A 144179-nucleotide genomic window follows, 5' to 3' on the forward strand; every position below is an offset into this window, starting at 1 on the left:
CTACAAACACTAAAGTCTTTATTCGAAGTAAACACTGTGTATGAACCTTGAGATTTAAAACTATTTTTTCTTTGCCACCAAGTGGTATGATTTTTCGTTGAAGTACAATCTGTTGGGACACATAATCCTCACACAACTTGCCCCTGAAAGCAAGTGGTGAACTCTTATTAGCACAAGGTGCCTTAGTCAAGCCTTTAATAGGCTCTTAGGCCATCTCCAACCGATCCTACCAGAGGGCCATAGGGCCAAAAAATCCTGAAATGACAAAAAAATCGTCTCCAATCGAGGGCTAGGCCAAAGGACTTGTGGGTCCTATTAGGCCAAAACACCAAAACAGGCCAATCGGCTAGCCCAAAAGAGCCAGTCAGCTAGCCCAGGCGGCCTAATTTTTTAAACCCAACGGCTACTTGGCGTTAGCATGACGCCAACTAGCAATGGCTAGCTGACGTCATGCTGATACCAAGTGACCGTTGGATTTGAAATTTATTGCTAGTTAGCATCATGCTGATGATAGGTGCCAGTTGGATTTGAATTTTTTTTTTAGGACAAATTTTTTTTTTTAAATATTAAAAAATTCCCCTTGTTTTTTTTTTTTTTTCCTATAAATACCTAAGTCATTCCTACACCATTTCTCACATAATTTTTACATACTATCTTCATTTTATTTCAATTCTTCACATTCTATTCTCTTACCTCTTCCAATAATCTTTCCTTCAATTTTTTAAATAATTTTCAAATGACCACTTTTGCAATGAAAGGTAAGGGCTTGGATCCGAAAAGAAGATGAAGCTCTTTGCAGGGCTTATAGATGGGTCTCGAAATATAGTGTGAGGCGAAGTTCTCAAACAAGTGAAGGTGTTTGGACTCGTACATCCAAAAAGTACTATGATTTTTTTGAAGGCATCACTCCACCGAATTCCCAAAACCACGAGAGTTGTTATTCAAGATGGAAAAAGCATCTTCATCCAAGTTTGAATAAAAGGCATCAAGCAGTGTTAAAGGCCAAAAGCAGACATGAAAATGGAGCCAATTACTACGACAAATTAAGTGTTTTCACAAGCTATTTTAAATATTTAATTATATTACATTTAATTTTATAAATTAATTTCCTTTAATTTTTGTAATTATATTTTCTAGGTATGCCAGGCGGAGGAATTGTATATGGAGGACAACTCGAAACCCTTTAATCATCATGGTTGTTGGGAAATTTGTAAAGGGTGGGTGTTATTTGAAGATCCACCTCAGGAAAGAGTTGGTCCTACACTAGTGTTCGGAAATGCATCCTTAAATGCAGTTGGGGATGAACATGGACACCAACCATTCAAGAAATAAGGGTAGATAATCCGTCTTCGGGTGAAAAGGGCAAGGCAAAGTTGTAGTTTTTAAATTTAAGTTGTTGTAGTCTTTAAATTTAAATAATAATTATGCTTGGCCTGTGGCCCTTTGGCCCCCTCGGTTGCAGATGGTTTTTTGTCATAGGGCTATGTTTGGCCTATAGCCCTTTGGCCCCTTAGTTGGAGATGGTAAGAAATATGGCTAGCACTATTCATTAAAATATTAATTTCTTGGAGGGTTATAGGGTTAAAAAAGCCCTCTGGCATTCCTTCAGTTGGAGATGGCCTTAGGCTCTGTTAGTGCAAAATTGGCAATTCTTGACAAAATGCCTGAGTCTGTAATAGCTTAGATTCGTTACATATTTTCAATTGTAATTGTTTAAGTCTAAGGATGTCTCTCACACATTCGATGCAAAGATGTTACGTAAACAAGGTACTTATTCAGGTACGTTTGCATGCGTGCATTCAACTACATTCACCTGTTATCTCATGATATTGTAGTTGGAATAGGACTCTTGACCATTGTGTGTTTTATCTCTTTTAAATGACTTATCCTTTCTATATTAATTATTAAAACACACTTTCAAAATAATCTGATTGCATTGAGACTAATCTGATTGCATTGGGACTTATCTGATTGCATGTTGGTGGGAGTCATCTGATTACATGGATTACGTTCTTATCGGTTTGCATCGTGCGGTGCTTTGAGTCTTTATAAGAGATGTCAGAGTCTTGTAGAATAAAACTGTGATTTTGTTTAGGCATGCCACTATTGGCCAAGACCGACATATTGTTCTTTTTTTTTAGAGTTGTTTAGCATGCCATTTGCCTATGCCGTAAGGAATTGGACTTCTTCCTAAAAGATTGTTATTCGGGAGGGGTTAAATCCATACTTAGGTTCTTTTATATGCCTTGAAGACAAAGAGTTTATAATTTTCTTGTGTTAAATACCAAAGAAAAAGCTGATCAAAAAGAGATTTTGAACAAGTGAACAACCTTTGAGTAAGGGGGAATCCAGGAAAGTAAAGCAAAATGAATAAAGAGAGGGATATATCAGCAGATATTCAAAAAACATTAATAATGAAGCGAAACATAAAGACAATAGCATAAAAGTGAGTAACAATTACGAGCCATCGATCAAGTTTTTTACCTAGTCGGGCAAGTTCTTACTATTGTGGGCAATGTACTAACAAAGGGATTTTTTACAAAGAAAATCAATATTGCAAAAGGAAAGTAGCAGAACTATAATACAAGGGAATTTTTAAAAGTAAGCTGCAAAGCTTGAAAGAAGTCTTGATTTGAGTTGAGCGTCTCTTTATCTAATCCCTCCACGGCCTATTATAGAAGACTTCTTTCTTCAAACTTAAGTCCTTGTAACTCGGCTCATTCCCTTTCCTCCAAGTTGTGATGTGATGTCTGTCAAAGGAATCCCCTGCCTTATTTGATGCTTTATTTTGGGATGCCTTTGAAATTTTTTTTATCTTGGGGGTATTTTTGTCCAAATATTTTTGTTAAATCTTGGTAACACCGAAATCACTATTTACTTTTCCATTGGCTTTATATATAATAGATATAATATAATATAAGATATATATATATATATATATATATATGTATTAATTAGTTGTGAGATTTTCTATTTGAGCACCATTTCTCATCTAAGTTCAGCGTACCACGTAAATTTAATTTAATTTCTTTTTAACTTTTATTTGTGTCAAAATACAAAAGAAAGTCTTATTGAGAACTAACATGTTGGTTTATATTGAATAATACAGAAAAGGCAAAAGGACGTTGGTCTATAATGAAGTTCAGAAACTTGGGGTGCGGAGGCTGCTTTAGGGTGTTTGTGGACGTGGTTTTGGTCTTTGAGGGTATTTTTGGAAGAAAAGTGGTGAACTTAGACAAGGTTTAAATTTTTTAATTTTAATGGAGTGTAGAAAAACATTGAGAGTAAACTTAGATGAAAATTGGTTATGTGACTGTATTTCTAACGAGAAAAATTGACTGGTGTATGAATATGCGATTTTCCTTTCTTAGTTAATTAAACTCGTGATGTTACACGCTGGTCCATATATGGTTATCATGTGAATTTTCCTTTCTTAGTAAAATTTGAATGTTTATTTTTATATCAATAAAAAAAAATAGTAAAATTTGAACATATGATCCTCCATGAAACTCGAAACTGACTGGATCGTCCCTGTTTGCTTTAGAAAACTCAAAAAAGCCAAGTTTGGACTGTCCTCGTTTTCATTGATAGCTATATATGTTGTAGTTGTGGAATTCCAATTTATTTAGTATTGCTAGATTTTGGAATCTTATGTGGTATTATGTTTCGTAATTGAACCTCGATCTACCAGGCCTTAGGGATTTGAAGTGTGGCTTAGTTTGTCTCTCCAACTGGTGGTGTTTTGTCCTGTGTATATATACATGTGAGAATTCATGTGATACAAAACTGCAAAAATGCTTGAAAGTGAAACTCCTGAAGAAAGGGTGGTCGAAATCTTGTCAAAGTTGCCAGCAAAGTCTCTAACGCGATTCAAATGCCTACGCAAGTCTTGGTGCACTCTCATCCATAGTCCGAGTTTTGTGGCCAAACACCTCAACAATTCTTTGGATAACAAACTCTCATCCTCCATTTGTATCCTCGTCAACCATTCTCAGCCTCACATTTTCCCAGACAAGAATTGGAAACAAGAAGTTTTCTGGTCCATGATTAATATTTCCATTGATAGTGATGAGCACAGCCTTCATTATGATGTTGTGGACCTAAATATACCGTTTCCATTGGAAGATCATGATTTTGTTCAGATTCACGGTTATTGCAATGGGATTGTATGTGTAATAGTAGCGAAAAAATTTCTTTTATGCAATCCTGCAACAGGGGAATTCATGCAACTTCCCGATTCATGCCTTCTTCTACCCCCTGCTGAAGGAAAATTCGAATTGGATACAACCTTTGAAGCATTGGGATTTGGCTATGATTGCAAAGGTAAAGAATACAAGGTCGTGCAAATTATAGAAAATTGTGAGTATTCAGATGACGAGCAAACATTTAATCATTGTACTACTCTTCCTCACACGGCCGAGGTATACACCACGGCTGCTAACTCTTGGAAAGAGATCAAGGTTGATATATCAAGTACAACCTATTCTTGGTCTTGTTCAGTGTACTTGAAGGGATTCTGTTATTGGTATGCAACGGATGACGACGAGGAATACGTACTTTCGTTTGATTTATGTGATGAGACATTTCATAGAATACAATTTCCTTCTAGGGGACAATCTGGTTTTACATTTTTTTATATTTTTCTTCGTAATGAATCCCTTACATCTTTTTGCTCTCGTTACGATCGAAGTGGGGATTCTCAATCATGTGAAATATGGGTAATGGACGGCTACGATGGAGTTAAGAGTTCATGGACAAAACTCCTAACCATTGGAGCCTTACAAGGCATTGAGAAGCCATTGACATTTTGGAAAAGTGACGAACTTCTTATGCTTGCTTCAGATGGAAGAGCCACCTCTTATAATTTTAATACCGGAAATCTGAAGTATGTTCATATTCCTCCTATTCTCAATAAGGTTGTAGATTTCCAAGCTCTAATTTATGTGGAAAGCATTATTCCACTCAAGTAAGTTGAGCGCAGAATTCCCTTTTCTCCTATTTAATTTGTATGCATAATATAAAGGCTTGAGTTTGCGTCTTTTAATTTAATTGCTCTGTGGCCTTTGTTCTATGTTGGCTTATCAAAGGCTGCCTTTAATTATCTTATTAATTTATTTATTTATTTCAGAATTCCCTTCTTAAAAACCTAATATGTTTTTACTCATTTAACATAATCAAGTGTAACCTTCTAGCGTAGAAGTGCAAACATTTATAAATAAAATTCGGGATGCTAAACAAATTCAGGCAACAAAGAAATATTAATAGCCTTTTAGCACCTAACCGTAGATCGTAAAATACAAAACAGGTATAGTATGCAAAAAATGCGTACGTGTATTATTTGACAACTTTAACAAAACTTTAGTTTGAATATTTCGGCCACTTTTTTTAATTTTAATAATTATTTATTTAAACTAATAAATTATTTTAGGGTGAATTATATTTTACCTTCTTAAATTTGTGATCATTTGCAATCTTATACAATATTTTTAAAACATTTCAATTTCATACATTATTTATTATTTTATTTTAATTTTATATAACCATTAATTAATCCGTCTGATTAGCCGTTAAATAATAAAATGATAAGTAGAGAGCTCACACTAATTTGGAATACAAATTTGTGCCACGTGCTTAATAATAATTTAAGAAAAAGAAAGAAAAAAAATCTGAAACAGAGATTGGGGATTGCAGCTGCTCCATCAACCGTTCTTCTCTAGTAACCAGCAAGGTTAACCAGTCTTCTTCTCCTTCGAGAATGGGAGGGTTTAAGTGTGGAATGGGTTGTCTGAGCTCTGGTTGTTCATTCGAGGGTTTCCCATCACATTCCCTCTTGGGAAAGGATCCTTTCCAGACCCAATCCCACCGGATCCTTCCTCTTTAAGGGCCGAGTCGGCGTCGTGGCTTCTCCGGAGTCGGCGTCGTGGTCTCCCGGAGCTAGTTATCGACAACGTCGTAATAATCATCGACGACTCGTGGTTATGAAATTTCCCTAAAAACAAACAAAAATGGTGAAGAAGAAGACTCAGAATTGAAGAAGAAAGGATTATTGAAGAAGAATTGAAGGAGACAAGGAAGCAGAAGAAAAACTGCATAGAAAACAGAAGAACAAGGACGATCCGGAGGGATTGGGTGCACTTGGAATCTTTGTCGATGTGTTGCTGCACTTGGAATTTCTTGTCTATTGTGAAGTGATCAGGCACCAAAAAGTTTAAAATGTTTTCTTCAATATTTTCTCAATCCTTTGGTGTGATGGGAGAAGTCCAAGTCAAAGAGAAATTCACTGCAAGAAAATTCAAAACAAAAACAATCAGTGCAATTCATTTTCCTATAACAGTATAACTTGATAAGAATGTGAATTCAACTATCAATCTACACAACCAACAAGCTAGAAATTCAATATCTTTGCTACGAGGAATGGATTTTCAAGACGGGGAAATAAGTTTGAATGGGAGAAGAGAACAGTTGGTGCGTTTCTGGACAGACGAAGAAATTAAGGATTTGATATGGAAATGAGGACGAGGATATGAAAAGTATTTAAGAAGATATTTCGCCCTAGAATATGGATCGATTCCCCTTGAGAGTAGCGAACCCGCGGTTAAACATCAATAAAGAGTATCAGAGATAATTTCTTGTTTTTTGTGCACACACAACAAATGCAAAACTTCACCATTATGCACGCCTGAATCCGAAACGACTCTACTGAGAATTGGATAACTTCTTGAAGATAGAAGACTAAAAGTACGTATTTTAACTTTAACAACAGGTCCTAAATTTTACGATTTTATAAATTTTAAATGAGTAAAGTGACGAAAATACCCCAGAGGTAAGGTTATTGATTTCCGTTGACCGTCATATCATAACACGTATGAACCATTCTCTTATCATATTGTCCAAGCACTTAATGGTACGAACGCGTAGGCGCAAGTGAAATCAAAATCGGAGCTATGATGGAGATTTGGGAACTACGAATTCAAAAAATACTTTCGTAAAAATTACTATTCTATATTTTATTTTATATTTTTCAAAATTATTATATTATTATAATATTATTATAATATTATTTTAATAATTTTAATGAGGATAGTTTTATTATTTTATTAGTTTTTCTCGTGGGACCCACACTCACACCAAACTCTCCTCTCCCTCTTTTCTACGTGGTGCTTTCTTTCCCCATTTCTAGGACTCCCTCCCTCGTCTTTTTTGTCTCTCTCCTCCCAGTTCTCTCTCACTCAAACTCTCCCAAACTCTTTCAGCTATCTCTCTTTCTCCTTCTTTACAAACAGACACGCCACACCACCACCACCATTCGTCGTTCCGACGGTCACCCCCTTCACAGACTCTCTCCCCGACGATCGATGACTGACTCACGAACCCAGACCAGGCCGAGAAACCCCTTGCTTTCCCTCTCTCCCTCGCTGCTCAATACCATCACTATGCAAAACCGAATCCGGTGAGTTCTCGCCGTCTTCGGCAAAGGTAAGTCCTAAAACCTACCTTAAAATTTGTAGATCGTTCCTAGGAGTACGTTTGGGTTGTTTTTGAGACATTTTGGTGTTGTTTGGATGTAGAGACCTCTCGGGGAAAACGTCTCCAGTTTTCTGACCATACTCCGGCACTTTGCAGGCCATTTTCAACAATTTTCAGTCACGACCCAACCCCTGGATTGGTACATTTCGATTCCTTAACTCCTGAGCTTTACTTTGGCTTTTGAAATTTTGAATTTGGTTTAGAAATGAAATTGTTATAGCCCTCTAAAGTTTTCCAGCTATCTTCAATGCGATTATGGTGTTCTCCTTTGCAAAAGTCGGCCGACCAGACACCAAAAAAAAAAATTAAAGATTCAGAAACCTGAATCCGGCCCGGTCCATTTCCTAAATGGATTTGGAATATTCCTTGTGTTGACTTTTACGAAATTTTCTGGAAAACCTTCCTAGGCTAATTTGGGTGCTCCGAATCTGTTTTGACATCCGTTTAGTGAAATTCCGAAGTTTTAACGTAGTTGACCACCGGGACGGCTCGATTGACTTTTTGGGGGTGAACGTTGACTTTTTTGTTGACATTGACATTTTACAAAATTTGCCCGGACCCCTCTTAGCGTATTTTGATGCTCTGATTCTAAATTCGCACTCCGTTTCCCCAAATTTAGTTGTTTTAGTTGAGTTTTATTAACAGGCCCCAATGTTATGCTTACGTGCGATTATTATCGATGGCTCCAGCTTTCCTAGTTCGAACAACTACGACCTCGCAAGTATCTGTAAATAGGTCTTTTCTTTTATGTAGTGTGTGTATATATATATATATTTGTTAGTTTTCATTTAAATATTTCATAAAGGATTTTGCTACGATACGCCTAGATTAGCTTAACGTTTATAAGATTTAGCTCATTGATAGAAATTATGAAATTATGCTATGTCTTACAAGATGCACAGGTAGGCATATTATTATTGATACCTTAATTATATTATGGTGACGTGAATTAGCGATTTACTGTTGTATAATTCTATTTACGTTATCTGCTCATTATGTACTATACTAGTGTTAGTATTCGCCCAGGCCAGGACCAGTCTTTCTCGTGTATGTTCATATCGCACCATACGCTCACTTTGGATCCATTGTAGGTGCCAGTCCTATCCTAGATTGCTATAGGCAATTAGGACTTGTATGTGATGCGTATAGCGTCAGTCTTCACATGATTATAGCACTAAAGCGTAAATCATTATTACACCTAGTCCTGTTCATGTCGAAATACATCTACATGAACTCGTGTGTCAGCATATGCTGATGAGTACTCGATTTGATATGTTTATTTTTGCGAGATATTGTGATTACTAGAAATTATGTGCCTATTTATGAATTTTGTGACATATTGAATTATTGAGATATTGTAGGCTATGTTAAGTATTTTCATACTATACATAGTATGTATATTTTGAAAATTATACTTGTTTTACGACGAAGGGTTATAATGTTTTCAAAAAGATTTGGGTAAAATACAAAAAACTACCTCATCTATTGGTGTCATGACACTTTCATACCTCATCTTTTAAAATTGACAATGTCATACCTCATCTTTAGAATTTGGTCCAATGTTATACTTTCCGTTACTTGGCCGTTTACTTTTCAGTTAAATGCTGACGTTGCTTGATTCGGGACCCACTTTCTATTAAAAAATTAATAAAATATTATTAAAAACTAAAAAAATTTATTTAATATTTTTTAAATATTAAAGAAAAGTAAAAAAAATAAAAAAAATAAAAATAAAAAATAAAAAAAAACCCCTCAGTAATCCCCCCCCTAGCAGAAGAAGAGGAAGAGGAAGAAGAAGGAGGAGGAAGAGGAAAGAAGAAGAAGAAGAAGAAGGAGGTCACGAAGGTTTCCCGATTCCACCTCAATGGGATCTGAGTTTTTTTTTTTTCCTTCCTCCTTCTTTTGTAGGTTCACGTTTTTATTTTATTTTTCTTCTTCTTCCTCCTCCTCCTTCCTCCTTCTTCTTTTGCAGATTTGGGTTTTTTTTTCCTTTTATTCTTCTTCTTATTCTTCCTCCTCCTTTTTCCTCCTTCCTCCTTCTTCTTCTTCCTCCTTCTTCTTCTTCTTCTTCTTCCTCCTCTTCCTTTTTTTCTGGGTTGCAAGAAGGGGACTGGAAGGGAGAAGAAGATGAAGATGGGGGAGAAGAAAGAGAAGAAGGGGGTACGAACAGAAGGTTTTTTTTTTTTTAACTTTTCTTTATTATTTTAATATTTAAAAATTATTAAATGAATTTTTTTAGTTTTTAATAATATTTATTATTTTTTTAATAGAAAGTGGTACTTGGATCAAGCCACGTCAGCATTTAACTTAAAAGTAAATGGCCAAGTAACGGAAGGTATAACATTGGACCAAATTCTAAAGATGAGGTATGACATTATCAATTTTAAAAGATGAGGTATGAAAGTGTCGTGACATCAATAATTGAGATAGTTTTTTATACTTTACCCAAAAGATTTTTATAAAACTTTATTTTTAGGTCTACTCACCCTTGTTTTTTGCCCATTCAGGATTTAGTGGCAGTGTTTTTGTCAACGAGGATTTTTGGCAAACACTGATATCGGAGACTACTTCTGATGGTATAATTCTCAATCTACTATAATGTACTTTACTTATGCTCTAACATCACATGTGAAATGGGTTCATTCTCGCTCACTAGTGCACTCTTATACTTAGGCACTTTTAGGTTTAAATTTACTCATATTTTTCACATCACTACACTTTATGGCTTCGTGACCCTCCTGGTGTCGATCAACATAGCCCGATTCGGAGCCTAAGTGGGCATTCTGGGTTGGGGTATGTCACTAGCTTACTCTCAAAGGCATGGTCTTTGGATAACTATCCATCCTTAAGGGGAACAAGTTTCCTTTTGAATGCATAGTTAGGGGCAATTGTGGGACCATGATTTTCCAAAGCTAGAGTAAGGCTGATCTGAATACAGTTACCTTAGAAGTCCGATCATAGACTCGCCAATTTCGAGTAGAGCCGGATTAAGCGAAGTAGTAGTGTCACCATCACCCTAATCTGGGGTAATAGACGAAGTATGAGCGACTCCATTGGATGACCATGCTTGTGTCACAAGACACGTGATTTGATATGGACATGAACTCAATCTGATCCTTATAAGTTCCACATGGTATGAATACATCATTCTAGGGTTCGTCTCTGGTAACGCAATCTCAATATTGTAATTCTCTTACCCACTGTTTAAGTCTAAAACTGCGTACTATCTTGACCGTCGGATAGCCTTTGGTTGGTCTTTGAGGGTATTTTTAGAAGAAAAGTTGTGAACTTAGAAAAGGTTTCAATTTTAAACTTTTAATGGAGTGTACATAAAAATTAGGGTAAACTTAGGTGAAAAGTGGTTATGGGATTTTATTTTTAATGAAAAATTTGACTTGATTAACTAAAACTCGTGTATGAATATGTGAATTTTCTTTTCTTAGTTAATTAAAATCAAGTGATGTTACACGCGGGCCCCATATAAGGATATCATGTGTTTTCTCTCTTGTATAAAATTAGCCACAACGCTTTTGAAATTCATAAGGCTTGTTGGCCAAATGATATTGAGAATGACATAACTCATCACTTTAATTACTAATAATAAAAATCGATAAAAGTGGCCTTGAGTTTGACTGCTGTAAATCATTTTAGTCATTCCATGAAAAATTCATCAATATCCTCATCAAATGGAGTGGTTGGTTTGACAAAAATACCCTTAAAATGGTGGTCACGTAGTCATTCACGTGACAATTTAACGAAGATATCGATAGATTTTTTGCGAATGAACCAAAATGATTTATGGTGGAAAAACTAAGGGACAAGTTTTATCGATTTTCATTATTAGTGATCAAAGTGAGGAGTTATGTCAATCTCATAAATAATTTTTGGCTAAAATGACAATTATAACTATTGCTATTTGTAACAACAATTTCTTATGAAGGCTTTAGGGTTGAGTTTTAATCTAAAAATCAATTAGATATAGGAGAATTAGTCCATTGCTAAACACTTCATGTGGGTCATTTCTTCGTATTCTCACATCTTAGTGCAGTAATACTAGATGGTGGATACACTCATTATTTTCCTTAATAATTTTAAAATTATGAAATCATAAAATGCGTGTCACTTCTTGCTGCTCAAGATGATGCTTTTCATCAAATCTAACTTCTTATAACTTTTTTTGTTTTATTGATGAGAGGTTATGGGCATAATTAGTAAATTCACATATTATACACGTATTTACATATTTTGAAAAAATACTTCCATTTTCTACACACGTTTTAATAGTTTGTCAAATTGCACCTTTTTTTTTAAATTCAAACATACAATACACGTTTTATACATGTAAATATGTATTTTTCATGTTTAATACCCGTTATTGTCACACATTTTTTGATAATACATATAATTCACGTAGTCAACACTATTTTTAACTTCAAATAATTCATTAATTATTTTAAATAAATAAATATTAAAATTAAAAAAGTGGCCGAATTTTTCAAAGTAAAGTTTTAGCTAAGTTGTTGAATAATACACGTACGTATCTTTCACATACTATACCCATTCCCTATTTTACAAGCTAAAATTAGGGGCTAAATGGCTATAAATATTCTGCGTAAATTTTTTTAGAATCCCGAATTTTGCTTATAAATGTCTGCACTTCTAGCTGGAAGGTTTAACTTTATTATGTTAAATGAGTAAAAAAAAAATATGAATTGTTATTATTAATTAACTCTAAAGAAAATAGTTATCATACACTTCCAAATAGAATAACATTACAAAATGTGAAGAGCACAAAAACTAAAGGCAGCCCATGATAAGCAACCATAAGGCTACAAAGCAATTAAATTAAAAGATGCAAAGGCGAGCCTTATAACATGAATACAAATTAATTAGGAGGAAATGGAACTTTGCACTCAACTCATTTGAGTGAAACAATACTTTTCACATAAATAAGAGATTGGAAATCTACAACCCTATCGGAAATGGAACTATGAAGATATTTGAGATTTCCAGTACTAGAATTATAAGAGGTGGCTCTTCCATCGGAGGCAAGCATAAGAAGCTCGTCACTTTTCCAAAATGTTAATGGCTTCCCAATGTCTTGTAAGGGTCCAATGATTAGTAGTTTTGTCCATGAACTCTTAACTTCACCATAGTCGTGCATTACCCATATTTCACATGATTTAGACTCCTCACTTCGATCATATTGAGAGCAAAACGAAGCAAGGGATTCATTACGAAGAAAATAAAACTTAAAACCGGATTCTCTTCTAGAAGGCAATTGTTTTCTATGAAATATCTCGTCACCTAAAGAAAATGAAGGTGTGTATTCCTCGCCATCTGTTGTGATGAGTCAAAATAATATTATATATTTTACCCTATTCTTAGTATAATTTGGTAATTATTTTGGTAGAATTTTGATACTTTGCTTTATATTTTCAACATAGGACATTCAACTTCCTCTAGAGAAAAATGTAACCAAACGGATGAATTTTGGAGTGATTCAAATAGGAGGACGTTCGTGTGTTCCTTAGCTTGCTCATATCAAAGTTTCTTAATTTTCTACCAAGCGGTTATTTTCTGGTGATTAATTAAAGAAGCAGTGCGCATTGCTAAAATGTGATTTTTTGGGCTTTGATGCACTTTTTGGAGCCCAAGATAACCTCGTTTGGGTCCAAAACGTGGCTATGCAGAATTTTGGACGAATTTAACAAGTCAATTTAGGATTATTTTTCCTATTTTATTTCAAATTATTTGGTTTCCTAGTTTGATTGTAAGAGGTTTTACTTGGAGGATTTTATTTAGAGTAGTATAAATAAGCCTTTTTGGCCGGCCCTACGGTTTTCTCGAACACAACATTGGAGAGAAGAATTTGGCTAAAGCTTAGAGATCTTCAGACTTTATTCTACAAGGTGTTTTCAATCTTTTTCTAGTTTAATACAATTATGTTGATTTTAATTATGAGTATGAGTAACTAATTTTCTTTTGCTAGAGCAATGCATGAGCCTTTGCATGAATATTTAGTTTTTATTTAATTGCTTATGATATTATACATGCTTACTTTGAATTATTAATCATTGTGTTTAAACTATCTTTGTGTCTTAATGATTCGCGACCATTAGGATGTTTAGATAAGTAATTGGATGCAAATCGATCGGAATAACACCGGGGAATTGAGTATTGCTTCCTGTGATTAATAGTTGTAATTTTACCTATGATGAATACCACGTCTTAGGGGTTGCATGGTTTTTCAAAGGGTTTTCACAAAACATAATGTGTCATACATATTTATATTTGATCTAAATACCACATACGGATTACATGTTTGATATACGTTCTAACTTGAATACCACGAGTAGAATATGCATTAGGAAACCTAACCTTCAAAGTTGCATGGGTAATTCATAAGTAATTAGTAAATCTACGTAAGATTGTTAAGGGGATGACGAAACCCTACTGCTTTTCCAAATTTGTTTCTCAAAACCTTTTCTCTTTGATTTGTTTCCCTTTTAATTAGTTATTAGTTGCTTTTCCTAAATTACTTTTATTAAAATTCGTTTTTATTATTATTAAAGTCAAAGTTGACTTTTTCCAATCTTTGTTTGCAAATAATTAACTAGGATTAGGGTTTTTCATAAATTGTTTTAACTAATCCATGTGGAAAACAACATTGCTTGAGCCGTTTATACTACAACAACCTTGTTCTGTTACAAGTATTTTTAAGTGCTTTTATTCCTACTTTTGCAGGTGGTAAAAATCCTATGATGTTCCATACCAATAACAAAATCCCTTCAAGTACACTTGACAACAGGAATAGGTTTTAGTTGATATATTAATCTTGATCTCTCTCAAAGAGTTAGCAGCCATGGTGTATACCCCAGCCGCGTGAGGAAGAGGAAGACGATGATAATATGTTGCTCATCATCTGAATACTCAGAATTTTCTATAATTTGCACAACCTTGTATTCTTTAGATTTGCAATCATATCCAAATCCAAATGCTCGAAAGATCGTTTCCAATTCGAATTTTCCATTGGGACGGGAAGGTAGAAGAAGGCATGAAACGGGAAGTTGCATGAATTCCCTCGTTGCAGGATTGCTTAAAAGAATATTTTTACCTGCTGTTACACAAACAATCCCATTGCAATGGCCGAGAATCAGTACGTAATCATGATCTTCCAAAGGAAATGGTATATTTCGGTCTTCAACATCATAATGAAGGTTCTGCTCATCACTATCAATAGAAAGATTAATCATGGACCAGAAAACTTCTTGTTTCCAACTGTTGTCTGGGAAAACATGAGCCTAAGAACGGTTCAGAAGGATGCAAGTGGAGGATGAGAATTTGTTGTCCACAGAATTGCTGAGGTGCTTGGCCACAAAACTTGGACTATTCATGAGAGTGCACTAAGACTTGCGTATGCATTTGAATCGTATCAGAGATTTGGGCGACAACTTGGCCATGATTTCGACCACCCTATCTTCAGGAATTTCACTTTCATGCACCTGAGACATTTTGGTAGTTTTGTTCCGCATGAATTCTTCACACGATATACACATAGGAAAGAACACCACAAGTTTGAGAGACAAACTAAATCAAACTCCTAGTCTTTAAGGCCTTGTAGGTCAAGGTTCAATTACTAAACATATTACTACTAAGACTAAACAGCTTGCATGACGATATTTTGCGCGACGAACAATATTTCATCTCGCATGACGTACTTGAGCGACAAAAAATACATTTCGTCGCGTAAAATAATAGAAATGATAGGAGAAAAAAAAATCGTGACGAACAGTTTCGTCGTGCAAGAACACTTAGCGTGGCGAATAATTGTTGATGTCGTGTAAGGTCAGCAAGAAAACGCGGGGTAATTTTGTTTGGCGCAAAAAACTTGAGCGATGAAAAGGGCGTTTGCGCGACCAATAATTCGTCGCGCAAGTTCCTGTCAGTTTTGACCATTTATTGCAAGTGAATCCGAGGAATTAATACCGCATTTAATCCGAGGAATTAATACCGTATTTGATGGATAATGCGTTGGAGGGAGGTTACAATCGATGGCGTTATGAAGTTTTGCATAATGGACCAGGATCATCCAAATAGGAGTTTTAAATTTATGTTTTGTATGACAATATTTAAATTTAAGGTGTTTTTTTTATAAGTTATGTATTCGGACTTAATTATGTTTCAATTATGTATTTGGACTTAATTAGGTTTCAATTCCTGTTGGGTTTTTTTATTGGAACCTAATGTAAACACCCGATTCTCGGTTTATATGTGTTTACAATCTTCAATGAATATCGTACTTATGCTGAAAATAATTGTATGGATTAAGTCATTAATTATACATAGAATAAATATTTAAGGCATTAATTATTTATAGAATAATATTTCAGGTATTAATTATTTATTCTAAAAATAATTAATATTTTATTCGTCACACAATATATTGAGCGATGCTAACTTCCTTGCGTGAGACATCTTTGCGCAATGAATCTATGTATTTGTCGTGCAAAGCACGGTCAGTTTGTGTTCAAACCTTCTAATTAATTGCACATTGATGACGCATTTTGTGTGACAAACTTGAAATTTGTGCGACGAATATGTTCATTGCGCAAAGGTGTCCTAGTGCTATATAAACACAGTTTCTGACACACCCCGACCCGATATGTCCACTAGGATTCCGAATCGAGCTGTGCTGGCCAACACCTGGAAGGTGATGAATTCATAAATTGTAGTGATGATAGTAATAGATAAATGCAAACAAATAAAAACCAACCTAAGCAAAATTTGAAAAAAACTGATGCAAAATTTGACATGCTATTACAAAGAATTCCAGATTCACAGGTTGTTATACAAACAGCCCAAAGCAGTTGCTTGCAGCATTTGCAGCATGACGACTCATGATTTTATGAGTTGCCCACATAAAGATGCTTATCCAGAGTTTACAGCGGAGCAGGTGAATGCATTTAATAATTTCCAGTGTCCAAGAAATGACACGTATTCAAATTTCTACAACCTGGGTTGGAGAGATCATCCTAATTTAAAGTGGGATAGATCAGCATGCTAAACCACAATTTCAACAGCAGGTACAATAACCTGGTGCACTCGGGTTGCTTGGGAGATTGCAATTGAAAAATTAGCAAATACTAACACAAGATTTGAACAAAATAGTCAAGAAATTCAAAATATGCATGCAACAATGAAAAATTTGGAACAACAAATTGGGCAGATTACGTTGCAGTGTTCAGAAAAAGCACCGGGTAAATTTTCCAGCCAAAATGAACTGAATCCAAGGGGAGGTGCTGATTGTAAGGCAGTTAGAGATTTATGTTATGTGAAAAGTTATGACAACATAGATGAAAATTGTGCTGGATATTCGTGGGCAATGTGACAGCCACAAACAAATTTTGGAATTTTTGCAAAATTTGATATTTTTTCAGATTTGGCAATTTTTGCAGATTCTATGCAGCCACTACACATATTCGAAAATACTGCAGTGTCTGCCATAGAAATTGTAGTATGTGTTTTTATGCCTCCACTACCTTATTCCAAAAGGTTGAAGCCTAAAGCTAAAGATCAACAGTTGACAGATTTCATGAAGACATTGGCTAAAATTCAAATTAATCTACCGTTAATTGATGCAATTAAGAACATACCATCTAATGCCAAGTTTTTTAAGGACGTTTGCACTAAGAAAAAGAAGCTTGTGGATTTTCCAAAAAAATGATTTTAACGAAAAAATGCAGTGTAGTTTTATTACACAAATTGCCTCCAAAGAAACAAGATTCAGGGAGTTTTACAATTTCACGCACAATTGGAAATTCAAATTTTAAATGTGCTTTAATTGATTTAGGTGCTAGTATTAATTTAATGCTTTATTTTTGTTTTTCAGAGACTAGGACAAGGAGAAATCAAGCCTACATCAATTATTTTGCAATTAGCGGACCGTTCAGATGCATATCCTAGGGGAATTATTGAAGACCTCATTATCAAAGTGGATAATCTTTATCTTTCTGCAGATTTTGTGGTGTTGGATATGGATGAAGATATGCAAACACCAATTATTTTGGGGCATCCTTTCATGGCAACAGCTTGAACTTTAATTGACGTAGAGGCTGGAACACTTACACTTAGAGTGCAAGATTAGTCCGTTGTTTTCAGTCTATTTGAAGTAACTAAAAAGCCAGCTGATATGCAAGATTGTATGTGCGTTGATGTGTTGGACAACTTAGTGCATGCTGAAATTATGCCCCGTTTAACAGCTGATCCATTGTTAAACATGTTGCACGGGTTTGAAAATAAAGAAATTGAAGATGAAGAAGCTTTTGAGTATGTTTCAGCTTTGGCCCCTTTTCATCACCCACATTGGAAGCACGTTTTTAAGAGTTTTAGGGGACCGAAAAAACCGTTGCAGCCTTCTAAAATACATCCACCTCAATTGATGTTAAAAGTGATCCCAAAACACTTGAAATACGTTATTTCGGTGCAAATTCTTCGCTACCAGTTATTATTGCTGCTGATTTATCACCCATAGAAGAAGAAAAGTTGCTACACATTTTAAGGAGTTATCAAGATGCAATTGATTGGACTATAGCAGACATCAAAGGTCAGCCATTCAATTTGCATGCACATAATTTTGATGGAAGATGGAGTAAAGCCCTCCATTGATGCTCAATGTCGTTGAATCCAATTATGAAAGAAGTTGTTCGTAATGAAGCTACGAAGATTTTGGATGCTAGATTGATGTACCCAATTTCAGATAGTAAGCGGGTTAGTCTAACTCAAGTGGTTCTCAAGCATTCTGAAATTATGATAGGAGCATATTTATGCGACTTTGTTAGCTTGTTTCTTTGCATTTAGTGAGTTAGTTTCTATTTATTATAGTGATTTAAGCTATTTTCGTGTGTTTATAGGTCCAATTGACAAATATGACAATAAATGGCTAAATGGAGCAATTTAGAGCAGTTTTGAACTTGGATTGGATAGCATGTGTATGGAGCATAATGGATGGACGATTTTGGTGACAAATGATGCTAAAAATGTGCTACAAATCTAGAAGAATTAAATTAAAACATTAAAACACATTTGTCGTTTGAGTACTACATATACACTAAAAAATAAGAGCCTAATAAAAAAACATCCATACAGTACTAATCTATTACAAAATATTAAATGTGCAGGATGTGCAAAATGAAAGAGTTTTTGTTTTCAAGCTTGTGAAGCCTTTCTCAAAAGTTTAAACCTTGCCAATGGAACTCAAAGCTTGCATCAAAGCGCAATTTTCATCGATCATCATGAGGAAATTGTATTGGAATTTTGGCTTGATCTATTGCCTTCAAGAGTTATGTTGATAATATTTTCAGTAAGGTTTTCCACGTTAGAACTCTCTTCCGTATAAGCTAAGTATAGAAAAATCAAACATTAAAAACCATTCAAATTATGAGAAGTTTACCAGAATAATTATGAAAAGAAATAAAACAATAGTACTATACCATATAAAAATATATTACCTCATTTTCCAAATAGCCAATCTCATATGCACAACAAAGCTTGAACTGTTTCTAATAACAATAAACTATGATATTGATAACATATCCCCAATATATATAATATATAACTTCCCCAGTCCCTTGATAACATATCCCCAATATATATATATATATATATATATATATATATATATATATATATATATGTGACATTAAGTAATGAATCTCACCTTACGGCTTACAATACGACTAAATGGCATGACATAATAAAGTTAATTTACATATCTACATCTATACTCCCAAATTCCAATGCTTGATTCTATTTCTACCTTGTCTTTTTGTGATTTTCAAGCTTGGTCAACCAACGCAAAGCACGCTTGCTCGATCGCTGGGTTTTTTTAATGTTTGTAAACATGCCCCAACCTAGAAACTCCAGAATCTCCAAAATCAGAAAACCCTAGAAACCCGAAACCCAGAAAATCCCCAGCCAGTAGTTTTAATTTTCACAAAAACCCCAAATCACTAATTTTTGAAAAAAAACACCTAATACCCAAAAATACAACATCCACACCTTTAGCGTGTGCTTGCCTGTGTGTGGTTTTCTTGTGGCTGCCATAGTCGAATTGAATGAAGGGAAAGGAAGAGAATGCGAGAGAGATGCAAATTAAAGAGACGGCGCAGGAGTAAGTCTGGACTGGAGAGATCAGAGTGAATGAGAGAGAAGAGACGAATAGCCTCCAACCTAATACACAATGGACGGCTGAGATTAAATCTCAGCCGATCCAATGGTGACCAATTTTTTAAATTTAATTTAATATATATATATATATAATTATAGTTTTTAGGGGTATAAAATTGTTAAATTAATATATATAATTATTATAGTATTTTTTTAAGGTTATAAAATTATAAAATTAATATTTTGTTTATCGTGTATCGTGTTACTCACTTGTATACCCGAACCAACCCGTTATTTTAACTAGTGCTTATCGGGTTGCCCGATAAGAACCCGATTCGTTATTGTGTCGACCCGAACACCTGTTAATTTCGTGTCAGGTTATCGGATCGTGTCAGGAATTGTCAGGCCTAGTTTAGGGTATTAATTTCATGGGACCATTCCCGGTGTCCCATGGCAATCGATATAATTTGGTGGCTGTAGGGTATGTTTCTAAATGGGTCGAGGCAATTGCAGCACCAACTAATCAAGGATCAGTTGTTCTAAAATTCCTCCAGGGGACAAATTTTCCACGGTTTGGAACATCGCATGTAATTTTAAGTGATGGGGGAAGCACTTTCTGAACAAGTCATTTGCCATATTGCTGGCAAAGTATGGGATCACCCATCGTGCTGCTACCCCTTATCATCCGCAGACATCAGGGCAGGTTACAATTACCAGATTCACATTTTTATAGCGTTATTCTTTCCACGTTATTACTTATATGCAGTTTGGGGGTTTTCTCAAAGATAATACATGCATTCCATATCCATTCACAAAAGTTTACAGATACAGCAAAATCCCAGCATTGATGAGTGTATACCTTTCAAATCTGAAGATGTGTCAGTTGATAATTTGTTTGCCTTTGGATCTGTAACTTCAACATTTCCTACTCGGATATATCCTAGATTCGAGTGTCCTGTACAAATAACACATCATTATGACTCTACGCAGGGGTAATGAAGCAACTTTATCACATATTGCGGTTCCACACGGGCGAAGAAAAGATTTTATTGTTAGAAATGTGCCCTAAGGCTAATCAAATGGTGATACTTTACAGATATTTTACATGTTAAACTAATATAGTTTAATAATATAAAGAGCAAACATTATTGTTTAAAGTCGTCTCATATAAATGTTATATGCTTAAACAATAAGTCTAAGGAATATATAATTGGATGAATATGATCTAAATAAGTTAGATTCATGAGACCATTCTCTTTCGTATACATACCCTAAAAGTTCATGATAATAGGATTGTCAAATGGGCATGGACAGTCCGTTAAGATCAGTACGTGCTATGTCTTCTCTTAGGGAGAGTGACTAGTCTCGAGTCATTGGTGTGACTGATACCAAGACAAGCATGCAGATGCTCAATAGACAATGAGTCCACTGAACATGATCAACAAAGAGTTCTCATACTCATGTCACATGAGAACTCATGGTTGGGATAATGCAAAGTTGTCATTTGACCTGAGACATCATAGTTGTCGTGTGGTTAGGTCATTGATCTCACTCCATCAAAAGGTGTCCACGATATAGTTAGGGTTAAGCCACTTAGCTATAGAGGCAAGTGAATGTGCAACAAGAGATCTCTAACCTTCAAATCGTTTGAGGGAGAATACTCTCTGATATGATTAAGAATCTTTGGGCAGAGTATGAATGAGATTTAGGAAGTTATTCCAAATCGCATTCAAGGTAATCATATAAGTAAAAGAATTACATTGGATAGTAGACATGAATAAACTATCAAACCAAACAATGTGGTAAAAAATATTGTATTAAAGAAAGGTCATATTGCATTGCAATCCTAAACTGAATACGTTCTCCACCTCTTCTGATTAGCTTTGGTAGTCTTGACATACTGTTAGGTGTTACTCATGGTTTGTGGAAGCCCTAAATGTGTATAATCACTAAAGGGAGAATTGAAAGTATGTTTCAATTCACAATCGATTTGAAGAGTTCTAATCGCCTACTGCCTTGCTAAAATGAACCCAAAGGATCATACACCAAGTAAGGTAGAGATTGAAGAAACAATGGAGATGAGTAAAGATAATTAAACGGTTTAATTATTTATAACTTGGATTAATTAATATGTTAATTAATAAAACGAATAAGTTCATTATAGACCTCGGGTTAGTTTTGGGCCTCAAGGCCCAATAAGACTTAAATGTCAAGTCCAATAACTTAAGTTGTATAACAGCTTGAATAAACAAAGGACTTGAAAGCCCAATAAACCCTTAAGGCTGACCACATTAGAGAATGAAGGGTTTTTTTTTCCTTTTCTCTCTAAAAGGCTGGCCATCCTAAAGGAAAATAGTTAGCAATCTTACTTTCTCTAGGTCACTCATATCTTCATCAATGCTCTTTTTAGTGTGAAGACTTAAAAGTTCTCTATTTTGGGAACTTGAATAATCCATTCTATTATCCTCATCCAAGAAATCCATAGAGCTAAAAAGTAAGGAATAAATCCTTTATCTCCTGGGTAATTAGTCTTTACTTATGCAAAATGGAATCAACAAAGGTATTATATTTCTCAACTCACTTTGTTCTTGAATTGAGTCATGGTTTACCACAATTACTAAATCTTAAATTTATGGGTAAATTTTATTTTTGAGTGCATACAAGCATGATTCTGCCTTTTAATTGTTAATTGCATGCATAGATATGACTTAAATGAATTAGTTTTCACAAATATTTCTTTCATTTATCAGAACCCGAACTGCAATTTAGTAACTGGTCTTTTCCTTGTCATTGTTCCGCTTCCGGATCGTGGACCTTTGCACACAAACGAGATGCACATATCATACAAATGCAGGGTGAAGTTTATATGAGACATGAGGTTTTAGATCAATTATAGGCTAGTGATTTTACCCCTTTTATTTTGGGATCTGAGGTAATCGAGTGTTGTTCTTCCTTTTCCCATTATTTCTTCAACGGATCCAAAACCTCGTACACAAATCAGACAATCATGTGTTAGTTTGCTTCTTTTTCTGTATAAAATCATCAAGTAGACACATATTCAACAATGACAGGGGCGATGTTTACCACTGCGAGAAGATTGGAGCTTAGATGTGCATCTAGAAATCTGATGTTAAAGAGATAAAGGGCTGAAATAAATGAGAGAGAGGGTTCCGATATTATTGAGGTGGATCTCTCATTTTCTAGAGAGAGATAGGCTCAGGTTTCTAATAAAACACTCAAAAATGAGAGAAATGAGGCATATTTAAGTTTTTGGAATCCTAAGAAGTCGTGACACGGATGCGTGACACGTGTGCACTTCGTGTTTGAAATAGAGAGAGGGAGAGCCGTTTGGCTCTAGGCTCGAGGTTAGAATTGAGAAATGGGGAATCAGCAAAATGTTTTTCACAATCAGGCACTAGGGTTCTGTTGCGTGTGTCAGGTTCAGGTGTACGTGTGCATTCCGTGTGCGTTCCGCATCCCAGCCGCGTCCTATTTCAAGTGCCTCCACTGTTTTCTTGGACCTTTGCTTTGAGGGCTGGGTTCAAACCCAAAGGCCATTCATTCGGCCACGTGTGTAATCTTTCCAAGGCCCAAAGTTTGTCACGTAAAGATGGCTTCTAATTCCAGACCAGGTGTGTCCATCTCTTTTATTTTCTTTTTTGGTTTGTTTGTTCTGTCCTGTCTTCTTTTCTTTTGTGCCTTCTTTTAGTTTATCTTTATCTTCTTATAATTTTGTCGTTTTTATTTTTAAGAGTCTGTTAGATTTATATGTTATTTTTCTTTTGTTGTTTTATTTGTCTTTTGTTTATTTTTCCACACCTTGAGGACAAAGTGTGAATCAAGTTTTGGGGTAGGAAAGTAAAATTTTAGGATTTTAATTTTTATGTCAAGTTAAAAATTTTCATTCTTGTTAAGTTAATATCCAGAGTCTATTTTAAACGTTAGAACAAATGAACATAGTGAAGGTTAATCCCACATTAGAGCCTTTTCTATTTATCGTTGCTTAAACACTAATTCATAAGTTATACTTTAAAAATTTGCACATTCACATCAACATGGTTTGTGGGGAGTGAGATTGAAACACTTACTTTTAGTCTAAGTTCATTTTTAATTTTTGATCTACATAAAGTAAAGTTTAGTTCTTGTTACAAGCAAAGTAATAATTGTTCCACCTCAAGCTTTACTTAGTAACCGGGCTAGTCCTACCTAATCAGCAGCGATTCTCACGTCAAACGATAGAGTTTTGGCATGGGGCAAATTGGTTTCGTAACCTTTTCAGCTCGAGTTAGTATGTTTTTAGGGGTGTTCTACACCTAGTGCCCTAAAGCCCTTGTGGTTTGGGAGTCATTGACTTAAAGCTTACTACATGGGTTGGATTGAGAGCTTAAGTGAACCAACATTGCACGACTACTACTGTTACTGAAAAGAAAAAAAAAAAAGACAAATTGAAAAGAAGAAAAACTATAATAGTTATGTTTCAAGTTAGTATGTGTGAAGGTGTTGAATAAAAAGGACGAGAGGTAAGGGTTTTGGTTGAATCTCCTTAACTATGTTGGTTCACTTTACACCAAAGGAAGTTTGTGAATTCTTTTCTAATTGATTCTAAATGGCTCAGACTCTATGGTGGGATTGGTTGAAACTGTTGGAAAGATGTTTCAATTTTTAACGTGTTCTATGGATGGCAATTTTGAAGGTGAAATGTTTTGTCATTTAGTTAATTTTCATTTAAGTTTTTAGTTCGTTAGCTTTTATTTTTGTTTTATAGTTTTATTTTGCTCAATGACAAGAGCTAAGTTTGGGGGTATTTTGAAGAGCCAATTTCATATTATATATTTGACCCTATTCTTAGTATGTTTTGGTAATTATTTTGGTAGAATTTTGATACTTTGTTTTATATTTTCAATATAGGACATTCGACTTCCTCTGAACCAAAACATGATCAAACGGACGAATTTTGGAGTGATTCAAATTGGAGGACGTTCATGTCTCTTGTCGTGTTCGTGTCAAAGTTTGGGGTTTTTCTACCAAGCGGTTATTTTCTGGCGATGGAATAAAGGAGCAGTGCGCGGTGCTGCAAAATGATGTTTCTAGGCTTAAATTGTATTTTTCGAGCCCAAGATGACCTCTGATGGATTCGTGGCCTTCTAGAGAAGTGTTCAGAATATTCCAAGCTTTAAATCTAACTATAAATGGGCCAATTTTGTAACAGATTAGGGGTCCAAAACATGGCTGTGCAGACTTTAGGCGAATTTTATCATTTAATTTAGGGTTGTGTTTCCTATTTTATTTTAGTTATTTAGTTTCCTAGTTTGATTGGAAGACCTTTTATTAGGAGGATTTAATTTTTACTAGGTTAAATAAGCTTGGCTGACCCTATTATTAGGTCTTCTTCTCCGTGCATTCTTGGAGAGAGGAAATTGGCAAAGCGTAGAGATTTTTAGATTTTTACATTCAATGTGTTTTCGATCTTTTATTATTTCAATAAAGAACTTTCTAATTTTTATTATGAATATGCATAACTAATTTTCTTTTTGTTAGGGTGAGGCCACGAGCCTTAGTAAGATTGTGTAGTTTCTTTTCAATTTTCTTATGATTATATGCATGCAGGTTTCAATTTATTAATCACCAGTTTATACTGTCTAATTGTGTTGATGATTCGTGACCATTACGATATTTAGAAAAGTAATTTGATGCAATTTTGGTCGGAGATCGGTCCCTGAAATTGATGAAGGTTTCTTGTGATTAATATGTGCAAGTTCACTTAGAAGGAATGCTACATCTTAAAGGTTGTATGGTTTTCCAAAGGTTTTCACAAAGCTTAATGAGTCATGCATGTTTAGATTTGATCTGAATACCATAGACGGGTTGCATATTTGATATACGCTCTATATTGGGGGTCCAAGTAGGCATATATTAGGAAAACCTAACCTTCAAAATATGCATGTATAAGTCATAAGTAATTGGGAGAACTATACAGGATTGATAAAGTGACGGTAGATCCCTAGTGCTTTCTTAACTTGATTTCTACAAAACTGTTTCCTTTTTCCTCATCTTTAATATTGCAGATTTGTCTACTTTCATTAATTAAATTCTTTTTTCTTGAAATTAGGTCATAAAATCAAACACCTCAAATCTTTTGCTTTAGAATAATTAATTGGAATTTGGTTTGTTTCGAATTATTTAATAATCCTTGTGGAGAACGACCTTGCAAGAACCATTTATACTACAATATCCTCGTCATTCTTGCAAGTATTATAAGTGTTTTTAACCTTTTTGCGTGTGTGGTAAAATCCCTATTAGGTAAGGTTCTAAAAGACGCTAGGCACTAGTCGAGCAGCGAGAAAGGGCCTAGCGCCTAGGCAGCCTAGGCGGATTTAAGTTAATTTAATATAAATTTTAAATTTATTATATAAATAATATGTTTTTTTTTTTTTAAATAATATATATGTAATGTTAGGGTTTTTAATATAAATGGTCTTAAAAGGAAAAGGAATAATAAAACAATACAAAAATATTTAAAAAGTAAAAAATGATGACTGATTTGGGTGAGAAAAGAAACAAAAGAATATTGACCCTAAAAAAAAAAAAACAGAAATAAAAGAACATAAAATAGTGGAAACATGGAACCAAACAGGAGTGGTGGGACCATAAAGACCACATTTATCCATTTAAATTGAAAAAAAAAAAACGATGGACCCCACCAATCATCTTCTTCCTCTCGACTCTGCAACCTGACTTTTCCAGATTCAAAATTTTTCTTGGTTCCGACATCTTCAAATATGGCCGACTAGACTTCACCTAGCCCCGTCCAGCCCTGCGTAGACCTTCATAGCTCCGCCTAGACACACCTAATCCTGCCCAACGTCCGTCTAATACTTTCTCTGATTTTGCAACCGATTACAAGTTAATCGGGGCGATTAGTCTCCGCCTAGCGCCTAGGCTAATTTTTAGAACACTACTATCAGGCAAAATCTAGGATTGTTAGTGTGTCTGCATGGGCACTCTTTGCTCATCGAACCTGCGTGAGGGTGTAAGTTAGAAGTACTGCAAGCTGTTTCTAGACTTTCTCTTTGTATTGCATTATCCTTGGATGTTTCGCCATCTCTTCTCTTAAGGCTTGATTAGTGATCAAGTCAGAATCTTAATGGATTACGAGCTTCTTCATCTTAAGCTTTTCGCTGGCCAAGGGCTGTTGGTGAATCTGTTGAGAATTAAGCTGCCTTCTAGCTTTAGAGACAACCTGCAGAAGGTAATCCTGCAGATGAAATCAGAAAGGAAGCAGAAAAGCATGAAGAAATGAAGACCTTACTAAAATTAGTAGGAACTTTTTAATTTCAACCGCTAGTTTTTGTTCCTAGTTTTAGAAAGTTTACAGCTGGTGTTTTACTTATTATTTGTACTGAGCATTCTCATCTTCTTCCAAGTGGATGGATGATATCCTTCAAGAACCATTTAATGGTCGAAGAGGAGTACTAGGTCCCTAGTTCTAGGATCTGTTTTTAGACCGGCTGAGAAAAGGATATAGTTCTGTAACTTTGTTTTGAAAAGATAAGAAAATATTGAAAGGCTTTTGCTCTGCCGTTTTTCTCTCTAGCAAAACAAAAACACAAAAACTTATTCAAACGATTAACCAAAGTTTGAATCTTTATCAATCAAAAACAATATGCCTGGTACCATTTTAACATGGTATCAGAGCCTCCAGGTCTGATTTCGAAGAAGGGACGTGATTCTGTGAAGATACAAATCCAGAAAGGGTTAAAGGTGGTACCTTTATAACCATTTGTGTTGTGCTACCTGAGAAGATGGCCGGATCAAGCTCCTCCGGTGGTGATTTACGAACACCACAATTTAATGGTTCAAACTACGATTTTTGGGCTGTAAAAATGGAAACCATTCTCATAGCATACGATCTATGGGATGTGGTTGAAGTTGGTCTTGCTGGACAACAAACTTCCAGAGAGGAGATCTCTGAGGAAGAAGAAGAAAGTGAGTCAGAGCACATTCCAGTTGAAAGACCAGTTGTTACAAAGGAGGAAAAGATCAAGAATGCCAAGGCTCTAAGTCTTATTCAAGGAGCAATCACTGATGAACTTTTTCCCAGAATCCGAAATGAGAAGACTGCAAAGGGTGCCTGGGAAATCTTGAGAAGAGAGTTCAGAGGAGACAAAAAGGTAAGAGCTGTGAAATTACAAGCCATTAGAGCTGATTTTGAATATCTAAGAATGAATGATGTTGAATCTCTGGATAACTACCTGGCTCGGTTTTTTGAGATAGTAAACAACTTGAAATCTCTAGGAGAAGATGTAACAGAAAAAAGGATTGTTCAAAAGTTGTTGATGAGTCTAAGTAGAAGGTACAAGTCCATAGTGTCGATTATTGAAGAAACCAGAGATCTAGATACTATTAGGATTGAAGAAGTCCTAGCCTCAGTGAAAGTTTATGATAAGAGAGAAGACTTGCATGATGAGAGAGACAAATACACAAGTACTGAGAGGGCTTTCAGTAGTCTTAAAGTTGGAGGAAATGGAAGTGGCACTGGAAACTTTAAAGGGTCTCAGTATAAATCAAATCCAAAGTTTGGTCAGTATAAGAAGGGAAAGAACTGGGGTCAGAATAGCAGCTGGAATAATGGTGCTGGTGGTGGCTGGAACAACAAGTTTCCTGCACACAACAAACAAACCAGTGGCAGTCAAGGGAATGTGAAACCACTATGCCAAGTATGTGACAAATATCACTTTGGTATATGCAGATATAGAGGAAAACCCAAATGTGGCAGGTGCAGTCGATTTGGTCATCTAACTAAGGACTGTGATAATGGTAAACAAGTTGCAAATTGTGCAAAAGAAGAAGATCTAGTCACAGGAACAATGTTCTATGCTTGTCATGCAAGCTCAATTGCATCAAGTAATTCTGTGTGGTTTGTGGACAGTGCTTGCAGTAATCACATGACTTCTCAAGAGTCCTTATTGATCAATCTTGATAAGTCAGTGACCTGCAAAGTGAAAATGGGTACTGGTGATCTCGTTCAAGCCACAGGAAAAGGAACACTTGTAGTTGAGACAAGAAGAGGGAAGAGATACATAAATGAAGTGTTGCTGGTTCCAGGATTAGATGAAAATCTGTTAAGTGTTGGTCAAATGATGGAACACGGTTATTATGTTCTATTTGGTGGTAACATGGCTGTGATATTTGATGATAGTAATCTTGAAAATGTGGTAGCAAAGGTTGTTATGACAGGGAACAGATGCTTTCCATTGTCTTTTGAATCTATAAATGCAGTGGCTAGAAAAGCTTCAATTGAAGAAGAGTCAAGGATCTGGCATAAAAGGCTTGGTCACTTGAACTTTAACAGTCTGAAAAGGATGCAGAGAGAAGGATTGGTGTTTGGATTGCCTGCATTATCTGAGATGAAGGAAGTCTGTGAGAGTTGTGTTTCTGGGAAGATGCACATTGAACCATTCGATAAAGAAAAAGTTTGGAGAGCTAGTCAACCATTAGAACTGGTATACACTGATGTTTGTGGACCAATGCAGAATGAATCTGTTGGTGGCAACAGATACTTTATAACATTCATAGATGATTTCTCAAGAATGTGTTGGGTGTATTTTCTAAGGAACAAATCTGATGTGTTCAATGTGTTTAAGAAATTTAAAGTTTTTGTTGAGCTGCAAAGTGGTTTTAAGCTTAAGAAGCTGAGAAGTGACAGAGGAGGTGAATATACCTCCCATGAATTCTTGAATTTCTGTTCTAATATTGGAATGGAGAGACAGTTAACAGTGGCATACTCCCCTCAGCAAAATGGAGTTGCTGAGAGAAGAAACAGAACTATTTGTGAAATGGCCAGATCAATGATGGCTGAGAAGAACATTCCTGTGGTTTTTTGGGCTGAAGCAGTTGGAACTGCAGTGTACTTGCAGAATAGGTGTCCTACAATCTCAGTGAAGGGTAAAACACCATTTGAAGCTTTCACAGGAAGAAAACCAGGTGTAAAACATTTGAAAGTGTTTGGAAGTATTTGTTACAGCCACATTCCATCAAATCTGAGACAGAAATTTGATGATAAAGCAAGCAAAGGAGTCTTCATGGGTTATGGCAGTTGTGAGAAAGGCTACAGGATCTATAATCTTCAAACTGAGAAGATTATACTCTCAAGAAGTGTTGTATTTGATGAGAACAAATCCTGGAATTGGGAAAGCAAGCAGGTTGAAACTGTTTTAATGCCACTCAGTTTTGAAAATGAGAATCCAGAGATAACTGAACCAGAAGGGCTCATTCATGAAACTCAAAGCTGTGACTCTCCAAATCTCACTCAATTAGTGTCTGGTGATGAACATGCTACTGGAAGTAACAATGGCAGTACTAGTCAAGGCTCAACACCAAGTGATACACCTGTAAAGCTGAGAAGCTTAGAAGATATTTATGCAAGATGTCATATGACTATCATTGAGCCTGAAACCTATCATGAAGCTATTAAAGACAATGCATGGAAGGAAGCAATGAATGCTGAGATTGAAATCATTGAGAAAAATGGAACTTGGGAGCTTGTGGCAAGACCTGCAGACAAGCCTGTTATAGGAGTCAGATGGGTGTTCAAAACCAAACTGAATCTAGATGGATCAGTTCAAAAACACAAGGCTAGGCTTGTGGCAAAAGGATATGCTCAGAAACCTGGCATTGACTATAATGAAACCTTTGCTCCAGTAGCAAGGTTAGATACAATTCGAACTTTAATTGCACTTGCAGCACAGAAGGGTTGGAAGTTGTTCCAATTAGATGTTAAGTCAGCTTTTTTGAATGGAGTACTTGAGGAGGAGGTTTACACTGAGCAACCAGAAGGGTTTGAAGTCAAAAATGCAAGCCACAAGGTCTATAAGTTAAAGAAGGCTCTTTATGGTTTGAAGCAGGCTCCTAGAGCCTGGTACAGTGAGATTGACACTTATCTCACAAGCTGCAATTTCAAAAGAAGCATTAGTGAGGCTACCTTATATACTAGAACTGATGATGAAGGAAATATGATCATAGTTTCTATATATGTTGATGATATAGTATACACTGGAGGTAGTAATACATTGCTCAGTGAGTTTAAAAGAGACATGATGCAGAAATATGAGATGACTGACTTAGGACTCTTACACCATTTCTTGGGAATGGGAGTTCTACAAACTGAAAGAGGGGTCTTTATTCATCAAAGTAAATATGCAAAGTCCTTACTTGCAAAGTTTGGCCTAGAGGATTGTAAGTCTGTGACAATTCCTCTTCCCACTGGTGAGAAACTGAAGAAAATTGATGGAAGTGAGCTGACTGATGAAGGTTTATTTAGGCAGATTGTTGGCAGTTTGTTATATTTAACTGCAACCAGGCCTGATATAATGTATGCTGCTAGTTTGCTATCAAGATTTATGCATGGTCCCACGAAAAAACACATGGGAATAGCTAAAAGAGTTCTCAGATACATTCAAGGCACTTTCAGCTATGGTATTGAATTCACAAGGGACAAGGAGGCTGTTTTGATTGGTTTTTGTGACTCAGATTGGGCTGGAAGTGAAGATGACAGTAGAAGCACATCTGGATATGCATTTAGCTTTGGAAGTGGTGTTTTTTCATGGGCCTCAGTCAAGCAAAACACAGTTGCATTGTCAACTGCAGAAGCTGAATATGTCTCAGCAGCTGGAGCAACAGCTCAAGCCATTTGGCTAAGATTTGTGTTGGATGATTTTGGTGAATTGCAAGCTGATGCAACACCATTGTTTTGTGACAACATGTCTGCAATATCAATGGTCAAAAATCCAGTCTTTCATCAGAGAACAAGACATATAAACAGGAAATATCATTTTATTCGAGAAGCATTGCAGTAAGGATCCATTGATGTGAAGTATTGCAGAAGTGAAGAACAGTTGGCAGATATATTTACAAAAGCCTTGCCTAAAGATCGATTCAATTACTTGAGGATGAAGTTAGGAGTTAAGCCAGTAAGCAGCTTAGGAGAGGCTGTTGAGAATTAAGCTGCCTTCTAGCTTTAGAGACAACCTGCAGAAGGTAATCCTGCAGATGAAATCAGAAAGGAAGCAGAAAAGCATGAAGAAATGAAGACCTTACTAAAATTAGTAGGAACTTTTTAATTTCAACGGCTAGTTTTTGTTCCTAGTTTTAGAAAGTTTACAGCTGGTGTTTTACTTATTATTTGTACTGAGCATTCTCATCTTCTTCCAAGTGGATGGATGATATCCTTCAAGAACCATTTAATGGTCGAAGAGGAGTACTAGGTCCCTAGTTCTAGGATCTGTTTTTAGACCGGCTGAGAAAAGGATATAGTTCTGTAACTTTGTTTTGAAAAGATAAGAAAATATTGAAAGGCTTTTGCTCTGCCGTTTTTCTCTCTAGCAAAACAAAAACACAAAAACTTATTCAAACGATTAACCAAAGTTTGAATCTTTATCAATCAAAAACAATATGCCTGGTACCATTTTAACAGAATCCTTGTATTATGCTTCTTCATTGGATGCTTTAAAGTTTAGAGGGTCGTATGCTTAATCAGCACGATGGGGTGCCGTGGGGCATGATTGGCACGGTTGGGAGCCATTGTGCATGATACGCACGGTTGGGAGCTAAGGACTTTGGGGCGACTGGGGTTGTGTGATGTGTAGCAGGAGGCGGTGCTTAACTGCCAGCATTGGGCCATTCTAGGGATAATTACAGAGAAAAAGCCAATTGAGGTTGTGTGAAGCGTAGCAGAAGACCGTGCTTAACTGTCAGTTTTGGGCCGCTCTAGGGCTTAGTTATGCGTACTAAGAGGCAATGCGAACTGACGGTGCTAGGCTGCTTTATGTATAGAACTGTCTAAGTGGTAAGGACTAGGCATGCATCCGGTAGGTTGGGCTAGTGCGTCATTTTGGTGTTCGTCTACCTCCTTCCCCCCACCTGCGCATGCCTTCAGGCTGCGTTGATGCGTCCGTCAGAATGAGAGTAAAATTTACTGCACTGGTCTGCGCATTTCTGATCGCGTGTCTGGATTGTGTGGAATATTGTGTCATGTTGATGACTGTGTACGTCTAAAAGTACTTGAGCTTCTGGGTTTCAACAACTAGCTCTCAAATCAAATATTTAATTTTTAGGTATTTGGTTTCCTCATTGAAGAAAGCTTTTAAACTGTTGAATACAGGTAGTCGAGCCGCCAACTTTTCTCATATAAGGTTAGAGCTCACTGTTGCTTTAGATATTGCCAGTAGATGTACAAGTCTTATGCTTCTTCTAGCTTGGATTTACCAGATACTTCTTCAAGTCCTATAACTCTTTCTCAAACTCGTCGTCCCATTTGTCTTATTGCGCCTTCTTGATTGCCTAGAAAAAAAAGCTTGCATCGATCAATGGATTGTAAGGGAAAAACGTTTAAATATTGCTGCTCTTCTAGTTAGACCTTAGGTTTCTTTTAGAGTAGATAAGGACTTTATATCCAGGATCGCTCAGATATGCTTAGAATGTGTTTTGGTGGGGTTGTGCTTCATCTAGTACTCTTAGAGAATGTTGAATGTCCCCACCAAGTTATTGATGTGGTATGACTGCTGCTTTGGTTCAACAGAGATGTGTTCAACGTCATTCCCGGCTTCCCATCCTGATTCGTCTTCAAGTGAATCATTTGGGATGCTATCTTCTTGGCTTGTTTGCTGTAATTGTTGTTTAGTTAAGGTAGAATCGTCTTTTTGGACCTTCAGCTGCTTCTATTGGGGTGAAAGACTTATTTTCTAACTCCTTCAGGACTTGTACAAAGCATCATTGGGATGTGACCTGGTTTGACTTAATCTCTCTAACTCTTCCTTTCGAGATGTGAAATCAGATTTTTTTGGTACTCAACAGAGGTTATCGTGCCCAATTTCATGAGCCAAGACAAACCTAGAATCCCATTATAAAGAGATGGATCACTGACGATCGTGAACATCTGTTTAAAGACAACTGGGGTCTTCTCACGTGGAGTGTAATATTATCGGTGGCAGTCGAGGTGCGGTCGTTAAGTTTGGTAAATACCTCTGCTCAGCATATGATCATGCTTTCTCGGCCCATCTTTCGAATCATTGAAAGCTGAGAGTTTGATTATGCTACGATTGTCCACCATATGTCTGTCAGCTATGACGTGGGCCAATTGGACATATATCACCATTGCGTCGTTGCGAGGGTAATCTACTTTTTCGCCTTGTCAAGCTTGGAGGTGTCCTCCTTCGAGAGCGATGGTAGTTTGAACCATGGTTTGTTTTTGAGGTCATAAAGGATCTAGTTGATCAGGACCGAGAACTTGGTGCATGCTTTGGACGTTGAGCCCATTTCATCAAGGAATGGTCTCTATGCTTGCCTCTCATTTTGTTCTTGTTGCTGGACTACTCTGGTTCGCTTTTTTGAATGTTGCATTGGCTATCACTTCGTCATGTCTGACAATGTTAGCCTTCTTCACCTTGCACCTCTTGGCATATTTATGAGGTGTCTCGTCGATGGTCTCCGTGCGCTACTTCCTTTGTTAGGGTAGTAGAGCCTTCGACCGTCCCCAGTGGTAACCTCAGGTCTAAGCTGCCCTTTTTGTGTCCTGCTCGTTCTTGTCACTACTATTAACACTCCATTCGTTCTTGGTTGGCGAGCTGGCTGCTCGTGGTTACGCTTGGCATAGATTGCCAATTGCACTTGAGCTTGAGTGTTTCTACTTCATTCTAGTTCTGCCTCCATTGGGCAATGATGCCTTGACTACCTTTAGCGGTGGTCTGCAAGTCTGCGCTGCTTTTTCTAGCATCTCTTCATTTGTGTTGTAGTTGCGGTACACATTGTTCATCTCTGGCTAACTATCTGGGCCGGAGACCTTTAAGGTACCAATGACTTTAACTTTTCCTTGCCACGAGTATAGGAGCTTTGAGTAGCCATATTCCGCTACTTGAACTTCTAGGAAAATTGAGCTGCACGTGGGGAATACTTAAGAGCCTTGCCCATTTTTTAGGGCAATCTTGTCTTTTTAGAGTAAAAGTCCACGTGATGCCTTTAGGATTTTTGACATTATTTTTTGCTCCACAATGGTCACACCAATAACACTAGAATCTATGAACAACTTGACAGAGGTATATCTAATCCTCAATGGCTAACTAAATTTCATGTTTATAGCTTGCATAACTTCCCAATTTTTGGCTCTAATCATAGTCCCATACTACTAACAAATAAATTGATAAAGGTGACCAAAGCTAAGTATCCCTTTAAGTTTGAAGCTATATGGTTGCATCACCCTAACTTTAAGGATTTTGTTAAGAAAACATGGCACAGTGTTGATTGCTTCAAACCTATTGATAAGTTTAGGGCTTGTCCTGGGTTCTTTAGGTTATAAAGAGACATTTGGTGATATCAAATATCGCAAGAATAAGCTTTTAAATGCGCCAAGTGATAAACAGGATAATATTATGAAGGATCAAGATACAAACATTAATATAGATTTGGAAGCTAAATCTAGAGATAAGTAAAGTGTTAAGGGGAAAGGAAATTATGTGGGCGCAAAAAGCCAAGGTTAAATGGTTGCAGTTGGGGAATAAAAACACAAAGTACTTTCAAACTGTAGCAAGTATACGTAAAAAGACAAATGAAATTAGAAAAATCAAAGATAATAATGGATTTTGGTGGAATTTGGTGAGGGTCTTGAGGAGGTTTTTGTGTAGGAATTCAAGTTGTGTTTGTCCTGTGGAAGGCCCCCTTCTCCTGATACTATGGCTGCATTCGCTGATATTATTAGCCCTTGCATTAATAGCCAGCATAATATGCAGCTTCTCAAACCAGTTACTGAAGTGGAAATTTGGGACGCAGTTAAGAGTATTGGTGCCTTAAAGGCCTTTGGTCCGGATAGTTTAAGTGTAGCATTTTATCATGAATGTTGGGACATAATTAAAGATTCAGAAAGTGGATAACCCTGAATCAATGAATAATTATAGACCTATAAGTCTTTGTAATGTTAGTTATAAGATAATAACTAAGATTATAATTAAAAGGCTAAATCCATTCTTAGAACTTAGTATTTTTTTATAACCAAGGTGCCTTTGCCCTTGGACAATCCATTCATGATAATATTTTAATTGGTCATCGTGAAATCTCTATATACTAAAACCCAATCCTGGTGGTACTGTGGATAACCAGTGGGCAGACAATTTTTCCCCTCGATTTTTCCTCTGTTTTGCCTACTGTTGCCTTCTTTGTATAGTTGACTGACTCTTCTATTGACGGAAATGCCCCTGGCTTTTCTCTTTTCTTACTGTTTGTCTCACCCGTTGGCCATTTTTCTGGTTGACAGATTTGCCTCATGGCTTTTTTATGGTTTATGATTGGTTCTGGTGGTTCCTACAGGGACAAGGTGGGAATTAAAGTGAGAAGCCCAAATAGGTGAAACATTCAAAATGCCAAAAATATCCTCAGTCCCTACTAAAGAGTAACGGATAACTGTCTAATAGATATAGGGTCAAACTTGTAATATAATACAACACAATTCTACTGTGCGAATAATAAATGTACTCATCTGAACAATGACAATTTTCAACCACCAAATAAAAGTATACACACTTAAAATTCATTGTGACCCTTAGATCAATCCTCCCACAAATACTCCATCACATTCTATTTTTCCACCAAAACCAAAATAACTAGTAAATTGATAAAAACTGACAAACACTCCCTCCAAATTAGAGTAGAACTGTCGAACACGTTGTCGCAAAAAACAGAACACTGGTTGCAGCAGTTGCAAAGATCGGAGATAGAACCGCCAACCTACCACACGTTCTAGAGGGAACAACGATCATTCCAACCCCAAATGCACAGAAAAGAGGAAGAACTCTCTTTCGTCTTCTGCAAAGACCTCTCATCCGCGTGTTTTTCCAGAGTTTCTCCTGCATCCACACTCAATTTACACAAATTCAAGTGATTTTTTATTTTTTTTTTCATAATTTCTACCCTCCGGTTAAGTAATATTACCCACATGAATCTGCTTTTTCGTTTGTTTTGTTTATTATTCTATATAATTTAATAAGGAAATTCGAATCATTGATGGCGTAGGATGGGATTGCTGGCCGTTCAAAATTGCTCAGTGATTAGTACTTAATCGACCACTTTTTCAGATTGACAAAGACTTTTCCTCTACATCGATTGATTCTTATCGCAGGTAACTTTCAAACTTGATTCTCAATTTTCTATGTATTCCTTCCAGCATTTGTTCAAACTTTCAAACTTGACTCTACTCGCCGTGATCAACAACTGCAGCTTCTTGAAACAGCCTTTCACTCGCCATAAACGACAAGTGCGACTTCTTTAGCAGTATGTTTATAAGTCTTTTTTCAAATCAAATTCATTGCCATTAATTAACTGTTTCTCATCGATCATTCATTTCTGATCATATTTTCAATTTCCGTTCTCTTCCCATTTATACATCTTTTTCAATTGTGTATGAATTATTTGCTTTGATGATGTAGAATTAGATTTGCGTTCATATTCAATTCTAATTAACTGACGATGTGTTTCTGAAAGCAAGGAAGAGGAATTTTGGAATTTAGTTTTGTGCCGGCAAAGTGTGGGCTTCGAGAGCAAGCCAAAACTATCTAGCGATTCAATAGAATTGGAGAAAGATTTTCTAGGGTGAACCATAGCCTGTACCCGACTATTGAGCCATACAGTTTCTGGTTTCTTAAGGTTTCAAATATCCACACAATCTATTGGGACCTGTCTGGAAATCCCCATGACCATGTAAGTTGCGATTCTTCTTCTTAATAAACGATTTAGTTTTTGCATTTTTTGTTTGAATTCAAAGTTTTTTATATACAAATTTGAAGCTTTTCCTCAAGCTTATTCAATATATAGCGTAATTCTTCAGTTATTAGAGATTCCGAAATTTTTAAATCCTCTCAAAGTAGTAGGGATTTGGAAATGAACTTTGCTAGAGAAGGCAGCTTGCGTTGAAATTACCATAATAACAGTGTTGGGTTGGGAATTTTTTACTGGTTTTTTATTTAATATGTTTTGAATCTTATCTTGCAGCCTGCCGTTTTTCTTCATGGGGTTCAGGAGGAGGAACTTCACGAAGTATTCAAAGTAATCAAAGATTCTTCAATCTTGAATTTTAATGATCATTCTGTTTGATCAGGTTGCTACTTCACCCTTTATGATAAGTTATTAGATGCATTTTAGTGCGTCCTACATTTGACAACTGAGTTATTTCGTTATTGCTAGAAAGGTAAATTTTACGCTAGATTGCGATGCAAGGTATGTAACTCGATAGTTTGATGAGTCTGAATTTAATTTTTTATTAGGGTTGTTGCTACTTTTTTAATTACGCTTGACAATTAGTCTGCTTGATTGGGGATGTAATTATCAGAGAAATTACAAATCAATAGTATGATCGTTGTGAATGCCGTATTATCGCAATGGCAATATTTTATTGATTCAAGTGTAGATTAAACAAAGAAATAAATAAACAAATCAGAAAAAACCATGTTCATGCATAAACCATGTCATTGTCATTGAAAAAACTATAGGTAACCCTCTAAAAATTAATAGACGAAGTCAATGGAATTGAGAGCAATGTAATCCAAGTCCCAGTTGCATATGTTATTGGCGCATTCAAGAGCTAGGTAATTGAGGAAGAAATTCAGAGGTTGATGTAAGCTGTCTGCAAAACATCATAACCTGGTGTTGAAGCCCTCTTCCATATAATTATGATTACAAGATGTTTTAGATATTCAATTAATTTTGAAGCCATTGTCAACCTTTCAGTTGCAGAGTTTGATTTATCAATTATCTGCTATATGCATAGAATTTCATTTTTTTTTTTCTTTCAATTTTGGGTCAAATGTTGGGAATTTTTTATTGGTTTTTTATTTAATGTGGTTTGAATCTTATCTTGCAGCTCTTCATGGGGTTCAGGTGGAGGAACTTCACCAAGTATTCAAAGTAATTAAAGATTCTTCAATCCCGAGTTTTACCTATCATTCTGTTTGATCAGGTTGCTACTTTATCCTTTATGATAAGTTATTAGATGCATTTTAGTTTGTGAAACTAGGAAGCGCATTTTTTTTTTGCTTAGTTGTAAGATACTTGAGAAGCCGAATATCACACTTAATCAAAGAATCGAAATGGCAATGTGCTATTTCACTTTGTTTCTTTGATGACTCAAAATTGTAATATGTTTGAACTGAATGATTACCTGTTTTCTTTCATATATGTTTCTCTTTTACTAATTTATGTTTTAACTTTTCGTTCTCTTTCAATTAACAAAACTTTTGATGCTTTTACACATTCATTGGTTGCAAACCCATTTGTCGAGGCATGAAGAATAGGGGTGGGCATAAAAACCGCCAAACCGCAAAACCGCATCGAACCGTAAGAAAAAAAACCGAAAAAAACCGTGTTGACCGGAAAAGTCAACTTTGAGTGAAAAACCGAACCGAACCGTTCAAACCGATTCCGGTTCCGGTTTCGAATGACCAAGAACCAGCGGAACCGAACCAAACCGTTTTATTAATACTAAATAAATAAATTATATATACACACACATGTCATGGTATAATAGGTTGAAAAATTGTGTACAGGAGCTGCTGCTTCTTGCTTGCTCTTTGAAGTCTGAAAACTTGCAATTTGTTTCATCATTTTTTTGTTTGTTGACTGATTGACCAGTGCATATGTATTTTAGTTGTCTCTTTTTGTTGACTTGGTGCCACTACCAAAGACATTTGCATTAAAAAAGATGTGTTGTATGCAACTTTATGTAATCAGTTTTAGAAGATGTATTTGAATGCATAATGATTTGGTGTTCAAATAATTTATTATTAGGAACCGTAAACCGGCAAGAACCGAATCGGAACCGGTGTAGACCGAACCGTAATGTTCTAGTCATAAATTTAAGTGGAACCGCACCGAATCGAACCGTTAATATATTTCGGTTCCGGTTCCAATTTAGGGGTGGAACCGCACCGAACCGCACTGTGCCCACCCCTAATGAAGAAAAAGGAAGGGGGGAAACTGTATTATTGCCATAGCTTTTATGTTGGCAGTGAGCCTTGAAGAAAAGGGAGAGTGATAACAGTGGAAGAGGTGGCTTTTTGCTTTTGACCTTTTGTTTTCTTCATTTTGCTGAATGTTGAGACTTGAGAAAATAACTTCTAAATGAATAGAAAGTTTCCATTTTGTATTCACATTCAAAACCGATGGTCAAAAAGCTACCCAATATTGAACTCTATCCCATATTTCATCTATTCCCACTCCCTTATAATCCTGAAAATAATTAAACGAAATATGTTCCAACCAAATGCTTGACTTTTAAATATTTGACAATTATATCATGTCCATATATAAATTAGAGGCATTCACATTAAACTAACTCAACAGGAAACATATCTCACTGGTGCAATAGGAAATGTTGACATTAAACAATGAGGATTTTTTCCCCATCCGTTGCTTGACAAATCTCATAGAAAAATATTTCACCCTGTACAATGGAGAGCAAACTAATAAACACGTAGCCATAATCACTCCAAATTGACGCATATTATTGTGTAGAAACAGAGAACAAAAATTAGTTGAAAGATTCATATATTTATATCTATTTGCATGCGTCTGAAATGTTGATCACATTAAGCTTCATTTTCTTTAAAAAAAAAAAAAAAAAAAAAAAAACCTTAAAGCTAAATTATATCCAAGGCCTAACACCAACCATCAAGTGTATAAAGGCCCGTCATTTTCTTGCATTGATAATTATTACACTTCAAAAATATTTTGTGATTATTTTATTTTGTTCTTTTGTATTATAGTGTTGTGTAGATAAAGGTTTGTTTTCTTCTGTTCGTAGGCATCTGTGTAGACTTTTTTGTATTTGTGGAATGTCAAAGAATTTGTATTCTATTTAGGTTCATTATGTTTATTAATTTTTTAGATAAATTTTTCCGTGGAGTGTGCTCAAGGTCGTACACGACAGTTGCGTCAATCATTGAGTCCTGAAGAACATCAAAGATATCTAGCTCGACGACGTCTAATAGCACGAGAAAAAAGACAACAAATTCCAACTCCAAATGATGATCATACTATGACATCCCCCAGTAACATACAACAAGAAATTCCTGGTATTTATTTCATAATATTTTTTCTTAAAAAAAAAAAAAAAAAAAACCTAATTTCTATTTATTTTTTAACTATACAAAATATTAGACCAAAACTAAATATATTAAATATTAGATATCACAAATCGTGATGACCAAACTTCTGCTAGAATGCGTACTCATATAGGACAATTGGCACATTCGAATAGGTCACAAATATCTGATGGGATGCTCTCAACTCTTCCCCACAATGGTGAGCTTAGTATATAATTCTATCTATATATAGATATATTATTAGTTACAAAGGAAATTCTTATACTGAGTGTTGAATATTCATGTAAAAATATCAGAAGAAGAACATGCAACTAGAACCAATCGTCATGCGCGGCAAAGCAAAGGAAGAAGAAACCACAATTGTGGTAGAAATTATAATGAGAATTGGGGTATCCTAGGTTGCCGTTTACCTACTCCAACCACATGTCCGTACTGTTACGCACGATTGTTTACTCGAGAAACTTTGAATATGTGTTGCTTGAAGGGAAGAGTTGCTTTACCCCTAATACAGTCTCCACCAGAAATGGTTGCTCTTTTCTCTGACCAGACAAAAGAGGGTAAACACTTCTGGCAAAATATTCGAGCTTACAATCACACATTTGCATTCACTTCAATGGGAGTACACGTGGATGAAAGAATAAATATTGGTGGCCATGGGATACACATTTCGTGCTCTGGGTGCATTATGTCATAAGATTGTGGACTTTTACCAAATGAAGGAAACAGACCGCGATTTTTACAAGCTTATATATATGACACTAAGCATGAAGTTGAAAACCGAATGTGTGAAAGTGAAGTTTTAGATAGATGTGTGGTTAAAAAGATACAATAAATGTTGAACAGCCATAATCCTTTTGTTCATACATTGCGAAGCCTCGGACAACGTCAAGATTTGTTGAATTGCAAGTTGATCATAAAAGAGCAACTAATAGATCGGCATCGGTATAGTTTACCATCAGCATCACAAGTTGTAGCAATTATAATAGATGGAGATAATGCCACAATTGCAAATGGAAGGGATATCGTGGTTAAGACAATTAGTGGAAGACTTTCTCACGTCCGAGACTATGTCGGATTTTATGATCCGTTACAATATCCACTATTGCTACCTTACGGTACATATGGTTGGGATGTTAATAGTCGTGATGATGGTGGAAGGGCAATAACATGTTGCGACTATTATGCTTATATGTTATAGGTTTGTACCGATAACATAATTTACTTCCCAATATATATAAATGAATAATGATTCCTATATTAAAAGCAATATATGAAATTTGCTTCTGTAGATACGCCATAATGGATCATCACTTTTGCTTCGAGGTGGGCGTCTCTTGCAACAATATGTTGTAGATAACTACTTTAAAATTGAATCACAAAAACTTAGATGGTTGTGTTCTAATCAAGCCACCGTTAGAGCGGATCTGTACAAAGAACTTGAAGACTCTTTAAATGCAGGTCAACACAATGCAAGAATATATATCATTTCAGTCATCGTTATTTAGAAATATAACTTTTTTCAAAATGTGTACAATATATATAGCTAATTGAAAATAAAAAATTATCAGGTAGCATTGAACGTAGAATTATTTTACCATCATCATTTGTTGGAAGCCCATGCGATATGTACCAACAGTATCAAGACACAATGACTTTGGTTCAAAGATTCGGAAAGCCAGATCTTTTTATTACCATGACATGTAACCCAAGTTGGGAAGAAATCAAAAGTGAATTACTCACTGGACAAACTCCACAAGATCGTCCTGACTTACTCACTAGAGTATTTCGTGCAAAACTTGAGCAACTAAAAGAAGACATCATTGAAAAGGGGGTATTGGGCATTGTTGTTGCTTACGCATACGTTATTGAGTTTCAGAAACGTGGTCTTCCACACGTGCATATACTGGTGGTGTTAGAGGAAAATGATAAGATCAATAATCCAGATGAGTATGGTCGAATCGTTAGAGCTGAAATACCAAACAAAGATGTAGAGCCTCAACTTTACAATGTGGTGTTAAAGCATATGATTCATGGCCCATGTGGGATTCATAATCCTCAATCTCCATGTATGAAAAATAGGAGCTGTAAGAGAAAGTATCACAAACCATTTGCACCAGTCATTGTTCAAGGGAATGATTCGTATCCAATTTATCAAAGGTGAGGAAATCGATTGCGCGTCTCAGTTGATCGACAAGGAAACATAATGGTTGATAATAGTTGGGTCATTCCATATAATCCATGGTTGTTGTTAAGGTATAATTGTCACATCACTGTTGAAATTTGTGCAAGCATAAAAAGTGTCAAGTACTTATATAAGTATGTTTACAAAGGCCCAGATAGAGTGACAGTCGAAGTGCAATCAGACCCTAAATACGATGAAATAAAGTAGTTTCAGGATGCAAGATGGGTTTGCGCACCAGAGGCATTATGGAAGATATTCAAGTTCATTATTAATCAAATTTACCCATCTGTTAAGCGATTGCAAATACATCTTCCTAATATGCATCGAGTTCAGTTTCGTATCGACAAGAGCATAACAAATATTCTACATGATGAGAGTATAAGAAAGACAATGTTGACTGAATTTTTCACACTTAATCATGTGGATGCAAAAGCGCGACGATACTTATACATGGAGATCCCATCACATTACAAATGGATTCAAGCTCAAAGAAAGTGGTTTAAAAGAATGAATCGTAACAAGGTTATTGGGCGAATATATGCAGTTTCACCTGCTGAAGGCGAAGAATTTTACCTTCGGATTCTTCTTAATCATGTTAGAGGACCAACATCCTTCACAAACTTAAGAACAATTAATAGGGTTTTCCATCCAACATTTAAGCAGGCAACAGAACAATGAGGCTTGTTAGAAAGAGATGACAATATTTGACAATGTTTGCTAAAGCCCTCTACAATTCAGCTGCCGTTTGCTTTAAGAAGATTATTTGTCACCATATTGGTATATTGTGCACCAATTGGCGTTCGAGGGTTATGGGATGAGTTTTATCCATTCATGATAGAAGATTATATTTCCATGACTAACATAACTCCCACACTTGCTACCCACAGACTCTTGCTTGAGTTGAACATACTTTTGGTTCAATTTAATAAAAGAATAAATGAGTTTGATTTGCCCCAAATGACAAGAAGAAATGAATCAAGTTTAGGAATGACAAGATGTATTGAAGATGAAATATCCATAGGTATTCCACAATAAGATCTTGATGCAATTGAACGCTTAAATGATGACCAAATAACTGCGTTTAACATAATAATGGGTGCAGTTCAATGATCAGAGAGTGCAACTTTTTTTGGGGATGGTCCCGGTGGAACTGGAAAAACTTACTTATATCGCGCATTGTTAGCAAGCTTAAGAAGGTTAGGGCACATAATATTAGCAACAGTATCATCTAGAATAATAGCTACGATATTGCCTGGTGGGAGGATAGCACATTCTAAATTCAAGATACCATTTAGTCTCGATGCATCGTCGATGTGTTCGATCGGTAAGCAATCTGATTTAGCAAAGCTAATACAAAAGGCAAAGGCAATTATCTGAGATGAAGCAACAATGATGCATCATCATGCACTTGAAGAACTCGATCAAATGTTCAAAGACTTAACAGATATTGACTTACCATTTGGGGGGAAGATAATGATATTTGGGGGAGATTTTCGACAAATTCTTCCTATTATCTGGAAAGGAACCAAGTCTGAACTAATCCAAGCAAGTGTTATTAAGGCATCATTTTGGTCACATGTAAAGATTTTAAAACTCAAACAAAACATGAGATCCATAAATGATTGTGAATTTTCAGAATTTTTACTTCGTGTTGGTGATGGGAATGAAGATGTTATTATGGATGATATGGTAAAACTACCTAAATCCATGGTGATACCATGGGAGAGTGAGCATTCCATTGATCAATTAATTGCCAAAATCTTCCCTGACTTAGAGGATCATATAAATGATGCAACCTACATGGTGGAAAGGGTAGTGGTAACTCCTACAAATGAAGACGTTGATATGTTGAATGAAAAGATAATTAATATGTTTCCAGGTTTAGAAGAGACAATGTATTCATTTGATTCAGTTGAGGATGACGCAAGGAATTTGTATCAACCAGAGTTCTTGAATTCAATCTCACTTGGTGGTTTGCCTCCACACAAGTTAACTCTAAAAAGAGGTGCTCCAATCATGCTTTTAAGGAATATTGATCCGAAATTGGGATTGTGTAATGGTACAAGATTATTGTGTTGTGGTTCTTACCGAAATCTTATTGATGCTGAAATTCTAACTGGACAATTTGTCGAACCTAGAGTTTCCTTACCAAGAATCCCTCTCAAAAGTACTGATACTGCTGGGCTTCCATTTGAACTTACAAGAAAGCAGTTTCTAGTGAAACTAAGTTTCTCTATCACTATAAATAAATCTCAAGGTCAGACAACACCACATGTAGGCATTTACCTTCCAGATCACGTCTTCAGTCATGGACAATTATATGTGGCTTTATCGAGGGGGGTCTTAAAGTCAACCACAACCATGTTAGTAAAAAATGGCTCCATAGTAAGCCAACAAGGTGTATTTACACAGAATGTAGTATAGAAAGAAGTCTTACTTCATTCTATCTAATTATGGTGATTCCTAATAAGTAACAACTTTATTAACGATAACCTTTTAGTATGCATTTCTCACTTATCAATTAACTATTTTTATTTGATTTTTAATTTTCTCACTATCATTTGTAGATTGGCAATGAAAATTTGAAGCATCAATCATGAACAAATGGGTGGAAATTGCAGCATTGATGTCAATATGTAAACTTTCTTTTCAAAAGAAACAGTGACATATAGACTCTATGGGTATTGTGAATAATGTACATATTGTTATGCATGATTTATATTTTGACAGTTAAGTTGTTTTGTACTTTGCTTCGAGTACTTAATGTTTTCATCTACTCTTTTTTTTAATTTACATCTACTTACTATTGTTCATGGACTTTAGGTAGGAACTTGCATCTAAAATCCCATGTTGTTTGACAAGTGCATGAATAACATTTAAATCATTACTTTACGCAAAGTAAAAACGAAAAACATGAAAACTTTTTAGGACATGCATGATAAGAAAAAAGTTCCTCTTTGCACAATACATTTGAAGTATATATTGACAATTACAATGGGAACAACTAACACAATACACCTTTAAGAACGCGTAGCATCTGTGATGCAAAAATGTCTCTTGCACCGTTACGTGCAGAGAGGCTAGTGGTTTATGATTGGTTTTGGTGGTTCCTGCAGGTAGGTGGGAATTGACTGTGCCACGTGTTGGTCATCATGTTGTGTTCTTTATCGGGTTTATTTTGCTTCGTTTCCGTTTTCTTTCCTTTCTTATTTTCCTTTTGTTCTCCATTGTCTGCTTCCCTTTTGTGTGCTTTTGTGTTTTGGTCTTCTTAGCCCTGCTTTTCTCGCTTCCCAACTATTTCCTTCTTTGGACAACTCTGTGGTACGTGATTTTCTTTCCATTTTTATCTTCCTTTGTAGATTTTTGTGTTAGTTTGTGAAATGGGTTTTCTTCTGTTGTGTTTTGAGAGATTGGGTGATGGGTTCTTATGGATTTTAGTGTTTCAAACTCTGAGAGGAGTTGTTGCCTGTGGGGAGAGAAATCTGGGTTTCAGTGGGTTTTCTTCTGTTGTGTTTAGAGAATTATTGTTGCCTAAAACTCTATGAAGGGTTTGCTTTTTTGATTGTGAACTTAAACAGTCGAAGAAGGTTTATTTAATGGCTGAAGAAATTGACGATTGTTTGGTCATCAAACATTTCTCTTCCTTTGTTTGTTTGATTTCTTTCTAATATTCAAATAATTATTGTTGTGTAATCCTGATAGCACTGTTGCTGTAGCTGGAATAGATATGTACCAGAGCATGGGAGATGCTCTTGCGCAGCAGCATGGTGGCTCTGCAGCTCAGAACACTGTATGTTCTTATTTTATTCTTGGGTTAGAGCATGCATATATTATCAGTTGGTAGATGTCATAGATCAACCCCTATATTCTAACGTGAAGTAAAAAAAGAAGAAAAACTCCAACTCTAATCAGATGTCCACTGAAAAGAAAACAAATCACATTACAGACCAATACCTTTTTGTAGTCTTCTTGACAACAACTTATCTGGGTATTTTCCGCCAGAGTTCTCGAAGTTGCCAAGCTTACTAATGCTGCATGTTTTCTTACTTCGGAACATAAATTTGTGCCTTGATTATGTTTTCATCCTTTCCTTTCTTGAGTTTTTGTACTGTTGGGAACAATTCTCTAGACTTTCCTTTTTCTACAACATAATTTGAGGGATGCAATCCCGTATCAAGTTTCTTAGCCCTATAATCTTATTTGTTTTGCAGTCAAGTTGACAACAACTTTGGTGGAACTACAATTCCAGATTTGTATAGCAACATGTCTAAACTGTTCAAGTTGTAAGTGCTGCTTCTGATTCTATTTATTAGAGTGTCTTAAGCCATTTTCGTGTATTTGTAAGTTCAAATGGCAAAAGTGGTAAGAAAAGGCAATTTGGTGCATTTTACAACAGTTTTGGGCTTGGAATGGATAGCACATGCATGGAGCAAGGTGGATGGACGTTTTTGAAGATCAAAAGAGGCTAGGAATGTGCTTAACACCTGAAGAAATTAATTCAAGACTTGGAAGATAAGGAATCAGCTAAAAGGAAGGAACATTATCCAAACCACTTAATCTTATCCAACCTAACCTTATCTTATCCTATCCTAATCTTATTGTACCTTAATTCCAGCTACAAGGGGGAATCAATTTCACATTTAATCACCTAAATATAAGGTTCTAGAAGCATTATCCTCTGCCCTAGATTTGTGCCGCATACCTTATCCATTGTCCTTTTAGAAACTTGTCACAATACCTCCTTTCTAGAAGCCCTAAGTTTGTGCCCCACCACTCTATCCTTTTCCCATACAACTCTGCCGTGCCCTAGCCTTGTCCTCCAAGGATTGGTGTCGTGAACCCTAGCCTATATATACATACATTATGCCATACAAAAGAGACTTTTTTAAGAGAGAATTTCAGAGAGAAAAATACAAAGAGTGCCACAACTTTGCAAGGAAGGAAGGAGAAGAAGAAGCTTGGAGCCGTACTTGCCATTCAAGGCCATTGGAGTGCTGGAGCATTTCTAGGTGTACTCTATCCTTAGTTTTAGTCCAATGTTTGTTTTAATTTGGTTTTGAATTATGATGGACATATGGAACTAATTTCTTTTTAGCTAGAGGTGAATTCAAAGTCATGGACATATGTTATATATGAATTGATTACATCCAGTTATTGTTTCGTAAAATATGAATGCGATTTACTTATTTGTTTGATTGATAACTTATTCTTGTATGTGGATTAAGAGTGCACACTTAGTTTGCATGCATGAATCTGATGCTAAAATATAAGGGAATTTCGCCTAATAGTTATGAACTTATATTTATAAGTAGTGGAAATCACTAGTCATGATTGTGTTAAGTAAATCCATGGCAGGAGTATCATGCAGTTCATAGTTACGAGTGCCTTGTCAATACTTATGATTTTCATAGAACTTAATGATCTTTGATATGTATCTCTATCATGCAGTTCATATAGGGAACTTGATAAGAATAATTTGATTGCGTTGCTGAGTCAAATTCAATGAAATTAGGAAAATCTGAGAGTTAATTTGTGTAGTTCACAATTAATTTGGGACATTGTCATTCATGGTTTATAGGAACAATAACTGGAAATCGATTTGTATGCATATGGTTCATGTGTTGAGAAGAATCCTCTAGCTAGCCTTTCACCCCTTGAGTCACCTTAATTTCATGCAACCATTATTTAGTTCTGCAACTATTATTTAGTTCTGCACCTTATTAGTTTTAAGTCAAATTTCGTCCAAACAAACCCCCTTTTTATGTTTTGAGTCAATTTAGTTAGATTTTCGTCCAAATCACCCCTTAGTGCTTATTTTGAGTTATTTGAGTCAATTTAGTTTGTTTTGAGTCAGTTTAAGTTTAGTTTTCTGTTTTTGAGTCTAGTTTAGTGATTTAGAGTTTAGTTTGTGTAGATTAGCAGCCCTCCTAATCCCCGGCCTAGAACGATCCTTACTTTCACAAACTAAAACTGTCAAAAAGAAGGTTTAATTTGTGTGTTAGTTTCTACCACATCAAATTTTGGCGCCGTTGCCGGGGATTAGCAAAATTGTTAATCTCCCTTTTGTTTCAGTTTTCTGTTTTTTCTTATGTTTCTTATGTTTCTGATTTTGTTTATTTTGTTTTCTTTTTTTTAGGTACTAGTTTATGACTCGACGTTCTCTTTGTTTGTGCACATATATTAGAGTTTGAAGACAATTTTGAACGAACTTTGAGAAGGAAGAAGAAGCAACCAGAACCCAATCCACCTAGTGCTAGCTCTGAATCTGAAATTAAAGAAGAAGAAGAGGAAGAGGAAGAACAAGACATGGTTGTGGACAATCGAACAATCAAGGAACTTTTAGCCTCAGGATTGGACAATGCCGTGCCTATTTGCATTCAATACCCTAGGGTGGCTCAAGGCAAGACCGATGAGTATGAATTGAAGTCTAGTTTGCTGCGTCATATTCCCAAATACCATGGGCTGTCCATGGAAGATCCAAACAAGCATCTTAAGGAATTTGAAGTAGTGTGCTCGGGCATGACACCAATTAACGTGGATGGTCATATTCTGAAGATGAAAGCCTTTCCATTCACTCTTTTGGAAAAGGCTAAGGATTGGCTCTTTGAATTGGCACTTGGAACCGTCACTTCTTAGGAAAGCATGAAGAGAGCATTCTTAGAGAAATTCTTCCCAACTTTAAGAGTCATTCTTTTGAGGAAAAGGATTAGTGGAATTCAACAAAGTCAAGGAGAACCATTTCTAGCATATTATGAGCGTTTCAAGACTCTAATTGCATCATGCCCTCAACATTAAATGAAGGAAGAACTTTTGATTCAATATTTCTACGAAGGACTTCTTCCAATTGAAAGAAAAATGCTAGATGCTTCGGCAGGTGGTGCTTTGGTTGACAAAACCCCAGTTGATGCCAAGATCCTAATAGCCAATTGAGCCTTGAATGCATAACAATATGAGGGAGTTGGACAAATGGACCCTCCACAGCAACACCAAGCTAATAAGATAAGTTCAATGGCCAAAATTCAATCTCAATTGGTTAATCTCACTTTTCTTGTGTCACAGGTTGTTAAAGGATCCAAAATGCAAGGATCAAGTACTTGTAGCATGTGCTATATGCAAGGACACCCTTCTGATCAATGCCCTCAATTGATAAAGAATGGGGGATGGGAAAGTGCCAATGTCGTGGGCTATCAAAGCCAAAATCAACCAAGGTATGATTCATACTCCAACACATACAATCCGGGTAGGAAAGAGCACCCAAACATGAAGTGGAGGAAGCCTCAACAACCTCAACAACAAGGCGGATTAAGACAGCCACCCCTGGGACATTTCAAAGGCCATTTGCACTAACAAAACCTCAACCACAATCTGCCCAACCAAATTCAGGTTCGTCATTAGATAATGATAAAATTCTTCAAGTACTAACTTCTTCAACTCAGGGTTTACAAAATCAAGCCAAAGAGATGTGCGAAGTGAAGAAGCAAATTGGGCAGATGGCGGAATTCATGGAACAGTTTAGAGAAGAAGGCAAACTATCTAGTGCCACCATTATCAATCCAAATGGAGGTTTTGAAACTGCCAACGCCATCACTTTGAGAATTAGCAAGGAGATTGGAACAAGTTCAAAAACGTCAAAGCCAACCCAAGAGAAGGACGAAAAGTTGTTGCAACAAGAAGAAAGAGCCACGGCAAAGGAAGAACACCCCTTGACGCAACCCCCTAAGTACCCTATGCCATCCAACTCAACTAAGGTAGGTCCAAATTCAATTCCTTCTAACGTTATTCCACCAAATGTGCCTTTCCCTGGCAGGTTTATGCAATCTAGGAACGAAGAGAATGAAAAAGACATTCTAGAGACTTTCAAGAAGGTGCAAGTCAATATCCCGCTCATTGATGGGATAAAACAAATTTCAAAGTATGCTAAGTTTTTGAAGAAGCTTTGTACAACAAAGAAACGAATTCGGGAGAAAGAGGTGATACATGTAAGTGAAAATGTCTCTGCAATGTTGCCAAGGAAGCTGCCACCTAAATGTAAAGACCCAGGTAGTTTCACTATCCCCTGTGTAATTGGTAATGCAAGGTTTGAACATGCTATGCTAGATTTAGGTGCTTCCATTAATGTCATACCATATTCTGTTTATGCATCTATGAATCTAGGAGAGCTTAAAAATGATGGAGTTATTATCCAATTAGTCGATCGTTCTTATGCATATCCGAAAGGAGTTTTGTAAGATGTTTTGGTGCAGGTTAACCATTTGATCTTTCCAGCCGATTTCTATGTGCTTGAGATGGAAGATTCAGCCCACTCTCCACCATTACCAATCTTACTTGGACGACCTTTCATGAAAACAGCCCAAATCAAGATTGATGTGGCCAAAAGAGCGTTAACAATGGAGTTTGGTGGCGATATTATTAAATTCAATGTTCCTGAATCTGTTAAGAATCATAATGATGTTCCTTTTGCCATAGATGCGATTAAAAATTTCGGGCATAAACGTTCAATAGCACCAATCAAGAAGGATGTAACCATCATCGAATAGGGAATTGGAGTGAAGCACAAGGAACATGCCATTGGCCTCAAAATACCCAATCTGGCCGAGAACATCCCTAGTGAATTTGTTGATAGTGCTGCTACTTTTGAGCCTTTGTCGTAGTATATTGGTGAGCCACCTATTATAATTCCAATTCCCATTTTAATTAGTAGGTTGTTACCTTCTTTGATTCAGGTGCCCAATCGAATCCAAGCTGGTGGGAGAGTTTATATTGACTTTAGGAAGCTTAACGGCACAATCAGGAAGGATCACTACCCCCTTCCGTTTATAGATCCTTATTATGAGCACTTTAAAGAGCATGTCGTGGAGGAAATACCCCTCCATGTTGTGGACCCTAATGAAGCTTAAAAAGAGGTATCGTCCGACTAGAAGACGTTTAAAGCAAGCGCTTCTTGGGAGGCAACCCATGCATTCAAATAAAGAAGACCTGGGAATCTCCGGCTCTGATAGGATCATATTTATGCGACATTGTTAGTCTATTTCCTTGCATTTACTTAGTTAGTTTCTGGTTATTTTAGTATTTTAAGCTATTTTCATATGTTTGTAGGTTCAATGGGCTAAAGTAACAAGAAAGTGCAATTTGGAGCATTTTGGAGTAGTTTTGGGCTTGGAATGGATAACATAAGCATGGAGCAAGGTGGATGGACGAAATTAAAGTTCAAGAGGGGCTAGGAATATGCTAAAGAGATGGAAGAAATTAATTCAAGACTTGGAAGAAAAGGAATCAGCTACAAAGAAGGAAACATGAGTCAAACTTCCTTATTTTGACTTAGTCAATCCTAATCTTTTCCTACTTAATTTCCAGCTGTTAAAGGGGGTTGCTAAATACATTAGGACACTTAAATATATGGTTCTAGAAGCCTTAATCCTATTCCAAAAGGGATGCTGCAACTTCCTTCCCTTTCCCTTTCCTTGTCGTGCAAGGCAACACATTTCCCCTTCTTCTCCTTCAATTCCTGCCACATATCACTTACCCTTTTCTCTCTGGGATTTTGAATTTAATTACCCTTTTTCCTTGAAGATTTGGAGTCCAATTCTTTCCCAAAACATTTAATTAATGCCTTACCCTTTTCTCCCTTGAATTATATGTTTCAGCCGCAAGAAAAAAGGACAATCCCTGACCACCATATATTCAACCATTCATTCAGCCATTAATCTCTTCCACAACCACATTTTCACCATACATTCATCCATCCTTCAACCAAATTTCCGCACCACCCTTCCATAATACCCCATAACCCATTTTCAGTCATAACCACCTTGTGCCGAAACCTTTCAAGGAAAAAGAAGAAAAGACCCCTTGGAGCCGTGCCTGCCATTCAAGATTGGATTGTTGGAACGTTCTTAGGTGTATTCAATCTTTCGTTTTCAATGTTTAATTTAAGTTTTCTTTGTTTAATTGCGAACATGAGGAACTAATTTTGTTTTGGATAAAGGAGAATTCAAAGCCATGAACATATTTGCAATATGAATTGATTACCTCCAGTTGTGATTTCATAAATCGTGAAACCAATTTACTTAACTGTTTGATTGATAACTTATTCTTGTATGTTGATTAAGGATGCATACTTAGTTTGCATGCATGATTTTGATGCTAGAATATAAGGGAGTTTCACTTAATTGTTATGAACTTATATTCATAAGTAGTGGAGGTTGCTAGTCACAATCGTGTTAAGTAAATTCCTAGCAGGAGTATCATGCTGTTCATAGTTACGAATGCCTTGTCAATGCTTATGATTTTCACAAAGCTTAATGATCTTTGATTGTATCTCTATTATGTTGTTCATGTGGGGAACTATTGAAGAATAATTTGGTTGCCGATGTGTATTCCATCCAATTCAATGATTTAAGGAAAATCTGAGGGTTAATTAGTGTTGTTCACGGTTAATCTGGGGCGTTGAGGTTCATGGTTTATTGGAAAAGCAACTGGAAATCAATTTGTATGCAAGTGTGTCATGTGTGGAGAATGACCCTCTAGCTAACTTATCACCCATCAATTCACCCAAATTCGTATCAATTTACTTAGTTTCTGCAATTTGTTTGTTTAAGTTTCAAATTCATCAAAAACCCAATCCCCTTTACTTTGTTGTGTCAAATTAGTTAGAATCTGTCCAAATTTGTGTTTTGAGTGTTTTGAGTCAAAATCAATTCAATTTTCGTCCAAAGTAAGTCCTAGTGTCTGCTTTGAGTCTTTTTTTTTTTTTTTAATTGTTTTGCGCTATTTGAGTCTTTTTAGTTTGTTTTGAGTCATATAAGTTTAGTTAAGAGTCTTAGAATCTAATTTTCTATTTTTAAGTTTAGTTTTGTGTTTTTAAGTCAGTATAGAGCATATTAGCAATCCCTCCTAATCCCCGGCCTAGAACGATCCCTACTTACATCTTTACTACAATTGTCAACAAGAGGGTTTAATTTGAGTGGTAGTTTATATTACATCATGCTAGATTTAGGTGCTTCCATTAATGTCATGCCATATTCTGTTTATGCATCTATGAATCTAGGAGAGCTTAAAAATGATGGAGTTATTATCCAATTAGCCGATCATTCTTATGCATATCCGAAAGGAGTTTTGGAAGATGTTTTGGTGCAGGTTAACCATTTGATCTTTCCAGCCGATTTCTATGTGCTTGAGATGGAAGATTCAGCCCACTCTCCACCTTTGCCAATCTTACTTGGACGACCTTTCATGAAAACAGCCCAAATCAAGATTGATGTGGCCAAGGGAGCGTTAACAATGGAGTTTGGTGGCGATATTATTAAATTCAATGTTCCTGAATCTGTTAAGAATCCTAATGATGTTCGTTCTTCTTTTGCCATAGATGCGATTAAAAATTTCGGGCAGGAACGTTCAATAGCACCAATCAAGAAGGATGTAACCATCATCAAAGAGGGAATTGGAGTGGAGCACAAGGAACACGCCACTGCCCTCAAAATACCCAATCTGGCCGAAATCATCCCTAGTGAATTTGTCGACAGTGTTGCTACTTTTGAGCCTTCGTCGCAGTATATTGGTGAGCCACCTATTCTAATTCCAATTCCCATTTCAATTAATAGGTTGTTACCTTCTTTGATTCAGGTGCCCAATCGAATCCAAGCTGGTGGGAAAGTTTACATTGACTTTAGGAAGCTCAACGCCACAATCAGGAAGGATCACTACCCCCTTCCGTTCATAGATCCTTATTATGAGTACTTTAAGGAGCATGTCGTGGAGGAAATACCCCTCCATGCCGTGGACCCTAATGGAGCTTATTTTTCAATGTAAAGTTTTAGCACAGTTGTCGAATAATGCACGTGCGTATTTTTCATAAATTATACTCGTCGTGTATTTTACTAACTATCGTTGGGGGATAAAAGGATATTAATTTTCTTTGTTACCTAAATTTTTTAGCACCTATAAATGTTTGTACTCCTACGCTAGAAGGTTTAACATGATTAAGTTAAATGAGTAAAAATTGTTAAGAAGGGTTCGTTGTTTTCTTGATGAAAGGTTATGGCCATCGTTAGTAAACTCGCAAATATATGTACGTGCTTATTTTTTAAACATAATTTTGTTTTCCGCACATGCTTTAATGATTAATTGAAGTGCACATTTTTAAAATCCAACGTACAATACGTGTCTCAAAATTATTTGTATGTACTTTTCCCATTTAATACATGTTATTGTCACATAATTTTCAATCATACATGTAAAATTCACCTTTTTGACATATTTATGAAGAATTAAAATAATTAATTAACTTAAATAAATATTAAACTTAAAAATGTGGCCGAATTTTTCAACGTAAAGTTTTAGCAAAGTTGTTGAATAATGCACGTGCGTATTTTTCATATATTATACTCGTCGTGTATTTTAGTAACTATCGTTGGGGGATAAAAGGCTATTTAGAACTAGTGGATGAAAACTGCTATGCCTACATAGTTCAGTTGTTTATGTTTAGGTTGCAATTTCTTTTCTTTATGTCAATGTGATTTCCCTTATAATCTGCCTCTTTTCATTGGACGGCCATTGTACTCCTTCACTATATTGTACGCTTTGAGTTGGTAGTTTCCGGTTTGAAATGATAATTGAAGGAATAATCATTTTTATATGATTCGAACATACGACACTGGGTTTTGGAGACTTAAGCATGTTTTATTCATGCTTTGTCTTGTGCATCTTTTCATTTAAGAAAGCAAACATTATTAATTTTACCAAGAACTTCTACCTTTTCCTTTTACTAACAAAAAGTACATGGCAACTAAATTTGAAGAAAAGTAAAGGAAAAGAAACAAATCAAGTCCCTATCAATGCCATCTACACAAATTGCAGCTACTGAATTTGTCATGCCACCAGTAATCCTAATGGGGTCAGACTATCAAAGGACTTTGTGCACTTCCACAGTCGATGCATGCTTTGATGGTAGCACTTTCCTTGTGAAGTTTTATTATTCTACTTCTAATTTCCCTGTCCACCCAAATTGACCAAAAAAACAATTGAGCTCTTTCTCTACACTCCATTATGCTCACCAATTTCTGACGATTGAGAGAATGCAGAAGGCTGAGGCCTCTATCTTTTTCATCCCCCATAGCACACCAAGATTGCACCGTAGACTTACACCATTTTTGTTGTCTTCAGAGACTCAATTCCAAGTTCGGAACTATAGTATCAGAAGTACTATCACATTGTTTGGGTGTATAGGGCCTTAGAATTATTGCACTCTCTGCACCATTCCAAGAACTTGTACACCTCTTCATGTCTCCTCCATGAAGTCAGCAGGTCAACCCTTTCAAATCTCTGAATGCTGATGTGTTTGAAGATGCAATCATGTTGGGCGAGTTGGTTGAACTTCTTGCACACCATTTTTGCTGAATGTAGGGAATGAAAGAAGTGGGAAACAACCTTGGTGAGTACTTCTAGAAGAAGCTTGTCAGGAAGAGATTGTATGAAAGTTTGGGTTGTTGTGCCTTTCTTATCGCTCTGCCTTTTTTCATAGTTATACCTTTCTTCATCGTTCTACAATTGGATGAGGTGGTTTGTGCTTAGACAAGCATGAACAAATACACCACCTCTCATGCAACTCAAAAGTCATTCATGCACAATTTCATAATTAATTATCACAATTTCCTAATTATGCCTAAGTTTTTAAGCTTATTGTTTGTGTATGCACAAAAACCAACTAGATGAGATGGTTGAGACTTTACAACCCAACCATGCATGCAAAATACCCAACCACACACCAAACCAATGGGACCCATCATTGACTTTTTTTTTTTTTTTTTTTGAACTCGTTTAGGTGACATGAAGATGTCATGTGCATATACTGTGCATTTCATGTGCACTACATGTGCACGTCTATGTGCATTTACTATGCATGGAATGTGCATTTTCTTTGCATGTCAGTCATTCATGCACAATATCCAAAGAAAATAATAAAAATATAGGCAAGCATTGATGAGTGGTAAAAAGTGGCACAAGGTAGATCAATAACATGGTATTGATGACACCTTTGGCTAGTTTTTCGTAATTATGCCTAGTTTTTAATGTTTGTTGTTTATGTATCTATACAAAGAAAAATTTAAGAGTACAAAGTCCATAGAATTACAAATTCAGTGTACGTGAGAGACAAAAAGGAAAACAAAAGGCTGCACTGAAATTTAAACGTTGTGATTACAACAAAATTAAACAAACAAAAAAAGAAACAAACTTAGTACCTATCTCTACAACATAATATATCACAAAATATATTCACTTCCTGATGCTATCAACAAGAATTACAAATAGTGAATCTTTCATGGTTAGATGCATCCCAATGCGTTCGGAGTGTGACCGGATTGTGGACTTCCATAGTCACTACAAAGTTTGATGGCAGCGTTATCATGGAGAAGTTTTAGGATTCAGGCCCTTACTTCCCTGTGCATCCAAAAGCCCGACAAGCACAACCAAAACCTTTTTCGGCATTCCATTACACTGAACCATCCCGAGTTGTGATGGTTGAGAGAATAGATTGAGCCATTCGTGCTTGAAATCCCACCTATGGCACACCAAGATCGCATCATACACGTACATTGCTAATTGAGCAACTGACTTTTGGCTTCTTCCTTGTTGTCTCGAAAGATAAGGTATGAAAGTGTCGTGATACCAATAATTGAGGTAGTTTTTTGTACTTTACCCTTAATTATATTACAATTAATTTCATAAATTAATTTCCTTTAATTTTTGTAATTATATTTTCTAGGAATGTCAAGCGGAGCAGTTGTATATGGATGACATGAAAAAACCCTTTGCTCATCAAGGTTGCCAGGAAATTTGTAAAGGGTGGGTGTTATTTCAAGATCCACCTCAAGAAAGATTTGGTCCTACGCTGGTGTTTGGAAATGTTTCCTCAAATACAGTTGGGGATGAACAAGGATCTCCTATCATTCAAGAAACAAGGGTAAAAAACTCGTCTCCAGGTCAACCTTCCATACCTAGGGCTCGGGGTGGGTAAACTAGTTTTGTACCCGTGGGTCGAGGCAGGTACGGGGCGGGAACAAAATTTCAAAACACAAAACGGGGTGGGGGGACGGGTAACCAAAATTAGCGGGGTGAGGCGGGTTAAAAAATGGGAAGGAACGAGCCCCCGACCTGGCCCGTTTCTAGCTTAAGAAAATTGGATGGGGTGTAATGTTTGTCAAATCCCACTCTCCACGGTTGATTGCCATATTTTCATCTCACAGACTGACTCAGTCTCTATTCTCCATTCATTCAAGACTCGAGTCCTCGATAGTAGCCATCCATCAACAACCACCACCAGACTCCATAGCCCTTGACAACCACCATCAGAGTCTTGGACAATAGCCATCTCAGACTCCACAGCCCTTGACTCCATCTTCGTCTTCCTCTTTCTGGCAAAATGACAGTAGCCGTAACCATCAACAACCACCATCACCGTCATCTCTCCAAATTAAGACCACCACTGTCATCTCATTTCCTTCCAAATTAAGGTAATATAATTTCTGAACTCTTAATTTTTAACTTTTTGGTTAATTTTCTGGATTTAGGGATTTATGGTTATCTGCAATCTTTGATTCTTCTGATCAATTTTTAGATTTGAGAGTTAGGGTTTTCTACAATCTCTCAGTCTATTGAGCAGTTCTTCATACCCCGAACACAATCCATAAATTTTCCTTCGTAGAAATTGGGAATTTGGGATTCAGGGATTTAGGGTTCAAATGTTCATACCGTACCTACTAGGCATTCCATAATGTTTGAAATTTGATGCAAAGGAAAAGTGGATGCAACATGATTTCTCTGTAACCTACGATTTTCTAACTTGAATTCTTCAACCTTCTTAATTTTGCTTTGGAATTGTGTTTTTCTCTAGGACAACAATCTTGGACTGGTGAGGTAGGTATTATCTTCCCAGTATAAGTGAAACATTCAAAGATTTACTCAGACATACTTGACTTTTTCCCTTCAAGATTCAGCAACCTGTCCCTCTTCATTTTGTCTTCTTGTTTGGCATCTCTTTGCAGATGTTTACATGAATCAATTGGTGATTAATCTCAGTCCATATCATGAATTCGTTTAAAGATCATAAACGTCAATCGCTAATTTTGGTTTTTTCTGGGCAACGATATATGTAAGGGGAGATGGTTGTAAATATACTTATATATAGCTATATATGGAAACAAAACTTTGTAATCAAGGAGGTTTCTTCTCCAAGATTAATAAATTGTTAGACCGTTTTTTTTTCAACAAAAAAAAAAAAACAAAACAAAACAAAACAAAAAAAGAAGACCCGTGGACCCGCCCAACCGGCTTGTTTTTTTCCAGGCCGGGTTAGGTCCGGTTCCAAAGTTCAAATTTCTTATCCCCGGCTTGGCCCGACCCGGCCCGTTACATTTTAAAACGGGTCTAGCCCAATCCCTCCAAATTTCAGCCCGGCCCGGCCCATGCCTAGCCCTACCTAGGGCTACGGAACGAAACAAGGCTAGAGAATTGAAGGAAAATGGTAAGGCAAATGAGGAATTAGCCTTTCGAGAGGAACTGGCATCCTCATTGCGATTAATGGCGGAGCAATATGTCATTGCCGTGGAATAAAGGAAGCATGGACACAAAGAACGGGCAAAACAAATACAAGAAGAGATGAATGATAGGAACATGGAAATGAACACTACAGGGTACACTCCAATGAGTAAGGCATATTTTGATAAAGAGGGATGGCCTGACGGGAGTTGTTTACACTCAACTATACTCCTACAATGGTAGATGAAGATGATGATTATGGTCTTTAAATTTAAGTTGTTGTACTCTTTAATATTAAGTTGTAGTCTTTCAATTCAACTTATTGTAGTCTTTAAATTGAAGTTGTTGAGTCTTTAAATTTAAGTTGTTGTACTCGTTAATATTTAAGTTATTGTACTCTTTAATTTACGTTATTGAGTCTTTAAATTGAAGTTAAACATCATTTAACAATATAAAACTTAAACAACATTGAACAACACAATCTCCACCTAAGTACTACTTGGGGGAGTTATTCAAACTTAAACAACATTAAACAAATAACAACATTTAACAACATGAAACTTAAATGCCTACTTCATTGTTCATTTGGCCCAAAGATGTGCAACAAGATCCTATTGTAAGTACTAGTTTGTGGTATGTGAATGAATCATCCTATGATGCCTCATGTACTCATTTAAAGAGATGTTATCAGTTCTTGGATCCATAGGCAAATTAGGCCCATCATATATTATCGCACAAGCCTTCCTTGACCTATTTGGATCATCTTGGTCGTCATCAGACTATCCATCAGTATAGCCACCTCGCTTATCCACCACAATCATGTTGTGTAATATGATGCACGACATCATGATGGAGTTCAATTTATCTTGACTCCACCCTCTTGTCGGTTCCTTAATGATCTTTCACTATGCTTGTAGAATACTAAAAGCTTTCTCAACATCTTTCCGATACACCTCTTGGTGTAAGGTAAACCACTTATGGGCATCGTCCATAGGGTTTGCAATTTCTTGGACAAGTGTCGCCCAATTTAGGTAGATGTTATCTACTAGGTAATACCTCATATTGTACTAACGCCCATTGATGTAGTAGTTAAGTTGAGGTGATTTACCCTCTGTCAGGTTATTAAAGATTGGTGAACGCCTGAGTACTGTAATGTCATTTTGGGATCCTGGGACTCCAAAGAAAGCATGCCAGATCCATGTGTCAAATGAGGAAACTGCCTCTAACACAATAGTTAACTTTCTCGATCTTCCACAAAATCCTCCTTGCCATTCAGTGGGACAGTTCTTCCACGGCCAATGCATGTAATCTATCATGCCCGGAAAGCCACGGTCTTTAGCTTTGCGAAAGAGCCGAGCAAGATCTGCTTGATTTGGTTCACGGATGTACCCTCTTTGTAAATCTAAACAACTATGTGACATAATTCAACAAGATTATGAAGGCATGTAGACTTAGACATACCATATATGTCATCTATCACATCAGCTAGGGAGGCATAGACCAGCATTCGAAGTGCAATAGTAACCTTTTGTTGAGGTGAAAAACTAGGGCCGCCTACTCAATCCATCTTCTGTCGAAAGTATGGATTGACATGTTAGACATCATGAAGCACATGCTTTAAGACATGACGCCTCATCTAGAAGTGACGTTTAAAATCCTTTTCTGTGTACACCGAGTTGGAGTTGAAGTAGTTGTTCATCAAAGTCTCATGCGCGATCTCTCTTTTTCATGGTTTGTAAAGAACGATCAACAACAGAGCCACCCCATTCAGGTTGTTTTTCAGTTTCCTCACACAACATGACCTCAGCCATTGTTGCCATATGTGTTGTGTTGTGCCATACTTCATCTTCTTCATCGTACTCCTCATCTTCTCGTTTCATCTCCGCCCATTTATCATCCAATTCAGAATTGGATAAAGACCCCCAGTTGGAATGCAAAGAGGATCCAAAGTTGGAATTCATTGCAAACTTGAATTGAAACAGATATTAGAGATGGCAAAGATGAAGGTGTGTGAATCCTACCCCAATATCCAACCAATTTATTAACATTAGAAGCTGAAGATAAGAAGTGTCACGTAGATAAGAATCCTATCTAAAATTTTCACAACCAATCACATCTCGACAGGTGGCACTCGAAATCCTATCTGAAAAATTATTAACATTACATAAAGATAAGAAATATGGAGAGTTACTCACTTTAGCGATATGTGTCACTCGAAATTCTATTCGAAAATTTATGAAGATTACATAAAGATAAGAAATCTAAAAAGTTATTCACCTTAGTGACACTTGTCACTCGAAATCCTATTAAAAAAATCATTGAGATTATATAAAAAATCCGGAGGTTTATTCATTTAGCGACAAGTGACACTCAAAATATGTCCGAAAATCTTATTTCAATATGGTAGTTTAATTCATTCAATTAATATATTAATTCAATTAAAATAATAAATTATTGATGGAGCTAAAAAATAGCCTCATTTGATTGGAGATGAATTTTTTGTCAGATGACTGTATTTTGGCCTATGGTCCATTGGCTTCACATCCCGACGCCCACCCTGCCCGACGGTGCAAACGATAAGTCTAATAGAACATGTCAGATTTTTATTTATTTATTTATCAGAAGATATAATTTTATTACTAAGAAATATGGTTGTCTTGGTCCATACACTTACAAACACTACATATGATCAAAATACATGTGATAGAGATGATCAACTCAGAGCATTGCACATGACTAGTTTGAATAGAAATATTGGAGGAAAAATTGCTATAAATTTATAGAACATCTGATCAAGCACACGTGATCATGGATGATCAATTAGAGCTATTTGATCAACCCCTTATTTATGCATTCATGTACCATAAATATAAGAGCTTACTTGATCTCCAATTGATCCACACGACCACCACTACTACTTGAAATGGATCAAATTAGTAATTAATCTGCCTCGCTCTTGAATAAATATTATTCAATGGGGACGGGGATGATATATATGGTTATGATGGTATTTTCCCTAATTGTATTAATATTGTCTTCGTCCACGGTGGGATTCGATTATTATCAATTTACGCAGCAATATCAGCCGGCTGTCTGCAACTCTAATCCAACTCCTTGTAAGGATCCTCCTGACAAGTTGTTTACTGTTCACGGTTTGTGGCCTTCAGACTCGAATGGAAATGACCCAAAATATTGCAAGGCGCCGCCATATCAGACGGTAATATTATTAGCATAATCAGATAGTCAATATTGTTTATCTCATTTATGTACTTGTGTGTGTATATATATATTTTTGGATAATGCTAGAGCCTCCAAATTTTTAAACCAAATGATGTGTCACAATAAGATATAAGAAATTTAGTCTTTCTAACATTACTCTATATTTTTTTGATATATACAAATATTACACTTAATTTAAAATTTTATCATAAATTATTTCTATTATATATTATTATATTGTCAGATGAAAATACTCGAACCCCACTTGGTAATTATTTGGCCGAACGTACTCAATCGAAACGATCATGAAGTCTTCTGGCGTAAACAGTGGGATAAACATGGCTCCTGTGCGTCTTCCCCGATTCAGAACCAGACGCATTACTTTGATACAGTAATCAAAATGTACACAACCCAGAAACAAAACGTTTCTGAAATCCTCTCAAAGGCGAATATTAAACCGGGTAGGAAAAGCAGGAGGCTGGTGGATATTGAAAATGCCATACGCAAAGTTATCAACAATATGACACCAAAATTCAAGTGCCAAAAGAATCCTAGGACATCATTGACTGAATTGGTTGAGGTCGGTCTTTGCAGCGATAGCAACTTAACGCAGTTCATAAATTGTCCCCACCCATTTCCACAAGGATCACGGTATTTCTGCCCCACCAATATTCAGTATTAAGAGCGCGGCTAGCTAGTGTGTGTGGGAATGCAGTCATGTGATTGTAATTCTAATGAACTTGGCTTAATTAATTAAACTTGGTAATAAATATGTGATTTTTATTATTATTTTTTTTTTGTTTACTTACAGATTGCCCTATATACGTATGTATGGATTTATAATCTAGATGAAAAGGTAAAATTTGAATTGTTATTTTTTGCATCAATAAAAAGGAGGTTTTATCATGTGGTCCCTGAAATTGAACATTTCAATCAAAGTGGTCCTTGAAATAGTATATTCATCAATTTTGTCCCTAAAAATAGAACCTGCAAATCAATTTGGCTTGTCACCGTTATCTTTTCGATTAGTGTGTTAATGTTGGCACTTGAGTGGATGTAAATTATATGGCGCCACGTGAATTAATTGTGACAAAAACCCTAAAAATAGTAAAATTTGAGAATACGATCCTTCATAAAACCCGAAACTGACTGAATCGCCCCTTTTTTTTTGGGAAAACTCAAAAACGCCAACTCTGGCTTTTCCTAAGCCAGCACCTAGCAATGCCTTCTCTTCTGTATGTGGTAATTTCCATTACTCTGGCTTCTTCCTTCTTTCATTCTCTATTTTTGTCTTTTTTTTTTGGATTGTCTTCATTTAGGGATACTTATGAAGAAAGCCTTGAATGTGCTTATAAAATGTTGGGCTACTCCTCATCTTGCCAATTTGTTTTATGATGGAACTCTAACCTTCTTCATTGTATCAAAGCAAGTTGTCCCACGTGTGAAGCCCAACGGCCACATGTGCTCCATGTCACCTGAGTTGTGTTATCCACGTGTTAGGCTTGAAAACTCACCACATGTGAGGGGGTGTGTTGATCAATGAATCCCACATTCATGAGAGGAGGAACCTTGCATGTGCTTATAAGAGGTTGGCTACTACCTATATTGCCAATTGGTTTTATGGTGAAACCCCAACCTTCTTCAGCTTCTTTTCAAGCTATTTGGTATGACAGGACACTAGTAGAGAAAACTATTTGCGCAATGCAACACGTAATATGCAATTGAGCAGCGAAACGAGGGTCCCGTTGCATAAAAATGTGTTGACCAAAAAAAAAAAACTTAAAAACCTTATGCAACGAGAAGATTAGTCGCTCAATAGGACTTTGCGCGACAACACCAACATTTCGTCGCATAAAGGCTGAGAAAAAATGCAGGTAGGGAGATATTTGGTGCAAACATTTTGCACGACGAGCATTTTCCCGCCAAAGCATTGCGGAACGCAATGTTCGTTGCGCAAAGTGATTCTCCAATTGTTGGTGATCCCATTTAAAGCGAAGTTTAGTGCGAATTTTGTGCGACGAACCACTTATTTGCATAAGATAAAAAGCAAGAAAAAAAAAATTCATCGCACAAATTTGCAAAACGACAAACTTTTCACAATTAAATAAAGGTAAAATTAATAAATTTCGTTGCATACAGGTTTACTCGACGAAGACCATAGGCGCACAATGTATTTAAGAACGAAGTTTTGTCGTCGCCATGAATACAACATGACGACATTGTTGCGTACCCTTGTTGTCTGCATGATGACAGGTATCGTTCCACTATATTTTATGCGATGAATATCTGTTTCATTACTCTAAGTTACTTGCGGGATGAAGTCCATTTCGTTTGTCGTGCAAAATCTCTATCACGAGTCTTATGCATGGTTTATAGATTATAGTTGTAAACACGAAAATCCTGTGACAATTGACAATAGAACAGAAGTATAGAGAATATTTATATTAATGTAAGTTTAGGGTTACAATCTCTTGACAAACTTGAATTCTTTGGTTCGATCTCCAAAATTTGTAGATGTAGTGAGTTGTTGATCTAGAGGTCACGATGACTTGATCTTGGATGAAAGGATGCCGCGAGTTTTTAGCTTGCGACAATGGAGGAATCAGCACGTGTAGGGGTGCTTGGTGGTTCTTCACAGGTTTGACAAAGAACGCGGAGGGTTTACCAAGTCTTCTTGAGTGTTTGAGTGTTTGGTGGGTTTGAGTGGTTGAAAGTGTTCAGAGTTTCAAAGCTTCAACATCTGGCATGAATGATTTTTCTGACCCTTTTTCTTTGTCTTGGAGCCTCATATTTATAGACTCTCCAAACCTTGCCCACATATGAATTTGACCTAGATTGTGGGCTTGATTAATTGAAGAAAAAAACAGGACTCAATTTGTGGACTGGTTCGTGATTTGACTCCATTAGCTAATATTTGATTTAATTAACTAAAATCAAATAATTCATTTCCGCCAAGTGTTGATTTAATATTTGATTTGACTCCATCTGAACAATTTATGAGACACATGGCGCATGCCACATATGTCATGGCATGTTGAAACTTTAATGCGTTGGTGAACATTTACTTCACCAAAATTTCGATGTGAACATATCAAATGACCGTCAAAACTCAACAACGAAGTTAAATATAACAAAAACTAGCATAATAGACTTTTTTTAGGTTGTAATTTAGTCAAGTTTTGATAAGGTTATCACGCATGTGAGGGCCTTCACTCCTCTTCATATGCTCCATGGATTTGGCTCCTTGAATCCTTGAAACTTTGCTTCTTCCTTGGGATGAGATTGAAGAACTAAGGAAGGATCTGATGCTAGTAAATCCACCCTTAGGCCATCTCCAACTGACCTGGCCAAATGACCATAAGGCTAAAAATAGCTCGGAATGACACACAAAGGGTCTCCAACCGAGGGCTAGGCCAAAGGGCTTCATCCAAATCAGGCCAGCGAGCTAGCCATTTCCAGGCAGCCAGCCAACATTCCAGCCCAGCCCTTTTGCCCTCCAATGGCTACTAGCATCAGAATGTCAAACATGACTTTGTGGCAGGTGCAAGAATACCATGCTTTCTTTGTTATTGTGCTTTCTTTATACAAAAGAGTGTTTCAATGGACCATTTTCTAACTCAAGATAAACTGCAATGGAAGATCAAAACAAGAGAGAGGAAGGAGAAAGAGATGTAATCTTATTTTAATATGTAAGAAATCCGGATGCTTATTCATTTAGCGACAAGTGACACTCAAAATATGTCCGAAAACCTTATTTTAATATAGTAGTTTGATTTAATTAATCATATTAATTCAATTAAAATAATAAATTATTGAGGGGGTTATGTAAGCCTATGGCCCTTTGGCTCCCTCAGTTGGAGATGAGTTTTTTGTCAAAGGGCTATGTTTGGCCTATGGTCCTTTGGTCCCCTCAGTTGGAAATAGTATAAAATATGGCTTGGCACTGTTCATTAAAATATATTTTCTTGCAGGGCTATAGGGCTAAGCATGGCCCTTTGGCCCTCATTCGGTTAGAGATGGCCTTAGTGGTTTGCCATTAGAGAGAAGGATGAGAGAATGTGTCTCCAAGTTTTTCTTCTCTCAAACAACCTAATGAACTTTTGTCTATAAAGTCACTTTTATACCACCTCAAATGTGAGGCATAAATGAAATTATGCCCATTCTTTCATTATGGTTGGTCTCCCCTTAATTAAGTGGACTAAATCCCATTTTGTTTTAGTTGTCATACACTTAAACTTAATGGACCTTTTAGACCAAAACACTTTTGTGCCCCGAAACTCAAAACTAAATTAAAGCCCAATAGAAACCTTTCTTATGGTTAATAGACTAATAAATTAATATTTGACCATGCTCAATTAAACTACTTAATTGCTTATTCATCTCATTGATATTTCTTCGTAGTCATCCTTACACGGTGTACAATCCATTAGGTTTCAATTAGTAAGGCAGTTAGCAATTGTACTCTTACTAATCGATTGTGAATTGAAACTTACTTTCAATTCTCCTCGTGATGAAGATTGGTGATTGTTAATTTTTAGGGATTCCATAAATCATGAGTGACACCTAGCAATATGTCATGGTTGCCCAAGCTAAGTAGAAGCGGTTGGAGAACCTATTCAGTAACAACTGCAATGCAACATAGTCCTAATCCAATACTCTTAATCACATAGTTTGGTTGATAGTCTACTTCATGTCAACTAGCCAATGCGATACTTCTCTATATAATTCTATTGAATTGATTTGGAACATACTTCCTAAGTCATATTCAAATACTTTGGCCAAAGACTTCTAAATCATATCTCAAACTATTCTTCTTCCACTATAGAAGGTTAGAGATCCTTTCTTGTAGATTCACATGACTACATGACTCAGTAGCTTAATCTTAACAATGTCGTGGACTACTTTGCATTATTGCAACTTACGAATTCTTACACGACATGTATGTTAGAACTCTCTGTCGATCATTGTTCAGTGTACTCATAAACTTTTAGAGCATCTATGTGTTTGTCTTAGTGTCCAAACACGGATTGATTACAAATGTTTGCACTCCTACGCTAGAAGGTTTAACTTGATTATGTCAAATGAGTAAAAAAAAGTATTAAGTATATAAGAAGGGAATTCCGAAGGGGAAAAAAAAATAGATAACACAAGGAGTTTTTAGTATTGGTTAACTCTAAAATATTGTTATCATACACTTTCAAATAGAATGACATTACAAAATATGGAAAGCTGAAAACTACAGGCAGTACTCAACTCTCTTGACTAGAACAATACTTTCCACATAAATAAGAGCTTGGAAATCCATAACCTCATTGATAATAGGAGGAAAATGAAGATACTTGAGATTTCCCGTACTAGAATTATAAGAGGTAGCCCTGTTATCGCATGTAACTATAAGAAGCTCGTCAATTTTCCAAAATGTCAATAAATTCTCATTGCCTTTAAAAGGACCAATGGTTATGAGTTTTGTCCACGAATTCTTAACTCGATCATAGTCATCCATAACCCATATTCCAATTATTTCAAATAAACTAGAATCCTCACTTTGATCGTAACGAGAGCTAAAAGAAGCGACAGATTCATTATAGAGATAAAGATTATAAAACGAAAAACCGGAATCTCGCCTAGAAGGTAATTGTATCCTATGAAATATCTCATCAATTAATTCAAATGAAAGTATGTATTTCTCTCCATCGCTTGCAAACCAATAAAAAAAATCCCTTCGAGTCCATTGAACGAGAACAGTCATAGATATCACTTGAATCTTGATCTCTTTCCACGAGGTAGCGGCTGTAATGTATACCTCAGCCGTGTGAGGAAGAGCAATACGATGATAATATGTTCACTCATCATCCGAATACTCACAATTTTCTATAATTCGCACAACCTTGTATTCTTTAGCTTTGCAATCATAGCCAAATCCCAATCCTCAAAAGGTCATTTCCAATTCAAATTTTCCCTTGGTAAGGGAAGATAGAATAAGGCATGAATCGGTAAGTTGCACGAATTCCATCGTTGCAGGATTCCACAGAAGAACATTTTTCCATGCTATAAGACAGACAATATCAATGCAATGACCAAGAATCAGTACATAATCATGATCTTCCAATGGAAACGGTATATTTAGGACCAAAACATCATAATAAATGTTGTGCTCATCGCTATCAATGGAAAGATTAATCATGGACCAGAAAAATTTCTCGTTTCCAACTCTCGTCCGGGAAAAGGTGAAACCAAGAACGGTTGAGAAGGATAAAAATGGCGGCTGAGCGTTTGTTGTCCATGAATTCTTGACACATATATACAGAGGAATGAACGCCACCAATTTAAAAGACAAACTAAATCAAACTCGTCCCCAAGGCCTCGTAGATCAATGTTCAATTATTAAACATACTAGAAAATGTGCCCGCGTGTTGCTGCGAGACTTGAATGCATCACCTTGAACTGCATGAATAAGATTCATTTTACCTGAATAAATTCAATGCAATCATAAATAAAAAAAAGGATAGATGAGTGAATGAGGACAGTAAGATATGCAACTTCGTTTTTATATACATTCAACTGAGCTGACATGAAAAGACATTGTAGAATGAACAGAACGAAACTGAACGTTTTGGTTCCCTAATAAACAGAAGTAACATACAGTTCACACAAATCTTGCCCTTGTAGTCAATTTGGCAAAATATATATCCTGTAGGTTAGGCAACATAAAAACTGTTTCGTTCTTATGTAAAACCATTTGTGAATGACAATGAATTACGCCGAGAATCTTTGAGAGAGTAGTTGACTTGGTAATCAAGTTAATGAAATCTTTTATGATTCTTGGAGCCTTAAAGGAATAAACATATTGGAGTCCTAATTACTTGCAATCAATTTATGGCCCTTTTATTAAGAGAATACAAGGTATAAGAGTCATGATGGGACTCTAATTGATTAGAAAAGATTAGGGTGGATATCCTTTCCGTTAATAGGGTGGAATTGGTTGAAACCCTAGCTATATAACCAAGAAGCAGTCCCTGCTTCCATACCGTTGAAATCTCACAAAACTACAAACCTATTTCGCTAGTAGAATTCATAAAGAGGTATTGGAAGTAGAAGACTACTTCTGTTATTCATTCAATGGCGACTCCATCAGGTAAGTCATCCTTGCGACTAATGTGATGCTATGATTTGGTTGTTACTGATCTGTTTTTTCATGTTGGTAATCCTAACACTGCGTTGGTGATATTGTTAGCTTAATTCTTATGTAATTCTTACATGTGGTATCAGAGCCACCCAACGTGGCTAGGGTTCTTTATTTTTACTAAAGGAACTGAGGTATATATATTTGATTCTGGTTAAATTAATGCTTCCGCTATACTCTGACCAATTCATCTGCAATTTCTTTTAAAATCAATTGCATGATGAATAATTACATGGTATTCTTCGAGTTGTGTTTGTTACATTTATGCAGAGAAGTACATACATTCAGAGTAGTGAAAACACTTGAATGATCCTGGTTAAATGCTTCCGCAATCCTGAATGAGTTTGTTGTAAACTTGCTGCATATTTCGCACGCATCAAAACTGAAATGCTTGCAGAATGGCATCAAGTAGAAGGAGTACCAGACTTCAACAAATGAAGTAAAACTTTAGGAATCAATATCATTTATCTATCACTAAACGACTTGACAGATAAATTGATGATTGATTTTATTTTGGATGAACCATGTGAGTGTTTGCTCAATGGTTCTTGGTTAGAGGTTCAACTGATTAACATAAGCTTGAGACGCAAATATTTTTCCGGCGGCTTTTGGCTCTATTCGGCATTTTTCATTACAAATTCTCTCCGGAAAGGTATGAAATTGTTCTTCGCAATTTAATCTCCATCTCATTTGGTTGAATTGAAATTAAGCTTTTGGTTCCAACTAAATCGATTAAGTTAAGAGTTCATGCTTCTGCTTATGTTTTAAATTTTTAAATTTAAATTTGGTAAGTTCTCTATTACAATCTTGTGATATTATTTTGAGGTGATGGAAATTAACCTTATGGATACTAGTTTCCTGGTTGAGCCATGGTATATGATTTCATACTTTAAAATTTGGATTTGGATACCATGGCACAAATTTGTCGTATGTAGGCACACAAGTTCATATCTTAGTTGAATGTATGAACTAATTTTACAGAAATTTAGAAGGTTTAGAAAACTTTTCAAGTCCCAAATCTCTCAATCTTGAGAAGCTTGAGTTATATGTATCTTGTTCACATGTTTTTTGGGATTTTCATATTCATGAATCTATTACCCTTGTATTGAAGAGAAGAATTGCACGGGTAGTGTTGAGATTTTTTGCCTATATAAACTTATATTTTAACTACATTGGCTTATTTATTGCATGATTTAACATTGTAGTCCGGTCCATAATTTTTTGGAATGATGAATTAAAGGATGGTAGTGTGGCTTTTGCATTGAAATTCCATATGGTTAACAAATTTGGATATTTTGCTGATGTAGAATTTAAGCGAAGTTGTCTAAATGACTAAATCTTTTTCTTTTATGGTGAAAAGGGATGCCTTGCTTGTTGTAATCATCAAAAGAATGAAATTTTTGTTACCTATTTGCATTTTGTGTAGCAAACATATAGTGAGTGGTCATTGTTTAGCCAAATTCTCATCAATGCATATTTATCTGACAGCTCTAGAACAATAATTTGATAAATTTTCCTAACTCGAATTTTGATGAAATTATGTCATGTCATGTTATATAATGAATTCTATACATGCAAAAATTTTCACGTCTTTTGGACAAGAAATGGATTTATGGTAAAATTTGAAGTGTGATACCATGTTGCTGGAATTCTGCAGACTTCTGTAGAATAGTGTGTTTGTAATATTATTTTAATATATTTATGTAATTGATAAATTCATGAAATTTTAGTATGATATACATTGAGATATTTATTTCAAATCTGCAAATTCTCACGGGCATTGGTTTGAAAATAAATCATTAGTGAATTTTTAATCTCGAGACTGTACTGCAGCACATTCCATTTCGATTTTATTCTTAGCCCACTTTTAAGATTGCAAAAATTATGGAACTTTTGGTGACAATAAATGTATATGTCTAATTCATTTCTGGAGATTCTCATGCATATTGGAGACAAATTGAATTTTTGGTGAATTATTTAGTCTCCGGTATGTACTGCAGAATTTTTGGCGTTTCTGCAGCACATCCCATTTCTAATTTTCTTTTAGTACACTTTTAATCTCTCAAAAATTATGAAATTTTGGGAATTAACAGATTTGTATGTTTACCTTATGTCTGAAAATTTTCATGCATATCGGATGAACAATGAATATTTGGTGAATTTGTAATCTCAGGTCTGTACTGAACATTTTCTGCATTTGCTGCACCTCTCTTTTCGAATTCATATTTTGGCTCGCTTAAAAGTTTTAAAAATCATGAAATTTTGTGAAATAGTAGCCATATATGTCTAGTGCATACCTAAAAATTTTCATGGCAATCTAACGAGAATTGATTTTGAGTGAATTTGCAAACTAAAGTAGTATTGCTAAGTTTTTTGAATTTCGAAAACTACATATGTTCTGAAATATTGTTTTCAGTGATTTGTGCACATCTAATGGTATCAACTATTTGACATGTTTAATTGATCCTATTTGTTCTTATCTTGTGCAAATTCTCAATACTAATGATTTCTATTAAGCAACATTGATTAAATTTGGTTGAAAAGAATGTATTGGTTTGTTTTGCGCAAACCAATATTTTGGTCATCAATTATGATTATGATGATCATTGTCTTTTGAGACAAAAATTGAAAAGTGATATCAGTTTACTAATTGATCATTTTGGTCTCCATCGAATAACTGAATAATCATGCTTCCTCTTTCGAGAACTCTATTGTTCAATTTTAATAGCGACATACTCTTGTGTCTGATTTAATCTTTTGAGAATCATTGAATATCCAACAAAACGGTTATTTAATACTGTTCGAAAAGATTATTTTGAAAAATCAGAATTCTAATTTATAAGGTGAATACTTTTGTCCCAATGGGAATTTCAGGAAATCACTCACCAATTATAAATTAGTATTATAGCAAATCATAAAGTACTTCTAACATATTTTCATCTGGCCAAAGCTGTTGAATTTATATGTATTTTGTGTATTTTATGTTTTGGCTAGCCATGCAGGTATTTTCTTTGCATGATTAGTTTCTGCCCAAAGGTGTAACAATCATGCAATTTGGAGTTTGTTCGATCCTCCACAACTCGATGACTTCCATGACGAATCTTGTAGAATCAAGAATAAGTAGGTAAATTTGCCAATCTTTTGCCTTAATTTTCTGTAAGTTCTAAATTGGATTAAATTTATTGTTGAAAAATTGATGTTGTTGAGATATCTATGTGTTTACTTTAATCGACTTTGTTTTAGAATTAAAACATAAATTTTGAGTTTGGATTCTCTTATTAGGTTTCATTTTAATTTATGACCTAATCTTTAACACATATGTGAGTCTTATCTCATACACTAAAAGTAAATTTTGTAGCCATTGGTTTATCTAATCACTTGTCACTTGTAGATCGATTAATAATGTTGAGATATTGTTCCTTATATAAGCCTAATTTTGCTACATATAGATTGGTTTATTATGTCCAAACCAACTATTTTGTGACTCAACAAATTTATTTAAGAAATTTTCGTGTTTTGAGCATATTAAAGATTGTAAATTGGTTTTATTTAAATTATGATTAATTCTGAAATTTTGGTAGAGCTTACACTATGTTTATTGATTCAACTAGCCTATATTTTGTTATATGAAAACCACTTTCTCCAGTGTTTAATCTTGCAATTTTGAGTGTTTGCCCATGTGGGAGAAATAATGTATTATGGGCTTCGCACTCATCAATTTTGCATGTTTTTAATGGTCATAGTTTTGGTAGATACAACGGACATTATCATACTTGTTTATATTTTATTTGTTATATATGCAACTAAACGTGTAGGAAATTCAAGAAGGGTTAATGAGTATATTCTGCTCAAAAGTGTTTTGCTTATTAATTCTTGTATGTTGTTCAAGAAATTGGACTTGTGATTTATATTTTATTGATGGATAATTAATCTGCTCAAAAATGTTTTCTTATTCAGTACAACTATAAATCAATGTATAGTGAAGCATGAAATTGACAAGATGGTATATACTTCATCTGCTCAAAAGTGTTGAAGCTATATACGTTTACCCTTGTATTTTATGTTTTAGCTATGCAAACCTAATATAATTAGTTTCTGTCCAAAGATGATTCTAGAATTATATGCTTTTGATGCATTAGAAAACATTTAGTTAAAGTTTTCTATTTCTGTCAAATGTTAGATGAACAAAACTGACCAAATGATTTTGTATAGTTTTTCAGTCACAAGTGTCACTTCCCTACAAATATCTAGAATAAAGATGTTGAGCTCACAAATTTTATGTTTTATATCCCATGACTAATGTTTTGCAAATGGGAGTTTTTGAAAGGTATTTGTTTCATTTTGTAGACATTTACAAAGTTTTGTTTTACTCTCTTAATCAGTGGGAGTAATAATACTTTATCTATATATAATTTGTCTCTGTTGATCAGTGGAAGTAAGAGATGACCTTTTGTGTTAAAAATTTGAAGTGTTAGTGACTGATACTTTAAGAGTAAATTTTGTTCATAAGTTTTAATAAGAGGTCTTGATTTTGTAAACAATATGTCGTATTTTACTTGTTCTCTTATTATATTCTAAATTGACAGAAAAGTTGGATTTTGTTACCAACCTTGTTGAGTTCTTTTGTGAACTACTTTTGTACTGGTTTTCAGTTCGACTATTGTGAGCTAATGTTTTGACTATTAGCTCTTGATATCATGACTTTGTTAGTAACATAGTGCTTTGAGTTAAGTGTGCATGTAATCATGGAGTGCAAGGAACTGTCCAATGTGTGCCTTGTTTTCCTTGGTTCTGCATTTAGTCTCAAAGTGACAAGTTACTTAAAATGTATGATTGCATACTTTAGTGGACTCAAGTGATCACCATATATATTTATCTCGTTAAGGGGTTCTCATTGACATCCAAGTGGGAGAATGTAAAACCATTTGTGAATGACAATGAATTACGCCGAGAATCTTTGAGAGAGTAGTTGACTTGGTAATCAAGTTAATGAAATCTTTTATGATTCTTGGAGCCTTAAAGGAATAAACATATTGGAGTCCTAATTACTTGCAATCAATTTATGGCCCTTTTATTAAGAGAATACAAGGTATAAGAGTCATGATGGGACTCTAATTGATTAGAAAAGATTAGGGTGGATATCCTTTCCGTTAATAGGGTGGAATTGGTTGAAACCCTAGCTATATAACCAAGAAGCAGTCCCTGCTTCCATACCGTTGAAATCTCACAAAACTACAAACCTATTTCGCTAGTAGAATTCATAAAGAGGTATTGGAAGTAGAAGACTACTTCTGTTATTCATTCAATGGCGACTCCATCAGGTAAGTCATCCTTGCGACTAATGTGATGCTATGATTTGGTTGTTACTGATCTGTTTTTTCATGTTGGTAATCCTAACACTGCGTTGGTGATATTGTTAGCTTAATTCTTATGTAATTCTTACATCTTATTCTAGCATCTAAGTATTCAAGCACAAAAGTGCATAGCAAAAGCACATGTAGGACGCCTGTTTCCGTAAGAAACAGAAGTAACATGCAGTCCACGCATATTTTGCCTTGCAGTTAAGATGGTGTTTTGTTCTTGTTCAAGCAGCTAAGTCTTGAAGCAAAAATGTTGAAAGCCAAAAATATTTAGAACGCCCTGCAGCAGTCGTTCTTGTTCAAGCAGCTAAGTCTTCCGTGATATAGCAAAGAAAATAAATCATAGTTTAAAACAATATCTCATGATGGTCCTGTTTAGAATCACAATTTACTCCCTCCCAATTTCGACCTAACTTCGAACAAACAATATTGATAAATCTTTATCATCACCTTTAACAAAACAGATCATAGAGAAAAGAAGAAAAAAAAAGTTCCTATGCAAACAAATTCTTCTGGATGTCCAACTTAACCCATCTATGGGAAGGCAAGCAATCGGACGTACATTTAGACCAAGGAAAATAAATTATACAATTAAAAACATCAACCGATTCTCCTGAAGAGAACACACACACATGCCAACATATTATTCACCAGATTCTAAGCTTTCATTTTCGTTCTATCCCTTTCGCTATCTAAACTTATACTTATCAAAACAGCAATAGAATCATAGAGCAACCTTCAATCATTTATCAAAACTGAATTAATTAAACTTCTGCTCAGCACTCTGTTAATTTTAATTGCAACTCTCGTTCTAAAAATTAAAAATTTTGCATTTGAATAATCAAACGCACTTACACATTACATTCCTTTTATTGGTTCTTGACACAATACATTTTAGGATTTGATGTTAAAATACTATCACTGCAAACATGAATCGTGACAGATATAGAAACCAAACTTGACAAAAATGTTCGACTGAATTCAGAACCACTTAATTCAACATAAAAAATTACCTCACATGCTTGCTCCCCTTCTGCTCTCGCATCGTTGGCTGCGCTTCTAAACGGTTAATGAAGTCCTAAAAACAGAACAACAAAAAACATTTACCTATCCAACATTTCGACATATGGTTTTGGCAGGTATAACATTTCAACATAAGCATGATATAGAAAGACAGAAATCCACATGTCACTTTGTTTTTTTCAGAACCAACAAAAAGGGCAACTATAAGAGAATGTAACCAATTTTAAACAGTAAATGAGTCTCCCGATAAAGGAGAACATAAGCATGACATACAAAGATCGAAATGCAGATTTAATTTGCTTTCCTCAAAAGCAACGAAAAGGAGGCTAAATCAGATCAAATTGAACAAAGTGAAAACCGGATAGACAAAGATTAGAAATTTGCTTGCATCTCTATCATATCTCGCATTTCCTTTACAAAATAAACAATCATGAATACAAAACACATGAAAATCAGCAAACCAAAAAAAAAATTTCTTTTAGATGTTTACCATCCGCAACTATGAATGAATAATTGAAGAGTGCAGCGGAATTCTTTTCACCATCTATAAAAGATTGCACAATGTTGATTGGTGGAGCATTGATGGAAAAAGTAGTTATCTTTCTTTTCATATAATAAGCACTGTTGTAGAGGATATTTGATATTCACAATTTCTTGCAGTTACTTGATGCCTTGGAGCTGAGCAGGCTAACTATGAAGCAAAATCCTGATGTTCGGCCTTCAAATCTCGATGCCAGCATCTAATCTTGCTCCATCTTTGACCTCCCAGCCACTTCACCCAACCGATACTCAGTAGCTTGATGTATCAAACCTAGAAGATAGTTATTGTAGTTTTTTCTATTTTTGTTCAGGCATCTTGTATGTACATTTTCATATATTTTATAATTAAATACTTTTTCTTGGTTTATTAATTATTGTTTAGAATTTAATTACAATATTTATTAAAAAGTAAATAAAAAATAATTTTGCCAAAAAAAAAAAAGGTTTTGGGCAACGAAATAGGCTATGTCGCGCAAAGTGGCTTTGCGCGACACATGTTCCTACGTTGCACAAAGCGGGGCAAAGCCACTAAGTCACTTTGCAACGCACGCACGTTGCAGACATCACACATGTTCTGATTGCGCAACGAATGTACGTACGTTGCGCAAAGTGTTTTTTCTACTAGTGAGATGTGAGACAAACCTTGTGAGCGTTAAAGGATAATGATGACAAAGTCACAACAACGAAAAAAAAATCAGCCACAAAGCTTGAGCAGCACAATAAAGATGGCAGCTATAAGACAGTCCTTCAAAGCATGTTACAGTAGCAAAGAAAATTAAAATGCTACGCAATCGCACTACGCATCCCCGCAGCGATTACACAAGCAGTTTCTTGCATTGCACGGCAACATCACCACTGAGAAAAACTACGACCAAAAGGCACTACACAGCGTAACCTCACTGCAGTCTTTTGCACAGCACCACATAGCACGAGCAAAAGAAATCTCCGTCAAAGACAGCAAGGAATTCCATGAATGTAGTGAGGCAAATCCAGTCGGTGCTGCAATCAGGACAAATCCTTTCATTGGGCCTGAATTTGTGAGGCAGCATCAGACTCGCACCAGCTGCAGAAATTGCAGCGAGTAGCAAGCGAGAGCCGGCGGACACAGCGAGCATCAGCGTACATGCAGCAGCAAAATGCATGGAGCAGCAAGAATACTCAGAACACGAGAAGACGCAAAACGCAGGATCCCACCGCCGTCAAGTCCATCATGCAGTATTGTCAGGCCAAATTCTCCGTCTTCGCTCTCGTCATCAAAGCATGGAAGGCGCTGCGGACCTGCAACCGAGACCAACAAAAAATAAAAATAAAAAAGAGAAACAAACAGTCACCACCTTCGAATTTTGCAGAAAGCCACTACAAGCAGAATTTGGATTGTGCAATTTAGGTTATGGCATTTTAGCCAATTTATAGGCTTTCAATTTCTTGAAATTTAAGCAATTAGCCAATTAAAATTGCACAATTTGAGGAAGCAGATTAGGAAGATCGCAAGTCGGACATCCCAATTCCCGCACGTTCGTCCAAGTGAAGAACAGAAAATCAGGGATGAATTGGGTAAAGGAATAAACAAAATACCAAAAAAAAAGAGGTGGCGTGGGGAAGAGAAAGTCAGACATTCCTGATTTATGCAGATACTACAACTGATGGTGGGTGGAAAGTTAAAAAAAGAATAAAAAAAAGAATAAAAAAAGGAATGGAAAAAAAGAGTAATGGTGCGGTGTGGAAAGCAAGGAAAAAAGAGAAATAATAAAAGCAATGGTGGCCCATCATTGCTTTGAAAGATGGTAGCGTGTGAGTGTGTCTGTGTGTGTACGTATAGGCGGGCATAAAAACCGTCAAATCAAAAAATCGAATGGAACTATGACAAAAGGAATAGTAAAAAGCTGGGTTGACAAAAAAAAGTTAAAATTGAAATAAAAATCGAACCGAATCTTTTCAAACGGTTTTGATTCTGGTTTGAAAATATTAAGAACTAGAGGAATCAGACTGAATTGTTTTTAATAGAAATTATTGTTTTATTATTATTTTTATATAAATAAGACATTTTTCTAAGAAGACCATGTGCATAAGTTCAATATTTTTCTTCACTTCTCTCCCCCTCCTTCGTTATTTTATCACTTTTCTCCTCCTACATTATTTTTCTCCATTTTTTTCCAGTATATTATGCATTATGTACATTTTAATTTTAGTTTAAGATCTATACTGTGGTCTTGATATGAGCCTTTCTTTATTTTGATTTATATTTATATGCACACTTTCTATCTTCCGGTCACAAATCTTGTAGATCTAGTAGTAGAAACTCAAATTTACTTAAATTTGTGATTGAAATGTGTGTTTGGTATTAGAAGTAAAAATTAGAAAAAACATATATATAATTTTGGTTAGAATCGTAAATCGGTATGAACCGAACTGAAACCGTCATGAACCAAATTATACAGTTTTAATAATAAATTTAAACGAAACTGCACCGAACCAAACCATTGAAATTTTCTGATTTCGGTTCCATTTTGAAGGTGGAACCAGACCGTGCCCGGTAGAATGGCAAAAGAAGGCTCCAATTGGGCTTCCAAAATATGTATTGATTGGCCAATGCTCTGTTTTCCTCTCCACCGTGAGAGCTTTCCTCTTCGCTGTCAGGGCTTTCCTCCATTGTGAGTAAGCGAAAACATTAGTCTCTTCTACCTAACAGGTTTGTCGCTCTGCTTAGCTTTAAATAATCAAACCAACCTGCTTGCATGTTGCATCTAGTTTTCTGCTCTGTTTTCCGTATTCGGATCTGGTGCTGTGGGGTTAGGCTGGAAGGTTTCCTAGCCCCAGAAAGAACCAAGTGCCCGGCATGTCCAGTTAAATTTTATCTTTGCTTGCTACTTCTTTCCTTACTTACCTACCTAGTACTTCGTGTATACCTAGTTCCGATTCGAACCTGTCACAAAATCTTGAGGAGCTGTTTCCGTGCCCCTTTAAGTGAAGCGGGGTTAATGGGGAGTTATGATGGAGGATACTCCCAACCACCAGATCTGGTAAAATTAATGCGGCAAGGTCAACAAGATGCTAATTTATGGCAGAAAGTAATGCCCCTTATGCCAAGGATAGTTGCAAAAGTCTAGCGTGGTGGAAAATCTGGGTTTGCTTGGTAGGCTCAGGAAATTTTATTCATCAAGTGAGTGAAGTGAAATTAGGAAGACGAGATTGGATCTGGTGGACTCTGTGTCTTTTCGTCTGTTACAACACCGGGGAACGGATTAATCGTTCCGAGGTTGAAGAGTTGGTGGTCCGCCTGGATGAATCCCTAGAGATTTCTAGCATGGAATAGGGAGTGAAGTTACTAGGTGAGGTACTGTCAGATAAAACCCTCAACAAATGGGTGGTTAGGAATATCCTGAGAGCAGCGTGGAGAGATTTTGGGGAGGTTAAAATAAATTGGGTCCAACGTAATGTGTTCATTATCATTGTTAATGATGAAAATACTGCAAATCAGATTATCGACCTTGTGCCATGGGCGGTGATGAATCAAAATTTTGCGGTGAAGAGATGACCTAGTGCACTCTCTTTGGAGGAGATTAACCTCCCTTTTGGGTCCAAATAAGGGGAATCCCGTTGAATCTGTGTACGGAGGCCAGTGCAAGGAAAATATCTGGTGTGGTGGGAGAGTTTCTAGAAATGGAAGATTTGGAATGTGCAAGGGGCTTCCTCAGAGTTAGGATTGCAGTGGATACGGAGAAGTCGCTGGTCACGGGGTGTTGGCTTGCTAGATCGGTAGGTAGGGACTCTTGGGTCGAATTGCGGTACGAGAGTATACAAGATTTTTGTTATAAGTGTGGGAGGATTGGACACGATCTTAGCGAGTGTTCCTCTCTACCACCTCTGGAAGGTGATGGGAGCTATGGTGAATGGATCAGAGCAAAGCGCCCAAGAGATGAGACTGAGAATCGACAGGGAAGCCTCGTGGTCCCAAGGAATAGGCGTCCGGCTGGGTTGGTGAGGGAGCGAACCCTGGGACGTGGACTGGCCTCTGGCGAAAGGGCAATTAAAATGGCGCGTACAGAAAGGGAGACTGGGGTGGATGAATCTGACACGCATAGGGTGGACAGAGCGGAGGTACATAGAGCTGCAGATCCTGACAATGAAATGCCCCTTGTGGGATGCTCGAGAAGGAGATAGCAGACAAGGATTCTAAAAGTGAGGGTTGGTGGTCCAGCTTTGTGGAGCGCCATGCAAGTGATGTTTGAACAGGGAGGACAAATGGAACATCAACCATTCCAAGTGGGCTTGGGCCGATCACATCAAGGGGGTAGGGAGATAATTAGGGAAATTACAGAAAGCAGCGAGCCCATTCAGCCCACTATGCAGAATACATCTAGAGTGGTGCAGTAGCCCAATAGCCCCAGGGATATGAGCACGATCTGGACCCCTGCTATCACCTCGGGCTTTGATATAGGTTCTGAGTCCATTACTAGAGACACTGAATCTCCTCATATAGGAAACTTATTTGAAGGCCTGGGTCATAAAAGATCGCATGATGGGAATGAGGAGCACCAAAGCCCACGGAGGAGCCTTAATTTTGTGGGGGAGATTTGAATGAGTTTCTATGGGACCATGAAAAGAGTGGGGGTCGTGATGAGGTACACACCCACCCCCGCCTCTTACATGAATTTATGACAAAATGGAACTCGCTAATTTGGGTTTCAATGGACCGAAATTCACATGGAGAGGAACCAGGAATAATTCGTTGGTTCAAGAAAGGCTAAATCGTGGCCTGGTTAATGGCAGTTGCCAATCCCTTTGGCCGCGAACGTCGGTCACGCATGGAATCGTTCGTGGATCTGATCACTGCCCAATTATCATTAACACGGATTCAGGGTAGATGAAATGAAGGAAATTGTTTAAATTTGAGGCGTATTGGCCAATGGAGGAAAGATGTAGGGAAGTGATTGAACATAGCTGGAGGGTCAGGGGGCGAAATCGGGTAAAGAGGTGGCTTGGACGATTAAGCTCATGCCAAGGGAATCTGTCAAACTGGAGCGAAAAGAAATTTTGTGCGGAGTGGGACAATATTATGGCCCATATGGCTCAGTTAGAACTGCATCAGAATAACTGGGAAGATCATGTGGAGGAAATCCGCAATCTTACATCAATCCTTGATAAGCTAGAAGAGAAGGAAGAATTATTTTGGCACAAAGATCCCGGGTGAAATGGCTGAGAGAGGGAGATTCAAATTCCTGGTTTTTCCACCAAACAATCATCCAACGGTGTCATTTCAATAAGATTGAGAAGTTGCAGGATGGGGGTGGTGTATGGCACGAAGATAAGGCTGGTATCAAATGGGTGATTTATGATCATTTTACTAATCTATTTACCACTTGGGGTCAAAAGGAGTGGGGGTCGGTGATTGATTGTGTCCAACCTACTGTCTTCGATGCAATGAATGCTCATCTCACGAGTCAAGTGTCATTGGAAAAGATCAAGGAAGCTGTGTTCCAGATGGGTGGGTTGAAGGCACCTTGGCCGGATGGTTTCCAGGGGATTATCTACCATTCTTATTGGGATATAATTATGGATGATATTAATGGGCTGATCCAAAAGTTTGCTAGTGGACAAGGGAGTTTGAAACATCAAAACTCCACGCATATTGTGCTTATCCCTAAATCGGCTAACCCTACTTTGGTTAGTCAGTTCCGCCTTATTAGCCTCTGCAATTATTCCTATAAAATATTTTCGAAACTGTTGGCAAACAAGTTGAAAGTGTGGTTGCCCAAGATTATCTCACCCTACCATAATGCCTTTGTGGAAGGTAGATTGATACAAGACAATATTCTGGTAGCGCATAAGAACTTTCATTTCCTGAAGCTTAGGAAGGTCAAAACCCAATTCGAACTTGCTTTGAAAATTGACATGAATAAGGCCTATGATCGCATTGATTTGGACTTCTTGGAAGCTGTCATGGTTAGAATGGGGTTCCATTGGTGGTGGATTGATATGGTGATAAGGTGTGTCACCACTGTGAATTTTTCTGTTCTCATAAATGGTCAGCCAGGAAAGCGGTTTTGCCCTTCACGTGATCTCCGTCAGGGTGATCCTCTGTCTCCGTACCTGTTCTTAATTGTCACGAGCGTGTTGTCCAAGTTGATTCAGGGGGCAGTGGAGGATGGTTTCATTGATGGGATTCGGATTAACAGACTGGGCCTACCCTATCCCAATTGTTGTTTGTGGATGACACTCTAATCTTTCTCCGGGCATCTACAGGGAATTGTAGGAACGTGGTGCAGCTGCTGAATGCTTATTGTCAAGCTTTGGGTTAGGAGGTAAATATGCAGAAGTCATCCATTTTCTTTGGGGCAAATGCCCCGATTGCCCTAAGGAATGAACTTTGCAATATCTTGGGGATGCCGCAGGTGGACGACTTGATGAATTATTTGGGCATTCCTACAGTATGGGGAAAATCAAAAAGGGGGGCTCTAGCTTATGTAAAGGATAGAGTGATGGCTAAGCTTCAAGGGTGAAAGCAGGGTTTCCTCTCTCAGGCCGGTCGAGAAGTGCTTGTCAAGGCAGTTACCCAGGCTATTCCTCCTTACCCAATGAACATATTTTGTTTTCCTGATAATATATGTAATGAAATGGATGCCGCAATAACTAATTTTTGGTGGGGACAGAGGGGGGAGAGCGAAAGATTCATTGGGTTAGCAGGCAAGTTTTAGGTATACCAAAACAGGAAGGAGGAATGGGATTTCGAGACCTAAAGGCCTTTAATCTCTGTTTATTGGCGAAGCAAGGATGACGGCTATTGTTAGATCCTGATTCTTTATGGGCTCGGGTCATGGAAGGCAAATATTTTCCTAATTGCTCTTTCCTTGATGCTACGAAGGGTTGGAGGGCCTCTTGGGCGTGGTCTAGTCTCCTTGCTGGGAGAGATGTTATTGCAAAGAGCTCGCACTAGCAGATAATGAGTGGTAACCAGGTTCGTGTTTGGGTGGATCGATGGATCCCCACTTTAGAGGGGGCACCATTGTCCGACCTCTGGAATTGTGGTTGATCCCACAATGTTGGTGTCCTCGTTAATTATTCCTTAGTCTAGATCTTGGCAGGTGGCAAATGTTGATGGTTTGGTGGATGAGAGGAATAGAGTGGCGATTCTGGATGTTCCTATTGGTGACCCCAAGAAGGATGACCATCTGATTTGGCCGCATGATCCTAGGGATAGGTTCATGGTTAAGTTAGGATATCACTGGATCCACGATTTAAATTGTAGAGTGCGAGTGCAATAACCCTCTTCTTCGTTAGTTGTCGATGTTGATGTCTGGAAAAGGTTGTGGTCCATGCCCTCCCCTCAAAAAATTAGACATTTTATGTGGAGAGCATTATGTGAGGCCATAGCTACAAAGATGAACCTTTTTCTCCGTAGGTGTGCTACTACCCCTTTATGTCCCATTTGCAATTCTCAAGAGGAGTCTATTGAGCATGTCTTACTCCTATGCCCTTGGGTGGACAAAGTGTGGTTTGGGGGGTGCTCTAGGTATGAGAATTGTGAAGCCCGTGGTAACTACACTCTCTTCATGGCTTGATGGTATATAGAGATCTCTCTCGGGACACAATGTTGAGAAGAGGAAATCATTAGCCTATACTGTGTTTACATGTTGGTCAATATGTTGGTCAATATGGAAGGCTAGGTGCGAGGCGGTCTTCAAAGCTAAACAACCTTCCTCGGGTAGGACTACCCGTACTGTCTTTATGGCTGTCTCTTCCTTCAGCGAAGCTATCTCAAGCATAGGCACGTCGCAAGTTTCATTGAATGGGGTGTTGCCTGTTCCTTCTCGGTGGTCTCTGGTAGCTAATAGTGTTTTTAAAGCGAATGTGGATGCCTCTTGGATAGGAATAAGAGGGGGCTGCCATATTGGGGTGGTTATTCGGGATTCTGCTTGTCGATGTTTGGCTATGAGAATGAAGGAAATTAGGGCCTCAAGTGCACTGGTTGCGGAGGCAAATGGGATTCTGGAGGGGTGTAGGATAGTGAAGAGGTGGGGCTATGAGGATATTGTGGTTGAATCAGATCCAAGGGCTCTCGTCTTTTAGTTGAGTGGAAACTTGGATCAAGGGAACTGGGAGGTTTATCCAACTCTGTTGGAGATTCGGGAGGGAGGTCAAGATTTCAGGTCATGTACTTGGGCCTGGGTGTGGATAACTAGCAATAAAGCGGCTGACTTTATGGTGCCGCGTGTGGGTGTGGAGATGAGCGACTTAGTCTGGGTTCTAAGACCCTCATCTTCGTTTGTACCTGTACTTAACAAGGATGGCTTCCCCTGCCCTTCATCCTAGTTTTTCTGTTTTGTAATGAGTTTAAGGTGACCTGGAGTAGTCTTTGGGTCTTAGCTCTCTGCCTAGTTCTCATTATGTATGGTGTTTTTTGGTCTATGGTAGCCTTTTGTAATTCTTTGGCTTCGGCCCTAGTTATCCTAGTTACCAGTTTCCTAAAAAAAAAAAAAAGTATTGATTGGTGTCGTCATTTGACATGAAAAAAAAAATATACATTTGTCATACTAGAAAATTCAAGTCACACCACATGCATGTGTGAGTTCCTCCATCATCATGTTTCAGCACAAAAGAATCCAACGACATGACTAAGGCACATCGGTCTAAGCCGTTCAAAATAAAGCAACATGGCGAACTTAATGCTCTAAATGGGTCTTCCAAACCAAACCCAATTCTTTGCCTATAAATGCTAGCCACTCATTCATGAGCGGGAGGAGCAAAAGGAAGCAAGTCAAAGCTCCGGACATCCAGAACTCTGTCAAACATCTAAACATTCGTGTTCTTCATCAAGCTCATGGAGAATCAATACACACAATAAATATGTGCCAATTTATCCATTTTTAAAATTTTCATTCAAGATCAAGCCTCTACGACCCTTGAAGAAAATTTTCATTTCATTTAAGACCAAGCCTCAACGGCCCTTGAAGAAATGTTTCATTCAAGAGATACGCCTCAATGGCCCTTGACGAAATTCATCATGTCAATTCAAGAAATATGCCTCTATGGCCCTTGAAGAAGCAAGCTAATTCAAGATCAAGTCTCAACAACCCTTGAGTTAGAACATTCACATTGCAGGACTTCAAATGATGCATCACAAAGCTCCACGTGGCATATGACTCATCACAAATGGACAAGTCATCAATGACATGGGACACAAATCAAAGGAAGTACAAAACCCTCCCAAAAGTCAGCAAAAGGGAGAAAATCCCTCTTAAAATCGGCAAGGGGTCCAAGTTGCTGCCAAAACTAGAAAGAAAGCTAAAGCATTTTTATAAAACAAGCAAGAATTGAAGATTGCTCACAAAATAGGTAACAAGCCCTATAATTTGGCCAAGGTAAGGGAAAGTGGCTGAAATTAAGACACAAAACATGCCTAAATTCTCCCATGGACCAATCAAGATACAAATCAAAGCCAAATCCACCCAAAGGCATGGCTTTGGAAGTCTATAAATATAAGGTCCCAAGATAAGCACAAGGTTGACAATTCTACATTGAAGGGCTGAAATTCTCACCAAAGTAGAATCTCTACCAAATCTTTGAAGACTAATACATTGCCAAAGCTCCATTCGAATAATGTACAACGAAAGCCAAAGCACTTCCTTGAATAATTAACAAGCACTTGTGTCGATTCCTTTAAGACTTTGTCGCAAGCTCAAAACTTGTAACGACGTTCATTTGCATTGTTTCAAGCTCAAAACTTGAAGCAATCGTTCAATCATTCGTTCGAGATCAAGTCATCACGACCCTTGGATCAACAACCTCCACATTTACATCAAATTTGAAGACTGAATCAGAGGAAAATTATAAACAGAGATTGTAACCCTACAAATTCATCAATATAAATCTACTTTGTACACATGTTCCCGTTTCATTCGATACAAAATTTTCATGTTTACAATTATAGCAAAGTCTCACCATCTTTTGCTGCATTCCTAAGTGCCATTAATGAAGCTCACAAACCACAAAGTTTTTAAGAAGCCAATCTTCATAGTGAGTGGAGAACTGCCATGGCAAAGGAGCTTCAAGCTCTTCATGAAAATCACACATGGACCATAGTAAAACTTCCAAAGGGAAAAAAAGTAGTGGGGAGCCGTTGGGTGTACAAAACTAAGTTTCAATTAGATGGCACGATTGAAAGGCATAAAGCTCGCTTGGTTGCTTGAGGATTTACACAAGCCTATGGGGTTGATTGTAGGGAGACATTTGCTCCCATGGAAAAAAAAAAATGAACATTGTTAGGCTGTTGTTGTCAGTTGCAATTAATAATGCATGGCCTCTCTTTCAAATGGATGTTAAAAATGCTTTTTTGCATGGTGAACTTGAAGAAGAGGTTTACTGCAGCTTCCCCCATGCCATCCTTAATCAAATAACCCATAAATGGTGTGCAAATTTCATAAATCCATTTATGGTCTCAAGCAAAGTCCATGTGCATGATATGCCAAGCTAAGTCATGTTCTAGAAAAGGGTTGGTTTTTGTCAAAGCACTGCGGATTCCTCCCTATTTGTTCGCTATAGCTCAGTGGGTAAATTCATTATGCTAATTTATGTTGATGATCTAATTGTGACAGGTGATAATATATTAGAGATTAATGCTTTTAAACAGTATCTCAACAACAAGTTTGCAATCAAAGATCTTGGCACTCTCAAGTACTTTCTGGGAATCAAGATGGCACATTCTCACAAGGGCTTCTTCCTCAACCAACAGAAGTATGTTATTGATCTTTTTCTCGAAGCAAACTCATTTATCTGACTATCACACGTCTTCATATATCATACGGCATTAGTCTTGTTAGCCAGTTTATGCACTCTCCAACCATGGCTCATTTGAAGATTGTCATCATGTGCTCCGTTACCTCAAGGGTTCTGTTAGTAGAGGAATTCTTATGCGCAACCGTAGTCACACTCGTATCTCAGGCTATACTGATGCTGATTAGGCGGGAAATTCTCTTAAGCGCAAGTCTACCACTGGTTTCTGTACATTTGTGAGAGGCAACCTAGTTACCTGGAAAAGCAAGAAACAAAGTGTTTTTGCACTTGGCTCTTATCACAGTGTAGGGGCAAAGGCAGAGTATAGTGCTATGGCATCGACCGCATATGAACTTACTTGGCTAAAAAGCCTTCGGTTGGACTTAGGTTTTTCTCATTAGCAAGCTATGTCTCTGCACTGTGATAATCAGGCTACGATGCACATTGCATTGAATCCTGTATTCCATGAACGAATCTAACACATTGAGGTTGATTGTCACTACTTTCAAAATCAAGTTCAATCCGAGGTGATCGATACTCACTACACACGCAATCATGATCATCTAGCAGATATTTTCACAAAAAGATTGACATCCGTTGTTTTTCAGTGTCTTTTGTTCAAGCTTAGATTATTAACCCATTTGATCCAGCTTGAGGGGGAGTATTGGAAGAAGTATGTCAATTATGTCAACTAGGCGTAGGTTGTATATCCACTGTACAAAGTTGTTAACCTAGTTTTAGGGGGATGATTTGATGTACCATGTAGAGTGGCTGTTTTCTACCATCGTTGTCAATCCCCTTAATTCAACGGATATCTATCTTGTTGATGTTTACTTTGCTTGTTAGCTTTAGGCGTAAATGAAGGAGGGATAGGAGGTCTTGTTCCTTTTCTCCAGCACATATATATTGGTTAGGTCTCTTGTACTTCTTTTTTGTGATGAATATACAACTTGCAAAATCCAATAGGTTCACTACTTTCTTTCACTTAAATGTCATAAACGACACCAAATTTGTACATACAGAGGACACCATGTGATTCGGGACGTCGAATAACCTTTGATTAGGTCTTGGCTCCCCACGAGCAGCCGCACGCGCCATCATGCGTCGCTACCATCATGCGTTGTCACGCGCCGCCACAATGACGTCATGCGCCGTCACACGTCGGTTGGTCGCCAGTGGATGCATGTACTCACTGCCGCGAGCAGCGAATAGACTTCACAGTTGATGTTGTCAAAGACGGGCCGGTCATCGAAAATCTAAGAAAGTTAACAAAATATAGCTTCGCCATCAGAGATTTTGTTAGCTCTAATGGAATCCCTCTCTACCACCGTGCTCGTCTTCGGATCTGCAGAAAAATCCATAAACCGGTCAGAGGGCTCAAGCTCGAAGTCAACAGATTTTCATCCAATTTTTCACCTAAATTTCAGGACGACTTCAGGAAACTAACCAAGGTTCAAATTTGAGCTAAGGGAGATCCGATCCACCTCGGATTCAACGGAGTTTGGCCAGAGAACACCACCAGCTTCTGGAGATCAAACACAGAGAATGCAGAGGTTAGAAACTAAAATTTCACATGCACGCAAGGAAGGAATATCGGGATTGGCTCGAGTCGTTCTCGAACACAGGGGTTAAAACTTATAAACCTCGATTTCTAACTCAAAATTCATCTACAGAGTTAGAAAAGGTTGTCTGGAGATCGTTGGAATGAAATCCAAGCTCGAGCAACGATCGAATTATCGACTTTTAACTTGAAACTCGCTAGAGAGCTCAAAGCTTCGATTTCAAATTCCTCCCGTCGTTAAAACATTAGTGCAAATTGATCAATCAACTCCTTAAGCCATGGTGATTCAGAATTTGATGGTTTTAAGTCGAGATCAATTTGGACAGAATCTGGGGGATAGTGATTGGTAAGGGTGGTTTCACAATGGAGTTAGAGAGAGTGAGAGACTAAGAGTGAGAGAGGGAGTTTGTTTCAGAAATGAAGGAGAGAGTGACACCAAGATTCAACTATGTCCCACTCAAATATTTCCCTACTGAAATTACTAACATGCCCTCCGTCATTCAAAAATTCTAACTCAAATAACTTCAAATTCGATTCCGCTTGCGCCCACGCACTAGTGAGTATGAAACTATTTTAATAAATAGGAACACATGAGAAATTAGAGTTTAACTCAAAGGTCCACAATTATTCAAGATTCTCAATTAGAGGCATATTGGTCATTTCACACTTCTCGAAAATAAAGTACATTACTCTAAGGTTCGGGTTATAACATTTTTTTAAGAATACTTCCGTTTTCCATACATATTTTAATTATTCGTTAAAGAGAATGTTTTTAAAAGTCCAATGTACAATACACGTTTTAAACATGTACGTACTTACTTTTCACGTTTAAACATGTATGTACGTACTTTTCATGTTTAATACACGTAATACATACTTTTAACATATATTTGAAGAATTAATATAATTAATTAGTTTAAACCCATTTGGTTACAAAGCACCAAAAAATTGGAGGTTGTGTAGTTTCAAAAATTGGAATCCCCTTCTTGAACACATGAACGCTTTTCCATATGAAATTTTCCAAAAATGGTGAAATTTTTGAAATAGGGCTCTCTTCCTTTTTTTTGTACATGACAATGAAAAAAAACTTTAGAGGACATAAGGGGAGTGAACAATCAAGAGAAAGAGATTGAGAGAGAAGGGGATGCGGAGGAGATAGACTATAGGGGAAGAAGAGGGAAGATTTCACGCGAGAATTTTGTTTTATTTTAATCACTTTGTAAAACTATTATGTTCAGTATAACAAGAATTATTTAAGTTGATAGCTTAATCTACCATTTGATTAATCTGAGGACTTATATGGAAAATGACCTCTATGGAAAAGGACCTCACGTCCTCAAAATGAAGACCTTAGGAGAGCAATTATGTATGCGGTAGAAGGTTTAACTTGATTATATTAAATGAGTAATAACTTTTTAGGCCTTTAAGAAGGGAATTTCGAAGAAAAAAAAAAGGGGAACGAAGGAAATTGATAAATTATTAATTCACTCCAAAAAGATAGTTATAGTACACTTTCAAAAACATCACAAAATGTGGAAATCACAAAAACTAAAGGCCGCCCATGATAAGCAAACATACTACAAAGGCCACAAAGTAAATAAATTTTAAAGGAGAAAAATGAAACTTTGCCCTCAACTCACATGATCGGAACAATACTTTCCACATAACTAAGAGCTTCGAACTCAATAACCTCTTTGATAATAGGAGGAATATGAAGATATTTGAGATTTCCGGTACTAGAATTATAAGAGAAGGCTCTTCCATCGGAGGCAAGCATAAGAAGCTCATCACATTTCCAAAGTGCCAATGGATACTCAATGCCTTTAAAGGGTCCAACGGTTAGGAGTTTTGTCCATGAACTCTTAATTCCGTCATAGTTGTCCATTACCCATATTTCAAATAAGTTAGAATCCTCACTTGGATCATAACGAGAGCAATAAGAAGTGATGGATTCATCATACAGAAAAAGATCATAAAACTTAAAATTGGATTCTCTCCTAGAAGGCAATTGTATTCTATGAAATATCTCATCACCTAAATCAAATGAAAGTATGTATTCCTTACCATCGCTTGCAAACCAATAACAAAATCCCTTCAAGTACACTGAACAAGAACTAGGATAAGTTTTAGTTGATATATCAATCTTTATCTCCTTCCAAGAGTTAGCAGCTATGGTGTATACCTCAGCCGTGTGAGGAAGAGGAATACTATGATAAAATGTTCGCTCATCATCTGAATACTCACAATTTTCTATAATTTGCACAACCTTATATTCTTTAGCTTTACAATCATAACCAAATCCCAATCCTACAGAGATTGTCTCCAATTGGAATTTTTCCTTGGGAAGGGGTACAAGAAGGCATGAATCGGGAAGTTTCCTGAATTCCCCGGTTCCAGGATTGTATAAAATAATAACAAGTTTCCCTGCTATTACACAGAGAATCCCATTGCAATAACCGCGAATTATTACAGGATGATGATCTTCCAATGGAAACAGTATATTTAGGTCCTCAACATCATAATGATGGTTGTGATGATCACTATCAATGGAAAGATAAATCATTGACCATAAAATTTCATATTTCCAACTTTTGTCCGGGAAAACCGGCATCTGAGAACGGCTGAGAAGGATACAAGTAGAGGATGAGAGTTTGTTGTCGATGGAATTGCTGAGGTGTTTGGCAACAAAGCTTGAACTATTGATGAGAGTGCACCAAGACTTGCGTGTGCATTTGAATCGCATCAGAGACTTGGGCGGCAACCTGGACAGGATTTCGACCACCTTATCTTCAAGGGTTTCACTTTCACGCACCTGGGACATTTTGAACGTTTTGTTCCACAGGAATTCTTTACACGTATATATATACAGGAATGAGCAACACTAGTTTGAGAGACAAACTAAATCAAACTCGAGGTTCAATTACTAAACATATTACCACACAAGATGCCAAAATCCAATAGTATTACAACACAAGATGCCATCAAAACAAGGAGTTCCAGTCAGTTTCGAGTTTAACGGAGGATGATTCGTTCAAATTTTAGTATTTTTAATAGTTTTATTTATACAAAACTAACCATTCAAATTTTACCTTTCAATTCTAAACTGGGTTAACTAAGAAAGGGAAATTGACATAATATCCACATATGGGCCAGTGTGTAACATCACATGATTTTAATTTAACAAATTCATACAGGAGTTTTAATTAAGAAAGGTGTTATTCCCACCCCAATCTCTTATCTTCACACCCACCTTTTTATGACATTTTTAATCACAAATTTGTCAATTTGTAAAATGACTAATAAGGACCTTAATTACCCCCTTTTGCATTACTTTTTTTTTTTTTTTTTTTTTTTTTATACAAAAGAAAAAAATGAAAAGTTTGGGCGTGATAACTCTCACTCTATGTTTAGAAAATTTGTCTCCCTTAAACCCTAACTCATCCTTCCCATCTCCTTTTATTCAAAGAAAGCAAAAAGAATGAACTTTCAAGATGACATTTCTATGGAAGCAGTAGATGATTATGTTTCCGTCGAAGAGGTAAAAGATAATTTCATGTGGATCATCTTGATTTGTCGACATCGTACAGTTGAAGCATCGCGTGACTTTTTATTTGATTTTGCATTAGGTTAGGGTGCAATTTGTTTCACATTTTCCTATATAATTCCTGGAATTCGTTTCCATTAGGTTAGGGGAGATTTGTTTTTTAATGAGTTTTCCTTGAATAACCATTTCCCTCTTTTCCTTTCTACGGTATTGTTGAATTTTATATAATTAATTGCCCTTCGAATAACCATAAGGTGAAACACAAATCTCACACCATTTGCTTCATACTGGGCACACATTGTTTCTAAGCCTTTTGATGGTGATGAACTCCATTGCTTCATCTTTGGTTCGTTTTTGAACATTTGGTTTCAATTAATTATTTTAATTTTGTAACCTAAGTGAACTCCGAAAACAAATACATTCATGTTTCTTTATTTTTGAACTTTTCCTTGGACGAGCCCTTGGAATTTGGAAAGGGGAAATGAATATGAAAAAGAAGACAAGGGGAAAAGCAACGAACGAAAACCCAGAATTCTTCATTCCCACCCTAGTTGGAATTTGGAAAGGAAACGGTTTTTGTTTTTTTTGTTTTTTTTTTCTTCTGGCTTTTAGAAGAGGGTAATATTATTTGTTTATATTCTTTTTTAAGATAAATTTATCTCTAATTATATATAGGGCTAGTTTAGGAATAATAGTGGGTGGGAAAATAACATTTTAATTTTTTAACTTTTTATAGTGGGTGTAAATATAACATGGGTGGAGAAATAAGACAACGGGATAGGTCTAGCAGCTCTCTTAATGAATTAAGCGAATTTTTTCATTAGAAATACAATCACATAACCATTTTTCATCTAAGTTTACTTTTTTTTTTTTGAACAAACAATATTATCTACACTAAGGGGGAAGGGCACCGGCTTAATCTCATGATAGGCTAGCAATAAAGTGATTCAAACTCACCTTTAGCAAGAATCTAACCTGAGACCTCTCACTTACAAGTGAAGAGAAATACCACTAGACCGTAGTACTAAGTAGCAAGTTTATCCCAATTTTTATCTACACTACGTTTTTAAATTTTTAAATTTAAACTTTTCTAAGTTCACTACATTTCTTCCAAAAATGCCCACAAAGACCAATTACACATCCATAAACACCCTAGCATAGCCTCCCATGCTTCCCTAATTTCTGAACTTCATTATAGACCAACATCTTTTTGTCTCTTCTGTGTTATTCAATATAAACCAATATGTTGCTTTTGAATAAACTCAAGTGATGTATCCTCGTTGTTTGTTTTTTTTTTTTTTTTTTTTTTTCTTCTTCTTCTTTTGATACAATTAAAAATTAAAAGAAAATGAAACTTAGGTGGCGAGGTGAACTAGATGAATAGTGGTGTTTAAATAGAAAAACTACAGCTAATTAATATATATGAACATGGTCACCTGTAGGGATGTACAACTGATCGTTATACACACACACACACACACAGCAGTTCGTGATGATTGTTTGAATCGGTGGGGGAACTGCATTCAGTTGAAATCACTACAAAGAGTGACCTCAACCAATTCAATCGTCCCAGTCTTAATTTTTTAATAAAAATGCTATTCATATCACATTTTTCATGTCAAATTTTCCATGCCACATTACCACCTCTCAAATTGCCTCGAAAGATGGCTGAAGGCTACCAACTAGGAATTGCAATTATAACCAGAGCTAGAGGATCGATCTACTCCTGCGCCAGCTCAGCGAGATGATCGAGGTTGCTTCTTCTCCGTTGCCTATAAATAGCGCCAAGAGACCTTCAAACTCGGGATATTCGTCAAATTCAATCTCTTTGGATTGTACAAAACCTTTAAGTGATTCTTCAATTAACCAAAAACTACTTTTTAACACAAAACCAATTGCCCTTCAGCAACCAGGTTTTCATCTTGTCAGCTACAAATAGTAAAGCCTTCATTCAAAGCAAAACCCTGCATGCGATCCCTAAGATCTAAAACTATTTTCGTTCTACCACCATGTGGTATGATTTTTGCTGAGGTAGAATTCTAGCCACCCTTAACGTTGCTGGAGGTGGTTCAACATTGGGGAACCGAATGCCAGAGATTTGAAGGGCGAGATGAAATTGGTTCATCAAATTTCTTTGGGCCGCAAGCTGAGACTGCTGGGCGGCAATATGCTCCTTTAGGTTCGCCATTTCAGATGTCAGCGATTCGACCTCTTCTGTTATTTGCATGGAGGATGAGGCAGATAGGTCCCAAAGTCAGGCTTTCCCAAGCCCCCGGTGAACATTCCCATGCCTACAACTGAGGGTCTGATTGAGTGTGTCCGTCATGATCTCAAAACCGCCATCCTTAAGGGGAAACACCTCCTCGATAGGTCTCTAAGGGAAGTTAGGAAGCCACCTCCTCTAGAACGGTATGGCCCTTCTCCACCATGGTGGACTAGAAAAATGAAATAAACAAATTAATTTTCATATACATGTAATTAATATTAATACTAATTGAATATTAAAAAAATTAGAATAACTTACATGAAGCTGCTTCGTCAGCTCATCCTCGGGTTGAACATACACCTCTTTGAACACATCAATCTTAGGATACTTTGACACCCCTTGAATAAAAAAAAATATTAACACATAGATTACCAATTGTGTAATAGAGAGTAAAAAGAATAAAAACTTAAAATAAATATACGGTTACCTTACGTCGCTCCTCCAACCTATAAGACAAGCGTTGGGTGCCGGAGTGGTGAAGAAATGTCTTCATCGACCGATGATCGAGTTTTAACAAATTAATGAAAAAAATTAAAATATTATTTAAAAATATAAAAATTTTGATTAAATATTATTGAAATATATAGGGGTGTGCTATCCACACACCTCATTTTACTTCTGACACACCCTTTGTTAATTTATGTCCATTGATCTTTTTCAATTCATCCAATCCGACGACCAAAAATTAGAAGGGTGTGTGAGAAGTAAAAAAGGGTGTGTGGATATCACATCCCAATATATATTATACTTACGAGGTATTTCTCGTCTTGAAATTTACCGCAGAGCCACTCCCATTCATCTTGACAGCACCAACTTTATAGGGCACCCAACAGCTAGAGTGACCTCCGGACCGTCATATTTCTCATAATGCTTATGGAGATCACTCTTCCATTGAGGGAACCTACTGGCACAAAGGTCGTTGATGTACTGGTTTTGATTGGCATAGAGGTTCGTGAGCTCATAGTGATGCTGCAAAACACAACAAATAAATAGTAGTTAAAATTTATAATAATTTGTGTGCTTAAAAAAAAAAAAAATTAGTATTTGAGGTTGAAAATACTTACCGATAATTCATGAAGAACGGCTTCCTTAACTTCAGGTGAGACAACTTTCTATAACTCCCACATGAGGGGACAATGATTCCTGATAATTGAGCCAATGTCGTTGGCCAACGCATTGTGCAGCTCCTTTGTTGCAGCTGCACGATGTTGAGGATCCCATGTAATGGTGATATTTTCAGTCGTGGTGCAAGTGGTCTGTGATGTCTTTAGAAGTCTGAATGGGCTTTTTTTTTTTTTTTTGAATTACCAAATAAATAAAGTAAACCTAGATGAATTCTATCTTCTACCAAAAATTTGGCAGAACCTCCCCTAAAACTATAACATTTCCTAAAACTTGTAGGCAATATAACAACAAAAACAACACTTTCACCCAACAATTCAAACAGTTTATACCAGTTGGGGACTTTAAAACAAAATTTACAACTTGTATCAAGTGTTTTCAATTCTAATTGCATCATTGGCTGTGAATCTGTGAAGAAAATACACAGATATTGGATTGCACATGTAATTAAGTAAGTTGAGAATAAAGTCGATGTGAGTACTCTCATATCCTTGAAATTTTAACACACCATGTTCGTAACTTGAAAAATATACTAAAGATTTTCACTAATGAGAAAATAAAAGAATAAGAAAGATAACTTTTTAAGAGTGTAACCAAAGAAATTATCAACCTACTTTTTCTAATGAAGATTGGGGATCTTCTTTTGTCATCCACCAACAGATTTCAATATCCTCCTTGACAGTATTTTTTAACTAATGACTTTTCACAACAACCAAAAAAACTTTCAAAATTTTGATTATACTATGAGAAAGATGGATTACATGTCTAGGACCTTTCTCCATGGACAGAGGAAACCTCACCAGACTACTCAGCCTTCGGGGCTGTTGATGAGTTGATCAGGGGCTTAATACAGGATGCATCACCGAAGAAGTCGATGATGCAGAAGCCGTAGACATCGTTGCACCCAAAGGCATGACCGAAGGGACACCTATCATGCCCATATCAGGTGGGGAGGTGGCAGCAACACTACTTGCTGGAGAAGGTGTCTAACTAACCCTACTAGTTGCCTAGCGGTTTGAAATTAAGTTCGACATCTACAAAAACAATAAATAAAAAAGTTACATTCCACTACTTTGACCTATTAATAGCCACGAAGCTGGAGAGAACAGATTATGGCTAAGAAAAGTGGCAGAAATCATGAATACCAGAGATTTACCATCAGATAGAAAATGAGAGACTGACATCTATAGGAAGTCATTAATGATTAGCATTAACTAATTAATCTGGTTTGGATATACTAAAAAATATCCTAAAAACCTTGAAGCAAAATAAGATATATCTTTCCACCCTTAGATTAATTAGTTAATTTGGTTTTGATACACTCTTGGTTGACATGAGTCCTGGGATCCAAAACAACATCAGCCATACGAAAGAAAAAAAAAGAAAAGAAGGGGCACTGCCACCTTCCCCATCATGCTTATGGAACATGCCATGCAACTTGCAAGGAATCGATGAATGATGGAAGAGGGCAAGCATGTATTTATTCTGGCTGAAGGTAAGGATGAATATATGTGTGTGTGTATGTGTGTGTGCGCGCACGTGGCGTGGGATTGTAATTGGAATTTTTATTCAAGGCCATCTATATTGTTCATAAAATGGTCGATTTTGGGCATCTTCAAATCAATAAAGGGTAGCATACATGCATACCTTGTGCTTTAACTCTTTACAATCGTGTTAAGTGAATCCTTGGCAGGAGTCTCATGCGATTCATAGTGATGAATGCCTTGTCAATGCTTATGATTTTCATAGAACTTAATGACTTTTGATATGTATCTCTATCATGCGTTTCGTATAGGGAACGTGAGAAAGATAATTTGGTTGTAATGCGTATTCCATCCAATTCAATGACATAAGGAAAATCTGATGGTTGGTTGTGCGATGCAATTAACTTGGGGCATTGTCATTCATGGTTTAAATGAATAATAACTGGAAATCAATTTGTATGCATATGTGTCATGTGTGGAGATGAACCCTCTAGCTAGCCATTCACCCATATTTCACCCAATTTTGTCCAAGTTGTTTAGAGCATTTACAATCTGCTTGTTATTACCTTAATTTCGTCCAAAATCCAATCCCCCTTTACTTGGTTGTGTCTTTTAGTTAGAATATGTCCAAATTTATGTTTTTAAGTGTTTTGAGTCAAAGTTAAGTTAGAATTCGTCCAAATCACCCTTTAGAGTCTAGTTTGAGTCTATTTGATTGTTTTGTGCTGTTTTGAGTCTTTTTAGTTTGTTTTGAGTCATATAAGTCTAGTTAATTGTTTTTAAGTTTAGTTTTGTGTTTTTAAGTCAGTTTAGAGTAGATTAGCATCCCTTCTAATCCCCGGCCTAGAACGATCCCTACTTAAACATACTACAATTATAAGGTTTAATTTGTGTGTTAAAATATATCACATCAGTACGAAGGAAGCTCACATGACTCCTTACTATACTCAAAGCCCTACTCCAAGAAGATTGACACTTTGAAGATGCCAAGGGGTTATCAGCTGTCAAAATTCATGCAGTTCGATGGAAAGGGAAACCCAAAGCAACATGTCGCCCATTTCATTGAAACTTGCAACAATGCTGGGACAGAAGGAGACTACCTTGACAAACAGTTCATGCACTCGCTGAAAGGTAACGCCTTTGACTGGTACACCGACCTCGAGCCCGAGTCTATCAACAGTTAGGATCAACTAGAAAGGGAATTCCTCAACCGCTTCTACAGCACTCGGCGCACTGTAAGTATGCTGGAGCTAACCAGTACTGATGTGATAAAAACTAACACACAAATTAAACCCTCTTTTTGATAGTTGTAGTATGTGAAAGTAGGGATCGTTCTAGGCCAGGGATGAGGAGGGCTGCTAATCTATACAAATTAAACTCTAAATCACTAAACTAGACTCAAAAACAGAGAACTAGACTTAAACAACTCAAAACAAGCTAAACTGACTCAAATAACACAAAACTAAGTTAAAATGACTCAAAACAGGAACTAGAGAGAAGTTTGGACAAAAATTAAACTAGAAAGACTCAAAATACTAAATGGGGGGTTGTTTTGACGAATTTTAACTAAAACTAAGTAAGTTGCAGAAACACACTAAAGGTTACGAAATTGGGTGAATTAAAGGGTGAAAGGCTAGCTAGAGGATTCTTCTCCACACATGACATATATGCATACAAATCAATTTCCAATTATTATTCCTATAAACCATGAATGATAATGCCTCAAATTAATTGTGAACAACACTAATTAACTCTCAAATTTTCCTAATTTCATTGAATTGGACTCAGCGATGCAATCAAATTATTCTTATCAAGTTCCCTATATGAACAACATGATAGAGATACATATCAAAGATAATTAAGTTCTATGAAAATCACAAGCATTGACAAGGCATTCGTAACTATGAACTACATGATACTCTTGCCATGGATTTACTTAACACAATCATGACTAGTGATTTCCACTACTTATAAATATAAGTTCATAACTATTAGGTGAAATTCCCTTATATTTTAGCATCAGATTCAGCATGCAAACTAAGTATGCATCCTTAATCAACACACAAAAATGAGTTATCAATCAAACAGATAAGTAAATCACATTCATGTTTTACGAAACAATAACTGGAGAAAATCAATTCATATAAAACATATGTCCATGGCTTTGAATTCACCTCTAGCTAAAAAGAAATTAGTTCCACATGTTTGCAATTAAACAAAACCAATCTAATTTAAACATTGAACTAAAACTAATGATAGAAAGAACCCAGAAATGCTCCAGCACTCCAATGGCCTTGGATGGCAGGTCACGGCACAAGTCCTTTTCCTTCCTTCCTTGTGAAGCTGCACAAAGTGTGTTTTTCTGATTTTCTCTCTAAGGCTCTCCCCCTTTTTTGTGCGGCATAAATGTGTGTATATAGGGCTAGGGTTCACGACACCAATCCTTGGAGGACATGGATAGGGCATGGCAGAGTTGTAGGGGGGAAAGGTTAGGGTGGTGCGGCACAGATCTGGGGCTTCTAGAAAAGGGTATTATGACAGGTTTCTAGAAGGACAAGGGATAAGGTAAGGTGCGGCATAGATTTAGGGCAGAGGATAAGGCTTCTAGAACCATATTTTTAGGTGATTTAATGTGCAATTGATTCCCCTTTGCAGCTGGAATTAAGGTAGAAAAGATTAGGTTAGGATAAGATAAGGTAAGGTTGGATAAGATAAGGTAGTTTGGATAATGTTTCCTTCTTCTTAGCTGATTCCTTATCTTTCAAGCGTGAATTAATTTCTCCAAATGTTAAGCACATTCCTAGCCTCTTTTGATCTTAAAAAACGTCCATCCACCGTGCTCTATACGCATGCTATCCAATCTAAGCCCAAAAATGCTCTAAAATGCTCCAAATTGTCTTTTCTTGCCAACTTTGCCATTTGGACCTACAAACACACGAAAATAGTTTAAAACACTCTAATAATAGAAACTAACTCACTAAATGCAAGGAAACATGCTAACAAAGTCGCATAAATATGCTCCTATCAAATTCATCCACACTTAGCTTTTGCTAGTCCCCGAGCAAAACAAAGAAAACAAAACACAACCTAAACCTTCCAACAAGTACCTCAGGGATTTCCAATGAAACATGATATGTTAAAAATCACTACTCCCACAAATTTTAGCTATCCCTACCCTCGAGCTTATACTTAACCATAGTAACCACTCACTAGCTCACATTTAATCAATTAAAACAACATTTTGAATGTAGTAACATGCCTTAGAGAATTCACTCAATTCCTCATCGGATATACTCTCTATTTTCACACAAATTTTTTTGACTACACTCCCTACACTATGTATATGTGAGAAGATTGATGTAAACATGTAGACTAACACTCACATATGTTATAACAAAGAAGGCATTTTCTGGAATTATTAATATAAACATGTATATGGTCTCATGGACGGAATGCCACTACTTAGACACGAGAACCAGGGATACCATATGCTCGTACCAATTTTAAACTCCATAATTAGACGCGAGAACCAGGGATACCATATGCTCGTACCAATTTTAAACTCCATAATTAGACGCGAGAACCAGGGATACCATATGCTTGTACCAATTTTAAACTCCGCATATTGAAACACATAACAATCAAGATAGAAGGCTAAGGGTTGTAATGGGGCTAAGGTATTGGCTAACAAAGAAAGGTTAAGGATAAACAAAGGTTCCTAGAGTGATAGTAAGCAACATAATGAAATCAACACTTAGAATTCAACTTTTGATTGCAGCAACCAAGTTTAAACACCCATGGGAGATTCACACAACACTTAGGGCCGGATTGAAACTTTTTTTTTTTTTTTTCTTTTTCTTTTTCTTTCGTTCCCTTTCTCTTTGGCACACAAAACATACATCCTCATAGATTTCCAACGAAAAACTTTCCCCCACACTTGTTTTTCTGCATAATGTTGATCAAAAGGAATTCCCTCTAAGTCATGCTCCACTATTCTTTAAGAATAAGGGTATGGATAGTCCTATTATAGGCTAGGTAAGGATAATGTGGCTAACAAAGAAACTAGGCTAAATAAGGCTCAAAGGGGTTAAACCTACAATACAAATGCAAAGGGACAAGGCTTTTCGGTTCTGGCTTAACTAAACAACTTCATCTTGTTATTTGTTATGCAATCAATTTATGCTTTGAATGAAACAGGCATGAGTTCTAGTATTTGGAACTAAAATGATGAAAACGCATTCTAAGTAGCAACCAAGCAAAGAAATAATGAGATTATGCAACGATTTTAGAAAACAAAAACATCACAGATTAATAACTCTCCAAACAAAGTTTAGGCTCAAGTCTCTCATAGTTGTAGCGTTAGTATGAGTTCCTTCCTTCAAGCATGTTACAAAAACTGATTTTTTTTTTCTTTTTGTGATTACATGTGAATTCGTAAACGACAACTACAACTACGCATAAACCAAAGAGCATATCAAACTTCCATCCACGTTCATAACTTTCTTTAACAGTCATGCAATTAAAAACCAAATCCTCATCATTGTGTTCGAAGGTACCTTAAGACATAAACAAACAAACAAACAAAAACGACTCTTTTTTGGTATTTTCTCAAGCTTTTTTGAATTTTTTTTTCCAAAATTTTCGGATTTTCTATTGTAGACACATTAAAACACTTCAAAACACAATAAAAACACTTAAAGACAGTGAGTAACAACTTTTAGAAGTAATAGGTGATAAAATTCGAAAATAAGTCATGAAAAGCATCTATTTACACCCCCCCCCCCGGCACTTAAACCAAACATTGTCCTCAATGTTTCAAAAGTAGACTCACACGCAAACAATCAAACAACGCAACTAACAAAAATGACAATTATGGCAAAGTAAAGGCAATAAAGAGTAGGGTTAAGGAATGCAAATCTGGTTTTAGAGCCGGAGATTCCTACGTCTTCTTTATTTGAACGCATGGGTTGCCTCCCAAGAAGTGCTTGCTTTAACATCTTCCAACCGGACGATACCTTCTTTTAAGCTCCATTAGGGCCAACGGCATGGAGGGAAGATCCCTCAAAAGGCAAAGCTATCGCCACTAAGGGAGAAAAGACCCTCACGCCCAAAGAAGGTATGCCAACACACTTTAGCATCAAGGAAGCACTACGATTTCCAAAGAAGATACAAAGAGCACTAGCATCGATCTTGGCAAGTCCCGACGACCATGAAGTGCAAGAAAGCAATGACGAAGGCTTAAAGCTTCGACCACATGAATGTGCCATATGTTGTGCCGCCCATGACGCAATCAGCTTCAATAACGAAGACTTATTACTAGGATTAGAGCCTCACAACCATCCTCTCTTCGTCTCGAGGTACGTAAGGGAGCACAAAGTCAACCGCATGCTTGTAGATGGTGGGTCGGCCATAAACATCATGCCAAAGTCAACAATGACAATAATCGACATCAAGGTGGATGAATTGTCCCTAAGCCATCTGCTGATCCAGGGTTTTAACAAAGGAGGACAAAGGGCGATGGGCATGATCCGAGTGGAGATGACCATTGGTGAACTCAAATCAAGCATGATATTCCACGTGATTGATGCAAGAACTTCCTACAACTTGCTCCTAGGAAGGCCTTGGATCCACGGGAATGGAGTAGTGCCATACACCCTTCACCAATGCTTAAAATTCTACCGGGAAGGAGTAAAAGTGATCGAAGGTGATACCAATCCATTCACCAAAGCCGAATCACACTTTGCAGCCGCCAAGTTCTACATGGATGAAGACATGGTACCCGAAGCTCTTCCAGAAGAGATCAAATCCATAAGCAAAGCAGCACTAAAAAGCAAGAATGGCAAGCCATGCCCAAGAAGCAAGAAGGGCAAGCCGTGCCATTTTCAAGCAAAAATGATGACGAGCCTGCTAAACCTGCAACAACCAAAGAGAGTAGAACGCCTTCAAAAGGACCAAACACACCCATATTTTGATACATCCCGATGTCAAGAAGAAAGAATGGTCAATCCTCGTTCGAAACTGGAGCAAGAAAAGCCAATACACAATGGCACAAGGATAATATGAAGTTCCGCAAGACGAATGCAGTTTTGCCTCTGACACACTTAGGCATTGCTAAGGTTGTAAGACTACCATAAGATGTCATAAAAGCTCTGCCAAAGAAGGTGGAACCAAGGTTTCTTCCAACCAAGAGGACCGAGGAAGGTTTTGATCCAAACGCCTACAAACTCATGTCGAAAGTTGGGTATGACTTTACTTCCTCTTTGAATCTTGAAAAGAAGGTTTCAAACGCCATCAATGACAAAGAGCATAACCTTACCAAGACTCAAAAGAAGTTGAAGAAGCATGGTCATAAAGTTGAACGACAAAGCTAGATTTGGCTTCACACCAAGTGCACCTATGATGATTTCAAGCAAAGTGAAAAACACTAGCGCTCAATGCATCAGCGTGAGCATTGAACAAGATCAAGAAGAGCCCAAACCCACCCCTTGAACGTCAGTCTTCGATAGGATGAGTTGTTCAAGACCCAAAATTTCAGTGCTTAATTGTATTGGGGGTCAAGACCGAACCTCCGTCTTCAAGAGGCTTAACGTGCCAACATCTCGAAGCTCTGTTTTCAAAAGGTTATCAAAACATAAGAAACAAAGCAACATAGCTAGCTCTCCTCTGCGATGGTCAGCTTTAGAAAGACTTGAAGAAAATAAGAAGCTTTCTAGAAAGAGGGAGACAACGCTAAAGGAAGAAAAGCTCGACAGGCTAGTAGAAAAAGGTGACGTTCGAAGCTTGATTCCTTCAAGGATGAAGTGCCAAGCAATCTTAGAGGTTGACACAAATAGACCATTGAAAGTAAGAAGGCGCACCATCATCCACACCGGAGATGCCAACAAGCTCGAGAGGACATCACTGAAGAAGAGGTCCAAGATGTCTTCCACATCACTATCCAAGAAGGTAAAGAAAATGAAATCCCCGAAGAAGATGTCACTACTACACCACCACAACTCAAAGATGGGGGCAAGCCACGGTTGATGATCTTAAGGAACTCAACTTAGGCACAAGTGAGGAACCAAAACCGATCTTCGTAAGTGCACTATTAAGTGCAAACGAGATAGAGGAGTATTACCAACTGCTATTAGAGTACAAAAACGTCTTTGCTTGACCTACAAACAAATGCCCGGCCTTGACCCTACCGTCGTTGTGCATCACCTTACAGTCAAGCTTGGAACACAACTGATAAAGCAAACTCAAAGAGGCTATCGATTCGAGCTCATCCCACAAATCGAGGCAGGGATTGACAAGCTAATCGAAGCAGGTTTCATTGGAAAGGTGTAATACTCCAAGTGGATCTCCAACATCGTCATTGTCCTTAAGAAATCTGGACAAATACGTGTTTGAGTAAACTTCCGTGACCTCAAGGACGCTTGTCCGAAGGACGACTTCCCATTACCAATCATCGAAATCATGGTGACGCAACCACTGGCCATGAGGCATTGTCATTCATGGATGGATCTTCTGGATACAATCAAATTTGCATAGCCCTCGAAGACAAGGGACTAACAACCTTTCGCACTCCAAAAGGTATCTGCTGCTACAAAGTGATGCCCTTTGGTCTGAAGCACGTTGGAGCTATATATCAACGTGCAATGCAGTAAATCTTCAATGACATGCTACACAAAGATGTAGAATGTTACGTAGATGATATGGTGGTTAAGACAAAGAAAACATCAGATCACTTGAAGGATTTCCTAATAGTGTTCGAAAGGCTGCGTAAATACAACCTCAAGATGAACCAGTTAAAATGTACATTTGGCGTCACCTTTCAAAAGTTCATCGGCTTCATTGTCAAGCACCGTGGTATTGAATTGGACCAATCAAAGATCACGGCCATTCAAAGCATGCTTGAGCCAAGAAACTTACACGAGCTAAAAAGTCTACGAGGACGGCTAGCCTTCATCAGACGCTTCATCTCCAACCTCGTAGGGCGTTGTCAACCATTCAGCCGATTCATGAAGAAGGATGTTCCGTTCGTATAGGACGAAGCATGCCACAATGCTTTTGAAAGCATAAAAAAATATTTATTAAGTCCACCTGTCTTTGGGGTGCCTGTGCCCGGGAAACCGCTTATATTGTACATCGCTGCTTAGGAAGGTTTAGTTGGAGCACTCTTGGCACAAGATAATGAATCCCAGAAAGAATGAGCGTTTTACTACCTCAATCAAACTCTCACTGGCGCTAAGTTGAACTACTCCCCAATAGAAAAGATGTTCACCATTCAGAAGCTCAGACATTATATGCATGCTTACACCATCCACCTGGTTGCTAAAGCTGACTCGGTCAAATATGTCATGTCCAAACCAATCTTGACAGGGTGACTTGCTAAATGGGCTTTGCTTATTAATCAATATAAGATCATCTACGTCCTAACTAAAGCCGTCAAGGGACAAGCGTTAGTAGACTTCCTTGCCGATCACCCAATCCTAGCTAATTGGAAAATCTCAGATGACTTGCCTGATGAGGAGGAGTTCTACATCGACATCTTTCTGACATTGACGATGTTCTTCGATGGATCCGCATAAGCAAACGGAGCAGGGGCAGGAGTAATATTCATATTGCCACAAAGGCAAATACGACCTTACTCTTTCCAACTAAGTGAGACATGCTCCAGCAATGTCGTTGAGTACTAAGCACTGATCATCAGGCTCCAAATGGTGATCAACATGGAAATTACAGTTCTTGAGGTATATGGCGACTCCGAGCTCATAATCAATCAACTCTTAACTGAATATGAGGTGAGGAAAGATGATTTTGTCCCATACTTCCAACTAGCAACTCAACGGCTACAAAAGTTTAAGGCCGTGACACTAGAACATGTACTAAGAAAGGAAAATCAAATGGTAGATGCTCTCGCTAATCTGGCCTCGAGTATGACATTAGGAAAAGATGAAGCTGCAGACATGTCAATTTGCCAAATATAGGTGTTCCTACTTGTTACTGATATACTATTGGATAATACAAATGTCATCTCAGTACTTCAGTCGACGCTGAAGAGTAGAGACAGTCGTTGATCAACTACTTGGAGCATGGAAAACTTCCAGATGATCCTCAACACCGCTCCAAAATATGTCGACGAGCACCTCGCTTCCTTTACTACAAAGGAACACTATACCGACGCTCTTTTGAATTAGTGCTCCTAAGATACCTAGGTGAGGAAAAAGCCAATCAAGCTATAGAAGAAACACACTCAGTTATGTACGGAGCACATTAGTCTAGACTAAAGCTACATTTTCAGCTCAAAATAATGGGTTACTACTAGCTAAGCATGGTGAAGGACTGCCTGGAACACGCCAAAAAGTGCCAAGCTTGCCAATTCCATGCCAACTTCATACATCAACCGCTTGAACCATTACACCTTATAGTTGCTTCATGGTCATTTGACGTACAAGGATTAGATGTCGTAGAACCAATTACGCTAAAGTCATCTGCAGGAGAAGATTACATCCTAGCTGCAACAGATTACTTCTCCAAGTGGGCTGAAGCCATACCCCTAAGGGAAGTCAAGAAGGAAATTGTCGTTCGTTTCATCAAGGAGCATATCATCCACAGATATGGTGTGCTTTGCTACATTATCACTAACAACAGAAAATAGTTCTCCAACCGACTCGTGGATGAGGTTTGTGAGAAATATAGGTTCATGCAGCACAAGTCTTCCATGTATCAATGCTCTAACCAACGGTCTTGCAGAAGCATTCAACAAGACGTTGTGCAACCTTCTAAAGAAGGTAATCGGTCGAACAAAGAGAGACTGGCATGAAAGAATAAGTGAAGCACTTTGGGCATATAGGACTACACATAGGACTCTCACCCAAGCTACACCTTATTCTCTCGTATATGGCGTGGAAACTGTTCTGTCGCTCGAAAGTCAAATCCCCTCACTAAGGATAGCTATACAAGAAGGCTTGACTGAATAGCAAAATGCAAAGCTACGACTTCAAGAGTTGGAAGCACTTGACGAAAGAAGGCTCGAAGCTCAACAACACTTGGAATGCTACCAAGCACAACTATCCAAAACATTCAACCAGAAAGTCCGCCCAAGGTCTTTCCAAATTGGAGATCTTGTCTTGGCATTATGAAGGCCCATCATCACAACTCACAAGACAAAACGCAAGTTTACATCAAAGTGGGATGGACCATACGTAATACAAGAGGTCTACACCAACGACCCTTACTTAATCATGGTGGAAAATAGATTGAAGATTGGCCCCATCAATGGTAGATTCTTGAAGCGCTATTACCCCTAAAACAAATGCACCACGCTCCTGGCCCGCAAGAGCATAAATTGTGTATGGCACAAAAAAAAAAATGCCAAAACAAATATATATATATATATATATATATATTTATTTGAACTACATTATGACTTAATCTCTTCTTTGAAAGGGTACGTAGGCAGCTCGAACATTCAATTTCGAGTTCAGCCACATCAAAATAAAGAATATAATTTTTATTAAAAGTCTGATGTTATTACAATTTCTTTGTACAAAAAAAAAAAAAAAACCAAATATATATATGTGTGTGTGTGTGAATGGACTCCAGAGTCAACAATTAGAGGATATACAATTCCTAAAGGCCCAATGTGAAAGCCACTCCTACCCACGGTGAAGATCGTCAAACCCATCTGCGGCGCTGCCATCTTTCAACACCAGGCCTAGGCCCGATCTCTATGCCATCTTCGCATCCCATCTTCTTCTCTCCTGCTTTACTCTCTTTTCTCTCTCTCATCAATCGATGGCATCCATGGCTTTCCTTCTCAACTTCAAATCGAAAATCTTCAAGACCACTATACATTCACCAGCCGTAGTTGCCGCCCAGGCCTCATCATCGACAATACAATCCCATCAGAACTACCCATCTGATTTGCTCTCTAAAGCCAGTGGCTAGAGCCAAAATCTACAACATCTGCCGAACTCGACATCGAGCTCTCACCTATACCAATTTGAATCGCCTCGTGCATAGACTGCTTTTGAGCTACTGAAAGTGTGCAAGGAGATGTGGGCGAGAAGGTGTAGGTGTTGGTGCTGATAGTTCACAACAGCGACGTCATTTGCGACCTGGCATGCATGGAAGGGTTGTACAGGTGTGAGTCGAGCAAGGATAAGACGATCAGAACCCATGAAGGCTTGTGGCACCATCTGATTAATGAGTCCCAAGAGAGTGTGGACATAGTCTTCAGAGAAATTGTGGAATTGCTTTGCTCTCGATGCAGTGTATATGCAGGCATTTAGAAAGCAAAATCTCCCATTCCAAACAGCAGCTTGTGGATTGTGCCGGAGATTTCAACAACAATGGCTGTTACAGTGGATTGCCATCTCAAGCATCCAACTTCCCTCTTCCTTGTTTCTCAGCTCACGATAGTGTCAGCCAATTTTTTCCCTTACTCCACCAGTGCCGGTGCTGCTGCTTCGTTGGTTCAACGGGTCAAAACCCCTCTAACCAAGAACGGTCTGTTACTTCACGAAGTTTCCAAAAATAGTAGGTGAAACGTTTTTCTCTGGACTCGGAGGAAAAGTCCTCTTCGTACATTGTTAGTCGTCCCTGTTGGCATGATTACTCTTCTTGCTTTGACAGGGTTGCTTGTCTTCACGCTTTTCTTTGTGGCAACAACTCGTGATGCAAAGGCAAGCACAGCAGCAGAAGATAGTCCAGAGGCATCCAAGACACAACTCCATCTCCGCCCTGTGATCCGCCACCCACTTGAGAGCTACCTTAACCGTATTCAACTGCACCATGGTCCAACAAATTATTTAAAGCTGCCTATGTTGACTAATGTTTTTTTTCCTGCGCATGATCAAGGAACTGAGAGCCATGTGAATAGCCGTAGTTTGCAGTTACAACAATGCTTGCTCAATATTCTTCTTCTAATAATTTGTAGTTACAACAGCCGCAGTTTGCAAGTTCAAATACTACTGTTAGCAATGAGTATGGGAGATTTGCGAATATCATATTACCCAAGACACCAACAGTAGTTCAGAACCTTCTGGCCGAGTTGATTCATGGCCAAATCAAAATGAGAAGCTCGAGCAGCTTCACTTTCCCCGAAGCGGTGCTTTCCATCCATGCTCTCCGTCCATACCAAGAAGGGAAGAAATAGTTGGAACCATTCATTGCTGAGCAATCGACTCCAGTGGTACTCCAGAAGAACCTCAAGGCACTTGCTCCCCTCATAATTCACCTCTTGTCCACTAACTCGACAACGCAGCATTCTCCATTTTCTCATCGACTGCGTAAAATAAGGTGGCCACAGACCAAGTTCTCCACCGTGAGAACAATAACCATAGTGGCTGCCACACATTTGTCAAGAAGCGTGGAGTTTTAAATTATTGCTGAACAAAGCACACATAGAGTAGCGTCAAAACTTGTCAGCATCAGAGCTTGTCTTCACAACGGCATCGCAACTTGTCTGCACTATAACATAACAACTTATCGTCAAAGCGGAACATCTTTAGGCAACGGTGTGTCCTTATCTTCGCAGGCAAACAACAACGGCAGTGCAACAACCCTTATACAGCCCTCATGCAACAGCGAACATTGGCAAAACACGGTAACGTCACTACCGAGGGAAAACTATGACCAAAAGGCACTACACAACGAAACCCTACTGTAGTCTTTTGCATAGCACCACACGGTAAAAAATAACGCACTGCAGCAAGCAACAAACTCTCGGCTCCAAACTCGACTCTAGCTCTCCATCCGTCTTCATCCTTCTTTGAAAACTCTCATTCCAGCCCTATATATATATATATATATATATATATATATATATATATATATATATGTATATACATATATTATGTATATATGTATATACATATATTATGTATGTATTAAAAAAAAATTAAGGGTGCGTCGGTGGTGGCTTAGGCACCAAGTTAAACAAAATATATATAAAAAAAAATAGTGGAATCTTGGTGGACGACACCATGACAAAAAAAAAATAAAAATAAAAATAAAGGTTATGGAATGGTGGATGCTACTATTAGCAAGTCAAAAAAAAAAAAAAAAGGAATGGTGGCAACAAAATCATTGAAAGAGAGAAACAAAAAATGGGGGGAGAGAGAGAGAAAGGTTATGGGATAGTGCACAGCATCATTTTGAAAATACAATAAAAAAAAAAAAAAAAAAAGGGAAGTACCACATCTTAGTGAAATATATGCTCAATGGTATTTAGCACAATACACTGAATGAAATAATGCCCGTCAATTGATATATCTAGAAATTACAAATATGTAAAAAAAACAAAAAAAATAAAAACCAAAAAAAAAAAATAAATAAAAATAAAAATAAAAAACAAAAAAAAAAAAAGGGAAAGAAGGGGAAGCCTTAACAAAGGTTGCTCATGTGCCGCCACAATACTCGGCAGAACTCCAGGGAAAAGAGGCACCAGAGGTTGATTATTCGGAGCCTCAATATTTGGTGGAGCTCCAGATGATGAAGGCAAAAAGTGCCTCTGGAGCACAGCCACAAACCTCTGAAGGTCACTTTGAATCTGACATTCAGAGTCCTGCAGCTGATCAAGCTTCCTCTTCATGCTCGTCGAATAATTATTTGCAAGCATGTGTCAATCTCTATTCTCGGGCTTGAGTTGTCTGATCACTTGTTTAAGATTTACCACCTCGGCCGTCAATGATTCAACGTGGTGAGTTTGAGCAAGTAGACGTTGGCCTATATTTGACATAGAGCCCGTGCACTGAACACTAAAAGCCAGGAGTCTTAGATAGCCAACTCATCGAACCATCTTGAAAACAACCTATTATCTCTAGGAGTAAGGAGGTTCTTAGCTACTACCGTAGCCGTTGTTGCGTCCTCCATCATGGAGTCTTCAACTGTAAGAGGGCCATTCGAAGATAAGAAGGATGGGCGCCATATATTACCCTGACACGGTGCGCCTGTATCCCTCTCGAGACTCAAATCTAAGCAAATGTTAGAAGGGTATGCCATTTTCAAAAAAAAACAAAATGGTAAAAGAAAAAGGTTGGATGGAGTAAAATCTCAGAAATACACTAGAGACAATTTTCACGAGCGAGCAATCTTCAAAGTGTGCATGTTGGATGTGATCGATACCTCTATAAAAGGAAAGGCAACACAGCTACCAATTCAAAAATCGAAGAGACACTACTCTCTGGGTTTCAAAAGCTGGATTTTGCTGCATAAAATCCGTTAAGATTTTTCAGACGTGACCTCAGCTTGTCGGATAACACGTGCAACTTTGTCAAAGATCTCTAACAAATTTGAAAACGCATGAAGTTCATTATTCTAATTACCACACTTTTGCCGACAAGCGTTACTGACAAGGCCACACCCGCACCACTACCTGCTATTGGAAAATCCCTATATATGTCGACCTTCATCCTTCATGGCAAGACACACTTCTAAAATATCAGACTCTTCTTCCTTTCCAAGAATGCATATGTAATCAAACCTCTTAACATACTCAGTTTTCTTCCCCCCTAAAAACACCTCTTCAACCAGGTCACACCAAAGTAACGTATCTCATATCATCAAGGTCGAAAACAAGAGTATCTCATAGCATGCCTTTTCCCTGCCATTTTCTTTGTTCTTGTTTTTCCTTGCAAGACAAGGAGAAAGAGAGCGATCAATCGACACTTGGAATCAAGCTTCCCGTCAAGAACCCACTGCCTAGAATCCCTTCCCTGATTACTTACCTAGCATCACTCTCGAGTACTCATCTTCAACTACTGATGTACTTCCAGATAAGATACCAGATGTCTGGGGAACAGATAAGGCGAGCAAAAATGACACATCAAAGCATGTGGAGACAAGCATAACAAATACATGTGCTGATTCATCCACTAATTCTTCAAAAGCAAAATTATCTCATATCATTAGGGTCGAAAGCAAAGGTGTCTCATATCATGCTTTTTCCCTGTCTTTTCCTTTGCCCTTGCTTTTTCCTGCAAGACAAGGAGAAAGAAAGCAACCAGTTAGAACTTGAAATTAAACTTCCGATCTGGAACTGATTGTCCAAAACCTTTTCTTGGTTGCTTACCTAACATTGCCTTTGAATGCTCGTCTTCAACTGTTGGTGGGTCTCGAATTTCCTCAGCGAATACTCTAAGGACAATTGATATGATGTTGGCTCTTTACACTGAAGTTGCCAAGCATGGATGAGTCGCCAAGAAGTGATGCTCTGAAGGACCATTTAAATGCAAAAGGTTGCGCACCACTTCTACTATGCAAAAGAAACAAGCAGAGAAGAATGCAACATGATGAGTTGTAACAAATCACTATAGCACAATGCCCTTCTCTGCAAAACCGCATAATCCAGATGAAGGAGTCTAAGTCAAATCCAAGCTCAACATAGTTACTGTAATCGAAGAGCTCGAGAATCCTTGATGGCCCTTGAAGAAATCACAAGTCCGATTCAAAATCAAATGTCCACTACCTTTGAATGAAACTCAGCTCCACATAACAGAAGTAAATTCAGACATTTGGTGCAAGTTTAGCAGAAAAAACCCCCTAGCCTAGTTCAAGAATAAGCCTGTGGAAAATCAACAATTGGACGAAACCAGAAAATCTTCCAGCCGAATTCAAGATTAAGCCCCGAAAGCCCTTGAACAAATTTCCAACCCAATTCAAGATCAAGCCTTGACGGCCCTTGGATCGACGTCTACATTAAGGGACTTCAAAACGCATCTTCTACACGTGACAAGCACATGTATACAACGCGCCTTGAAGTGGGGGCATTTGTAGACATCAAAATTTCGGTGAAATAAATGTTGACCAATGCATTAAAATTACAACCTTCATTCATTTCACCTACATCATACACTTACTTCACCTACAACTTCCATTCATTTCACCTACATCATACACTTGCTTTACCTAAAACTTCCACTCATTTCACCTACATCATCCACTTCACCAAAAAAAAGGATAGTGGTGGTTCATTCTCAAAGTCTATAAATAGGCTTCTCCATCAAAGGATTAAGGGACCAATTCACATCACACCAAAACCTTGAAGCCTTTAAACTCTAAAACGCTCAAGCAAATCCCGAAGGATCAAGAAAGCCCTCTTCGTTCTTCATCAAATCCTCCTTCAAGATCAACCCCCGACGACCCTTGAAGAACTTCCACCAATTCAAGATCAAGCCCCAACGGCCCTTGAAGAAAGTGTTCATCATTCATCATCCGTTCATCCTTAGATCAAGCCCCGACGACCCTTTGGATCAACAACATCAACAAATCTACACATCCATTCTTCAAGGTTAAGCCCAAAAGCCCTTGAAGATCCCTTCATCAACTATTCATCAAGACCAAGCCTCGAAGGCCTTGAAGATCTGTTCATCCTAAGATCAAGCCCCGACGGCCCTTTGGATCAACAACATCAACAAATCTGCATAACTGTTGATCCTTAGACCAAGTCCCGACGGCTCTTTGGATCAACAACCTATCAACAAATTTACACATTACGAAGATAGAATCAGAGGATCAAATTGTAAAAGAGATTGTAACCCTAAAATCAATACAAAATATTATTTTGTACACGTGTTCTTGTTTCATTCATCGCAGGAATATTCATGTTTACAACCTTCTCCTTCAAAACAATAGATCTCCACATTTAAGAGTTGATCTCAGTTTGAAAACAAACTATATTCTAGCTGATAACAATATTAAGAGGCCTTTGTATGGAATCAACGATTTTCAAGTCAACCACAAAATTTCTTAACAACACGGCATACTTTATTCCTTCAAAGCAAGCCACAAACTCTGCCTCCATCATAGATGTGACTATGATGGTCTTCTTTGCACTTTTCCAAGAGACTACATAAATCATAATATGTGGGGCCAACAATTTCTACATCTTCTCTGCCATAAACCAACATATAATTCTTAGTTCTTTGTGAATACCTTAGGACCTTCTTTGCAGCTACCCAATGTGCTTCTTTTAGATTTGCTTGAAACCTTCCTGACATCCCTACTATGAAAGCAATGTCAGGTCTTGTACAAATTGTTATGTACATCAAACTTCTAGCTAATGAAGCATAAAGCTTAGTTTGCATTTTCTCCAATCCTAATTTAGTTTTAGGACATTAAGCTTTCGAGAAATTGTCACCTTTATTGATCGGTACTTCATCTTTGGTTCAATTCTCCATATTGAATCTCATAAGCACCTTCTATATGTAACCCTTTTGCAATAAACCAAGAAGTCCCCTCTGGCTGTCACGCATAATTTCTATAACAAGTACATAAAGTGCGTCTCCAAGATCCTTCATCTTAAACTTATGACTGAGCATGGCTTTGGTATCCTTGAGCAGCTTCATATTAGAACTGGCAAGTAAAATATAACCAACATATAATACCAAGAATATGAAATTTGATCCACATAACTTGAAGTGGATGCAATCATCCAATTTGTTCTCCACAAAACCTTTGCTGGGTAACAACATCAAATTTTAAGAACCACTGTCTTAAAACTTGCTTTAAGCTATAGATTGACTTGTTAAGTTTGCAGACCGTATTTTCCTTCCCCTTTCGAATAAACCCAGTCGATTGCTTCATGTAAATGTTTTCTTAAATCTTCATTAAGAAGTAGCTTTCACATCTATTTGGAGTAATTCCAGATCATAATGTGCTACTAGTGCCATGATTGTTCTCATAGAATCCATTGAAGGAGCAGAAGAAAAGGTTTCATCGTAATCAACTCCTTCTCTTTGAGTAAACCCTTTTGCAACTAACCTTTCTTTGTATCTTTTTGTCTTCCCTTGTTCATCTCTTTTAGTTTTGTATACCCACTTTTATACTATAGGTTTGATTCCACTAATGTCCAAATTGCATTCCTAAACATCGAATCTAACTCCTCTTTCAATGCATTATGCTATAAACCTTTTTAAAAACTTTCCATGGCATGAGGGTAGGTGAGTGGATCATCTATATTACCAACATCAAATTCACTATCTTGAAGGTAAATGTTGGAATCAAATTTTCTCACCACAACGGATGGTGGAGGAAAAGCTCAAACAACCTGTAAAACGAAAAACAACCATAAGCAAGCCTAAGAGCGGAGGCGGGTGTGTGCTCGCCAAAAGCTCTTCGAAGATCAAGTTAGTAAGCAATTTTGGACACAAGCAGTGGGTAAGAGAACTAAAGTGTTAAAATTACGTTACCAGAGATGAACCCTAGAATTCTGAGGTACAGTATTGCATTATTGGAAATGAACCCTAGAATTCCATTAGGAGAGAGACCTTTTTATGATAGAATTCTCATTCTAAGCCAGGAGAATCCTAAAGGATATCTAGAAGTAAATATTGCACCCTCTTAGGAGTTGTGATTACTTATTGTGATTTTAGGAACCCCAAGACTTATAAGGATCTGATTGAGTCCATTTTCAGATCATATCATGCGTCTTATGGGACAAACATGGTCTTCCAATGGAGTCACTTGGACTTTGCCTATTGTCCTAGAGCAGGATGATGTTGGCACCGCTCTTCCGTCTCATCCAACTCTGCTTGAAGCTAGTGAGTCCATGAGTAGACTTCTGAGGTACAGTATTCAGATCAGCCTTACACTGGCCTTGAAAAATCATGGTCCCACAGTTGCTCCTAACTATGCATTGGAAAGGCAACCTATTCACTTTGAGGATGGATAGTTATCAAAGACCATGCCTTTCGAAGTGAGTTGGACTATGTACCATTAGTCTTATTTCTTCGTGTAGTGATCTGACTCCTTGTGGAGTAACAAAGTCATTTCAAATTCAGATGTGTAGTCTCAAGTAATGTGCCATGAAGATCGTAATGATTATGCGTATCGTATGGGCACATTTTGCAAGATGTGGCCATTCATTTCTTGATTATCTTTGATCCACATCTACTAATCTCGAGGCAAAGTATTTTAGTATTCAACGGCCGAATCCTCTAGCACTTTACCTTTAAATAGCACCCTTTAGGATGGGGTTTTGTTGGACCTTCTTTTCTCCTGCCAACACCATAAAGCCTCTTCTTTCATTCCCTAATCTCCTCTCTAAGCCCAATTCCTTCTTCGATCCTTCAACATTCAGGATATTAAAACCAAAAAACCATGTCTTTCCTAACTACCTATGCCAAACAAGATTAGTTAAGCCATAATCCTATAGTAGCATCCCTTATTTCTCATGATTTGTTCCATAACATTCATTCTCATCTAGTACCCTCCTCGCAGTATTTGCATACGGGTTCAATCTTAGCAAAGTATTGAGATTCTTCAGGGGGTCACTCGTCACTGCTTTCTTCCACACATTTGGGAGTGTATGAGGATGATGACTGATTTTCCGCAGAGTTGATGATCCCAACAAAATTTGCTCCATAGACTTTGTAGGTAAGTTTTTTACGTCAGGAGTGAGAACTTGTCTACCCCAAGCTGTTGTACTTTGTCGTGCCCTTCTCTTGGGACTTTGATAATAAACATGTGTTTGTGATGAGTAGATTTTACGTTATATATTTAACCCTATTCTTATTACATTTTGGTTAATATTTTGGAAGAATTTTGATACTTTGAATTGTATTTTTGATATAGGACTTTCGACTTCCTCTGGAGCAAAATAGGACCAAATGGAAGAATTTTGGAGTAATTCTAGTTGGAGGATGTTGGTGAGTCACTTGGCTTGATCGTATCAAAATATCAGATTTTTCCACAAAGCGGCGATTTTCTAGCAATGAAATAAAGGAGCAGTGCACGGTGTTGGAATAGTGACGTTTTTGGCTTGAATTGCGTTTTTGGAGCCCAAGGTGACCTCGGATGGGTTCATGGCCTTCTGGAGATGTGTTCAAAACATCCTGATTTTCAAAACAATCTATTATGGGCCAGATTTGGAGGATATCTGAGGCTAAAACATGGCTGGACAAGTACTTGGCAGATTCTCCTAGTTTAATTAGGACTTTATTTTCTATTTTATTTTATTATTATTTAGTTTCTTAGTGGGAATAAAACACTTTGTTGTTAGGGTTTGTGCGCTGGCTTTAGGGGGATATTAAAAAGGTTTGGCCGGTTCTAGTCTAGGGACACTTATCATTATTCAACTTCAAAGACAAATAACTTTGCTAAGATTCTTGGAGATTTTCTATTTTAAGGTGTTTTCATTTATTTTCTTCTTAATAATATTTTCTTTGATTTTTATTATGAGTATGTGTAACTAATTACTTTGCTAGGGTTAGGCCATAAGCCTTAGTATGAATATGTGATTTTATTAATTTGCTTATGAATGGATGCATGCTTGCTTTGAATTATTAATCACTGCGATTAAAACTATCTATATATTTTAATGATTGATCACCATTAAGATATTTAGACAAGTAATTTGATGCAATTTCTGTTGGAACATCACCCTGAAATTCAGGAGTGCTTCTTGTGATTTGTACTTGTAAGTTCACTTAAAGTGAACATCACGTTCTTAAGGGTTGCATGGTTTTTCAGAGGGTTTTCACGAAATTTATTGAGTCTTGCATGTTTATATTTGATCTGAACATCACAGACAAATTGCATGTTAGATATACGTTTTCGCTTGAACATCACAAGAAAAAATGCATTAGGAAAACCTAACCTTCAAAGCATGTATGTGGAAATTCATAAGTAATTGATAGAATTGCATAGAAATGTGACGGTGACAGCTGAACCCTAGATTTCTCTAAATTGTTAATTTTAAAAACGTTTTTCTTCCTTGTTGCCATTATTTCCAAATTGTCATTTTTTTTTATTGTTAATTTAATCTTTTCAAATTCACAAATCTCAAATCATTGATAAAAATCTGTTTTAATAGTTAATTAAGAGTTGATTTAATTACAAATTAGTCAAACAATCCTTGGGGACAATGACCTCGCATGAGCAAATATACTACAATTACCTTCTATTCTTGCAAGTATTTTTAGTGATTTTAACCCTATTTGAGCAGGTACTAAAAATCCTATCAGCTTGCATAAAATCTTAAAGTAACTGGGCTCAGAAAAAAATCTTAATCTAATAAATTTCAAAGTAAATGAACTTTTAGAGAAAACAAGTAACAAAGCAGGATACGAGTAAGTTTGTGGGCCTAGGACGAGCTCCAAAGCCCCCCCTACCCCCAATCCGAGTAGTAATGTTAATTCGGAAGAACATTACCTCCCAAAATCAATACCCATAATGGGTTCTCACTGGCAGAGTACCACCTTACTCTGGTATCAAGAATTAACATTGAACCTATGAACAATCTTTTGCTCTGTACTTGTCAACCGCATTTATCGAATGAAAGATAGGAAAACTTTGAGTTGTACCTAAAATAATTCCGTGAAAAAACAAAACAATTTGTTTTACCTTGCCGCAGTTCTTGGATCAAGGATTTCAATACCTTCAACATGGTGCCTAAGGGAAGGTTTTTGCACTAGCCCGAATTGTGTGCCCGTCCCTAGTGAATCTTAGGCAAAAGTTCTTTTAGGGCTTGGTCGTTGATTGAATCCGAGAAGAATTGCCTAAATATAATGGCGGCGTTGCAATCGAGTTTGAAATGGACTGCCTACAAATTCCAGGAAGGAAATCAAACCGCGTGTAGTTCAAATGGTGTTTCTAAAGGTGGTATCGCTTGAGTTTGGCGATGTTCCACTTCTTGGTGATTGAGGTTCCATCCATGCGCTTCAGATGGTGGTTTATTTGCCTCATTTCCGGAGATCTTATATGGTATTTACCAGTTTGGCCTAAGTTTGCCTTCTCCTGGGATCTTGGTATTTTTGAAGACTTTTCTTAGGACCAGATCTCCAACTTGCAGGCTCCTAAGCTTGACGCCTTTTTTGTAGTATGGTCGGATTTGCTGCTGGTAAGCAGCTGATCAAACTTAGGAGCATTCTTGGCGCTGCCCATAAGTCGAGGTGATTTGCTGCTGGTAAGCAGCTCCTAAGTCGAGGTGATTTGAGGATTCCTACGTTTTCTAAGGTGGTCCGTTGTTATGACGGCTTATGTTCCGTAAGCCATAGCAAACGGTGTTTCCCCTATAGCTTTCCAAATTGTTGTGTGGTATGTCCATAAGACTCCAGGTAGCTCTTCTAGCCACTTACTTTTCTTTTCAAGCCTTTCTTCAAGCGTTGCAATATGGTTTGTTCGAAGCTTCCGCATGTCCAATACCTTGCGCGTATCTTGGAGTGAAAGTTAGGTGAGGGATTCCCAATTCTTTGTATAAACATGTTACTTCGTAACTGGTGAACTGCAGCTCACTGTCAGTGAGCATTGTATGCGGGATGCTGTATCGGCAGATAATGTTCTTCCAGACGAAAGACTTGACAACAGTGCCAGTGATTCTTGTCAAGGGTTATGCCTCTATCCATTTTGAAGAGTAGTCTGTTGCCACTATCACATACTCCCTGTTTCCTTGAGCCTTCTTAAGGGTCCCGACTAAGTCGATGCCCCATTGCATGAAAGGGCACGACCTTGTCAAAGTATTGAATTCTTCTGCATGTTGATGGTTATAGCAAACAAATAGTGGGTGCCTTGTCTAGATCTCCTTACTTGTCACAAAAGGATACTTAAATTTATTGTTTTGGGCTTTTTTGAATTTATTTCAATGTGATGTTGCCGGCCTTTTGGTCCACAAAGGAGCTACCTGGTTTATGTCTCTTCTTTGCTATACAAAATTAATTTTGTGGTTTTCGTAAATTGTGTGTGTTTTATGAAGTTGTAAACCACTAGCGTGTTAATCTCTGTTTGTTTCTTTCTTTCCATTTAGTAGCTTCTAACGAATGCGATCAATATTTGAGATTTCTTGCTTGAATATTATTATAGGCAAATCCTTGCTTGAATATGTTATGGGCCCGCTGCCATTGTGTTTGAATTTGAAAACTATACCGGCAGCTGAACTTGAATTTATTGTGAGTCACTACTTGTGCTTGTGTACATATAATTATATATTAGGTCCTTATGAACTTTTAGATTTTATGTAATGGTTAATGAGTTTGTTTTTATTTTTTTATACATGTCAATCATTTTATTTGTTGGAAATATGCATTTAATTTAGCAGTTTCTAGCCAGCATAGATGTTGGAATAATTTTGATGAGTAAGAGTAGAAGAATTTGGCAAAATTATCTTATCTTTTTAACTGTACAATGATGTCTTCATGAAAAATATGTTAATATTCTCATTAAATGGAGGAGTTTGTTTGATAAAAATATCCTTAAAAAGGTGGTCATGATCAGTCACTTGACAATTTAACGAGGATATTGCCATTTGCAATAACCATTTATTATGGGTTGAATTTTGATCTACAAACCAATTAGATATAGGAGTAGGAGTAGTATTCTATTGCTAAAAATTTCATGTGGGTCATTTCTTCGCATTCTCACATCTTAGTGCAGTTATACTAGATGGTGGATACACTCATTCTTTATATGTGTGTCATATATTGCCGCTCAAAATGATACTATTCATCAAATCTAGCTTTTTATAATTTTTGTTGTTTTATTGATGTGAGGTTACAGCATAGTTAGTAAATTTGATATTATACGCGTACATATGTATTTTTAAAAATACTTTCATTTTTCATATAAGTTTTAATAATTCGTTAAGGATGTACATACATAGTTTTCACTTTTAATACACATTATTGTCACACAACTTTAAATACTACCTATAAAATTCAGGTATTCAACACATACAGTTAACAAATATTTTTTAAGAATTAATTAAATAAATAAATATTAAAATTAAAATAAGTGGCCCAATTTTTCAAAAGTAAAGTTTTAGCAAAGTTATTGATTAATGCATGTACGTATTTTTCACATATTATACCCATTCCGTATTTTACAAACTATGGTTAGGGGCTAAAAAGCTATAAATATTATTTGTTGCCTAATTTTTTTTTTAACAACCCGGATTTTACTCATAAATGTTTGCACTCCTACGTACGCTAGAATATTTAACTTGATTATATTAAAACAGGTTTTCAAGAAGGGAATTCTGAAGGAAAAAAAGGAAAACATAAAGGACTTGTTAGTATTAGTTAACTTTAAAAAATAGCTATTATACATTGTCAAATAGAATAACATTACAAAATGTTGAAAGCCTAAAAACTAAAGGCAGCCCATGACAAACATAGTACAAAGGCCACAAGGCAAAATTAAAAGATGCAAACTCAAGCTTTATATCATGCATACAAATTAAATAGAAGAAAAAGGAACTTTTCCCTCAATTCACTTGATTGGAACAATACTTTTCACATAATCTATCATCCAATTGATAATAGGGGGAATATGAAGATACTTGAGATTTCCGGTACTATAATTACAAGAGGCAGCTCTTCCATATGAGCCAAGCAAAAGAACCTCGTCACATTTTCCAAGTGTCAATGGATAATCAATGTCTTTAAGGGGTCCAACGGTTAGCAATTTTGTCCATGAACTCTTAACCCCGTCATAGTCGTCCATTACCCATATTTCAAATAATTTACAATCCTCTTCGTAACGAGAGCAATAAGAAGTGATGGATTCATTATACAAAAAAATCCCATAAAACTTAAAACCAAATTCTTTCCTAGAAGGCAATTCTATCATATGAAATATCTCATCACCTAAATCAAATGAAAATATGTACTCCCCGTTATCCATTGCAAACCAATAACAAAATCCCTTCAAGTACACTGAACAGGAATAAGGAATGCAATATGGATCAGTATCACTTGATACATCAATCTTGATCTCTTTCCAAGAGTTAGCAGTCATGGTGTATACTTCAGCCGTGTGAGGAAGAAGAATACGCTCATAATATGATTCTTCACCATCTGAATACTCACAATCACAATTTTCTATAATTCGCACGACCTTGTATTCTTTAGCTTTGCAATCATAGCCAAATCCCATACCCTTAAAGACTGTTTCCAGTCCGAATCTTCCCTTGGGAAGGGGTAGAAGTAGGGATGAATCGGGAAGTTGCCTGAATTCTCCCGTTGCAGGATTGCATAAAAGAACATTTTTCCCTACTATTACACAAACAATCCCATTGCAATAACCGTAAAGCTCTACATTGTCTTGATCATCCATTGGAAAGGGTATATTTAGGTCCTCAACATCATGATGAAGGTTATTCTTATCACTATCAATGGAAAGATTAATCATGGACCAGAAAACGTCTTGTTTCCAACTCCTATCCGGGAAAACATGAACCTGGCAACGGTTAAGAAGGATACAAGTAGAGGATGAGAGTTTGTTGTCTATGGAATTGCTGAGGTGTTTGGCCACAAAATTTGAACTATTGATGATAGTGCACCAAGACTTGCGTATACATTTGAATCTCATCAGAGACTTGGGCGGCAACCTGGACAGGATTTCGACCACCTGATCTTCAGGAGTTTCACTTTCACACATCTGGGACATTTCGGTTGTATTGTTCCACAAGAATTATTCACACGTATATATAGCCAGAAAAAAAGCACCACCAGTTCGAGAGACAAACTAAATCAAACTCCACGTCCCTAAGGCCTGATAGGTCAAGGTTCAATTATTCTACATATTACCAAATAAGATGCCAAAAGTTTACAGTACTAAATAAACTTGGCGTTCCACAACCACAACATATTTAGCTATTAAAGAAAACAGGGGCGATCCAGTCAATTTCGAGTTTTATGGAGAATTATACGTTCAAATTTACCATTTTAAAATTTTTGTGTTGATACAAAAATAACAATTCAAATTTTACTTTTGAATTCTAGATTAAATTGATGATCAGGTGAGCATGATATCCGTATATGGACCAGCTTGTAACATCACACAATTTTAATTCACTAAGAGACGAAAATTCACATATTCACGTGAGGTTTAATTAATTAAGCGAATGTTTACAAATACAATTACATAATTGCATCCTTATTACACTATGATTTTTTTTCTATTTAAACACCACTTCTCATTTATGATTACCCCAATTTCTATCAACACGCCCATTAAAAATAAAAATTTAAACCTTTACTAAGTTCACCACATTATATATACTAAAAGCCAGTTGAACCCGGCACTATTTAACAATAGTGAAAGGGCGGAAATACTCTCGGTTTCTCTGTGCATGTCGTTATGTTTTCTCTTTTTCTGCAGTGGGAAGTTGTTTTTCCCCCTGTCGACTAATTCCACGGCGCTTTTAACTTGATCAATGATCACATCGCCATGAAGACTCTCCTCTCCTCAGTCCTCCCTTTCAGATCTGTCAATTCTCAATCTCCTCCTTCTCGATCTCTCCCTTCCACAGTCTAGACTGACTCTTCTCCCTCCCGATTCTCAGACTCATTTTCGAATCACAATAGCTGAGCTCCCTCCTCAGCTTCTCTAAAGTCGACTTTGAGTCTCCGACAACCACCATCTGCTCCTCTCAACTTCGGCCTCCACCTCATGGTCCTGAGTCTCCTCACTCCTAAGTTTTGACCAGTTTATTTCGAAGCCACAAGGTATTCAATTTTAGCCTTTAGGGAATTAAGGAATTAGGGTTTTTTTTCTAGATTTAGGGATTTTGATTTATTATGTTCTACTTTGGTTTCAATAATTTTGTACTCTGGGTCTGGAACCTAGGTTTTTGCACTTGCAGGCTCAGCAGCAAACAGAGTAAAAAAGAGAAGTTGAAGCACTGAGAGTGGGACTTGAAGACTTTTCTGAGTTCCAAATCAACCAACACAAATTCAAATCTCTATAAGTATCATACCCAAACAACTTTTATTATATGTTAATTACCAATTATTGTATAACTTGCACTCTGTTAGGAACCATGGATAGATTACAACAATGTTCTATAAGTATTCACTAATTTTGTTGTTAGGTTATTTTGGATTTGGATGTTATTTTTTTATTTTGACTTTGCATTGGATGTCTCGGAGATGTTATTTTGGATTGGATTTGGATGTTTTGCATTCTCAAGCCTATCCTTCTAGATTATTGCAGAAAGAACTTTCCAGATTTGTTTTTCATCAAGGTTTTCTTTACTGCATTTCAGAGGAAAATTTGACCACAAAAAAAAAAAAAAAAAAAAATTAAGAGAAAAGAAAAAGTAAATGGATCCGTGGACCCGCCCCAAATCGGCCGTTTTAAACCGGCTGGGTTAGATTCAGCTCCAAAACTCAAAATTCCTATACTCGTCCCGCCCCTATGGATTTTTAAATGGGCCCGGTTCGGTCCCTCCAAATTTAGGCCCAACCCGACCCTTGTCCACCCTTTTTTTTTCATTTCGAACCTGGGTTTCTTCCCTTCTCGCACTGCCTCTTTTCTTGCTGTCTATTATTTTCTTCTTTGTCTCAGCAATCATCCGCCGCCGTTTTTGTTGCTGGAATAGTCTTCTGCTCCTCCGAATTTCTTTGGTTCGAAAGCCTTAGGTGGATACAAGTTTTTGCCATTTTCGATTTCATCGAGATTCATTTTTCTCCTCGGGTGATCAAGCGTCTTCTGGTGAGTTTTGGGTTTTTTTTTCAGTGTGCCTAATTTAATTTCTTTTCTGCGGTTTTCGATTTCTAAGTGGATTTTGAGTTTGGATTTTTTTCTTTGATTTTGGGGGTGATGTCTGTGTGCTTCGATCTTGCATGTGGTTGTCTAATTTATTCAATATTTGCTTTCAAGAAACGCTGGTCATAAAATTTTGGAGCTTTTATGTGCAGCATTGGTAGCCCTTTGTGTTAAGTGTATACAATTTTTGTTTTTCCTTTTGACTCTTTTGTTTAAGAATTTTTTTTACTTGTGTTTGAGTGGCGTTTGGTCTGCAGATACAACTTCTATTTAAATTTTGGCTTTTTTTTTCAAATTTTGGCGGTTTTGTTTATGTGTTCAAATGCCCAATTTTCCGACAAGGCGATTTTGGCTGATGACTAGAGAACTAGACCTCGCTAATATCGGTAAACTACTCCTCTTACTCCCATGACAAATATTTAGGTATTGCATATTGGATTTCAGTTCAGTTTTCAGAAAACAGATAGGTAATTCAATGATTTTACAGGAGAAGATAATTCACAAGGTAACAAAGTACTCATGCACCTCTGAATAACCGGTCAACAAGCCAACTTCGAACTAGCAAGCAACATACCATCTCTAACCCTCACAAAGTCGCACGGGCCACTATAAGGAAGGCACCCTCCAAACCCTCTACATTAGCATCCAGGTAATCCTACTTTTGCTCTGCTTCACAAGTTCATTGTTATTTTTCATAATATATTCTCATTTCTAGAACTGTAAATTCGGATTTGGAAATTAATTGTCCATGCAAATTTGGATATTTTTATGTTGGTTAAAATTAGGGGAATGGATCTAATTTTGTTAGTCAATTAATTTAATTTTTTGTGTATCTCAAGCTTCTAATTGATTTCCTGCATCATTGCTTAGTTTTACTCACTGAAATTTGAGGGGTGAAATTTTTTACCTTATGACCTCATTTGTGATTATCAAGTGCATAACTGTCTTTTGATCAGTTTTCCTTTGAAATGAATGCCAAACTGATAGGAGCATATTCATGCGACTTAAATGGCTTGTTCTCGTGCATTTACGTTATGTTTCTTTAGTTATTTTAGTACTTTAAGCTATTTTCGTGTGTTTATAGGTCCAAAGGGCTAAAGGAGCAAAAAGATGCATTTTGGAGACTTTTGGAGCACTTTTGGGCTAAGGATGGATAGCTTATGCTTGGAGCCAAAGTGTTGGACGAAATTGAAGACCTAATTGAAGACCAAAGTGTTGGAACCTTGTTCTCTTTAGTTTTAGGACATTTAAAACCTTTCCTAATCCCAATCATGCCATGCATAACACACATCCATTCTAACACATTGTCATTGCACATGCATTTCCTTCATTAGTTAATTCACATGCTCCATACTTATCATCACCACTCATTACTTATCACATATCATCACCACTTATCACTTATCATTCACCACTTATCATATCATACATTCATTTATCACTTATCATAATCATTCACTTATCACTTAACATATCATACACTTATCACTTATCACCTACTTCACCTACAACATCCACCTACTTCACCTACAACATCCACCTACTCACCTACAACATCCACCTACTTCACCTACAACATCCACCTACTCACCTACAACATCCACCTACTTCACCTACAACATCCACCTACTCACCTACAACATCCACCTACTTCACCTACAACATCCACCTACTTCACCTACAAATGACATAGCCATATGTTCCCTCCACTACTCCTATAAATACCCTTGCATTCATTCATTCATGAGCATCTCATTTCATACACAACACACCACAAACACATCCCTTTCTCTCTTAGCCGTGAGTCTCCCTTAGAATCCAAACTCCATCTCTCCATTTCACACACCACAACTAACACAAACACTTCCCCTTAGAATCCAAAACCGTGAGTCCCCATTCCACCATTCCTCATCCATTTCCATAATTCCCCAAACCTCACCTTAGACCTTGTGCTACAACAACGAGGAAGATAAAAGGGCCTAAACGTTCATACAATTCACGTTTGAGTTGTTGGAATGTTTACGCGTTTCTTTGATTTCAATGTTTAAATTCAATTCTCTTTGTTTTGTAATATGAGGAATGGAAGAGAAGAGTGCCTAAACGTTCATACAATTCAAGTTTGAGTTGTTGGAATGTTTAGGTGTTTCTTTGATTTCAAAGTTATGAGGAACTAAACCCTTTTTGGCTAGTGGTGATTTCAATACCATGATTATTTATGTGATATGAATTGATGAATTCCGGTTATGAACTCTTGATTCGTGAATGCAATTGGCTTAACTATTTGATGATTAACTTATTTGTGTTTGTTGATTGAGGGTCGACACTTAATTAGCATGCATGAATATGTGGCTAAAGTTTAAGAAGGTTTCACATAATCGTTACTAACTTATACTTGAAAGTAGTGAAGGTCGCTTGTCACGATCGCGTTAAGTTTAATTCTTAGCATGAGTAACATGATGTCATAGTTGCAAATGCTTTGTCAATGCTTATGGTTTTCATTATTCTTAATGATCTTCGATTGTATCTCTATTATGATGACATGTAGGGAACTTTTGAGAATGTTTTGGGTTGTCGAATGATGCCATCCAATCCAATAATATAAGGAAAATCTGAGGGTTAACTAGTGATGTCACGGTTAATTTGGGGCATTGTCGTTCATAATTCAACGAATGAATAACTGGAAATTGATTCATATGCATAAATATCATGTGTGGAAAAAGAACCTCTAGCTAATTCACCAACCATCTTGTTTCACAACACTTGTTTACAATCTGTCCATTTTTGCATTTTGTTTGTTTATTTCAACTTCGTCAAAACTAAAACCCCTTTTTTTATTTTTCCTTGTTCCCAAGTGTCTTAAATCTGTTTTAATTTAGTTTTTATGTTTTTAAGTCAATTTAGAAGGTTTTAGCAAGCCCTCCTAATCCCCGGTCTAGAACGATCCCTCACTTATCCATTCTACTACAATTGTCAAACGAGGGTTTAATTTATGCGCGTATAATTCTCGCATCAAATTTTGGCGCCGTTGCCGGGGATTAGCAACTTTGCTAATCCCTTGGTTCTTTTCTATTTTTTGGTTTAGTTGTTTTCGTTTTAGTTTCTAACTTAGTGTTGTTTTCTTTGTTTGTTGTTACTTTTGATATTTGATTTAGTTCTCTTTCTTTGATTTTAGGTACTAGAGAAGTAAGATATGGATTTTGCTAGCATTCAAGCTCAATTGGCAAATCTTACTTCTAAATTGTTGCCGTATGCCGAAAGGACCACAATGCAGAGTGTCCCTACATTTGGTGCTTCATATAGGCAAGGATTTCAAGCCAATCAATGTCCACAAAGAGATTGGAGGGATCATTCAAACTCTATATGGTGGGAAGATCAACAAGTTCAACGTGAAGCATATTGGCAACCATATGAGGAGTTCTATTCAAGACCTATGCAGCCACCACAACTTCATATGCAATATGCTCAATTAAATTCAAGTTCGCCAATAGATTATATTCAAATTCTTAATGAAATAAATTCTTTGGCGCAGGGGTCACAAAATCAAGCTAAGGAGGCTCAACAAGAAGCATATTGGCAACCATATGAGGAGTTCAATACAACACCTATGCAGCCACCACAACCTCCCCCACAACAATTCCAATCAAGTTCAAGTATGTCCATGGATAATGATAAAAATTTTCAATTACTAACCTCTTTGACGCAGGACGAACAAAATCAAGACAAGAAGTTGGGTAAATTGGACGAGCAATTTGGGCAGATTATGGAGTTCATGAAACAAATTCAAGAGCAAAGTGAACTTTCCAACTCAACTATTGAAAACTCGAAGGAAGATTTTGAAATCCATAATGCTATCACTTTGGGAAGTGCTATGGAGGTTGGAGCTGACCTAAAAATGTCCAAACATAGCCTAGAAGTGGATGAAGAGCTGCTAATTGAGGAGGAGGAAGAAGACATGCACACGGCAAGGGTAGAACAACCCTTGCCGCAACCCCCTAAGCCCTCTAAACCACCCACCACCAGTAAGGACGTCCCAATTCCATGTTATTCTGATGTTATTCCACCCAATGTCCCTTTTCCTAGCAGGTTTTTGATTCCCAACCAAGAAGAGAGTAAAAAGGACATCGTGGAAGCCTTCCCAAAGGAGCAAAATGCTATTCAAATTCTTGGTGCAACACAGCAAGTTTTAGACGGTGTTGAATTCTTCAAAGGACTTTGTACACCAAGAAGAATGATTCAAGAGAAGGTAGTGGCTGGAGAAGATGTAGAAGGCATCAAAGAGGACATATTTGAAACCACAATTCCCAAGGAAGTTGGATTTTATGACACGGGACAAGTCATAACTTTCGAAGGGGTGTTTATTCTGGAGTTCATTTTGGAGCACACAGGTAAGCCGCCTCCCCGAATTTCAATTTTCTTTTATACTAACATGTGGTTAATGATTCAGGCACCCAATCTGGAATTTAAACTATTACCGGATCATTTCAAGTATCACCGCCCATTCAAAGATAAATTCCATGCCGTTTGAGAATTGATGAAAAAAAAAAAAAAAAAAAAAAAAATCTTTTGAAAAACCCAAAAATATGTGTTTTTAGAGTCATTTGAGTCATTTTGGTGTTTGTTTGTGTCTTAGCGCTACTTGGGAGGCAACCCATGCATTCAACAAAGGAAGACTTAGAAAGCACTCCAATTCCAGATTCCTAAAAACTCTTCTCTTTGTTGCTATTTCGTTTCTGCCTTATTAGGTTGTTTAGTTGTTATTGTTTGTTTGTTTATTAATTGTGTGAGTCTATGATTGTAACATTGAGAAAATGTTTGGTTTATTGATAGGCACTGCTAAACAAGGAAAGATGGAGCCTTCACAAAGGGCGTTTACTTGAAGCCCCACTACTGGGCAAAATTCTAGAAGCAGGAGGCGTCGAAGCGGAAGGCATAGATGCGGGAGGCATAGAAGCGGGAGGCATCGGAGCAGGAGGCATCGGAGCTAGAGCATTCCAGGCCCCAATACTTGGCCAAACGCTGGACGAGCCAGGAAAAATATGCCTCTGGAAGTAAGCCGAAAGCCTTTGACGGTCAGTTTGACGGTCACTTTGCATCCGACCATTGGATTCTTGTAGCTCATCAAGCTTCCTCTTCATACCCGTCGAATAGTTGTTGGCAAGCACGTGCAAACTTCTATTCTCGTACTTAAGCAGTTTGATCTCCTGCTTGAGACTTTCCACCTCTGCCATCAATGATTCCACCTGACGGGAGCGGGCAAGCAGGCGTTGGCCCATGTTGGACACAGAACTCGCACACTGAACACTAAGTGCGAGGGACTCTTGAACGGCCAACTCATCGGACCGTCCTGACAGCAGCCTACTATCTTTTGGTGTGAGGAGGTTCCTAGCTACTATTGTAGCTGTTGTGGCGTCCTGCATCACAGAGTCTTCACCTGAAAGAGGACCGTTAGAAGAAAAAAAAGAAGGGCGCCATACATTACCTTGACGGGGCGCAACCGGATCGCTGCTGAGACTCAAATCTAAGCTAAGGTTCGATGAGTTTGCCATTTTTTTCAAAAGTGTTCAAAGAGAATGGGTGGATGGAGTTAAATTTCGAAGGGCCGGAGACGATTTTTAAGAATGGGAAATCTTCAGAGTGTGTTTGTGGCGGTGATCGATACCTCAATAAGAAGCCAAGGCGACGCGTCCACCGATTCAAAAAGCCGGAATTTCCGGCGTAATTTAGGCGACGCTTTCTCAGCTTTTCAGAAGACGTGTTCAACTTTGTCAAAAGAGTTCTTCTTTTCAGACAACACGTGGAGGCCATCATCGCAACTACACATCTTTAGCCGACAAGCGCAAAGTTCGGCGACGCTTTCTCAGCTTTTCAGAAGACGCGTGCAGCTTGGTCAAAAGGAGCCGCATCTGCACTACCACGTGTCGTTCAGAAAGCGAAGGGGCGTCGTTCAGAAATCGAAGGGGCGCCTGCTCAGAAATCGAAGAGGCGTGTTCAGAGATCGAAGAGGCGCCATTATTTCAAAAAGCCAGATTTGCGGGATCAAAACGTCTGTCGACAAGGGTAAAAGAACAGTACCACCACTTGCTATTATCTCTATATATGTCGACCTTCGTTTTTATGGCAAGGAAAACCTGAAGAAAATGTCCAACCCTCCCTCACCTCTGAGGGCGCACTCCCAGCAAAGCCTCTTGAAATACTCAATTTTTTCTCCCCCAAAGAAGATACCAGAAACCTGGAGTACAAATGAGGCAGAAGGAAACGGTCGATCGAAGCATGTGGAGACAACCACAACAAATACATATGCTGCTTCATTCGCCGTTTCTTCAAAAGCAAAGGTATCTCATATCAAGAAGGTCTAAAGCAAAAGTATCTCATATTATGCTCTTTCCCTGTCCTTTTCTTTGTCCTTGTTCTTACTCGCATGGCAAAGTGAAAGAAGCAATCAGCCGGCACTTGGAGTCAGTCTTCCGATCTGGAGCCAACTGCCTGGAATCTATTCCTGATTGCTTACCTAGCGTTGCTCTCGAGTAGTCATCTTCAACGGTTGATACACTTCCAGAGAAGGGACCACTTCTGCAAAAGGGAGCAAGTAAGGCAAGTGAAAATGATACATTGAAGCATGTGGAGACAAACTTAGGCTGAGTTATCCTCCAACCCTTTTCAATACGAATTGGAAAGATTGAACAAAGAAACAGACCAAAGGAGTAAGCTCAGACCTTCGGGGAAGACCAAAAGAATCCTGCTGCCCAGATCAAGAGTAGCACAAAGGAAAATCAACGATGGGCGGCAACCAGTTCGAGAGTAAGCCTATGGAATCATCCAGATCAAGCCTCAATGCAATCAACAAAGAGAAGACGGAATTTACACTCCATAACCAGATTTGCGTCCCTAAACTCTTCTCTTTGTTAATTACATTCTGCCATGTTTAGTATGTTTAAATGTTTTTTGTGTGTTTACTTATGTTTTGTGTGAATCTATGCTTAAACCATTGAGGACAATGTTTGATTTAAGTGTGGGGGGGGGGGGTAACTAAGTATATTTAATGCAAATTCGTGGGATTTTATCACCCATAACTTCAAATGTTGTTCCTTGCTGTTTTAAGGTGTTTTTAAGTTGTTTTAAAGTGTTTTAGTATGTTTTGTTTTTATAACTTCAAATGTTGTTCCTTGCTGTTTTAAGGTGTTTTTAAGTTGTTTTAGAGTGTTTTAGTATGTTTTGTTTTTATAACTCCGAAAATCACATAAAAATTTGAAAAACGTGTTTTAAAAAACCTAAAAAGAGTGTTTTGAGTCGTTTTTGTGTGTTTGTGTCTTAGGATACCTTCCAACACAATGATAAGGATTTGGTTTGTAATTGCATGACTGTTAAAAAGAGTTATAAACATAGAGAAAAGTTTGATTTACTCTTGGTATATGCTTGGTTATGGTTATAATGTATGACTTCACATGCAATCATAAAAGAAAAAAATTCGTTTTTGTAACATGCTTGAAGGAAGGAACTCAAACAAACGCTACAACCCTGAGAGACTTGAACCTATAACGTTCTTTGGAGAGTATAATTTGTGATTTCTTGTTTTCTAAAGTCGTTGCATGATCTCATTATTCTTTGCTTGGTTACTACTTAGAAGGCGTTTCATCATATAGTTCCAAATGCTAGAACTCATGCCCTTTTCATTCAAAGCATGTTATTAATTTGCATAACACATATTCAAGAAGAAGTTGTGTAGTGACCACCACCATAGCCAAATAAACTTACTTCCCATACTTCGTATTTGTTGTAAGTTTTAACCCCGTTGAGCCTTGTTTAGCTTTTATTCTTTGTTTTCCCACATTTCCCTTACCTAGCTTAGTGTAGGACTTTCCTATACCCTTGTTCTTAAAGTATAGTGAGCATGACTTAAATGAATTCCTTTTGAGTTACATTATGCAAGAAAATGAGTGTGGGGGAGTAAAAGTTTGTTCTTACGTTTATATGTATGTTTCGAGATTCAAAAGAAAAAGAGAAAAAAAAAAAAAAAAGGAGTGAAAATAAGTAAGAATGAACTCACGAGCGTTGATGGTTGAAGAAAGGGTCCAAAAAGTTGAATATGGCCCTAAGTTTTGTGTGACTTTCCCTTGGGTGTTCAAAGTTGATTTTTGCGTTCTAAAGGGAATTCTAAGTGCCTAATTCAAATACTTTGCTCACTATTGCTTTAAGAATGTTTGTTTATCCTTCACCTTTCTTTGTTAGCCAAACACCTTTAGCCCCGTTACAACCCTTGACTTCTATCTTGAGTGTTATGTATTTCAATTGTGGAGTTTGAACTTGGTATGAGCTTATGGTGTCACTGGTTCTCGCGTCTAAGTAGTAGCATTCCATTCATGAGATCATATCTAAACATGCTTATTAACTCCAGAAAATGCTTTCCTTATTATAACATATGTGAGTGTTCGTCTACATGTTTACATCAATCTCTCACATATAACTAGTGTAGGGTGTGTAGTCAGAAAATCTGTGTGAAAATAGAGTGCATTCTAGTAAGGAATTGAGGAAATTCTCTAAAGGCATGTTACTACTTTCGAAATGTGTTTTAAATGCTTAATTGTGAACTAGTATGTGGTGACTATGATTAAGAATGTACTTAACTGTAAAGATGGCTAAAAATCTATGGGACTAATGATTTTTAACTTGTCATGTGCATTGGAAATCTGAGACGATTGTTGGAAGGTGTAGGTTGTGTTTTGTTCGTTTTGTTTTGTTTTTGGTTTCTTTTGTTTTGTTTTGCTCGAGGACTAGCAAAAACTAAGTGTGGGGGTATTTGATAGGAGCATATTCATGCGACTTAAATGGCTTGTTCTCGTGCATTTACGTTATGTTTCTTTAGTTATTTTAGTACTTTAAGCTATTTTCGTGTGTTTATAGGTCCAAAGGGCTAAAGGAGCAAAAAGATGCATTTTGGAGACTTTTGGAGCACTTTTGGGCTAAGGATGGATAGCTTATGCTTGGAGCCAAAGTGTTGGACGAAATTGAAGACCTAATTGAAGACCAAAGTGTTGGAACCTTGTTCTCTTTAGTTTTAGGACATTTAAAACCTTTCCTAATCCCAATCATGTCATGCATAACACACATCCATTCTAACACATTGTCATTGCACATGCATTTCCTTCATTAGTTAATTCACATGCTCCATACTTATCATCACCACTCATTACTTATCACATATCATCACCACTTATCACTTATCATTCACCACTTATCATATCATACATTCATTTATCACTTATCATAATCATTCACTTATCACTTAACATATCATACACTTATCACTTATCACCTACTTCACCTACAACATCCACCTACTTCACCTACAACATCCACCTACTCACCTACAACATCCACCTACTTCACCTACAACATCCACCTACTTCACCTACAACATCCACCTACTCACCTACAACATCCACCTACTTCACCTACAACATCCACCTACTTCACCTACAAATGACATAGCCATATGTTCCCTCCACTACTCCTATAAATACCCTTGCATTCATTCATTCATGAGCATCTCATTTCATACACAACACACCACAAACACATCCCTTTCTCTCTTAGCCGTGAGTCTCCCTTAGAATCCAAACTCCATCTCTCCATTTCACACACCACAACTAACACAAACACTTCCCCTTAGAATCCAAAACCGTGAGTCCCCATTCCACCATTCCTCATCCATTTCCATAATTCCCCAAACCTCACCTTAGACCTTGTGCTACAACAACGAGGAAGATAAGAGGGCCTAAACGTTCATACAATTCACGTTTGAGTTGTTGGAATGTTTACGCGTTTCTTTGATTTCAATGTTTAAATTCAATTCTCTTTGTTTTGTAATATGAGGAATGGAAGAGAAGAGTGCCTAAACGTTCATACAATTCAAGTTTGAGTTGTTGGAATGTTTAGGTGTTTCTTTGATTTCAAAGTTATGAGGAACTAAACCCTTTTTGGCTAGTGGTGATTTCAATACCATGATTATTTATGTGATATGAATTGATGAATTCCGGTTATGAACTCTTGATTCGTGAATGCAATTGGCTTAACTATTTGATGATTAACTTATTTGTGTTTGTTGATTGAGGGTCGACACTTAATTAGCATGCATGAATATGTGGCTAAAGTTTAAGAAGGTTTCACATAATCGTTACTAACTTATACTTGAAAGTAGTGAAGGTCGCTTGTCACGATCGCGTTAAGTTTAATTCTTAGCATGAGTAACATGATGTCATAGTTGCAAATGCTTTGTCAATGCTTATGGTTTTCATTATTCTTAATGATCTTCGATTGTATCTCTATTATGATGACATGTAGGGAACTTTTGAGAATGTTTTGGGTTGTCGAATGATGCCATCCAATCCAATAATATAAGGAAAATCTGAGGGTTAACTAGTGATGTCACGGTTAATTTGGGGCATTGTCGTTCATAATTCAACGAAGGAATAACTGGAAATTGATTCATATGCATAAATATCATGTGTGGAAAAAGAACCTCTAGCTAATTCACCAACCATCTTGTTTCACAACACTTGTTTACAATCTGTCCATTTTTGCATTTTGTTTGTTTATTTCAACTTCGTCAAAACTAAAACCCCTTTTTTTATTTTTCCTTGTTCCCAAGTGTCTTAAATCTGTTTTAATTTAGTTTTTATGTTTTTAAGTCAATTTAGAAGGTTTTAGCAAGCCCTCCTAATCCCCGGTCTAGAACGATCCCTCACTTATCCATTCTACTACAATTGTCAAACGAGGGTTTAATTTATGCGCGTATAATTCTCGCATCACAAACTACAGGAGTTTTCAGCCTTTTTTCGGAGTTATGTTGTTTTTAGATTCAACCCAGAGGAAATTTTGTCCAAGAGGTGAGTAAATTGATTTGATGGATCTATTCGATTTCTAAGAATTATGGGAAAAAATAGGCAATTGCATCTAGCCAGGTGGTTTGGTGGTTAGAAGACTTGGAAGGCTGATAATGAATTTTACGTTATTGATCGCAGAGGCAGTATATTCTTGCATATTTTCTTAGTTTAGTTAGTATATGCAGATTTAAAGAAGGAACAGTAGATCACTATGAAATCATGGCTGTATCTTATTTTATGTTAGTGTCGATATGGTAATATCATCTGGGATTCAGTACAGTTTTTTCTGGAAAGAAATAGAATTCTATATGGCTGTCACTATTAAATTAAACAGTTTACGAGACGAGGAAGATTTTGTCGCACAAATCATTATTTGGTCACACAAAAACTATGGCGACCAGAAAATCATAGCACATATTTTGTCGCACAAAGGTGGTGATAAAAGACATTACGCGACAAACAATTTCAAACTCTTCGTGCAAAAAACAAATGGCGCGAGGCTTTACTACTCATCGCGCTAAAGTTATACGGATGAAGGTTGTAAACACGAAAAAATTCCTGAAACAAGAACACGTGTACAAAATAATAGTTGTAGTATTAATGAATTTTGGGGTTACAATCTCTTTATAATTTGATCTTCTGATTCGATCTCCGTAAGGTGTTGATTTGTGGATGTGCGATTGATCCAAGGGCCGTCGAGGCTTGATCTTGGATGAACGGTTTGAAGTTTCTTCAAGGGCCGTTGGGGCTTGATCTTGAATAATGGCTGTGCGGATTTCTTCAAAGGGTTTTTGGGCTTGATCTTGAAGGTTGATGGATGAGCGGATCTTCAAGGGCTTTTGGGCTTAATCTTGAAGAACGATTGGATGTGTGGATTTGTTGAGGTTGTTGATCCAAAGGGTCGTTGGGGCTTGATCTTAGGATGAACGGATGATGAACGATGAACATTTTCTTCAAGAGCCGTCGGGGCTTGATCTTGAATAATGGTTGTGTGGATTTCTTCAAGGGCTTTTGGGCTTGATCTTGAAGGTTGATGGATGAATGGATCTTCAAGGCTTTTGGGCTTAATCTTGAAGAACGATTGGATGTGTGAATTTGTTGAGGTTGTTGATCCAAAGGGCCGTTGGGGCTTGATCTTAGGATGAACGGATGATGAACGATGAACACTTTCTTCAAGGGCCGTCGGGGCTTGATCTTGAGTTGGTGGAAGTTCTTCAAGGGGGCTTTTGGGCTTGATCTTGAATAATGGTTGCGTGTATTTCTTCAAGGGCTTTTGGGCTTGATCTTGAAGGTTGATGGATGAGCGGATCTTCAAGGGCTTTTGGGCTTAATCTTGAAGAACGATTGGATGTGTGGATTTGTTGAGGTTGTTGATCCAAAGGGCCGTTGGGGCTTGATCTTAGGATGAACGGATGATGAACAATGAACACTTTCTTCAAGGGCCGTCGGGGCTTGGTCTTGAGTTGGTGGAAGTTCTTCAAGGGCCGTTGGGGCTTGATCTTAAAGAAGGATTTGACGAAGAACGAAGAGTGCTTTCTTGATCCTTCGGGATTTGCTTGAGAACTTTAGAGTTTCAAGGCTTCAAGGTTTTGGTGTAATGTAAATTCCTCTCTTTTTTCTCTTGATGGAGAAGCCTATTTATAGGCTTTGAGAGTGAATCACCACCATCCATTTTTTTGGTGAAGTGAGTGGATGTTGTAGGTGAAGTAAATGGAGTTGGTAGGTGAAGTAAGTGTGTGAGGTTGGTGAAGTAAATGGAAGTTATAGGTGAAATGAGTGTGTGATGTAGGTGAAATAAGTGTGTGAGGTTGGTGAAGTAAGTGGAAGTTGTAGGTGAAATGGGTGTGTGATGTAGGTGAAATAAATGTGTGAGGTTGGTGAAGTAAGTGGAAGTTGTAGGTGAAATGAGTGAAGGTTGTAATTTTAATACATTGATCAACATTTATTTCACTGAAATTTCAATGTCTACAAAGGTTTTCGTCATATGATATAAAAGGGTACAAGTGAGCTTTGTGACTAGTTCATCTCGAAAAGTTTGCGCGATGAAAAATGTTAGAGGTGCGTGGTAATGGGATGAGTTGAATTTTGCGCGACGACTGGTCGGCGTCGCGCAAGTGTAATTTTTATTAAAAATAAATAAATAGAATAAAAGGAAAATTAAAAGAAAAAAGATTTCATGCTAATGACCAAAAAAAAAAAGAAGCAAATTAATGAATAAAAAAACAATTTTTATTTGTAATATAAATAAAAATGTACGTACAAATATAAAGTTTTAAAAGAAAGCAGCAACAAAACCGGGGAGATGGGGTCGGAGGGTCTTGCTGCTGGTTGGGGATGGGGTCGGAGGGAGGTTAACGGGCCTAATTGTTGTGCTTGCTTGGTGTGGAAGGGCTGTGAGGGCGATGGTGCAAAAAAACCGGGGAGATGTATTCCGGAGGAACTGAGGGCTTGTACAATTATCAACATTTAAGACTTGTACAATGCCAGTTCACTCATTAGGCCAGCGACTTCTTGCGTCAAAGTCTTAACCTGGCCCTTTGACTGCGAGGATGACGAGGCTCTACCCTCCCGCCACCTGGCATTTCCCATCCCCCGACAATAAGTCCCTGGCCTCTGACCGAAAATCTGGTCCAACGTCTCTATCATGATGTGAAACCCTGCATCCTCAGGAGGATCGACAGACTCAATAGGGATGTTCGAGACAAGCTAGAAGGCGGACTCTTAAAGCACTGGCTGACTCTTCTCCACCATAGTCGCCTGTAAAAAAAAAAAAACATGGATTATTAATAGAAAACAATTTGAAATAATTGGTATAAATGTTGAATGCGTAAGAAATTTCTTACTTGAAAGGACTCGATCAACTCATGCCCAGGCCGAACATAAACATCAGCAAAGATGTCGATCTTCGGAAATTTTGAACCCTCCTGAAATCGAAAAAGATAAGGAAAATGTTAGTAAGAAAAAAAAATTATTAGCGACATTTTAAAATTGGAAATGAAAGATGTAATATATACCTTCCATCGCGCCTCCATCCTATAGAAGAAAGGCCTCGAACCCGAATAGTGGAGAAGAGTCTTCTTCTCCTGATTGATCTTGTTCGTCTTCGCCTTTTTCTGTTATAAAAAAAATAATAAACATTAGTAAAAATTACAAAACACTAAAAATAACATAAACAATATACGCATCCAACACAATGATCACAACAGTTTAATAAAAGGTTCGGAACGATGACAACTTTTTAATCCTTACATGACATAACTTAACAAATTGAACCTAAAATAACAAAACTAATCAGTTAACATTCGCATACATTTTCTTCATCTATTTCTCCTGAAAGTTACTTATTGAGCATCACAGCTACTTCTCTGTTTGAAGCCATTATTTGCTTTCTCCTAATTCTAACATATTTCCAATTCGAGCATTTTCAAATACCACAACAAACTTCGAAAAATGGCGACAACTACCATCCAAGATGGCCAATTTTCGAGCTTGTATACATAGGCTTTCGACATTGCTAGCAACAGGTTTGGCAAAGAATTCTAGGTTGCCATAGCAAACAATTCCATATAACCTCATCCACATTGACATTTGTAAGTCTCTGACAGTCGCAACCGAAACTTCTATGACTCTAAATACTTTGCTTCATGATAATTACCAAGGTTTTCATTTCCCAGTTGAACATTTTTGCCATTTCCTCAGCATCAAATCTCTTCCATAGCACTACCATTTCAATTCCATGAGTAACCCATTTCAGTAACTAAGAAATGACACATAAATTAACAAAAAAATTGCAAAAACATAAAAATTAACAGACATGAATTATGGAATACACACAATTTCGATTTCATGACAAAACCCATTTTTCAAAGTGAAGAAATTGCGAACAAAGAAAGAGAAAACAATGGAAACTTTTTAATCCTTACATGACATGACATAACAAATTGAACCTAAAATAACAAAATTTAGTCAACATGGGAATGAGGGAGTGAATTAGGATTGTATACCTGGCCGTGTACCCGATGACGACATCTGGTCTATAGTGCGGGGGCACCGGTGAGTACGTCGGGTGCTAACAGGCAACATCACCGAAGAAGTCGATGATGCCTGTGCTTGTGGGACCGGAGGACCAATTGGATCAACCAGATTGACCGGCCTATGGTCCATCTCTGCGGAGCAGTGGCGGTAGTAGTAGGTGTATTCGTCGGACTAGGTGTAGAAGCCATCACCCTCCGGGTTCTAATGAGGTGTGACGTCTACAAAATTGGAAATCAATTTGTTTCGTACACAAAGATTTAACTTACCATACATATGCTAATAATTTCAACTTAAATTTAAAACGAAATTTAAAAACCCTAATTCTAAACCCAATTCAAGTTTGGCAGAAACAAAACTTAAAACTAATATACTATACACAAACTAATCAATTCAGATAGGATATAGACCCATCAATTATAACTTATAAGAAGAAACTAGCATAAATGAGTAGTTGGAGGAAAAATCTGTATGTACGTGCTCTATGTGTGTCAGGGAATTCAAGTGACAAATAAACCACAAGCTAGCAATTTGGCTTCTCGAGGGTAGGCAAAAACCAAGAACATGCACCCAAGTTAATGGATGGAAACAAAAAAGTATGGCACATATTCAACAATAACCAAGAACACAAGCAACATAGCCAAAAAGAGAAAGCATTAGACATCTTAGGAGTTACAAAGTCCAATATATATTGCCAATAAACACAACAGGTGCTGTAACACAATTAAAACAAAGGGAAGCATAAGATAACTGATAACCTTCTTTGCATCTCCCCAAAAGTAGAGATGATAACCTTCTATTTTCAAAAATCAAAGCACAATATTGGTCAACGAATACAATCAGAAAACCAATGAAAAGAGAGTAACGAAAACATCTAATTCTGATATGTAAGCTCTCATCAAATGAACCTTAAAAAAACCAAGTCAACCACAACAATATCAAAATCCATGGGACTACTTTCAAGTAGACCACTTGAACTTGAAGTCAAACAACAATACTAGAAAGCAATGGAAGGTAACAAAATTATGGAATAGTAATTAAAATTACCATAAAGTAATGCATGTGACTAAAGCGTACGTCAATCTTATCATATGAAAGTATTTTCGTTAAAGAATGACATTATTAGCAATGAAAGTATTCATTGACAAACAACCTCACCTATCCAAAAAAGATAAACAAATTTCTTCAAGAGAGCAAATAAATACCCACCTAGAATATAAAAACTTACAACACAGTATCATTCTCCAGGAAACACAAATTTGGATGAAAAAAAAAATCTCAAATTGCAGAACCCTTTCTCCAGAAAACGAAATTTTGAAATATGAAAAATGCCAACTCGCTCAACTCATGTTCTAGATGTGTTCATGTTTGCATATTTTATGAAGAGAGCAACGTGCAATCACAGAGAAAACAAAAACAAAGGGAAGCACATGGAAGTTTACAGAACTAATCTCCACATGTGCACTTTCCATCCTCAAACTTATGAAACCTATTGTTATCCCTCACTATGATAACCCTTCCTGAGCACTTGGACATAAACTTGATTGCAGTATGGCAATCGCCACCAATATAAGAACACCTAATTCAAGAACCTTAAATCTAACCCCCAATTTAAGAAAACCTAATCTAACCTCACTACCCAAAATTGTTCCCCTAATTTAAGACTTATATCTAACCCCAATTAAGATCGCTAAAAACTCTAATTTAAGAACCTAAATGTAACTCCCAATTTATGAACCCTAAATCTAACATGACTGCCCTAATTCTAACCACCAATTTGAAAAAGAAAAAAAACCAAAAAAACTCTGATTCTAACCCTCAATTTGTAAATAAAGAAAATTGAAAATAAAAACTAAAGAGGAAATTACCTCTTGGAGAGGAATTGCGACGGCCAGAGAGTGGGACGGAGAAAAAGATGGAGATATAGTGGAATGAAAGCGAGGGTATCGCGTAGGGAAAAAGGAAGAAGAGGGAAGTGAGGGGAAGAAGGAGATACGGGGTGAAAATATAGAATCTAGCGCGACAGAGTCTTTGTCTCGCAAGGCTAAACAATCGTCGCGCAAGTTTTTTAAAATTTCCGCGAGAAAAAAAAGCACCTTAATTGAAATTTCAGACACTTGTGCAGCGAATACATATATTTCGTTTCGCAAATACACTTTGTGCGATGAAATATATGTATTCGTCGTGCAATATTCCCGCGTAAATTTAAAACAACTGTTAAATCGTCATTTTTTGTTTATAATCGTCGAAAAGTTTTGTCTCGTTACTTGATCTCTGAATGTTTGCTTTCAACGATTTTTGGCGTATGCAATCTCGAACCATATACAAACAAGTTTGATGGTTGGATCGTTGAAATTAATTTCGTACAGTGCGTATCCCATCAAAAAGATAGATTCACTAATACTTAGACTTTAAGTTTTGTACCGTTACTTGATCTTTGAATGTTTTTTTTGCGATTTTCGGTGTATACGGTCTCGAACCATATACAAACAAGTTTGATGGCTTGATCGTTGAAATTAGTTTCATACAATGCGTATCCCATCAAAAAAATAGATTCACTAACACTTTAAAGTTAATTATATACTTTCATTAAGTATACATAAGATTTTGTGGTATCCACTAGTGTAAATAGTTTAAATTTAAAATCGAATTCATTCATTGTATTCATATAGGGTCAAGGAGTGTAGTTGTAAAAAATCATCAAAATCAGAGTTAAAATAACTGGTAAATCGTGATTTTTCGTTTCTAACTGTCGAAAAGTTTTGTACCGTTACTTGATCTCTGAATGTTTGTTTTTTGCGATTTTTGGTGTATGCGATCTCGAACCATATACAAACAAGTTTAACGGTTCGATCATTGAAATTAGTTTAGTACATTTAAATTTATTTATTTTGTACGTATAACACTTAAAAAGTTGAATGGTATGTATATTTAAGCCGATCCAATGGTCACTAATTTTTTACATTTAATTTAACATATATATATATAATTTTTTATAGTTTTTAGGGGTATAAATGTAACATCCCACATCCCCCAGGGGAGTGGATCCTGTAGGCCTTATGTGTATATTCCCATCTATACTTAACACGAGACTTTTTGGGAGCTTACTGGCTTCGGGTTCTATCGGAACTCCAAAGTTAAGCGAGTAGCGCGCGAGAGCAATACCCACTGGGAAGTTCTCGTGTGAGTTCCCATAAACAAAATCGTGAGGGTGTGGTAGGGGCCCAAAGCGGACAATATCGTGCTACGGTGGAGTCGGGCCCGGGATATAGTGGGGACCTGGGCTAGGATGTGACAATTTGGTATCAGAGCCAATCCCTGGCCGAAAATGTGTCGACGAGGATGTTGGGCCCCTAAGGAGGGTAGATTGTAACATCCCGCATCGCCCAGGGGAGTGGATCCTATAAGCCTTATATGTATATTCCCATCTCTACCTAGCACGAGGCCTTTTGGCAGCTCATTAGCTTCGGGTTCCATCGGAACTTCGAAGTTAAGCGAGTAGCGCACGAGAGCTATCCCATGATAGGTGACCCATTGGGAAGTTCTCGTGTGAGTTCCCAGAAACAAAACCGTGAGGGTGTGGTAGGGACCCAAAGTGGACAATATCGTGATACGGTGGCGTCGGACCAGGGATATGGTAGGGGCCCAGGCGGGGATGTGACAATAAAATTGTTAAATTAATATATATATATATATATATATAATAATTATTATAGTAAATTCTTTTAGGGTTACAAAATTATTAAATTAATATTTTGCTTGTCGTGTCGAGTTATCAGGTCGTGTCAGGAATTGCCAGGCTTAGCTTGCGCGACCAAAAATTGTTATGCGTCACGCAATTATGTTTTAAAATGGTTTTTTAAATTTTTTTTATTTTGTTTACAATTTATTATAAAATACAAACATACCAAATTTATTTACAAGGTAATTCACATATAAAATGGGAATCATTCATACCATTTTTTCCATCACTCTATATAATGCATTAACCATTTCATGTGTTTTACAAAAAAAGTTACAAATAAATTGCCTTAATCTTTATCCAAACTATAATAACTTTCACTTTCGTCGCTATTATCATTTTCAGTGTCCCATTCCTCATCATTGATAGGTACGTCACCATCGTCGTTTATGCGCACTGGACCATCCTATCGTGGAATATTACCGAGGTCAATTG

The 144179-nt window shown here is 37.1% G+C and overlaps 3 protein-coding genes, 1 non-coding gene and 5 pseudogenes across 4 annotated transcripts; 5 read left to right on the top strand and 4 right to left on the bottom strand.

The window, feature by feature from the left end:
* The first annotated feature begins 3642 nt into the window (after positions 1–3642).
* LOC137708058 (F-box/kelch-repeat protein At3g06240-like) lies at positions 3643–5124 on the top strand. The gene has a single exon (XM_088689479.1). It carries the CDS (start codon positions 3795–3797, stop codon positions 4968–4970), a length of 1176 nt encoding a protein of 391 aa, XP_088545605.1. The 5' UTR covers positions 3643–3794; the 3' UTR covers positions 4971–5124.
* A 7321-nt stretch (positions 5125–12445) lies between these two features.
* LOC148689733 (F-box/kelch-repeat protein At3g06240-like) lies at positions 12446–15041 on the bottom strand (annotated as a pseudogene).
* Positions 15042–35417: 20376 nt separating this feature from the next.
* On the top strand, positions 35418–42993 carry LOC137712198 (uncharacterized; annotated as a pseudogene).
* A 1626-nt stretch (positions 42994–44619) lies between these two features.
* LOC148689734 (uncharacterized) lies at positions 44620–45465 on the top strand (annotated as a pseudogene).
* Positions 45466–62521: 17056 nt separating this feature from the next.
* On the top strand, positions 62522–63555 carry LOC148689735 (ribonuclease S-1-like). The gene is made up of 2 exons (XM_088689456.1): positions 62522–62764; positions 63011–63555. The coding sequence occupies exons 1-2, from the start codon at positions 62522–62524 to the stop codon at positions 63446–63448; spliced, it is 681 nt and encodes a 226-aa protein (XP_088545582.1). The 3' UTR covers positions 63449–63555.
* A 4447-nt stretch (positions 63556–68002) lies between these two features.
* Positions 68003–69050, bottom strand: LOC137708023 (uncharacterized; annotated as a pseudogene).
* A 19857-nt stretch (positions 69051–88907) lies between these two features.
* On the bottom strand, positions 88908–92024 carry LOC137707873 (F-box/kelch-repeat protein At3g06240-like; annotated as a pseudogene).
* Positions 92025–92978: 954 nt separating this feature from the next.
* LOC148689736 (small nucleolar RNA snoR138) lies at positions 92979–93125 on the top strand. Its single transcript, XR_015958870.1, has one exon. It is a non-coding gene; the product is annotated as a small nucleolar RNA snoR138 (small nucleolar RNA).
* A 28462-nt stretch (positions 93126–121587) lies between these two features.
* Positions 121588–123110, bottom strand: LOC137707878 (putative F-box protein At3g17490). The gene has a single exon (XM_068446810.2). It carries the CDS (start codon positions 122985–122987, stop codon positions 121809–121811), a length of 1179 nt encoding a protein of 392 aa, XP_068302911.2. The 5' UTR covers positions 122988–123110; the 3' UTR covers positions 121588–121808.
* Between the last annotated feature and the right edge of the window lie 21069 nt (positions 123111–144179).

Source organism: Pyrus communis, chromosome 17 (assembly GCF_041283825.1).
Source record: "Pyrus communis isolate YQ-2024b chromosome 17, ASM4128382v1, whole genome shotgun sequence".
Lineage (NCBI taxonomy): Eukaryota > Viridiplantae > Streptophyta > Magnoliopsida > Rosales > Rosaceae > Pyrus > Pyrus communis.

Coding starts and splice junctions, on each gene's coding strand:
- LOC137708058 (XM_088689479.1), top strand. CDS start 3,795: ATGCTTGAAAGTGAAACTCCTGAAGAAAGGGTGGTCGAAATCTTGTCA.
- LOC148689735 (XM_088689456.1), top strand. CDS start 62,522: ATGGGGACGGGGATGATATATATGGTTATGATGGTATTTTCCCTAATT. Junction 62,765..63,010: donor AGGCGCCGCCATATCAGACG/GTAATATTATTA, acceptor TTATATTGTCAG/ATGAAAATACTCGAACCCCA.
- LOC137707878 (XM_068446810.2), bottom strand. CDS start 122,987: ATGTCCCAGATGTGTGAAAGTGAAACTCCTGAAGATCAGGTGGTCGAA.